The sequence below is a fragment of the Mobula birostris genome, chromosome 11 (assembly GCF_030028105.1).
Source record: "Mobula birostris isolate sMobBir1 chromosome 11, sMobBir1.hap1, whole genome shotgun sequence".
Lineage (NCBI taxonomy): Eukaryota > Metazoa > Chordata > Chondrichthyes > Myliobatiformes > Myliobatidae > Mobula > Mobula birostris.
The window spans coordinates 21,860,222-22,003,369 of record NC_092380.1 but is presented as its reverse complement, the minus strand read 5'-3'; the positions used below and the strand labels follow the sequence as shown (position 1 = coordinate 22,003,369).

At 49.3% G+C, this 143,148-nt stretch overlaps 4 protein-coding genes across 9 annotated transcripts; 3 read left to right on the top strand and 1 right to left on the bottom strand.

Annotated features, from left to right (window-relative positions):
- Nucleotides 1–32,857: 32,857 nt before the first annotated feature.
- Nucleotides 32,858–35,234, bottom strand: cldni (claudin i). Its single transcript, XM_072273036.1, has 2 exons — nt 34,945–35,234; nt 32,858–33,524 (listed from the first exon to the last, which is right to left on the bottom strand). Exon 2 carries the CDS (start codon nt 33,518–33,520, stop codon nt 32,858–32,860), a length of 663 nt encoding a protein of 220 aa, XP_072129137.1. The 5' UTR covers nt 33,521–33,524; nt 34,945–35,234.
- A 5,901-nt stretch (nt 35,235–41,135) lies between these two features.
- pelo (pelota mRNA surveillance and ribosome rescue factor) lies at nt 41,136–71,017 on the top strand. 6 transcript variants are annotated; one of them, XM_072271888.1, is made up of 13 exons: nt 41,136–41,226; nt 42,952–43,044; nt 44,893–45,043; nt 47,743–47,833; nt 54,565–54,728; nt 55,105–55,165; nt 55,743–55,904; nt 57,573–57,619; nt 58,639–58,712; nt 61,321–61,392; nt 62,857–62,931; nt 70,142–70,173; nt 70,697–71,017. In XM_072271888.1, exons 1-13 carry the CDS (start codon nt 41,186–41,188, stop codon nt 70,789–70,791), a joined length of 1,158 nt encoding a protein of 385 aa, XP_072127989.1. In that variant the 5' UTR covers nt 41,136–41,185; the 3' UTR covers nt 70,792–71,017. The 6 variants fall into 6 exon arrangements, 5 of the variants coding, with proteins under 5 accessions (XP_072127989.1, XP_072127990.1, XP_072127988.1 ...); XR_011887724.1 differs by lacking the exon at nt 57,573–57,619 and having other exon boundaries at nt 70,697–70,753; XM_072271889.1 differs by lacking the exon at nt 70,142–70,173.
- A 5,301-nt stretch (nt 71,018–76,318) lies between these two features.
- On the top strand, nt 76,319–87,089 carry LOC140205434 (kremen protein 2-like). Its single transcript, XM_072273035.1, has 10 exons — nt 76,319–76,391; nt 79,167–79,259; nt 79,788–79,959; nt 80,519–80,610; nt 81,548–81,672; nt 82,780–82,933; nt 83,360–83,692; nt 85,137–85,247; nt 85,759–85,831; nt 86,867–87,089. The coding sequence occupies exons 1-10, from the start codon at nt 76,319–76,321 to the stop codon at nt 87,087–87,089; spliced, it is 1,449 nt and encodes a 482-aa protein (XP_072129136.1).
- Nucleotides 87,090–100,357: 13,268 nt separating this feature from the next.
- paqr4a (progestin and adipoQ receptor family member IVa) lies at nt 100,358–131,043 on the top strand. Its single transcript, XM_072271884.1, has 3 exons — nt 100,358–100,759; nt 128,193–128,411; nt 129,044–131,043. The coding sequence occupies exons 1-3, from the start codon at nt 100,600–100,602 to the stop codon at nt 129,472–129,474; spliced, it is 810 nt and encodes a 269-aa protein (XP_072127985.1). The 5' UTR covers nt 100,358–100,599; the 3' UTR covers nt 129,475–131,043.
- Nucleotides 131,044–143,148: the final 12,105 nt, after the last annotated feature.

The window sequence follows — 143,148 nt, the reverse complement described above, 5'->3', positions numbered from 1 at the left end:
ATTGGGTATATTTAAAGTGGAGGTTGATAGGTTCTTGGTTAATAAAGGTGTCAAAGGATACGGGGAGAAGGCAGGAGAATGGGGTTGAGAGGGGTAATAAATCAGCCATGATGGAATGGCGGAGCGGACTTGATGGGTTCAATAGCCCTAATTCAGCTCCTGTGTCTTATGGTCTTGTGGAATGTAGAACATCAGAAGTCCGTAGCTTTGGGTGAGGTGCCAGAACACTGGAGGGGAGCAAGAGCTGTGTCTTTTTTCAAGAAGGGAGGGCAGAGGAAACTCAGGGAACCTCTGACCAGTGAGTTTAACATCTGTCCTGAGGAAGTTAGTGGGGTGGTTCTGAGGGATAAGGTCTCTGAGCATCTGCAAAGATGGGAGTTGATTAAGGGGAGTTAGCATGGGCTTTCTCAAAGGCTCAAAGGAAGGTTATTAACCAAGTATATATATATCACCTGGGATTCCATTTCCTTGTGGGCATACTCAATAAGTCCCTAACAGAATAATTACCACAATAGAATCAACGAAAAACCACACCAACTGTGCATTCAACCAGTGTGCAAAAGACAACAAACTGTGCAAAGACAAAAATAAATAAATAAACAATGAATATCGAGAAGGTGAGATGGAGATGTTGCGGGAACAGTTCAGTAACGTAGCGAGTGAAGTTATCCCCTTTGGTTCCAGAGTCAAGGGGTAATAACTGTTCCTGAACCTGGTGGTGTGGGTCCTGAGGCTCCTGTACCTTCTTCCTGATGGCAGCAGTGAGAAGAGAGCATGTCCTGGGTGGTGGGGGTCCCTGGTGATGGTTTGCGTGAGAGATCACATCCCAGGTTTTTCTAAGAATTGAGCCAGAAGGCCAACAGGGGGAGGGTAGTAGATGAGACCTACGTAGATTTCAGTAAGGTCTGCGATAAAGTTCCATGTGGCAGGTTGGAAGGTTAGATCTCATGGGATCCAGGGAGAATTCACGAACTGGACACACGGTTGGATGGCAGGAAGTGAAGGTGAGGGTGGACTGTTGTTTGTCAGACTGGAGACCCGAGACCAATGGTTCCCCCCCCACCACCACAGTGTTGGGACATTTGCTGTTTGTCACCTGTCTCGATGATTTGCGTGAGAATGTACAAAGCATAGTTCGTAAATTTGCAGAAGACATTAAAATCAGTGTTGTGAACAGTGAAGATGGTTATCGGGAATTACAGGGGGTTTTTGATCAGCAGAGTGAGTGGGCCGAGGAATGGCAAATGAAGTTTAGTTCGGATAAACGTGGGAGAGTTGGGTAGCGAGGTTGCAGGTGACTACAGCGTGAGGAAGTGTGGGGACGATGTACTTTGGAATGAAGGATAGAGGTGTAGGGAGGGAATTCAGGAATCTCATTTCCAATAGGACACAAAACACTGCAGGAACTCAGCAGGCATAGAGGGACTAAACGGTTGACATATCGGGCCAATACCCTTCATCAGGACTGGAAAGGAAGAAATCCCAGTTTAGAATTCCCTCAAAGTTAACGTACAGGTTGAGTCAGTAAAAATGAAGGGAAATGCAATGCAAGTTTTCATTTGAAGAGGACTAGAATATAACAGCAAGAATGTAATGCTGAGGCTTTATAAGGCATAAGTCAGACCACATTTGTATAGAACCAAGAACAGTACAGCACAAGAAAAGGCCATTCGGCCCACAATGTTATGCTGAACTAATTAAACTAGTAATTAAATATCTAACTAAACTAATCCATTCTGCCTACACAATGTCCACAGCCTACCATTCCTTTATTTAGAGGGAAATGCCTCTATTGTATTTTCCTCCAAAACCACCCCTGGCTGCACGTTCCAGGAATGCACCCCTCCTGTGTGAAATACGTCCTGCACCCTTCCTTTGAACTTTCTGCCTCTCACTTTAAACACACCTCCTCCAGTTTTTAATGTTACCTATAAGCCACATTTTCATCTGGGAATCCTTTATGCACCAAGAGGTCACATTTTTTTTAAGCATGTCGTACCAGACATCACGTGATTAACCAGGTCACGTTATGAACGTCCCTGACTCGCCCCTTGTATTTTTTATGAGGCCGAGTGGCTAGCTCGACACTCAACCCAGCACGGATGGAAAGCGCACTCGGGGGTGGCCCGACCTGGATTCGAACTCCGGAACCTTCACTCCGGAGTCCGGCGCTGATCTCACTGCGCCACCAGCCGGCCTAGAGGTCACATTATAGCTGTGCAAGACGTCAGAGAGGCCACATTGGAGGGACTGTGTGCAGTTCTGGTGACCAAGCTATAGAAAGGGTGGGATTCAGCTGGAGGAGGTACAGGAAAGATTCATCAGGACGTTCCCGGGATCGGAGGGCTTGAATGATAAGGAGAGACTGATCAGGGCTGGAACTGGCTTCCCCGGAGCGAAGGAGACTGAGAGAGTAACCTGACATAGGTTTTTACAATCTCGGAAGCGGATGGTCACGGTTCCTCTCCCCCGGGGAGGGGAGTCTAGACCCAGAGGGCACAGATTTAAGGTGAGAGGGGCGAGGTTTAAAGGGGCAGGCTTTCCCACGCAGAGGGTGGTGGGGATCTGGATTGAGCTGCCGGAGGAAGTGGGAGAGGTGGTTACAATGAAGACACTCGGACAGGTACATGGATAGGGAAGGTTCAGAGGGATACGGGCCTAACATGGAGAGATGGGACCAATTCATGAAGAGATTTTTATACACAATGAGTTGGGTGGCTCCTTATGATTGACACAGCCAAGTGGGTGAGGGGGGCAGGAAGTGGGGATAAGTTCCCACTACCTATTAAATGCTCCCAATGGCGTGCATCTTAAATAGCCTCTGACAGTCAAGTCCAGCTCCCGGCCTTCACATGTGGCTTAGCTACTAAGCCCGGCGGAACCATTTCTACTGACAGGAGAGGGGGCAAAGGCGGGTTACTGGCACCTTAAAACCTGTCGCTTCGGGCAGATGGGGCTCGTCAGTAATGTCTCAAGCCTTCAGTGCCTTGCGGCTACACCCACTCATGGGGAAGGCTTCGGGAGTAAACCCTGAGGGAAAAGACCGGAGCTGGAGGCTGGAGTCCCCAAGGCAGACCTACAGCGAGTCCACCGCTGACTGGCAATTCCTGCGACGCCAGTCTGTAGGGGTCTCAGCTGTTCCTTTGGATTCATCCGCTGCACGGGGGTGGGGGGGCGGGGGGGAGCCTGCCGCGTGGGCAACAACTTCCTCTCCAAACCGCGCTACCCTGACTTGTGTAGACAGGCGGGATGCAACATCCATGATTGTCCCCGACCGAGAGGGCCTCAATGGGCTGGGTGAAAGGGCCCGTTTCTGTGCTGTCCGACGCCCTGTATCTGTGTAACGGAGGTGGTGGCGTGGTTGGGATGGGGGCAGTGGAGATTAAGCTGGACAGGGTGTGGGAAAGATTCACCCGGGTGCTCCCGGGACTGTTGGGCTTGAGCTATAAGGAAAGATGGGGCAAGCTGGGACTGTTTTCCCTGCAGGATCCCAAGTGGTGACCTGACAGTTTATAAAATCACCAGGGGTGTAGATAGGATGGATGGTCACGGTTTCTCACCCCCCCCCCCCGGGAGGGGAGTCTAAACCCAGAGAGCACAGGTTTAAGGTGAGAGGGGAACGGTTTAAAAGGGCAGGTTATCCCACACTGAGGGTGGTGGGGATCTGGATCGAGCTGCCGGAGGAAGTGGGAGAGGTGGCTACAATGAAGACACCCAGACAGGTACGTGGATAGGGAAGGATCAGAGGGATCCAGCCCAACGCAGACCAGCTCACAAAGGGATTTTTATAATGAGCTGGGTGATTCCTGAAGATTTTTGCTGACAGGGAGGATGTGGGGATAATCTTCCAATACCTATTAAATGCTCCCAATGGTGTGTGTCCCAGATAGCCTCTGACCACCAAGTCCAGGCCCTGGCCTTCACGTGGGGCTTAGCTACGAAGCCTGGCGGAACCGTTTCCGCTGACGGGAAAAGGGGCAAAGGCGGGATACCAGCGTCTTAAAGCCAGCAGATTCAGGTAGATGGGGCTTGTCAGCTGTGATTAGCAACTCATGTTGGAGACGGAAAACTCTGATCTCAAACCTCCGCTGCCTTGTGGCTACACCCACTCACGGGGAAGGCTTCGGGAGAAAATCCCGAGAAAATATCTGGAGCTGGAGTCCCTAAGGCAGTCCTACTTTGAGTTCATCACTGACTGGCAACTTCTGCAACGCCACTGGTGCCAAACTGTACGGGTCTCTGCTTTTCCTTTGGATTCATCAGCTGTGTGGAGAGGGGGAGCCTGTTGCATGGGCAACAGCTTGCTCACCATATCGTACTGCCCTGACTTGTGTATCTTGTAGAAAGTTCGTTCACAATATGCATGGTGGATCCTGACCAACAGAGGGCCTCAAAGAGTTGGGTGCCTGTTTTGTGTCTGTGTATGTATGTATGTCTGTGTGTGAGACACAGGGGGGCGGAGAGAGGGGGAGAGAGAGAGAGAAACAAACAACAAAATAACCCCGTACCAACATCCTCTCCAAACCTCAACCCCATCTCTCCCCCCCCTCCCAAAATATCTCTGTCCTAGGACCAAGGATCCAGTGAGGAGAGTTCCAAAGACTCTGTACCCTCTACAGAAAGGAAGTTCTCCCCAAATCCACTCCCAAAGGGAATCTCCACTCCACAGTTGATTGGGATTTGCAGATTTCAAAAATTGGTGGAGAGTGTGGAAGCTTGTCAAAGGATAGATCAGTGGGTTGGAGATGTGGGTGGAGAAATGGCAGATGCAGTTTAAGTTAGACCAGTGTGAGATGTTACACTTTGGAAGGTTAAAGCAGGGTAGGATTTACACAGTGAGTGGTGGGACACTGAGGAGTACGGTAGAACAGAGGGATCTGGGAATACAGGTCCATAATTCCTTGAAAGTGGTGTCATAAGTAGATAGGTCATAAAGAGAGCTTTTGACACATTGGCTTTCATAAATCGGGGCATTGGTATTGGTTCATTATTGTCACTTGTACCAAGATACAGTGTAAAGCTTGTCTTGTTTGTATAGATCAAATCATTACACAGTGCATTGAGATACAATAGGGTCAAACAATAACAATGCAGAAGTTGGGTTGTTATGTTGACATATAAGATGTTGGTGGGGCCAGATTTAGAGTACTGTGTGCAGCTCTGATCGCCTACCTACAGGAAAGGTATCGGTAAGTTTAAAAGAGTACAGAGAAAACTTACACAGATGTTGCCTGGACTTGAGGACCTGAGTTATCGGGAAAGGTTGAATAGGTTAGGACTTTAATCCCTGGAGTATAGGAGAATGAGGGGAGATTTGATTGAGGTATACAAAATTATGAGAGGTATCGATAAAGTTGGGTGTCAGGGTGGAGATTGTCTCTACCAAAGGAGGTGTAAGGCACTCCTTCCCTCCACTAGCCTGCAGGTCACCATTGGGCAAGTTGTAGCACCAGCTTATCTCCTGATCAAGGTCATGTGAAGCCATGGGGGCTGGGGGTGGATGGTCGTATGAGCAGCTGATGCACATTACAAGTCCTGGTTATGCGACCACTGATGCCAGGCGGACAATCTCCAAAGAGTATTGGTAAAGAAGGCAATAGTAAACCACTTATGCAGAATGAACCAAAAACAATCATGGTCATAGAGCATGATCGCCCACGTCATACGACACGGCACATAATGATGATGATAGGGTGAGTGAAAGCAGGCTTTCTGCCCTCCATGAGGCGACAACTAGAGGTCATGGGTTCAGGGTAAAAGGTGAAATATTTAAGGAAAACCTGATGGGGGAGCTTCTTCACTCGGAGAGCGTGGAACGAGCTGTCAGTAGAAGCGACGGTTGAGGATTCAATCGTAACATTTCAGAAGAGTTTGGATAGGTACGTGGATGGGAAGGGTTTGGAGAGATATGGTCCGCATGCAGGTAGATGGGACTAGGCAGAAGAGCCGGTTAGCACAAACTAGATGGGCCAAAGGGACTTCTTCTGTGCTAAAGTGCTCTATGACTCTGTCTCTCAATGTAAGATGGAAGCACACGGCTAACGGTGGGACCGCTAGCAGCCTTTATTCACCGGGGCGTGAAGCACAAGAGTGGGGAGGTGAAGCCCCCCAGTGTTACAACCCATGGGTCAGAACCCAGCCCGAGCACTGGGTGAAGTTCAGTTCCCTGCACCACCGGGAGAGGGTGATAGCGCTGGAGAGGAGCGCAGAGGCAATACCCCAGCACTGTCTCAGGTACAAGGGGAGAGGCTAGGTCCACTCTCCCTGGAATGGAGGAGGATGAGGGAGGTGTACGCAATGGCTAACCCTTCATCTCTGGAATCAACCTGGTGAACCTGTTCTGCACCAGTTCCAAATAAATCTTTCCTCAAGTAAGGAGACCAGAACTGCTTGCAGTACCCCAGGTGCAGCCTCACCAGTACCCTGCACAGTTGAGGCATAACCTCCCTGCTCTTAAATTCAATCCCTCGAGCAACAAAGGCCAACATCCCATTTGCTTTCTTGATAACTTGCGGCCACTGATATGCTTGTTTCGTCTCGTTCATACTTTTTTTGTGCAGGGGAGGGGGATTTGGAGGTCAGCGTGCCTGTTCGGATTTGTTCGTCTTTTTGTGCAGGGGGAGTGATTTGGGGGTCGATATGCCTGTTCCATTTTGTTTGTTTTGTTTTTTTTCCGCTGGGGGGTGGTGGATTGGGCACTGATGATTGTGCTGCCTTCCTTGCCTTGGGTTTCATGGCTACCCGGAGAAAAAGAATTTCAGAGTTGTATACTGTGATAATAAATGGACCCTTGACCTTTGACCTGCGAACCAGCCTTGTCCCTCTACGTCCATACCCTCCGTTCCCTGCACATCTGTGTGTCTAAGAGCCTCTTAAACATGTCTATCGTACCTACCCCCTCTCACCTTTAATGCATGCCCTCTGGTATTAGGCATTGGGGAAAAGATCTGGCTGTCTACTCCATCTATGTCTCTCATAATCTTAGAAACCTCTGTCAGATCTCCCCTCAACCTCCACCACTCCAGGGAGGGCAACCCAAGTTTGTCCTACCCCTCCTGCCCCCTAATCCAGGCAGCATCCTGGTGAGTCTCTTCTGCCCCCTCCCCAAAGCCCCCCTCCCACACCCTTCCTGTAATGGGGTGACCAGAACAGAATGCAGTTCTCCAGATGAGACCTAGCTCCCCCTCTCCGAGACCGGGGTTTGGATTGCCGGGGCAGGGGAGGGGACTCGGAGGAGGTTCTAGGATGTCGGCAAGCTGGGGCTGTTACGCCGCTCACCCGACCCCATCAGCCTCCGGGTTTGAGCTGTTCCGACTCTCCGGATGATGGGTAGCTGGTGCAGTTCCATTAAAGGCTCAGGCCCACCCCTACTAATTGGCGGCCTCATTTTGGCAACAGGATTTTAATACTTAAAGATCACCTAATCTGGGGTTCAGTGCTCAATCATCAGCTGCACTTTGGACTCTCGTCTTGCTTCTGGTTTAGAAACCTGTCTTCATTTCAGTCTCATATCCTGTCTCGATTCTAGTCTCAGATACTCCAGCACTAGGGGTCCTAACCATCCTCACCTAGGTCTCTCGTCTAAGAGACGTGGTGGTGAAGGGGCGAGGGAGATGATGCAAAGGTCAGAGGTGGAACGCTGGGCAGAGGGAGATGATGTGAAGGTCAGGGATGGGACTCTGGGCGGGGGGAGATGATGTGAAGGTCAGGGATGGGACACTGGGCAGGGGGAGATGATGTGAAGGTCAGGGATGGGACTCTGGCCAGGGGTAGATGATACAAAGGTCAGCAATGGGACACTGGGCAGGGGGAGATGATGCAAAGGTCAGACGTGGAACACTGGGCAGGGGGAGATGATGTGAAGGTCAGGGATGGGACTCTGGCCAGGGGGAGATGATGCAAAGGTCAATGATGGGACACTGGGCAGGGGGAGTTGATGCAAATCTCAGGGATAGGACTCTGGCCAGGGGGAGATGATGTGAAGGTCAGGGATGGGACTCTGGGTGGGGGGAGATGACGTGAAGGTCAGGAATGGGACTCTGGCCAGGGGGAGATGATGCAAAGGTCAATGATGGGACACTGGGCAGGGGGAGATGATACAAAGGTCAATGATGGGACACTGGGTGGGGGGAGATGATACAAAGGTCAATGATGGGACACTGGGTGGGGGGAGATGATACAAAGGTCAGGGATGGGACACTGGGTGCGATAGGAACACCCTCAAACTTACCCTTGAGGAGCCTGAACAGCACAACAGCTTCCGCACTGACATGACTTCAGACGGCAGGCCAAAATTCCTGGGAATCCCAATAATCCCGTTCTATCTGCTGAAGAAGAGGAAGAGAGCAGGTCAAGGTGGGAGTGTGATTGCTGGACGAGATGGTCAGACGGGTTCAGTAGGATCGGGAGGGGCTGTCCCCTGTGACTTGGTCGTTTGTATTCATAATTAGTATGTCCAGGTAACAGGGTGGGGTGGTGGAGGGGTGTGATCCTGGGGTCAGACACAGAGTGAAGCTCCCTCCACACCGTCCCATCACACACTCCCGGGGTCAGGCACAGAGTGAAGCTCCCTCCACACCGTCCCATCACACTCTCCCGGGGTCAGACACAGAGTGAAGCTCCCTCCACACCGTCCCATCACACACTCCCGGGGTCAGGCACAGAGTGAAGCTCCCTCCACACCGTCCCATCACACACTCCCGGGGTCAGACACAGAGTGCATCTCCCTCCACACCGTCCCATCACACACTCCCGGGGTCAGACACAGAGTGAAGCTCCCTCCACACCGTCCCATCACGCACTCCCGGGGTCAGACACAGAGTGAAGCTCCCTCCTCACTGTTCCATCACACACTCCCCGGGGTCAGACACAGAGTGAAGCTCCCTCCACACCGTCCCATCACACACTCCCGGGGTCAGACACAGAGTGCATCTCCCTCCACACCATCCCATCACACACTCCCGGGGTCAGACACAGAGTGAAGCTCCCTCCACACTGTCCTATCACACACCCCCAGGGTCAGGCACAGAGTGAAGTTCCCTCCGCACCGTCCCCTCACACACTCCCGGGGTCAGACACAGAGTGAAGCTCCCTCCAAACTGTCCTATCACACACCCCCAGGGTCAGACACAGAGTGAAGCTCCCTCCACACTGTCCCATCACACACTCCCAGGGTCAGGCACAGAGTGAAGCTCCCTCCACACCGTCCCATCACACACTCTCGGGGTCAGGCACAGAGTGAAGCTCCCTCCACACGGTCCCATCACACAGCCCTGGGGGTCAGACCCAGAGTGAAGCTCCCTCCACACCGTCCCATCACACACTCCCGGGGTCAGGCACAGAGTGAAGCTCCCTCCACACCATCCCATCACACACTCCCAGGGTCAGGCACAGAGTGAAGCTCCCTCCACAGTGTCCCATCACACACTCCCGGGGTCAGGCACAGAGTGAAGCTCCCTCCACACCGTCCCATCACACACTCCCGGGGTCAGGCACAGAGTGAAGCTCCCTCCACACCATCCCATCACACACTCCCAGGGTCAGGCACAGAGTGAAGCTCCCTCCACAGTGTCCCATCACACACTCCCGGGGTCAGGCACAGAGTGAAGCTCCCTCCACACCGTCCCATCACACACTTCCAGGGTCAGGCACAGAGTGAAGCTCCACATACCTCAACACTGCCATGAACCCCGTCACTGGGAAGGCTGTCCCATGGTTATTCCTGGGACCCAGAAAACTTCATGTGGGCTGTGAGGGAGACACTTGCAGGATTTTGTGTGTGTGTGCACGTGGGTGAGTGTGTGTTTGTATGAGTGTGTGCGTGTGGGTGAGTGTGCACACGTACCAGTATTTGTGGGTGCCTTTGTGAGCCTCTCAGTGTGTGTATACCTCCTACTGTCCCAAGCACAGAGCCCCATGTTGTAACCTCTGACCTCATTATGACTCTGGCCCCATTGTTGGGACTAAGCCACCAGCCCTCTCACTGCCCAAGTTGGGGGGGGGGGGTCCAGTGGTGGGCTGGTCTCGATGTAGCCCACATCCCTGCCCCAGGCCTCACGGAGGCAAAGGGTGAGGGAAGGAGCGGAGATTCACAGTTTGAACTGGTCACTATATACGGAGATTGTTGCCATTTTACCTGCCATGGGACAGTTCAGGGAACATTTTGGTAGCAGTGTACAATCTACCAAGGGCTAATGTCAAACTGGCTCGAGATCAACTGAGCAACAGGCATGAAACAGCACAGCCTGACACTTCCACCATCATTTTTGGAGATTTTAACCAGCCAGCTTGAAAATGTCACTAAATAATTATCATCAACAAATCACTTGTGGCACCAGAGGAAACAACACACTGGATCACTGTTCCACCACCATCAGGAATACCTACCATGCTATTCCACGTGATCACCTGGCTGTACTTCTACTCCCTGAGTATAGGCAGAGACTGAAGACTGCAGCACCAGCAGTGAGGACCAAGAAGGTTTGGACAAGGGAAGCACAGGAGCTTTGAATCTGTGGACTGGACTGTATTCATCTTCGAGTCTGGATGAGTCTGCTACAGTTATCACCAACTTCATTAAAACCTGAGTGGATGAGTGTGTGCCTATGAAAACTTGCTGTACATTCCCAGACCAAAAGCTGAGGTTCGTCGTCTGCTGAGGACTCGATCTGTGGCACTTAAGGCTGAGACCCAGGCCTGTACGAGAAAACCAGCAATGACTTGCGGAGGGCTATTTCAAGAGCAAAGAGCGAGGCTGGGGGGGGCAGGGGGGGCAACATCGGATGCGCGGCAACCCACTTTGAAAGGGAGAATACAACTACAGCGGTGACCCTGTGATCTCTGTGTCGGAGGCTGACGTCAGGCTTTCCTTGACCCCAACGGAGTTCCTGGTGAGGCTCGGAAAACTTGTGCCAACCAGCTGATGGGGGTTATTCAAAGACAGTTTCAATTTCTCACTGCTACAGTTGGAGATTCCCACCCAATTCAAAAGGGCAACAATTATACCAGTGCCCAAGAAGAGCAGGGTGAGCTGTCTCAACAACCATTGTCCAGGAGCACACCTCTACGGTGATGAAGCTGGTCACGGCCAGAGCAAGGACCTGGACCCACTGCTATTTGCCTATCGCCACAATAGGTCTACAGCAGACACGATCTCAATGGTGCCCCATGTGGCCCTGGATCACCTGGACAATGCAAACGCCTGTTAGGATGCTGTTTATTGACTACAGCTCAGCGTTTAGCCCCATCATTCCCAGTGCCCTGATCAAAAAGCTACAGAACCTGGGCCTCTGTACCCCCCTCTGCAACTGGATCCTCAATTTCCTAACAAGAAGACCACAATCGGTGCGGATTGGCTCCTCACCTCCATCTCGCTGACGATCAACGCTGGTGCACCTCAGGGGTGTGTGCTACTCTCTCTATACCCTGGACCGTGTGGCAAGGCAGAGCTCAAACACCACCTACAAATTTGCTGACGATACAACCATTGTTGGCAGGATCTCAGGTGGTGACGAGAGGGCATTCAGGAGCGAGATATGCCAACTAGTGGAGTGGTGTCACAGCAACAACCTGGCACGCAACATCAGTAAGATGAATGAGCTGGTTGTGGACTTCAGGAAGGGTAAGACAAAGGAACACACGCCAATCCTCATAGAGGGATCAGAAGTGGAGAGAGTGAGCAGCTTCAAGTTCCTGGGTGTCAATATCTCTGGGGATCTAACCTGGGCCCAATATATCAATGCAGCTGTAAAGAAGGCAAGACAGCGGCTATATTTCATTAGGAGTTTGAAGAGATTTGGTTTATTCCTAAATCACTCAAAAACTTCTACCGAGGTACCGTGGAGAGCATTCTGACTGGCTACATCACCATCTGGTATGGGACGGGGTGGGGGGGGGGGCCACTGTACAGGATCGAAGTAAGCTGCAGAAACTTGTAAAATTAGTCAACTCCATCATGAGTACCAGCCTCCGTTGTGTCCAAGACATGTTCAAGGAGCGGGACCTCTGAAAAGGGGTGTCCATCACTAAGACCCCCACCACCCTGGACCACCACCTCTTCTCACTGTTACCATCAGGAAGGAGGTACAGGGGCCTGAAGCCACACAGTCAGCAATTCAGGAACAGCTTCTTCCCTTCTGCCATCTGACTCTTAAATGGACATTGAACCCGTGAACACAACCTCACTACATTCTTTTTTAAGTTTCTGTTTTTGCGCTGCTTATTTTAATTTAACTACTTAAAATACATATTTATGCAGTTACTGCAATTGATTTTTTCCCTGTACTTATCAATGTACTGCTGCCGCAAAGTTAACAAATTTCACGACACATGCCGGCGATGTTAAGCCAGAGTTTGATTCTGATGTTGCCACAGGTGTGATGAAAAGCTTCCCCACAGCAACATCACAGGCACAGAGCGTCAGAGACACAGCGCTCACAACAGAAGCAGCAATGAACGTAAACTGAGGATCTTATGTGTCTTGTTTTCAGTTTATAAATTTCAAACTCTGGTCAGACCGCATCTGGATTACTGTATTCGGTCCTGGTCGCCCTGTTGCAGGAAGGGTGTGGGGGCTTTGGAGAGGGTGCAGAAGGAATTCACCTGGATTAGAGGACATGAGGCTGTAAGGAGAGGTTTTATCTGGAGCAGCGGAGGTTGAGGGGAGACCTCATGGAGGTCTAAAAGATTATGCGAGGCATGATAGAGTAGAGAGCCAGTATCTTTTTTTCCCTCTCAGGGCATGTACTTACAGTGAAAGGGGGTAAATTCAAGGAGCTCTGCGGGGCAAGTGTGTTTTTCACATAGAGAGTGATGGATGTCTGCAACGCGGCAGCAGGGGTGGTGGTGGAGGCAAGTACATCAGATAGGGACATGGATGTAGAGGGAGTGGAGGGTTATGGACATTGTGCTTGCAACACTGTGTCCGACAGAGTGATCAGCAGCACTGGAGCTCCACAGGGGACTGTCTTGTCTCCCTTTCTCTTCACCATTTACACCTTGGACTTCAACTACTGCACAGAGACTTGTCATCTTCAGAAGTTTTCTGATGACTCTGCCATTGTTGGATGCATCAGCAAGGGAGATGAGGCTGAGTACAGGACTACGGTAGGAAACTTTGTCACATGGTGTGAGCAGAATTATCTGCAGCTTAATGTGAAAAAGACTAAGGAGCTGGTGGTAGACCTGAGGAGAGCTAAGGTACCGGTGACCCCTGTTTCCATCCGGGGGGTCAGTGTGGACACGGTGGAGGATTACAAATACCTGGGGATACAAATTGACAATAAACTGGACTGATCAAAGAACACTGAGGCTGTCTACGAGAAGGGTCAGAGCCGTCTCTATTTCCTGAGGAGACTGAGGTCCTTTAACATCTGTCCGACGATGCTGAGGATGTTCTACGAGTCTGTGGTGGCCAGTGCGATCATGTTTGCATGCCATCTTGGACAATGTCTCCCATCCACTACATAATGTACTGGGTGGGCACAGGAGTACATTCAGCCAGAGACTCATTCCTCCGAGATGCAGCACAGAGCGTCATAGGAAGTCATTCCTGCCTGTGGCCATCAAACTTTACAACTCCTCCCTTGGAGGGTCAGACACCCTGAGCCAATAGGCTGGTCCTGGACTTATTTCATAATTTACTGGCATAATTTACATATATTATTTAATAATTTATAGTTTTATATTGCTATATTTATACTATGTTGTTGGTTGGTGCAACTGTAATGAAACCAAATTTCTCTCAGGATCAATAAAGTGACTATGACTGTGTAGGCAGAAGGGATTAGTTTTTCTTACTAGATTAATTAGTTGAGCACAACATCGTGGGAGAAAGGGCCTGTTCCTGTGTTGAGCTGTTCAGTGTTCTAATTTTTACAAGAACGAAATAGGAATAAAACCAACTCCACTGTTAGTACGGAGGGGTCACACCTTTGCTGCGTTGAGACAGTGATTGGGGATGTGCTGATTGGCTCAGGAGCCGAATGGTGGAAGGGATTCGGCCGTTTCTGGAACTGGTGGTGTGGGGCTTCCGGCATCGGCACCACCCGGATGGGATCTGAGAGAAAGTCGCGGGACCCAAACGGTGGGGGTCTCTGTTGATGAGTTTTGCCTTCCCCTCGTGAGGCAGAACCTCCTGTAGGTATTTGAGCTGGTTGGGGAGGGATGTGGCCATGATGTAACGGGCTGAGTCCGCTACGCTCTGCGGCTTCTAACGTTCCTGCACATTCAGATTGCCGTAACAGACCGTGACGCAACCCGTCAGGGCACTTCCAACAGTGTACCTGTAGAAGTTTGTTAGTGCTTGGTGACAAGCTGAGCCTCCTCAGTAAAGAAGACGTACAATATGCTCACCTTTATTTGCAGGTGCACTGAGTGCAAGAGTCAGGAAATTGTTCTGCAACTTTATAAAAGCCTGGCCAAGCCACATCTGGAGCTTTACATTCAGCCTGGTCACCCCATCAGAGGAAGGGTGTTGCGGGGTGTGTTCGCTTTTGGAGAGGGCACAGAAGAGATTCACCAGGATGCTGCCTGGGTTAGAGGGTATGAGCTCTACAGAGAGGCTGGACAAACTTGGGTTGTTTTCTCTGGAGCAGCGGAGGCTGAGGAGAGATCTCATCGAGGTCTGTAAGATTATGAGAGGCACAGCTAGAGTGAACAGCCGAGGCTGATTATCCAGCACAGCAGGAAGAAGCCGGACTTCCACCGGCCAGTCCTCATTAGGGGACCGGATGTGGAGTGCATCAATGACTTTAACTTCCTTGGCATTATCTCAGAGGGTCTGTCCTGGGACCAGCATGTAAGGGGCCATCACAAAGACAGTCTCAGAAGCTTGTGTGGACTTGGAATGTCACCAAAAAACTTTGACAACCTTCTACAGACGCACACTGGAGAGTTTCCTGATTGGTTGTATCATGGCCCGGCATGACTACGCCGGAAATAGAAACAACTACAGAAAGTAGTGGACACAGCCTGGACCATCACAGGCAGAGTCCCACCACCGTACACGTTTGCACAGAAGGCTTCCACAAGGACAAGGTGTTTTTCTTGCTACGGCCATTGGACAGCAGGTACAAGGGCCTTAGGTCCCACACCACCAGATCAGGAACAGTTATCACTCCTGCAACCATCAGGCTGCTGAACTGACATGGATAATTTCACTCACCTCAACTATGAACTGATTCCACAACCTACAGACTCACTTTAAAAGGCTCTTTACAACTCATGTTCTCAATATTACTTTTTTATTTGCACAGTTTGACTTCTTTTGCACGGTGGTTGTTTGTAAAGTTCTTCCATAAATTCTATTGTATTTCTTTATTTTCTTGTAAAGCCCTGCAAGAAAATGAGTCTCAAGCAAGCACTGTATACGATAATTTAATTTGAACTTCGGCATGATAAGACGGACTCTAGACCTCACAATCTACCTTGTTATGGTCTTGCCCCTCATTATTCTCTGCCTGCTCTGCCTTTCTCTGTAGCTGTTACAGTTTATTCTGCATTCTGATATTGTTTTACCTTGTACTACCTCAATGCACTGTGTAATCGTTTGATCTGCAGTAGGCGAGAACCGCTTTTCACTGTATCTCAGTACATGTAGCAAAAATAAACCAATTTCAAATCATCACACACTCCCAGGGTCAGATACAGGTGGAGTTACCTCTACACCATCCCATCACACACCCCCAGGGTCAGATCTGGGGCAGAGCTCTTTCTGTACCGTCCCGTCGCACATTCCCAGGTTCAGACACAAGATGGAACTCCTTCCACACCATTGTATCATACACTCCCAGGTTCAGCTGCAACAGCGGTCCCCAACAACCAGGCCTCAAAGGATGTGCCACCGGGCCGTGAGGAAACAATATGATTTGGCGATATGAGTCAGCTGCACCTTTCCTCATTCCCTGTCACGCACTGTTGAGCTTGAACACACGCAAGGTATCAGTGACCCAAGACGCAAATGACTGAAGTTGTGCAAAGGAATGGGTCTTGTGAATGTTTCCAGTGAATCTTCCATGTCAGTGCAGGAAAGAGATGAACACCTCGAGCTTGCAAATGATGATGGGCTGAAAAGTATGTTTGACATAACATCTCTGCCGGCATTCTGGATCAAAGTCAAGGCTAAATATCCTGAGATAGCCAGGAAAGCACTGGAAACGTTGCTTCCACTTCCAACATATCTCTGTGAAGCGGGGTTTTCTGCAATGAATGCAACGAAAACTAAATCGCAGAATAGACCGGACATAAGGAACCCCCTTCGAGTATCGCAGTCTCCCATCACCCCTCGATAGGACCGTGTTGTTGCAGGGAAACAAGCCCAGGGCTCCCACTGATTCAGCGATATTGGTGTATTGCAATGATTTTATATGTTCATATGGGGAAAATATGTGTTTAATATCCAAATTTTACTTATAATGTTATCATGCTATTGACTTATAATTCAGTGGTCCCCAACCTCCGGGCTGCGAAGAACGCAGGGGTACAGCGGTAGCCAGAACGCACCCAGCACATCTTTAAGAAAAAGCCCGAAATAAACAAGCTAATTGATTAGGTACCGCCCGACACGTAAATGTTGGCCCAGATTGGAGGCCCAGATCCAATTGTGTCACCTCTGATCTGGGCCAACATTTACGTGTCGAGCAGCACCAAATCAATTAGCTTGTTTATGTTGGCTTTTTTCTTAAAGGTGTGCTGGGTGTGTTGGGACTGCCGCTATACCGCTGCATTCTTCACAGCAATGTATCAGCCCGCGGCCCAGAGGTTGGGAACCACTGTTATAATTGACTTATCACTACATTCATGCTAAGAAAATATGCATTGTGTGTTTAATATTAAATTTGTTAGATAAACCCCTTTAAAAACGAAATTGAGTGTATTTGCCACTTATAAGTGACTTATCACCTATTTTCCGGTCGTGATTAACACCCACCCTGCCCCCCCACCCCCCCCACAGTCGGCCAGTCCGCAAGAATATTGTCAATATTAAGCCGGTCCACGGTGGAAAAAAGGTTGGGGACCCCTGAGCTTACAAGGTGGAGCTCCCTCCACGCCATTGTATCATACACTCCCAGGTTCAGCCACAAGGTGGAGCTCCCTCCACACCATTGTATCATACATTCCCAGATTCAGCCCCAAGAGCACTTCCCGTTTTTACCTCCTGCCCAAGATCCACAAACCTGCCTGTCCAGGTAGTCCCATTGTCTCAGCTTCCTCCTGCCCCACTGAACACATTTCTGCATACATCAACACTATTTTATCCCCCCATGTTCAATCCCTTCCTACCTATATTCGTGACACTTCTCACGCTCTGAAACTTTTCGATGATTTTAAGTTCCCTGGCCCCCACCGCTTTATTTTCACCATAGATGTCCAGTCCCCATATACTTCCATCACCCACCAGGAAGGTCTCAAAGCTCTACGCTTCTTTTTGGATTCTAGATCTAACCAGTTCCCCTCTCCCACCACTTTGCTCCGTCTAGTGGTTAGTCCTTACTCTTAATAATTTCTCCTTTGGCTCTTCCCACTTCCTCCAAACTAAAGGTGTAGCTATGGGCACCCGTATGGGTCCTAGCTGTGCCTGCCTTTTTGTTGGCTTTGTGGAACAATCTATGTTCCAAACCTACTCTGGTATCTGTCCCCCACTTTTCCTTCACTACATCGACAACTGCATTGGCGCTGCTTCCTGCACGCATGCTGAGCTTGTTGACTTCATTAACTTTGCCTCCAACTTTCACCCTGCCCTCAAGTTTACCTGGTCCATTTCCAACACTTCCCTCCCCTTTCAAGATCTTTCTGTCTCTATCTCTGGAGGCAGCTTATCTACTAATGTCTACTATAAGCCTACTGACTCTCACAACTAGCTGGACTATTCCTCTTCCCACCCTGTCTTTTGCAAAAATGCCATCCCCTTCTCGCAATTCCTCTGTCTCCCCCGCATCTGCTCTCAAGATGAGGCTTTTCATTCCAGGACAAAGGAGATGCCCTCCTTTTTTAAAGAAAGGGGCTTCCCCTCCTCCACCATCAACTCTGCTCTCAAATGCATCTCCCCCATTTCACACACATCTGCTCTCACTCCATCCTCCCGCTGCCCCACTGGGAATAGGGTTCCCCTGGTCCTCACCTACCACCCCACCAGCCTTTGGGTCCAACATATAATTCTCTGTAACTTCCGCCACTTCCAAGGGATCCCACCACTAAGCACATCTTTCCCTCCCCCCACCCCCCGCTTTCCACAGGGATCACTCCCTATGCGACTCCCTTGTCCATTCGTTCTCCCCCATCCCTCCCCACCGATCTCCCTCCTGGCATTTATCCTTGTAAGCGGAACAAGTGCTACACATGCCCTTACACTTCCTCCCTCACCACCATTCAGGGCCCCAGACAGTCCTTCCAGGTGAGGCGACACTTCACCTGTGAGTCGGCTGGGGTGATATACTGCGTCCGGTGCTCCCAATGTGGCCTTTTATATATTGGCGAGACCTGACGCAGACTGGGAGACCGTTTCGCTGAACACCTACGCTGTGTCCACCAGAGAAAGCAGGATCTCCCAGTGGCCACACATTATAATTCCACATCCCATTCCCATTCTGACATGTCCATCCACGGCCTCCTCTACTGTAAAGATGAAGCCACACTCAGGTTGGAGGAACAACACCTTATATTCCGTCTGGGTAGCCTCCAACCTGATGGCATGAATATTGACTTCTCAAACTTCCACTAATGCCCCACCTCCCCCTCGTACCCCATCCATTATTTATTTATATACACACATTCTTTTTCTCTCTCTCCTTTTTCCCCCTCTGTCCCTCTCACTATACCCCTTGCCCATCCTCTGGGCTTTTTCCCCCTCCCCCTTTTCCTTCTCCCTGGGCCTCCTGTCCCAAGATCCTCTCATATCCCTTTTGCCAATCACCTGTCCAGCTCTTGGCTCCATCCCTCCTCCTCCTGTCTTCTATCATTTCAGATCTCCCCCTCCCACTCCCACTTCCAAATCTCTTACTAACTCTTCCTTCAGTTAGTCCTGACGAAGGGTCTTGGCCCGAAACGTCGACTGTACCTCTTCCTAGAGATGCTGCCTGGCCTGCTGCGTTCACCAGCAACTTTTATGTGTGTTGCTTGAATTTCCAGCATCTGCAGACTTCCTCATGTTGGAGCTCCCTCTGTTCCGTCCTGTCACACACTCCCGGGTTCAGACACGAGGTGGAGCTGCTCTGATTGAGCTGGAATAAATTGAGGAAATCTGTTGTATAAAGTTTGCAGGAGGTACAGAGAGCTCCTGAACCTCTGAGTGAGTGGCTGTCTTAGTCTTGGAGTTTTTCCGCCTGCTTGGACTGCATCCGTCTGCAGCTGCTAACTGTGCATCTTCTAGCTGCGGCCACTGGCAACTCACCAAGAAGCTGTTTTGTTCCATAAGCAAGGGAGACACCATTGTCCCCCTGTATCACCATGTTTCTCAGTCAGTGTGGGTGCCAGAGTGTTTGAGACGCCTCGCCCCTTCGCGACCTGGTCCTTCTTCAACACCGATGGAGCCTTTCCTGGCGTTGGAACTTCTGGCGCCGTGCCTAGAGGGACCGTCAAGTGCTGGGTGTTTTTCTACTGCACCAACAACAGAAGTTTCCTCTTCCTCTGGGCTGTTTAAGCAGCACAGGCTGGTCTGGACCATCTGCAACATGCTTCAGCTCTTCTCAGGATCCCAGGACGTTATGGCGGCCACACCGACGGGATCTGCGGACTGTTGGAAGTTCCAGACTCTTCCATCCAGGAACACAACTCGCTCCCGGGCTTTTTCAGCAGACACTGCTGCTCATATTTTAGTAGTGATCAGTCTATTTGTTTCTTCTTTCGGACGGCAGTGCCACCACACTAGACCGGTCTCCGGGGAACTATGTAGGGGCAGCTGCCTCTGCACCCTCAGACAGCACCCTGTCTCAGACAGTGGAGGACGAACGTCGGGCTCAATGCATTTTCTGCTCCGGAGCTCAAAGGCCAATGGAGGACCTGGTTGGGTAGGTGGTACTTGGGCCACCGAGAAAGAGTTCGGGAAGGTGGTGCTCTATCTGAGGTTTGGCGAGTTGAGCACTGGGCTCTCAGTAGAGGGATCACGGTCAGAGACACACTTTTACAGATGTAGCTCCCATGCAGCGGATTGTCCTCGGGCATATCATACCCAGATCACTGCCATCAGACATACGCTTAAGAGACGCACCCTCCGCAGCATAGTCTCTTCCCAGCGCCAGCTCTTTATGAATGTGTCATGGGAGGAGGAGTTTACAAAGGGGTAAACTACCAGATGTACTGGGGCACCCAGCGCCCGCAGTGCCATGTGTGTGGGGAGATGGGGCACTTGCGGAGGGACTGTCCGAAATCCCGGCCAAAGGAGTCCACCTCTGGCACTACCGACCCCCATAACGACATGTCAATTAAATAAAAAGCACGCACACGGGAGATGGTTTTAACTGGTGTGTTCACATTGCAGTGAGAGAGAGAGAACAATGTGAATGCGTAGACAACAGACCAGTACGTAGTGATAAGGGCGGGGTCATTTCTCTAAAAGAAATAAATCCATACATTACATTTCCTCCCCCTTTAGATTAATACAGCATAAAACTGTACATGTACAAAACATTCAATTTCCTTTTCATAAACCTATATTCCAAATAAACCTCCTTTCACAGTAACAGTCCACGACTAACTTCACAGTTCTAAAGGTTCAGTCTTTTAGGTTGCTCTTTGTTTCTTTCAAGATAACGCCTCTGGACCTGTGGAGTGGGATCAGGTTTGGCAGGTGTCTTGTCTAAGACAACGTTCTTGGTTTCTGATGTCACATTGCTGTCAGTGGCATCATCACTGAGAGGTAAATCCTGTGATTGAAATGTGTCCATCTTGTTGGACGCAGTCAGCTCAGGTGTGTTCTTCAGCTGAACATCCAGTACCTGGTCCACATGACGTCTCCATGTCTGATCTCCAACATCCACTGTGTGCATCAGTGGTCCAGTTCTCGTAGCTGTCCTACCGGGTGTCCACTTGGTAATCACGCGCTTGGAGTTCCTGTCCAATCTCGAAGTTCCTTGTGGCTTCATTTTGCAACTGGCTGAACTTCCCACCGTAGATCTGGTTTCAGGTCTATGCGAGATCTCAAATTCCTGTTCATGAACAACATTGCAGGTGTTTGATTTGTCTTCGCATGAACAGAGTTCCGACACACAAAAAGGAAGTTGTCCACCTTGTGCTGTAGAGAAATGCCCTCCTTGTCCATCGCTTCTTGAAGGTTTGGATAAACCTTTCAGCTAACTCATTCACAGCTGGGTGGCGTGGAGCTGACTTGAAATGTCTGATGCCACTTTTTTTCCCACGAACACTCTGAATTCTTCTGACTTGTATTGTGGTCCATTGTCACTGACGATTTGTTCTGGTGAGCTGTTTCTGGCGAGGGTAGTCCTCAGAGCGGAGACAGTCTTTGCTGAGGTGGTTGACTTCATTGGTATAACCTCCAGCCACTTCGAATGAGCATCCACATGGAGTCTATAAATGGCCCAGCAAACACTTTGCCATGGTGACGATGGTCACTCCCAGGGGTGGATCAGTGCCTGTGGGGGTGCATCTTGAACTTTTTGGCATCCTGAACAGTTTTTGGCCGAGTTCTCAATCTGTTTATCTATTCCCGGCCACCACACATAGCCCCAGGCAAGACTCTTCATCTTGACGATACCCAAGTGTCCAATATGCAAATTTTCCAAGGCTCCTAGGAACAGAGCTCAACGTTGTAACTGGGTAGCAGTCATCCCTGGAATTCCCTTCCCGGAATTGAAAGTGGGCACAAGGGGCTGGTGGTCTGTCACTAGCGTAAACTTTTGTCTGTGGAGGTAGTGGTGGAACTTCTTTATTCCCCGTGCTAGACTAAGGGCCTCTCGGTCGATCTGTGTGTAGCTGCATTCTGCACTCGTCAGTGATCTTGGAGCAGATCCATAGCCTGTGACAAAACAGGTCCAATGCCATAAGGGGACGCGTCACACACCGGTCTGCTGGGCAGGTATGGGTCATAATGGGTGAACAGTTCAACAGATGTTACTAGTCTCTTTCTTTCCTTGAATCCTCATTTCTTACTGACCATTTCCACTTTGCTCCGGTCTGTAACAGTGCATTCAGTGGATGCAGCAACGTTTGGGAGAAACAGGAGGTAGTGGTTTACAAGGCCCAAGTATGACCTGAGTTGTGACACATTTTCCAGTTTGGGTGCCTGTAGCACTGCTTCAGTCTTCTCCTGTGACTTACATCACAATATGAGATTTATTTCTTGAAAAACTCACATTTCTCTCTCTCTGCACACGGGCCACACTCACTCAGCCTGCTCAGCACTTTATCAGGTGCCCTTCATCATTCCTGCCAGTCACGATGATGTCATCAAGGTAACACTGTGTTCCTGGGGTATCTTGGAGCACTTGATCCATTGCTCTTTGCCAAATTGCTGGAGCTGATGCGATGCCAAAGACGAGACACTGGAAGATACTGGAACAGTCCCTCACGAGTGTTGATTGTGAGGAACTTACTGCTTGACTCCTCAATCTCCATTTGCAGATAGGTTTGTGACAAGTCAGTCTTTGAAAACCTCCCCCTGCCTGCCAGAGATGCAAAAATGTCTTTGATTCATGGCAGGGGACACTGCACAGTACATAGCACTGGGTTGATGCTCACTGTGAAATCCCCACATATGTGAACGGCTCTGGCCTTCTCTTCCTTGATCACTAGGACAATGGGCATGGCCCAATCCCTCCACTCTACCTTGGAGAGAATTTCAGATGCCTTCAAGCTCTGCAGTTCAGCATCCATTTTAGAACATAGTGCGTAAGGTACTGGACATGCTTTATGGACTCTCGGTGTTGTTGTTTCATCCAGTTCAATTCTGGCCTCCATGCCTTAGAGTTTACCAATCTCCTTCTCAAACACCTTCTCATTAGCATTAAGCTGCTGTGCCAGTCTCTGGTTAGTGCTACCATTGGGGTGGCCGTTGCCTGTCAATGTCACACTGACAGCTTTGACAGCCGGTCTAGTTGGATTTTTCTCAACCATTCACATCCAGAAAGTGCTGGCCCTCCACTTTTCCATTCATAAAGGTCTAACTGCTGTGTTTGGCCTCCAGACGTCACATTCACTTTCAGTTTGCCTTTGGGAGACAGCTTTTCACCTGCGTTAAGTCTTTAGCATCACTGAGGTCTTCTCTAATGGTAGCTTAGAAAACAGTCTGTTGTAGTCAGCCTAGGAAATTACAGACAAAGCTGACCATGTATCCAGCTCCATTTACAGTTTTACACCAGACACTTCTATTGTGATCCAAATGATTTTGTGATCTGCTTCAGTTATAGACATGACAGGTCACCTTTGTCAGACTCTATGTTGTGTGATTCTGGTTCACATTCAGTAACTTTATGCATTTGCTTATTTTTGTGTTTGAGATTTATCAGTCAGTTGCGCTATTAACTTGTCAGACTTGCACACTCAGTGCACAACGACATATCAATTAAATAAAAGCATGCATGCCGGAGATGGCTTTATCTGGTGAGAAAGATAGAGAGATAGATACAGAGAGAGAGGGAGATAGAGATAAAGAGAGAGAGAGAAACAATCTGCATGTTCAAACTGGGGGGATTTGCTCTAAAAGAAATAGATCCACACATTACTGCCCTTACCCCTGTCCCTGCTCCAGCCCCTGTGATTCGGGTGGGAGAACCTGAGGCAAAGTGTAGTGAGGGTGTGGCAAAGGACGGGAGAGGAGAGCTGTGATGGGAAGGTGAATAACAAGTCCAAACACCCGAGGAAGCTGGCCCCTGAGAACGCAGAGGTGACGTCCGACCCGGTGTCTTGTCCAGAGGAATCTGGTTGCAATGAGATTCAACGGGAGGCTGAGGGAAGTGCGCGGATGGATGGGGTGATGGAAGTGGAGGGTGTCGGTGGTCCCTGTACCTGCATGCTCATCCGGCCTGAGGAAAAGGAGCTCTTCTCCCATTGGGGGAGAGAGCATAGACGTGAAGGTCGGACCCAAAGCTGAACTCCTAGATGTGGCTCAACCCCTGTGTTGGGTGAGTGTGTGTGTACAGGAAGGTGCTGTTGCCCCTGATCTGGCCATGAGAACTCTGCACCCAGTACTCATTAGTTAGTGTCTCCTTAGAGGTGAGTACACTGAGTAAAGATGGCAGAGCAGTGACCAGCCCCTCTCACTCTCAGGATCCAGCTCCTGGTGGACTCCGAGAACCAGAGCTGTCAGGGTCCACTTTGGGCCTGGTCCTTGAGGTGAGGGATGTATTCACCATGCTGACCCCATCAACCCTTGTTTCACAAGGAATTCTCGGGCATGATCCCTCCTAGGGGTAGGGCTGAGGTGAGGCTGGAGTTGGCTGGTGTGAGTGAGGTGTGGGTTGGAAGTGCTCTCATCTGCTGGTACATTCCTGGAGGAAGACGGGGGCTCTGGGTGCAGTGAGAGGGTGGAGGGAGACTCATTTGATAGTGAGTCAATGGATATCCTCACCCCTCCCGAGAAGTCCCCGCTGATACCCGTGGAGGAAGTCAGAGATTTATTCTCACCTCCGGCCGAAGCCGGTCTAGCATGCCGAGTTTGGTGAAATCTTTGCCTGTCTTGCTCAGACGGAAGGGCAAGAGGAAAGGGAATGCTTTGTCTGGGAATGGCAGGCAACAGCTAAAAACCTTCCTGGATGACCTGGCGGGAAGCAGCCTCGATCCTTCGAGCGATAGCAGGTCACGAGGTGGCGTTGGCACCACTCGAGTCCGGGGCACTCTTGCTGTTTTTAGTGGGTGATGGGTAGAGGAAGGCATCGCTCTCGCCGGGAAGGGTAACGGCGCCGAGGCCCAGTGTACTCCGGACAGGAAGCTCACTGCAGCTATCCTCAATGTGAATGGCAGCAGAGTTTCTCTCCGCCGATTTCATAATCTTTCAGTCGTTGGGGATGGGAGATAAGTGGTGGGTTTCCTGCAGGAAACCGATACCACCCCCCACCCCAGGGGATGAGTTCACTTCGCTCCTAGAGTGGCGGGGAGTGTCTAAATGAGCCACTTCAGTTCCATCTCTGGGGGGGGGGGGGGGGGGGTGGCGATCTTGTTGACCCCCAGCCTTCCGGCGGGAGACCGGGATGTCGTTCCCGGCCGGAGATCAGGATGTCGTTCCCGGCCGGAGATCGGGATGTCGTTCCCAGCTGTGCGCCTGGGTGGTGTGCCCCGAGGCGCGGTGTTGCAGACCCGCTAGTTCCCTCAGGTGTCCACGCTGCTCGACCCTAGGGACGGCGCCACCCTCGAGGGAGACTTCAACTGAACCCTCAGAGTGGAGGACCCGTCTGGTCTCCGGTGCGACCCAGCGTCCGTAAAGGGGTTAAAGGGGCTAGTCGGCTCCTTTTACTTGGAGGGCCCCTGGCGGAATCTTCACCCTGACTCTAGCGCCTTCTCGAGAAGGTCGGGGAGGGGGGTCCTGCATAGACCATCTCTGCATCTCCCCCGTGAAGGCATCTTCCATGCGGCCGGTGACCATCTCTTCGTGTGGATGGAGCTTGCTGCCCCTGTACTCTCGGGTGGGATCCCGGCACTGGCACTTTAACAACCGGCTGCTGGGAGACAGCTGATTCCGGGATTCGTTCCGAGCGTTCTGGAGGAAGAGACGGGGTGGTGGTGGGGGGGAGGTTTGTTCCCCCCCGGCTATGGTGGGGTCCGGTTTTCATGTCGGGAGTACACTAGGAGATCGACAAAGAGGCGGGGCTCTGAGACTGAGCGGCTTGAGAGAGCGTGCTTGACCCAGAGTCCCACCTTGATCTGACCACTGGGGATCAACAGTTATGGCCGGAAGAGGAGAAGTTGTGACCAAGGTTGTGACCCCTCAGCTGAATACCCCAGGTCCCTCCACAAGACAAGGAGGGGCCCACGGAGGAGGGGGGAGCGGGGGACAAGAGGAGGAATGGTGGGTGATGAAGAGGAAGAAGTCCCGGAAGACACCACTGCCGTGGGCAGAAGGAACAGGAGGAAGAGGGCAGGGCAACAGACAAATGCCAGCTACCTCTCCTCATCAGAGGATGAAGCAAGCCCGAGAAACCGACGCCGCAGGCAGAGATAGCGTCGAACCGGAGAGGAAAGAGTAGAAAGAAGCAACAGGCAATTATGGACGGGGAAGGAATTCGGCCCCGGAGACTAGTAGCAGCATAGTGACTATCAGCGCTCAGCTCCAGGAGACTGGGATCAGCACCGCACCCAAACGAAACCAGCTCCGAGAACCCGGGAGTTATAGACCAGTGAGTCTTACTTCAGTGGTTGGTAAGTTGATGGAAAAGATCCTGAGAGGCAGGATTTAAGAACATTTGGAGAGGCATTATATGATTAGGAATAGTTAGCATGGCTTTGTCAAAGACAGGTCATGCCTTACGAGACTGATTGAATTTTTTGAGAATGTGACTAAATACATTGATGAAGGTAGAGCAGTATATATAGTGTATATGGATTTCAGCAAGGCATTTGATAAGGTACCCCATGCAAGGCTTATTGAGAAAGTAAGGAGGCATGGGATCCAAGGGGACAGTGCTTTGTGGATCTAGAACTGGCTTGCCCACAGAAGGCAAAGAGTGGTTGTAGACGGATCATATTCTGCATGGAGGTCAGTGACCAGTGATGTGCCTCAGGGATCTGTTCTGGGACCCCTGCTCTTTGTGATTTTTATAAATGACCTGGATGAGGAAGTGATGGGTTAGTAAATTTGCTGATGACACAAAGGTTGGAGGTGTTGTGGATAGTGTGGAGGGCTGTCAGAGGTTATAGCAGGACATTGATAGGATGCAAAACTGGGCTGAGAAGTGGTAGATGGAGTTCAACCCATATAAGTGTGAAGGTCAAATATGATGGCAGAATATAGCATTAATGGTAAGACTCTTGGCAGTCTGGAGGATGAGAGGGATCTTGGGTCCGAGTCCATAGGACACTCAAAGCTGCTGTACAGTTTGATTCTGGTTAAGAAGGCATATGGTGCATTGGCCTTCATCAATTGTGGGATTGAGTTTAAAAGCCAAGAGGTAATGTTACAGCTTTATAGGACCCTAGTCAGACCCCACTTGGAGTACTATGCTCAGTTCTGGTCGCCTCACTACAGGAAGGACGTGGAAACCATAGAAAGGGTGCAGAGGAGATTTACAAGGATATTGCCTAGATTGGGGAGCATGCCTTATGAGAATAGGTTGAGTGAACTCGGCCTTTTCTCCTTGGAGCGATGGAGGATGAGATGTGATCTGATAGAGGTGTACAAGATGATGAGAGATATTGGTCGTGTGGATAGTCAGAGCATTTTCCCTAGGGCTAAAATGGCTAGCGTGAGAGGGCATAGTTTTAAGGTGCTTGGAAGTAGGTACAGAGGAGATATCGGGGTAAGTTTTTTACACAGAGAGTGGTGAGTGCGTGGAATGGGCTGCCAGCGGCGGCGGTGGAGACGGAAATAAGAAACATCAGGATAGATGCACAGAGCTTAGAAAAATAGAGGGCTATGGGTAAGTCTAGGTAGTTCTAAGGTAAGGACATGTTTGGCACAGCTTTGTGGGCCGAAGGGCCTGTATTGTGCTGTAGGTTTTCTATGTTTCTAAGACTCCCGGAAGCGACGGCTTACTGGCTGAGTTGTACTCGGCTCTGTGGAACTGGATGGGCCCAGACCTGCTGGAAGTGTACAACGCTATGCTTCTGGCCGGCAGTATGTCAGAGTCCATGAGGAAGGGAATCATCACCCTCATCTACAAGCAGAAGGGGGAAATGGAGGACATTAGAAATTGGAGACCCATCTCTCTCCTGAATGTGGATTACAAGATCCTGTCCAGGCTATCGCCAACAGGGTCAGGTCTGCTCTGGGACAGGTGATCCACCCGGACCAAACCTGTGCTGTACCAGGCAGGAAGATCTCAGACAGCCTCGCGCTGCTGAGGGACACCATCGCCTACGTGCAGGACAGGGGGGTGGACGCCTGCCTGGTCAGCTTGGACCAGGAGAAAACCTTCAACAGGATATCGCACACGTACATGGCGGACGTGCTCTCCAAAATGGGATTTGGGGAGGGAATCCGGAATTGGATTAGACTGCTCTACACAGACATCCATAGTGCAGTCCAGGTCAACGGGTGGGAAACAGACAGCTTCCCCATCAGGTTTGGAGTCAGGCAGGGCTGTCCCCTCTCCCGTCTTGTTTGTCTGCTGCATAGAACCCTTTGCGGAGGCCATCAGGAGGGATGGGGGCATAAGAGGGGTGACGCTGCCAGGCAGTGGAGGGACCCAAGTGAAAACCTCCCTGTACATGGACGACGTCACCGTCTTCTGCTCTGATCCGAGGTCAGTTCGCAGGTTGATTGGCACCTGCGAACAGTTCGAGCTAGCGTCGGGGGCCAGGGTCAACCACACGAAGAGCGAAGACATGCTCTTCGGCAACTGGCCAGACCGATCCAGCGTCCACTTCACCATCAGGTCTGACCACGTGAAGGTGTTGGGGATCTGGTTCGAAGGGGCTGAGGCGTGCAACAAGAACTGGCAGGAGCGGACTGCCAAGGTGAAACAGAAACTGGGACTGTGGGGAGGGCACTCCCTGTCGATAACGGGCAAGAACCTGGTCATCAGGTGTGAGGTGCTCTCAGGGCTGCTGTACTTGGCGCAGGTCTGGCCCGTCCCCCGCTCCTACAGCTCGGAAATCACCCGGGCTGTCTTCAGATTCGTCTGGGGATCCAAGATGGAGCGGGTGAGACGGACCGTCATGCACAAGTCCCTGGACAACAGGGGCAAGAACGTCCCCAATGTCGCCCTCACCCTGATGGCCAGCTTCGTATGTGGCTGCATCAGGTTGTGTGTAGAGCCCAGGTATGTGGGCACCAAGTACCACTATGTGCCCAGGTTCTACTTGTCGCCCTGGCTGCGAAGGATGGGTCTGGCCCCACTCCCGCGCAACGCCCCAGTCAGCTGGTCGTTGCCGGCATACCTATCCCACGTAGCAAAGTTCTTCCAGGAGAACGCCTTTGACCACAGGGCCATCAGGCAGTGGTCGGCACGAAGTGTCCTGCAGGCACTGCAGGAGAAGGACGTGATGGACACAGTGGGGTGGTTCCCTGAGCAGACTGTCCAGTTCATCTGGCAAAATGCCTCATCGCCAGATCTCACCAACAGGCACCAAGACCTCGCCTGGCTGGCGGTGAGAGGGGCCCTCCCAGTCAGAGCCCTCCTGTACGCCCGGAATGTCGTCCCCGCACCCCACTGCCCACGGGAGGACTGCAGTGAGGAGGAGTCTGTGACCCACCTCTTCGCACACTGCCAGTTCGCAAAGAGGGTGTGGAGGAGGATGGACGGGCTAGTGTCACGTTTTATCCCCAGCAGCTGCGTAACAGAGGACTCTCTGATCTACGGGCTGTTCCCGGGGACGCACACGGAGACCAACATCCGGTGCTGCTGGCAGATCATCAACTCGGTGAAAGACGCTCTTTGGGCAGCCCGAAACTTGATGATCTACCAGCACATGGAGATGTCCGTGGGAGAATGCTGCCGACTGGCACACTCTCGGCTGCAGGAGTACGTGCTGAGGGACGCACTGAAACTCGGTGCAGCCACCGCCAGGGCCCGGTGGGGAAGGACCACGGTTTAGGGTTCTTCTCCGCTGGAGAGGCGGTGAATGGGGTTGCACGTTGGATTAAGAAGCCCCTGAACTGTTATGGTGGTGTGCCACCGCGGGGGCACGTGATGGCAACAATCCCATTAGATTTTAAGAAATAATGTCATAGAACTCTGGACTATGGACGCAAGAATGAAAAACAAAACATTGCACATTTTATTTTTGTAAATATTTTTTATTGAATAAAGTTTATTTTCATTTAGTTTTTAAATTGCTTCCTTGACATGTGCTCCGCGTGGACCAGCTGCGCCTGTTCCACTATCACTGCGTGTTCCTCCGGCGAGACCCTACGACCGCGGGACGGACACGGCCAGATGCTGCCGTTTGCTCCGATGACGACCTTTTCCGATCGCTGTCATTCACCGCGGCCTGAAATGCTACCTGCAGCCCCGCACGCCACACTCGAGGGTTGCGCAGAGGCCATCGGCCGACGAGGTGGCCGGGAAGGCGGCGTTCTCCCCGAGGACCTCGGGCTGGTGGAATGAGCGCTGAGGACGGGGATCACGATGTGCGGGACTTTTCCACTGGCGCTACTGCTGAGCGAGGGGTGAAATAAATTTGTTTCTGTTTTTTTCCGGGGGGAAAAACGCTCCCTCAACACCATCCCATCACAGTCTCCTGAGGTCAGACGCTGAGGGAAATTCCCTCCGCACCTTCCCGTCGCTTTCTCTCAGTCACTCCCCTTCCTCAAGTAAGTAAGCGTCTCTCTCCCCATCATACATCGGGCATTCTCTCCCATCCCATCGGGCAGAAGATAGAAACGCCTGAAAACACACCCCATCCCGCTGTCAACAGACCTCGGTCTCACATTCCATCTCGTTGTGTTCTGGTTACCCTGCTGGGACAACTACCGTTCCTGCGGGTAGCCCCTTCCGCTCTTACACCACCCCGAGTCAAGTCCTATCTCCTCAAAATCCCCTTAAATATATCACCTTTCCCCTCGCCCTTCCTCCCTACCTCCCACCCCATAAATTCTCTCTCTCTCCCCCTCCCTTTCTACTTTTCTCTCCCCTCTCCTGCACCTCAGGGTCCCAGCAGGATTTTCACCCCCAACTCCATAGGAGAAGCGTGCAGCCAGTTTTAACCCCGAATGCCCTGATACACCTCGCCGCTTCTCCTCCTTCATTCCCCTCCCCTCCGTCTCTCCATCCCCCTTATCCCGCAACCTCCATGCCTCCCTCCCACTTCACTCCCCGTGACCAAAGGGCGAGGCATTTCCCCGAGACACATTCTGCCGCTCCTGGAGTCTGAGCGAAAATCCAGTCTCCACGCACGGCGTACGTAAAGAGACCAGTGAGTCCACGGCCGGGGAACAGGCCTTCCGGCCCATCGTGTCTGTGATGGTGTCTACGTTGCATTGTTTCTGTGTCTGTCCTGGGCTGCCAGCTCCCATCCCTACTCTCCCAGCCGAGAATCACCCACAAAGCTAGATCGGTCACAGTTCGCCCGTTGTTTGAAGTGAGCATGGAGCGTGGGAGGGTGAGGAGTGAGGCTGGGATTGGACCCGATTTCCCAGGGTGGATCGCTTCCCCTTGGGAGGGAGCATCCCCATTTCAAGACTGGGATGTTCCAGCCTAACAACCTGTTCCGTCCATTTGATCTCCTCTCCAACCCCTCTCTCCTCCCCCACACCGCCTCTTCCCATTCCCCCTCCACTCTCTCTTCCACTACACACTCCCCTTCCCTCCTCCACCTCCCCTACACCCTCCCTTTCCCTCCTCCCCTCCACTACACATTCCCCTTCCCTACAACCACTCCCCTACACCAGTGGTCCCCAACCACCGGGCTGCGGACCGGTACAGGGCCCACAAGGCATGTGCTACCAGGCTGTGAGGAAACGATATGAGTCAGCTGTACCTTTCCTCATTCCCTGTCACACCCTGTTGAACTTGAACATGGGGTCGCCAACTGTCCCATATTTGTTGGGACATCCCGTATATTGGGCTAAATTGGATTGTCCCATATGGGACCGCCCTTGTCCCGTATTTCCCCCGCTAAGGTAGTGCGTTCCTGTAAAACCTTTCGTGCCGAAATAGCGTAAATCGAAGAAGCAATTACCATTAATTTATATGGGAAAAATTTTTGAGCGTGCCCAGACCCAAAAAATAACCTACCAAATAACACATAAAGCTGAAAATAACACTAACATATAGTAAAAGCAGGAATGATATGATAAATACACAGCCTATATAAAGTAGAAATAATGTATGTACAGTGTAGTCGGGAAGATTAAGCCGAAACCGATTTGTGGGGAAAAAAAATCGGCACATACACGCATGTGCACACAGGTGCCTGCGCAAGGCTTCATGGTCATGGTAGTCTTTCCTGGGGTAAACACGTGTCCCGGGATTTGACTGCTAATTTTGTCCTTTATTTGGGAGTGAGAAAGTTGGCAACCCTAACTGTAAAAGACATGTTGAGGTGAGTTTAACCCTACTTGCACACCTCCCCCCCAGTCGACTGGTCCACAAGAATATTGTCAATATTAAACCAGTCTGCGGTGCAAAAAAAGTTGGGGACACCTGCCCTACACCCCCCCCCTTTTCTCCTCCACCTCCTCTACACCCTCCCCTTCCCTCCTCCCCACACCCTCTTTCCCTCCCCTTCCTGTCCCCAACACCTCTCATTTCCCTCCTCCCCTTACATCCTCCACTTCCCTTCCTCGCCTGTTCCCTACACCCTTTCCCCTCCCCCTCCCCTTCCCATCCCCAATACTCCCCATTTCCCTCCTCCCCTTCCCCTCCTCTCCTCCTACCCCCCCTTCCCCTCCTCTCCCCTACAACCTCCCCTTCCCTTCCTCGCCCATTCCCTACACCCTCTCTTTCCCTCCTCCCCTACCCCAATCCCTATACCTTCCCTCTCTCTCATGCCAGGGGTTAGTGGACTGGAGAAGGCAGCTGAGATGTTGGACATACTGGGTTAATGTTGATTTATTTATTGTTATAACGCGCAGTCGAAGCCGTAAGTATTCGGTGACCCCACCTTCCCTCACCGGTGGAGCTCCCTCCCTCTGCCCCCTCAGATTAATTTATTACCCCATCCACGCTCCAGTCGCCCTCCCTCCCTCCCTCTCCCACACAGACCCCTAACCCTCTCTCTCCCTCAATGGTTATCGCCCCTTGCCCTTCCTGCATCTCACTCCAACCCCGTCCTCTCCCCACTCCCCTCAGCTGATTACCACCCTACCCCCCCTTCAGAGGAAGTTACTCCCCGCATCGTCACTCCACTTGCCTCCCTTCCTCCCTCCGTGGCTGCTCGCTGCCGCAGCCGACCCGCCGGCCCGGCAGCCCCAGCAGCCGAGCAGCATCCCGGCCAGCAGCAGCACCCCACCGTTCGCCCAGCCCAGGTAGATGCAGGGCCCCAGCGACACCTCCAGCTGCTCGGAGAGCAGCGGGTGCTGGTAATCAGTGGCCAGCTGGAAGGCGGGCCAGGAGACGGCCAGCAGCATGGACAGGGAGGCCACCAGGTAGAGGAAGGCAGTCGCTGCCAGCAGCCGAGGCCGATGGACGGGCGATGGGCCCCAGCGGAGGCAGCCCGAGCCCAGGCAGTGCAGGATCAGGGCGAGCAGGCCAAGCAGCAGGCAGGTCAGGGTGAGCAGGCGGGAGGCATAGACGTCGAGCGGGATTTCGCCGCCGTGCGCTGTCAACATCTGCCGGCAGTTGGCCTTGCCGGGGCTCGGCAGCACACAGCTGGCCCAGAGCCCCTCCACCGTCCACTGACGTAGCAGCAGGCCCCGGCCGGAGGCCACGGTGCGCCGCCATAACGGCAGGCCGCAGCAGGCCAGCACCCCCAGCTCGCCCAGCAGGCCCAGCAGCAGGGTCACCACCTGGAAAGCGGCCGGCGGTGGGGGCTGCATCCGGCTGGTGGGAAGAGGAATGGGAGGGAGGCGGTAGGGAAGGGAGAGGGGAGGAAATGAGAGGAGGATTGGGGGAGGAGGGGCAGGGGAGAGAGCAGAGGGAAGGGAAAGAAGAAGGAGAGAGGAGGTGGAGAACATGGAGGGAGGGGGTGGAGGAGATGGGGAGAAAGTGGGGGGTTTGAGGAAGGAAGAATGCGAAGAGTGTAGATGGAGAACAAAGTGGGGATGAGGAGGGAGGGAAAGGGAGTAATGGTGGAGGAGAATGTGAGGTAAGGACGAGGGTGAGGTAAGGACGAGGGAGGGAATGGGAGTAAGGGTGGAGGAGAGGGTGAGGTAAGGACAAGGGTGAGGTAAGGACGAGGGAAGGAATGGGAGTAAGAGTGGAGGAGAGGGTGAGGTAAGGATGAGGGAGGGAATGGGAAGGAAGGGAGACAGGTGGAGAAGAGACAGGAAAGATGTTGGACAGGAAGAAGGGAAGGGGAATGAGAGGGTTGGAGAGAAGAAGGGGTGGGGAAGGAGGGAAGGAGAAGGGGAGGAGAGAGAGAGGGAGACAAGGTTAATTGTGCACACTCCGACAGGACGTTCATTTACTAACACACTGTGGCATCTTTCCTCTGAATCAGTCATTCCTGTCCGAGACCCAAGGGAGGGAAGAGCCGGATTAGAGGAGGGACGGCTGTAGGAGAGGGGGAGTGCCCCACCATACCACTGCTCCCAGCGCGAGTCCCCTCCCCCTCTCGCAACTAAATCGCAACCCCCCCCCCCCCCCCGCTTCATCCTTACTGGGATTAATTCCAGAAATTCCTGGGATTTGAAAAAGACGTCCCTCATCAGCAAACAGGAACTCACTTTCGGGACTAATTAGCAAAGATGCAAGTGTTGATATACTTCGTCATATTCTAATGGATTCAGTACTTACAACAGCTGATAAAAATCATGAAATCGCCCCTAATTGCCTTCCTGTTAGGACTACTCACTGGCACAAGTCATCCTGAGTCACTCCCACATTAGAAAGTTATTTAGAAGTTAAGCAGACAAAAGTTTGGAGGGTATTTTGGAACCAACTGCTGATGCCCTGAAAAACAAGTCCCATCCTTTCCCACTTCATTAAACGAAAGAGTAAGCATTCAGCAAATTCAGAGGTTAGGTTAATAATTTTCAAAAAAGCAGGTGGTGAACAAAGTGAAGTCCCATCCGCACTGTCCCGTCACACACAGAGTGAAGCTTCCTCAACACCAGCCCCCATCACACATTCCCGGGGTCAGATATATAGCGAGTCTCACTTCACAACTTTGTGGTCAGATACAGAGTGAAGCTTCCTTCATACTGCCCTGTCACACCGTCCTGTGGTCAGACCTTGAGTGAAGTTCCCACCAGTCCGCCCTGTCACACACTCCCGGAGTCAGACGTAGAGGTGCACCTACCTAGGTACTATTAGTGCCTCAGGGAAGTCTGGTCCTGTCCTCGGTCTTCTTGAACTCTCGGTCCTTCTCGTCCCCCTGGAGCCTCGCACGGGGTCCGAAAGGCAGGGCTAGAGAGCTGATCTTGTGCAGCTGGTCCCCAGCAGATTGAAGCAGGGCAGGGCAGGGCAAGGGGGCGGGAGGCCAGGAGGGAGGGAGTGACCAGCTATGATTGGACCAGCAACTGAAGGACAGGCTGTCCCTATCTCAGGAGAGGTGAGACAGGACAATGGTATCTGTGAATCCCTACCCTCTCCCCCTATCTCTTTCTCCCGTTCTCCCCCTCCCCACCACTCTCCCTCACCCCTCCCTTCCTATTTCTCTCGATATCGCAATCCCCTCTCTCTCATTTTCCTCCTCTTTTCCTCGCCCCTCCCTCCCCCCTTCACTCTCTGCCCTCCTCCATCTCCTGCTTCCCCCCCACCGCATCTACCACTCCAGATTCTACTGTACCCCCATGTGCCCCTGATGCAGCCCTTCTTGTCTCCCAGCCCTCCACCCCTTCCTCTCCTCACCACCACATTGAGCGAGGCTGGACAAGAAGGCGGGTGGGAGAAAGGGGGGAGGGAAAGGAAGAGGCGGGTAAGAAGGGGTTGGGGAAGAAGGGACTGAGATTGAGAGGCTGGGAATGAGGGAGGGTGGAGGAAAGGGTGGGGAGGGAGGGTGAAGGAAAGATGGGGAGGGAGGGGTAGGGTGGCGAAAGACAATACAGCAAAAGGGGGAGAGGGAGGAGGTGGGAGAGAAGGGGGGAATGAGTGGCTGAAAGAGAGGAAGGGGAGAGAGATTTGAGAAATGTGAAGAGAGGGAGGGAGAGGTAAGAGAGTGATGGGGAGGGAAAGAGGGATGTAGAAGAAAAATGGCAAAAGGGGAGGAAGAGAAATTGGGAGAGAGAGAGAGGGGGTAGGGGGAAAGGGGGGAGATTGGAGAGAGGGAGCTGGAAGAGAGAACTGAAGAGGAGGAGAGAGGGGGTAGAAGTGAGAGATAGGGAAGGACAGAGAGAGGAGGTGGGAGAGGGGAGATGTTAGAGTGGGAGAGAGAGAACTGAGGAGAGGGGGAGGGGGTAGAAATGAGAGACGGGGAAGGACAATGAGAGGGGGAATGTTAGAGTGGGAGAGAGAGAACTGGGGGGGGTTAGGGGAAGCAAGAGATGGAGAGGGACAGAGAGACGGATGGAGAGATGGTAGAGTGGGCGAGGGAGAACTGTGGAGGGAAGGAGGTGTACGCAAGCAGTGGGCGGGTGTCCCAGGAGGACACTAATTACCATGCCGTGACTGAGCCAGGAAAACACCCTGGTGTTTGTGCACCACGCTGATGGGCTCGCTGATAAGAGCTGAGCAGCAGGAGGGAGGAATGGGCTCGTGGGGGGGTGGTTGTACGGGCACTGGGCTGGTCCAGGGGCTGGGGCCACAGTTGGTCCCTCAATGAGGGACTCTGGTCCAGCCTAGGGAGGCAGGTCAGGGACTGCACCTGGTGACGGAGAGGACAGGAGAGGGAGGGGGAAGAGGAGGGAGAGTGATGGTAGCAGTGGGAGGGTAGGGAAGGGAAATAGGGGAGAAAAGGAGATGGGAAGAGGAGGGGAGAATTAGGAGGTCGGGGAGGAAAGGGAGCTAGAGAGGGAAAGGGAAGATGGGGGAAGAGAAGGAGGGAGAGAAACTAGGAAAAATGAAAAAGAAGGGCAAAGAGGGCAATGTGTGGGCAGAGGGAAGTGGAAGAGAGGGAGGGGAGAGAAAGTGAAGGGATGGTGAGGGGAAGATGGACAGGGATGAATAGAGGGGGAGGCGGATGTGGGGAGAAAAGAATGGGGTAGAATGGGAGAGAGATTGGGCTGGGACAGGGAGAGGGGGAGGTGGAGAGAGGGGGCAGGAATGGTTAGAGAGGGTAAGATAAGGGCTGAAAAGAAAGAGAGTAGGGAGAGAGAGGAGGAAGGGGGAGGGTGAGGAGAGGGAGAGAGCAGGGTTAGAGTTAGACAAAAAAAAAGAGGACCAGAGACAGGGAGAGGGGAAACTGGGTGGAGGAGAGGGGGAGAATGAGAAAGTGGGGGAAAGATGCAGAGGGATGAGGAGGGAGGGCAAGGAGGCAGGCGAGAAAGGCAGAGAGAGCAGAAGAGAGTGGAGTAGCCGTATTTTAATCTGAGTATACTCACTGTCTTGTATATGTGATGTAAATAAACTGTTACAGTTTTGTAGAGAAAAAGGGAGCGGAAAGGAGTAAATAAGGAAAGCGGAGGGAAGGAAACAGGCAAAAGAGTGAATCAGCCTCTAATCTATCTTGGCAAGCCGTGTGTGTTTACAGAGTGCACTGGGAGATAAGAGAGGCGATCTCATGAGCTCTCCCCAGCGTGGGATAGGAGAGCTCAGCCACACTCACACTGTGTCCGCGCTTCCCTCAATGACCTCATCGAGCGCCACAGGACTTCAACACAGCCTGTGACATCCCCATCGCTGCACTCCGACACGAGGCAAAAATCCAACCATCGCCACTTCAAAGAGCTCCCCAGAGAGCCAGCCCTCGAAAGAGTCGGGGGGGGGGAGGGGGAGGGAGGGAGAGGGAGAGAGAGAGAGAGAGAGAGAGAGAGAGAGACAGACAGACAAACGGTGAGAAAGGGAGATCCAATATTCTCCCCTTGCTAAAGAGGGAGACCCTTCCACCAGTGACCGAAAGAGTCTCAGCCCATTACCCCCGGTACAGGGGGAGTCTCTCCCCATTACCTGTGTTATAGAGGGAGCCGACACCCCTTTTATAAAAGGAGTTGCTACCCCATTACCTATCACTGAGGAAAGACTCTTCCCCATTACACCTGTTAGAGAGGGTCTCTCTCCCCATTACCCCTGTTACAGAAAGAGTGTCTCCCCGCTATCCTCTGTTACAGGAGACTCTCCTCCATTACCCATCACAGAGAGAGTCTCTCCCTTTGCATTTATTACAGCGGGAGTCTCTTCCCCAGTTGGAGACCCCCATTACCTCTGTTATGGGGGGATCTCTCCCCCATTACAGAGGGAGTCTCTTCCCCAATCGGAGACCCCCATTACCCCTGTTACGGAGATGTCTCTCCCCCATTACAGAGGGAGTCACTTGCCCAATCTGGGTCCCCTGTTACCGAGGGGGTTGCTTCCCCATCAGCGATCCCTATTACAGAGGGAGTCTCTCAGCCAGTAGTAACACCCGTCACAAAGGGAGTCCCTCTTCCCACCTAGTACTTATCATACCAGGGAACTATTCAATAGTCCTATAACTGTGCGGTAGAAAAGTCAAAGTTCAAAATAATTTTATTACAACAATTACAGGAAACACAATAGAGTCAGTGAAAGAGTGCCCCCAACAGGACGGACAAACAAACTGTGCAAATACAAAAGGAAATAATAATAATTGTAATAAATAAGGAATATGTATTGAGAACATGAGATGAGGGAGTCCTTGAAAGTGTGTCCATACGTTATGGGAACAGTTCAGTGATGGGGCAAGTGAAGTTATCCCCTCTGGTTCAAGACTGATAACTGTTCTTGAACCAGGTGGTCTGTGTCTTGAAGCTCCTGTACCTTCTCCCTGATTGTAACAGTGAGAGGAGAGGTGTCTTTGAGCCCAGCGAGACTTGTTTTCAGATATTTGTATCTTCTGCACAATGGGAAGGGGGGAGGAGCAAGAGTATGCAGGGTCAGGGGAACAACTGTCCACTACTTGCCCTCTAATCCAGGAGGATCAGCCATGATTGAATGGTGGAGCAGACTCGATGGGCCAAATGGCCTGATTCTGCCCCGGTGAAGCTTCTCTGCGCCCTCTCCAGGTCTGTCTGCTGAGGATGGGTCATCAGCAGGGGAACCAAAACTCGGCTGAGGATGAACCAGGAAACTGGCTCTGCTAGTTCAACTCCTCTTCCTGGCTCCCTCTACCACCAGCCCCTCCTCCCACAACCTCAACACCTCTCCTCCTCACTTCCACCCCCCCACCCCAGAAAAATCAGTACCCCCCCTCCCCTCCACCCCTCAAGCATCCACCCACTCCCTCCCTCTACCTACCCGTTCCCTCACCCCAGATTCAGACTTACTTGTCATACCACGGTGGGGGAGCCCAGGACAAGAAGGCACAGCCTATGGATAGAGGGGCGTCCATTCAAAACAGATGCGGAGAAATTTTAGCCAGAGGGTGGTGAATTTGGGGAATTTATTACCACAGGCAGTCGTGGAGGCTAGGTCGTTGGGTGTATTTAAGGCGGAAATTGATAGGTTCTTGACTGGATATCGCATCAAATATTACGGGGAGAAATTCCAGCTGGGGAGTGGGGCTGAGAGGGGGAAAATAGGATTAGTCGTGATTGGAGTCTTCAGCCTCTCAGCCACCCTGAGTATAGAAGCACAGAAAATCAGAAACCCATCTTCATATTCCAAGGTTGGAAAGAAAAACTCAGTGTCTGGCCTTTTTTTTTACAAAATACATTTATTAAAAATTCATACCACTGCAGTGCTGTTGTACAATCACATTGCAAACAAAACCCAGAGAAATCATGACGAACACAGACTAAATTAACACATTCCCATGTTTATCAGGGATGGAATTTATCTCCTGTGGTGCTCAACGCTTTTGAAACACCTTTACGTTACCTGTGGATGCTGCGTGTTCTTTTTCCACAGCTACCCAGGCACAGGCATGTTCCCTGAACATTGCCAGGCAGTTATCCTGGGCAGAACCCTCCGCTGCCCATCTCCAGGACCCACAGATAACTATCCTGGCCAGCCCCAGAAGCAGGTTAACTAGGACATCCTCCTCCCTCCTGGATGACCAAAGGTGAAGAGGGTGGGGCTAAAGTGCAGCCAGAAGGTGAGAAATAGCCCCCCCCCCAAGGCATGCAGATAGAGGCTGCAGCCTGATGGCATGAGCGTCAATTTTTCTCTCGCCTTGTCTCCTTGCCTGCCCATCACCTCCCTCTGGTGCTCCTCCCCCTTTTCATGGCCTCTGTCCTCTCTATCAGACTCTGCCCTTCTCCAGCCCTGTATCTCTTTCACCAATCAACTTCCCAGCTCTTTTATCCCTCCCCCTCCAGGTTTCACCTATCACCTTGTGCTTCTCTCTCCTCTCCTTTCCCCCACCTTTTAAATCTACTCCTCAGCATTTTTTCTCCAGTCCTGCCGAAGGGTCTCGGTTGGAAATGTTGACTGTACTCTTCTTCATTGATGCTGCCTGGCCTGCTGAGTTCCTCCAGCATTTTGTGTGTGTTGCTCCTGACTCCTCCCCCTGCTCTCAGACTACCCGACATTTTTCCAACAAGTAGAAGGGTGGGTCATGGTGCAAATCCTGCAGTATTTGGACCTGTGACCTCACAGAAGTACCTTGGAAGTGCCGGAGCTGCAGATCGTTCAGTGCATCCTTCTCCTGGTATTCCTGCCATAGCTGAGGGTGCCGGATGGTGGGCTCAAGACGGGACTCTTAAGTCGAGCAACTCTCTCTCGTGCTGTTTGATCTCAGAGTCCCGCCTCTTGTCAAACCCCTAGTGTACTTGTGTGGGCACATGGCCAAGTGGTCAAGGCATTGGACTAGTGACCTGAAGGTCGTGAGTTCGAGCCCCAGCTGAGGCAACGCGTTGTGTCCTTGAGCAAGGCATTTAACCACACATTGCTCTGCAATGACACCGGTGCCAAGCTGTATGGGTCCTAATGCCCTTCCCTTGGACAACATCAGTGTCGTGGAAAGGGGAAACTTACAACTGCTGGTCTTCCATACTGTGCCTGCACCCTGGAGAGTGAAGACTTTCCAGGCACAGATCCATGGTCTTGCAAGACTAACGGATGCTTTAAGAGTAGTGGAGCAGACTTGAGGGGCCAAATAGCCTAATTCTGCTCCTACGTCTTATGTGTGTAGAAACATATAGCAAAACGTGTTGTTTGTGTTAATAAACAATACAATCTGAGCAGAATTAGCTCATTCGGCCCATCAAACCTGTTTTCCCATAGTGATCAGACTGGCTTCCTTCCTAATCACATACTCACGAACATATTAATCTCCGTTTTAAATATAAGCAGGACCACCAACAACAAAACCAGCAAAACCCACAACCTCCCGCACCCTTCTACCCCACTCCGAATTTCACATGCCCTTTTCCTGGTGCAGCCAGTACTAAAGATGGCGGCGGCCGAATCTGGGGTTGCCAGTATCCGTGACGTCAGGCAGGCCGCGGCGCGTGCCTGGCCGGGTGTCCGGGAGCCGGAGGTCCACCATGAAGCTCCTCAGCAAAATGATCGAGCGGGACAACTCGGGGTGAGGCGCGGCGGTTACTGAGCGACGGGGTGGGGCTGGGAAGGGGGGGTGGTGGCTGTATCGGTCTAGTGACCTCCGCCCTCGGTCCGGCGTGGTGTAATTTCCCCTGAATGACGTTCCACAGTCTCCACCGGGCAGAAGATACTCCCTGGTTCCCTGCCCCCTCTTTAGGTTTTTCCCGGGGATCCCTTCTGCCCCACTTCCAGTTTTCCCAGTTTACCTGGGTTCTACCTGCTCCACTTCCATTTTCCCTGAATTTTCCTACCCCGCTTCAGGTTTACCTATCCTGCTTCCGGTTTTCCTACGTTTTCTGTTGCCCCACTTCCGGTTTTCATGTTTCACCCCTCCTGACCCACTTGCCCCTCTCCCAACACCCCCCCCCCGCTTTCCTTCTCCTGTGTCCTGGGTTTCGCAGTTTTCACATGCCCTACTTTCCAGTTCCCACTGTCCCACTTCCTATTTTCCACAGCCCACTTCCAGGTTTCCCTGCTCAGCTTTCCAGTTTTTCCAGCCCTGGCCTCCAGTTTTCCTCGTTCCCAGTCTTGCCTGCATTTTGACCCTGGCCCTTCTGATTTTTGCCAGGCTCTCCCCACTGATTCCTCTGCCCCCTCACTCCCCCCCCAAAACTATCTGCTCCCTCCCTCTTGACCCCAGCCAGGGGGAGATTGGTGATGGACATGTTCTTGCTCTTGTCCACATCAACGGCACTGAAGCTGAGAGTGTAGGGAGCTTCAAGTTCCCGAGTGAACATCACCAACAACATCCCCGGATCCAACCATGTTGATGCCATAACCAAACAAAAACACACCAATGCCTCCATTTCCTGAGGAGGCTAAAGACATTTGACATTTTTTGCTATCAGCCCTCACCAATTTTTAGCAATGCACCGCAGAAAGCATCCTGTCAGGGTGCGGCAGAGCTGGGTATGGCAACAGCTCAGGGATTCGCGGACACAACTCAGCACACCATGAAAACCAGCCTCCCCTCCTCAGTAAAGCAGCCAGCACAATCAACGATCCCACCCACTCTGGGCATTCTCTCTTCTCCCCCCTCCCACTGGGCAGGAGATACGAAAGCCTGAAAGTACATCTCGCTAGCTGTTACTCTGTCGTTATGGACCATTCAGAAATCTGATGGCAGAGGGGAGGAAGCTCAAAAGTTCAAACTAAATTTATTATCAAGGTCCCCATATACTGCCCTGCGATTGGCTTTCACGCAGGCATTCACAGTAGAGCAATAGAGTCAAGGAAGAGCTACACACAACAAAGACTGTTCCTCAAACGATGAGTGTGGGTCTCCAGGCTGCTGTACCTCCACCATGATGGTGGTAGTGAGAAGAGAGGATGTCCCAGATGGTGACAGTCCTTGATAATGGATCCCTCCTTGAGGCACTACTTGGAGGTGTCCTCGATGGTGGTGTCCTGTTTGTGCTGGTGATGGATCCAGCTGAGTCTACAGTCCTCTGCAGCCTCTTGTGTTCCTGTGATCTGGAGCCAACGTAGGGGTGGAGATGCAGCCAGCTGGAATGCCCTCCACCACCCATTTGATGAGCCTTTGGTGAGCTCCAGAATCTGCTCAGACTCCTAATGAAGTATGGCCGCCAGCCTGCCTTCTTCGTGATTCCATCGCTGTATTCAGACCAGGATATATCCTGTGAGCTGTTGATGCCCTGAACTGTACCTCGGTACGTGTGACAGTAACAGCCAATTTCTTTCCCCCCTTTAGCCAGGTGACTCTGATGCCAGAGGAGGCTGAGGACATGTGGCACACCTACAATCTCCTCAACGTGAACGACAGCTTGAGGGCTTCCACCATCAGGTGCGCAAAGCGTCCGGGAGTGAGGGGAGGCTGTGCTGAGGAGGTGGGCATGACTCTGCCGAAATTGATGCAGGTGTATAGGGTGATAAGAATCATAGATTAAGCAGACAGCCAGAGACCTTTTTCCGGGCTGTCAGGGGCTCATAGGACAGGGCATAACTTTAAGGTGATTGGAGGAAGGTATAAGGTGGTATGTTTTGTTTTTACACAGAGAGTGTTGAGGGTATGGAACGTGCTCCCATGGATGGTGGTAGAGGCCAATACATTAGGGACACTTAAGAGGCTCAAATTCAAGTTTAATTGTCTTTCAACCATACACAAATACCCATGAAACAGCCAACTAAATGAAACAGGGTTAGTCTGGAGCCAAAGTACCAACAGTCATACACAACACAAGGCACGTATAGCACATAGAAGCTAGCAGTAAAAATATGGTCCAAGTCCCTGAGTCCGTGAATGTTGCAACAGTCTGCAATTGAACACAGTACAGATTGTCTTCTGCCAAGCGAACACTGGAGGGCAGCACTGACGCCAGCTTGGTCGCTGTGCCACACCTCTGCCAGCACCGACACAGACTCCCCTCTCCTGGCGGGTGCAAACGGGCGACACCGTGGCTTGAGGTCTCGTCCTCACCAGAACCGAGGCCACGCAGCTTCCCCCGCCGTGAATTGGGCTTGCAGCATTCCACATTACCACTGCGATCACAAGAAAAGCGACTAAGACGATCACCTGCTGCTAGAATGCACACTGCCTTCGCGCATCGACTCCAACGTCTCTCTGTAGCCAGCGGCAACACTGTCCACACAAGTGCAGCTCGCAGTCCAGGCGCAGCACCATCTTGCCAGAAAACAGGCACGTGAATGAAAGTAAAATGGAGGGCTACGTGGTAGGGAAGCATTAGATTGGGTTTGAAGTTGGCTTAAAGGTCGATACAACTTTATAATCCTGCACTGTTCTGTGTTCCATGTTCACTCTTCACAAGGTCAGACCGTATTTGGAGTAGTGTGAGCCCTATATCCAAGGAAGGATGTGTGAACCCTGGAGAGAGTCCAGAGGAACTTCACAGGAATGATCCCAGGGATGAAAGAGTTAATGTTTGAGGAGCGTTTGATGTAGATTACAGAGTTCGGAAGGATAAAGGAAGGGGGAATTCTTCTGAAACCTCCCGGATGTTGAAAGGCCTGGGTAGAGTGGGCGTCTCCATCAGAAGGAGAGTCTGGGATCCGAGGGTGCAGCTTCAGAATGGGGGGACATCCATTTAGAACGGGGGTGAGGGTGAACTACTTCAGCCAGAGGGTGCTATATCTGTGGAATTTGTTGCCACAAGGGGTGGGGGACTCCGAGTCGCTGGGTGTATTTAAAGTAGCAGTCGATAGGTTTTTGACTAGTAAAGGTGGTGGGGTGAGGGTTAAGCATTATGGGAAGAAGGTGGGAGAATGGGTTCTCCAGTCATTATTGAATGGGGGAGCAGACTCGACAGGCCAAATGGTCTAATTCTGCTCCTGTGTTTTATGATCCTTTCCCTAATGTCTGCCACGGATATTTAACCAGATGAGTTCTCTCTCTGAGCCCACTGTCCGGGACACCGCAGAACAGTACAGCCACTTTCCTCCTCCCCACAATTGAAGACATCTTCAAGAGATTTATATACGAATTCAGTAGGGAGCTCCTCCCGCACTGTCCCATCATGATCTTCTGGGAAGATGGGAAGAAAGAGAATGGTGGGGTGAAAGACAGGACTAATGCCACTGACTCTCCAGTCCTCTGGGTCTTCGCCTGAGGGTCAAGAGGGCAGAACTGGAGCCTGTGACTGACCCGCATGGTCTCGTTAAATCCCCTCTCCCCCAGGAAGGTGCAGACGGAATCGGCGACGGGCAGCGTAGGCAGTAATCGCGTCCGCACGACCCTCACCATCTGCGTGGAGAACATCGACTTTGACGTCCAGGCATGCATGCTGAGAGTGAAAGGGACCAACATCCAGGAGAACGAGTATGTGAAGGTGAGTGGGCACTGGGATCATGGGCTCCCCGGAATGAGCTGCAAGATCGGATTTGATCCGGGGTGGGGGTGATAAATAGAATGATAGATAGTGAGTTACAAGCTGGGATCTAATCCAGGGGTTCGGAGATTTATATATAGAATAACAGATTCCTGGGAGTGGGTTATAGGCTGGGATTTATTCCAGAGGCTTGGGGGGGGGGGGGGCGGGGAGTTATATGTAAAATAACATCCCTGAGGGAGGGATATAGGGTGTGTGTGTGCGTGTGCGTGCGTGCTTGGGTGAAGGAATTTAGAATGTATGTCTAGTGCACATTCTGGAGCAGAGGGTGGCGGTAATGCACCATTAAACTGGAGGCCAACTGCCGTAAAACAAGATACAGACAGGGTTATAGGCTGAGATCTGATCCAGGGGTTGGGGGATTTATATATAGAATAACAAACAGATCCCTGGGAGTAGATTACAGGCTGGGATCTAATCCAGAGATTTGAGGGTGGTTTATACAGTGCCTATAAAAAGTATTCACCCTCCTTAGAAGTTTTCATGTTTTATTGTTTTACAACATCAAATCACAGTGACTTTTTGACAGTAATCAACGGGGGGAAAGAACTCTTTCATGAGAAAGTGAAAGCAAATTTCTACAAATTGGTCTAAATTTATTACAATTATTAAACACAAAATAATTGATTGTATAATTACTCACCCCCTTCAAGTCAGTGCTTAATAGATACTTTGGCAGCAATGACAGCCTCGAGTTTGTGTGGATAGGTTTCTATCAGCTTTGCACCCTGCAATTTACCTCATTCTTCTTTACAAGACTGCTCATGCTCTGTCAGATTGCATGGGAATAGTGAGTGAACAGCCTTTTTCAAGTCCAGACACAAATTCTCAATTGGATTGAGTCCTGGACTCTGACTTGGCCACTCCAGGACATTAAATTCGTTGTTTTTAAGCCATTCCTATGTAGCTTTTTCTTTATGCATGGGGGTCATTGTTTTGCTAGAAAACAAATCTCCCAAGTTGCAGTTTTCTTGCAGACTGCATCAGGTTTTCCTCCAGGATTTCCTGGTATTTTGTTGCATTCATTTTGCCCTCTACCTTCACAAGCCATTCAGGGCCTGCTGTAGTGAAGCATCCCCACAGCATGATGCAGCATACTTCAGGGTAAGCATGCTGTGTTTTTGACGATGTGCTGTGTTTTTACGCCAAACATAGTGGATAGTCTGATGGTCAAAAAGTTCAATTTTGGTTTCACCAGACCATAAGAACCTTCTTCCAACTGACTTCATAGTCTCTCACATGCCTTCTTGCAAACTCTAGCCAAGATTTCATGTGAGGTTTTTTTCAACAGTGGCTTTCTTCTTGCCACTCTGCCATAAAGCTGTAACTGGTGAAGCACCCAGGCAACAGTTGTTGTATGTGCAGTCTCTTCCATCTCAGCCACTGAAGCTTGTAACTCCAGTTGTCATAGGTCTCTTGGTGGCCTCCCTCACTAGTCCCCTTCTTGCACGGTCACTCAGTTTTTGAGGACAGCCTGCTGTAGGCAGATTTATAGCTGGGCCAATTTCCTTCCATTTCTTGATGATTGACTTAACTGCAAAGGATATTCAGTGACTTGGAATTTTTCTTGTATCCATCTCCTAACTTGTGCTTTTCAATAACCTTTTTCCAGAGTTACTTTGTCTTTGCAGTGTAGTTTTTGCCAGGATAATTTCACCAACATTTGAACCTTCTAGATACAGGTGTAATTTTACTACAGTCAATTGAAACACCTTGACTGCACACAGATGATCTCCATTTAGCTAATTAAGTGACTTCTAAAACCAATTGGCTGCACCAGTGATGATTTGGAGTGTCATATTAAAACAGGTGAATACTTAAGCATTCAATTATTTTGTGTTTTATACAGGTTTCCCCCACTATCCAAAGGTAGCGTTCCTATGAAACCGTTCGTAAGCCGAAATGGCGTAAAGCGAAGAAGCAATTACCATTAATTTATATGGGATCATTTTTTGAGCGTTTCCAGACCCAAAAAAATAACCTACCAAATCATTACCAAATAGCACATAAAACCTAAAATAACAGTAACATATAGTAAAAGCAGGAATGATATGATAAATACACAGTCTGTATAAAGTAGAAATAATGTATGTACAGTGTAGTTTCACTTAACAGAATCCGGAAGATTGAGCCAAAACCAAGTTGTAGAAAAAAATCAGCACGTACACGCATGCGCACACACCTGCCCGCGAAAGGCTTCACGGTCACGGTAGTCTTTCTCAGGGTAAACACAAGTTTAAAGCAGGCGTCTTTTTTCATAAAAGCAAAATCCTTCTTTCGGTTAGCGAAAACAGGGACTAATGTAGGTCTTTCGTAAAAGCGAAGTGGCGTAAAGCGAACATTCATAAAGCAGGGGACACCTGTATTTGTAATTAATTTAGATCACTTTGTAAAGATCTGTTTTCACTTTGACACTAAAGAGTCTTTTTCTGTTGATCAGTGTCAAAAAAGGCCAAATCAAATCCACAGTGACTCAATGTTGTTAAACAATAAAATATGAAAACTTACGGCGGGGGGGGGGGGGGGTGGAGGCAGGTTGAAAACTTTTTATAGGCACCATATATAGGTTAACAGATCTCCTGAGTCGCAGCTGACTTGAATGAGTGTGTACCTTCCCCTTCCTCCCCACCCACACACAGATGGGTGCCTACCACACCATCGAGCTGGAGATGAACCGGAAGTTCACGCTGGCCAAGAAGCAGTGGGACAGTGTGGTTTTGGAGCGGATTGGTGAGTCAGCTGTGAGGCGGCTGGGGATAGGGGTTCCTGCAGTCATTCCCACTGGCAGTTCGGCAGTGCCAATGTCCTCACTCTTTGCACTTTGAGACAGACCCCATGCTTTCTCTCCTCCACCTCCCTGCCACTCCCTCACTCCCCCTTCCACACTCCCCCCCCTTACTCCATTTCCCAACATTGCTGCTCCCTTTCTCCCCTCTCCCCCTCAACTCTCTCACCCTCCCCCTCCCTCTAACCTGTGCCTCCTCTCTCTTGGTCCACCGTACTGTCTTTCTGACTTATCTCTTTCTATCTCTCGTCCAACCCACTCACTCCCTCTATTCCACTCTGTCTCTTGATCATCCCTTCTCTCCCTCTCTCTCTCTATAGTTCACACCCCTCTGTCATACTCACCCCTCCTCCCTCTCTCTTGCTTACCTCCCCCACCTCTCCCTCTTGCTCACCCTACCCGCCTCTCTTCCTTCCTCCCCGTCATCCCCTCTCACTGTCTGCTTCTCCCCCTTCCTTTGGGGACATTCCACTACAGCGTGTTTCTCTTGATCTGGGACATCGGAGACTTGGGGAACTGTGGACTTTTGTTCTCCTGAGTTGTGAGATATGCTGGGGCTTGAGTGTGCACGTCTTAAGGTTACGACTGTATGGGGTGTTGGAAAGCAAAGTGGAGTTTACTGTCATTTGCACGTGTCTGTGTGTGCACAGGTGCCATGAGAAACTTACTTTCCGCAGCATCACAATCACAGAGCATCGGACTCTGTCTCCACTTCTCAGTAAAGCAGTCAGCATTGTCAAAGATCCCATTCACCCCAGACATTCTCTCTTCTCCCCCCCCCCCCCATCGGGGCGAGGATACAAAAACTTGAAAGCACTACCAGTAGCTTCGACCCCGCTGTTAGAAGTCCTTTGGACGGTTCCCTAGACAGATACGACTTTTGACCTCACCGTGGCTCTTGTACTGGTGCCAGTGAACCACAGTGATGCTGTGTGGGTTGTGGACAATATGTCTACATTCCCTTCAATATATACCTCTTTTGAATTACTCTCCCTGCAATGCGCCTCTAAGCAATGTGCTTTAAAATCAACTTAATGATCTACAGATTTCATGAAAGTCTCAGCAGACCAGGCAAGCACAGCACTTTTAAATGGACACAGGTTCACCGCCATGGCTGGTGGGGGTGGGGGGGTGGGGTGGGGGGAAGGACTCCGAACTCGGCTGAAACGCAGAGGAATGAGGCCCCCTGGATCCAGCATCTCAGCAAACGTGTAGTCGCTGGAGAACAAAACTGAGGACCTGATGGCAAGATTGCTGCGTCGGAGGGAAATGAGAGACTGTTGTATTCTGTGTCTGAGTGATTCATGGCTACCTCCTAGCACACCAGGTTCAGCGATCAAACTAGGAGGCTTGTCGATTTTCCATATGGACTGAAATGCTGATTCAGAAAAGGTAAAAGGTGGAGGTGTGTGCTCCGATGTGGTGGTTTTGTCGAACACCTAACGGTCAAATGCTGTCTATTCTATTTACCCTGGGAGCTCTGCTCCATAATCCTGACCGCTGTTGACATACCACCAGTGGCTGACTATAATCAAGTGCATGATGCATCTCCAAACAAGAAACAGTCCATCCCTACACATTTCAAATCATAGTCAGGGACTTCAGCCAGATCCCTGCCCAGTCACCATCAGCATATAACCTATAGCACACACTAGATCACTGTTATACTAAGATACAGAATGCCTACCTTTCCATGCCCAGACTGCATTTCGGTAAATCGGATCACTTGGTTGTCCTTCTACCTGCATATAGGCAGTCGCTAAAGAGCAAGGCTCCGGGGATCAGGACGAGGAAGAGGTGGTCATGAGAGGCCAAGGAGCAACTACGGATTGTTTCGAGTCGGTGGACAGGGCCGTGTTGAAGGACTCACCTGTGGACTTCTATTAAAACAGTTGTAGATGAGTGTGCCCCCACAATATCGTTCAGCATCTACCCCAATCAAAAGCCCTGGAGGAACTATGAGATGCGCAATCTGCTGAGGGTCAGATCAGAGACATTCGAGTAAGATGACCAAGAAAGTTATAAGAGGTCCAGGTATGATCTCCGGAAAGCCATCTCAAGGGCAAAGTGGCAATTTCGGACTGAACCTGAATCAACAAAGGGTGCTCAACAGTTGTACCAGGGCTTGAATGCTATCATCTCTTATAAAGTTAAATCAAGTGATATAGATGATGGCTGGCCTTCATTTCCAGATGAGCTCAATGCCTTTGACTGTCAAAACATGGATGAACCATGACAAGGTCCCGCAGCCCCCAATAACCCTGTCATTTCAGTCTCAGGACTCAGGAGAGTGAACCCATGGGAGGCATCCAGCCCAGGTGAGATAACCGGCCAAATACTCAAGACCTACACTGATAACTGACTGGAGTGTTCACTGAGATCTTTAACCTCTCGCTTTGGTGATCTGAGGTACTCATCTGCTTCAAGCAGGCTTCAGTTACACTGGTGCCCAAGAGGAACGTCACTTACATCCACAGTGACGAAGTGTTTTGAGAGGTTGGTAATGAAACTTACCAACCCCTGCCTGAAAAATGACTGAGATCTGCTCCAATTTCCCTATCGAGCAACAGGTCTACAGCAGACACCATCTCATTTGTTCTTCGCCCAAGTCTAGAATATCTGGACAAAAAAGATAATACATCGGGATGCTGTTATCGACTACAGCTCAGCATTCAATATCATCATCCCCTCAAAATTATTCAATAAGCTTCTAGACCTTGGACTCAATTTCTGCTTGTGCAGTTGGATTCTGGATTTCCTCACTTGCAGAAACCAGTCAGTTCAGATTGGCAACACTATCTCCTCCACGATCTCCATCTGCACAGGTGTAACACAAGGCTCTATGCTTGGCCCCCTGCTCTGTTCACTTTAAACTGTCTAGCTCAGCACAGCTCCAGTGCTATATTCAAGTTTGCTGACAACACCACTGTTGTAGACCAAATCAAAGGTGGTGATGAATCAGCATATAGGAAGGAGATTGAAAATCTGGCTGAGTGGTGCCATATCAACAACCTCTCACTCGATGTCAGCAAGACCAAGGAGCTGATTATTGACTTCAGGAGGAAGAATCCAGAGGTCCATGAGCCAGTCCTCATCAGAGGTGGAGAGAGTTAGCACCTTTAAATTCCTCAGTGTTATTTTGGAGGAACTGTCCTTGGCCCAGCACATAAGAGTAATTATGAGAAAGCACGGCAGAACCTCTACTTTAAGAGTTTGCAAAGATTCAGCATGACATCTACAACTTTGGCAAACTTTTATAGATGAGTAGTGGAGAGTGTTGGCGCGTGGCCAAGTGGTTAAGGCATTCGTCTAGTGATTTGAAGGTCGCTAGTTCGAGCCTAGGCTGAGGCAGCGTGTTGTGTCCTTGAGCAAGGCACTTAACCACACATTGCTCTGTGACGACACCTGTGCCAAGCTGTATGGGTCCTAATGCCCTTCCCTTGGACAACATCAGTGGCATGGAGAGGGGATACTTGCAGCATGGGCAACTGCCAGTCTTCCATACAACCTTGCCCAGGCCTGTGCCCTGGAAACCTTCCAAGGCACAAATCCATGGTCTCACGAGACAAGTGGATGCCTATATAAAGTGGAGAGTATATTGATTGGCTGCATCACCTGATATAGAAACACCAATACTCTTGAACGGAAAAATCTTACAAAAAGTAGTGGATACGGCCCAGTCCACCATGGGTAAAGCTGTCCCCACCGTTGAACGCATCTACGTGAAACACTATCGCAGGAAAGCAGCATCCATCATCAGGGACCCCCACCACCCAGGACATTCTCTCTTCTTGCTGTTGCCATCAGAAAGAAGGTACAGGAGCCTCAGGACTCACACCACCAGGTTCAGGAACAGTTATTGTTCTACTGCTACCACCAAAACAAATTCCAAGAGTGATCATAAACCCGATTCTGATCTGGGTCTCTATTGTGGATTGAGAGTAGGAGGGGGGAACCCCTCACCATCAGGCTCTTGAACCAAAGGGGATAACTTCACTCGCCCCATCATTGAAATGTTCCCACAACCTACAGACTCACTTTCAGGGACTCTTCGTCTTATGTTCTTGATTTTAATTTCTTATTTCTTCTTCTTCTTATTGTTTCTTTCTTTTTTGTATCTACACAGTCTGTTGTCTCTCGCCACTGTTTGAACACTCAAGTTGGTGCGGTCTTTCATTGATTCTGTTGTGGTTATTATTCTATAGATTTATTGAGTTTGCCCATAAGAAAACAAATCTTAGGGTTGTATATGGTGACATATATGTACTTTGATAATAAATTTACTTTGAACTTATTGTTTATCTGCACCTCACTTTCTCTGTAGCTGTTCAAATTATTCTGTATTGTTATGGTTTCTGACAAAGGGTCTCGGCCCGAAACGTCGACCGTACCTCTTCCTAGGAAGAGATGCTGCCTGGCCTGCTGCGTTCACCAGCAACTTTGATGCATGTTGCTTGAATTTCCAGCATCTGCAGAATTCCTCGTGTTTGTGTTTTTAAATTATACATAAATTAGTTTGCGTATCATAGAGGGCTCAACTAATTAAATGCCTCACTAAGCTAATCCCTTCACCCTCCACAATGTCCATACAAATCAAGGTAATAAAATGGAAAACTATTTAACAGTTGCAGAGAGGGAGCACAGTACAGGCAGACAATAAGGTGCAAGGACCACAGTGAGGTAGATTGTGAAGTGAAAAGTCCGTCTTATCGTAACTAGCAGATCATTCAATAAAATATAACTGCGGGGTAAAAATGAAAGTAAGTTTAAATTTATTATTAATGCTTATGCCACCATACTCACTGGAATTTAGAAGAATGAGGAGAGATCTCATTGAAACCTATCGAATATTGGAAGGTGTAGATAGAGTGGACGTGGAGAGGATGTTTCCTACGCTGGGGGAGTCTAGGACCAGAGGGCACAGCCGCAGAAAAGAGGGACATCCATTTAGAACAGAGATGATGAGGAATTTCTTTAGCCAGAGGGTGGTGAATCTGTGGAACTCTTTACCACAGGCACTGTGGAGGCCAGGTCATTGGGTGTATTGAAGGCAGGGGTTGATAGGTTCTTGATTAGTCAGGGCTTTGAAGGTTATGGGGAGAAGGCAGCAGAATGGGGTTGATAGGGAAATGGTGGAGCAGACTCGATGGGCTGAATGGCCTAATTCTGCTTCTATGTCCTGTGGTCTTATATGCTACCTTGAGATTCATTTTCTTGCAAGCATGTAGAGGAAAGTAAAGAAAAACAATAGAACTTGTGAAAAACTGTGCATAACAAAGACTGAGAGACAATGTGCAAAAGAAGACAAATCATGAAAATAGTAAAAAGTAAATGAATAATGTTGAGAATGAGTCACAGAGTCTTTGAAAGTGAATCCATTGGAGTCTGTAGGTTGTGGAGTAGAGGTGAGTGAAGTTATCCATGCTGGTTCAGGATCCTGATGGTTGTGGGGTAACAACTGTTCCTGAACCTGGCAGTGTGTGACTGAAGACTCTTGAATCTCTTGCCCAGTGGTAGAAGCTATCCTTTAGCATGCCGGGATGTGATTTCAGGCGTTTTTATCTTCTGCCCAGTGGGAGGGAGAAGGGAGAATGTCCGGACTGGGACGAGTCATTGATTCTGCTGACTGCTTCACCGAGGCAGTGGGAAGTGTAGACAGGGTCCACTGTGTCTACCACCCTCTGCAGTTTCTTTTGGTGACGGGCAGAAGAGTTACTGTACCAAGTCCTGATACATCTGAGTAGGAGCTTTCTGTAGTGCACCGATTTAAAAATCGGTAAGGGTCAAAGAGGACATGCCAAATTTTATCTAGGTGTCCATGTGCGTCTGTGGTATCTGTCTCCACCACCCCCACCACCCTTGGAGCTCATTCCAGGTACCTGCCACTCTCTGTGTAAAAAAAAAGTTCTCCAAGCACCTCCTTTGAACTTATCCCCTTCACACCTTAAACGGATGCTCTCAATTATTAGACATTTCAAACCTGGGAAAGAGATACCAGACAACTACTCTATCTGCACTTCTCAATCATCTCATAAACATTTATTTTCTACACAAAGAACACAGTTAGATCAAAGGCAAAGTCCATGATAGCACACGATAGTGTTGTTTTACTGCGCTGGTGATCAGGGTTGTGATTGGGGTCAAGAACCTGCTGGTTGAAGGGAAGTTGCTGATCCTGAACCTGTTGCTGTGGAACTTCAGGCTTCTGTACCTCCTGCCCAGTGGGAGCTGTAGGGAGATGACAAAGCCCGAACGTTGGAGACCTTTGATGGTAGATGTTGCCTTTTTGAGGCAGTACCTCCTGAAGATACTACCGACGGTTAGGGAGGGATGTGGTCCTCTACTCCCTGTGCTTCTAACGTTCCTGCACATTCAGATTGCCGTACCAGACCATGATGCAACCAGTGAGGACACTTCCAACAGTGTATCTGTAGAAGTTTGTTTGTGTTCGGTGACAAACCAAATCTCCTCGAGCTCCTAACCTTAGGACAACCTCACTAGGGGAACTTCCCAGAGTTCTGATCTCCGAATTTCAGGAAGGTGGCAGGGGAAGGTGTTTGACAAATTGGGATGTCCCATGCCGAGCCTCCAGGATGTTCAGAGAGGCAACACTGGGGTGAGGGAGCTGCCTGGGCAATGTGTTCTCACCCGTCTCCTCTCTTCTCATTGGCTGCAGAACAGGCATGTGACCCAGCGCAAAATGCAGATGTGGCGGCTGTGGTGATGCAGGAGGGTCTGGCGCACATCTGCTTGGTGACGTCCTGTATGACGGTGCTGAGGGCCAAGGTGGAGAGCACGATCCCCAGGAAACGGAAAGGCAGCTGTTCTCAGCACGACAAGGTGAGGTGGTGGGGTGATGGTGGGGGAGGAGAGCGGTGTCTGACACCCAGTCCCAGCAGGAGGGAGGAGGATGGTGTGTCCGGTACGCAGTTCCAGAGGTGGGGAGAGGACGGTGTGGCCAGCACCTGATCCCAAGGGGGTGTGAGAGGGTGGTGTGTCCGATGCCTAGTCCCAAAGGAGTTAAGGAAGAGAAAGGTGTGTCTTACACCTGGTTCCGGAGTGGAGGTGGGGAGAGGTCCCAAGCGGGGAGAGGACGGTGTGTTCAATGCCTGGACTTGGAGAAGAGAGGGGAAGGGTGAAGATGGTTTTTGATACCCATGGTGGGCTTGGGGAGTGGACATTCACTCACTGACCTGCTGACCACACTCTGTTCTAGGCCCTGGAGAGGTTCTACGAGTCCGTCATGCAGGGGATCATTCGACACATCAACTTCGATGGTGGGTGTCCTCTCCACCCTCCCTTCCATCACATTCCCCCTCCCCTATTCCCCTCTCTCCCCCCACCCCTGTTCCCCTCTCTCCACCCTCTTCTATCACATTCCCTCTCCTCCATTTCCCTCTCACCCCTATTCCCCTCTCTCCCCCTCCCTCACCCTCTCCTCCCCTCTCTCCCCCACCCTCCCTCTCTCTCTCCCCGTACCCCCTCCTCACTCTCTGTCCCCACCCTTCCCTACTCATTTCCTCTCCCCAGCCTTCTCTCTCTAACCCTCTCTTTCCCCACCTCCCACCACCTCTCCTTCCCCCATCCCCCACTCTCCCTCTTCTCCTATATCTTCCACTCCCATCTGTCCCACTCCTCCTTTCCTTATTCTCTTCCCTCTCTCCCCTTTCTCCCCATCTCTCACCCCTCTCCCCTACCTCTATCCCTTCCCCCTTTCTCACCCCTGCCTCTCCCCTCTTTCTCCCCCGCTTTTCCCCTCTCTCACCCTACCTTCTCTCTGGCCCCTCTCTCTTCCCCCTTTTCTCTCCCTCCCCAGACTCTGACACGCTGTTCCCTCTCTCCCCCACACCTCAGTGGTGAAGTGCGTGTTGATTGCCAGCCCTGGTTTCGTCAAAGAACACTTCTGCAATTACATGTTTGACCAGGCAGTGAAATCCGATCTCCGGCTCATCCTCGACAACCGCTCCAAGTTCCTACAGGTTCACTCCTCCTCTGGGCACAAGTACGCCCTTAAAGGTGAGCCTTCTAATTGGGGTTAGTCCATGCATTCCACATCCGCCACGTTACCTCTCCCCCATCTACATGTCACTCCCTACTTTCCTGAGTGGGTTTCGTCCATGCATTCCCCATCTGCCACATTACCTCTCCCCCATCTACATGTTAGGAGTGTGACAGAACACTCCCCTAGGTCCAACAACTCTCGGGAAGCTCGGTGCCGTTCAGGTGCATGCTTGATCGGCTTCCTACCCCCCCCCCCCCCAAAACACCACCTCCCTCCATTGGTTCAACACACTGCGGTCGCTCACCCAAACCTCGTGCCTCTCCTGGCCAGCACCACATGCAGGTTCCCCATACACCCCACAACCCTCTCTCACCGGCTTCACTGTGGCCAGGACTGAATCCTGGATCTCCCTCAATCAACGGCGCCATTGGAGCCCCGACACCAGAACAAACAGCAGACAGCTCACACTCAACGTTCCCTTTAACTTTTAGTACAGTTGCGTGGACCCAGCATGGCTCTGAGCAGCACACACAAAATGCTGGTGAACTCGGCAGGCCAGGCAGCATCTGTAGGAAGAAGTACGGTCGACTTCTTATTTTGTTAATGAAGTCAACGAGCTCAGCATGCGTGCAGGAAGCAGCACCAATGCAGTTGTCGATGTAGCGAAGGAGAAGTGGGGGACAGATGCCAGTATAGGCTTGGAACATGGACTGTTCCACAAAGCCAACAAAAAGGCAGGCAGGAATAGTCCATGTTCCAAGCCTATACTGGCATCCATCCCCCACTTTTCCTTCGCTACATCGACAACTGCATTGGTGCTGCTTCCTGCACGCATGCTGAGCTCGTTGACTTCATTAACAAAATAAGAAGTCGACCGTACTTCTTCCTATAGATGCTGTTTGGCCTGCCGCGTTCACCAGCATTTTGTGTGTGTTGCTTGAATTTCCAGCATCTGCAGATTTTCTCATGTTATGGCTCTGAGCAGGAAGTTTTTGCCTGAAAATAGTGTGGTGCTATATTTTTGTAATATGCATACTATGAATATTGGATTGAAAATTGAAAAATCGCATACTTTTTATTTTATTTATTACTTGAAGGGTGTAATGGAATACAGTACAACCAAGAAAAGCTTTCACGTTTTGTAAACTTTTACTTGCTGCGCGGCAACAAAGGCTAAGTGCATGGGAGCATTTCCGTTACTGAGTGGCCGTGTGCCAGCACAGCTTAGCGGGAACAGTGCTCACATTCACCTTCTCGGAGGTGATTAGGGATGGATGATGAACATAGACAATTTCCCACCTTCGTGAGGGGATGCTTAGGGATGGGTGATAAATGTTGGCAATTTCCATGCCTTCCCAAGGGGGTGATTAGGATGGGTGATAAATGCTGGCAATTTCCATGCCTTCCCAAGGGGGTGATTAGGATGGGTGATAAATGCTGGCAATTTCCCACCTTCCCAAGGGGGTGATTAGGGATGAGCGATAAATGCTGGGAAGATCCAAATAGCGTCCGATGTGCAGATGGGAACAAAAGGAGCTGAGTCCCCTTGGTAGGGGGGTCTGCGCAGACAGGAGTGGGTATGGGGGTGGGTGGAGAGGTGAGGTCAACTAATCTTTGGGTGGCGTGCGGGGAGCTGAAAGATTTCAATCAGTGCCTCTCATCCTTCCCACTCTGTTTCTCAGAGGTACTCTGTGACCCCAACGTGACAGGACGACTGGCCAACACGAAGGTGAGGTGTGGGGCTTGGTCTCTGTTATCCTCTCCCTGACTTTGTGAACCCTCCCTCCCCCATTGCCATAAATGCCACCCTTCCTTATGCCCCCCCCTCCTCTACACACCTCCCCATCTCTGACACCCTCCTTCCCCTACACCACCTCCCTTTTCCATGAACCCTACCCACCCCTACACACCTCATCTCTGACACCCTCCTTCCCCTACACACCTCCTCATCTCTGACACCCTCCTTCCCCTACACACCCCCCGTCTCTGTGACCTCTCCCCATCTCTATTAATTCCACCCACAACTACACACCTCCCCATCTCCGTGACCCCCTCCCTCCTCTTCACCGTGACTCCTTCCCTCCCCTACTCCCTTGTCGTCTCTGTGATCTCTTACCTCCCCTACACCCCCTCCCATTTCCATCACTCCCTGCCTTACCTAGACCCCTCCCCTCCCCCACATCCCTCCCTCACTAACTGATGAGTCCATACCCTCGGAATCAGAGGCTGAAGGAATGTGGAAGTGAAAGTGAAAGGAGGGATCATGTGATCATTGTTTCTGCGGACAGTGTGCGGAAAGGATAGGGAGCAGAGGGGGAAGGAGAGGGAGAATGAGAGAAGGGGTAGAAGGAGGGAGGAGACAACAATGGAGTGGTAGTGGGGGGGAGGGGAGAGGTTGAGAGGAGGAGGAGTGAAGGGAGAAGGAAGGAGCCTTTTAAAAGGGAGGGGTTGAGGAGGGGAGAAAGTAGGGAAGAAGGAGGGAGGGGAAAAAAGGAGAGGGGACTGGAGAGAAGGGGGATTGGAGTGGAACAGAAGGGGGCGAAGGAGGGGAGGGTAGAGAATGAAAGGGGGAGAAGGAAGGAGGGGTAGGACAGGTAGGGAGGGTGGAGTTCAAGAAGGGGAATCGATGGAGTGGGGAATTGAAGTAGATATCCACTTTGGTTTCCCTTTCCCACACCCCCAGCCCCACTTACATCTATATTCTCTGTACCTACTTAACCTGCCCCTCTCCTCCCCCACCCATAACAGGCAGCTGGGGAGGTGAAAGCACTGGAAGATTTCTACAAGATGCTGAAACAAGAGCCGGACCGAGCCTTCTACGGGTAGGTGTGGGCGAGAGGAGTCCTTGCGGTGAGGAAGAGGATTCTGTGGGGTGGGTGAGAGACAACTGAAAAGGGCAGAGAAGGGTAAGGTGGGGGGATGAAAATAAAGAGAGGAAGAGAGTGTGAGGCAGAAGCTCCCTCCCCCCCTCTGCTCCACCCCCTCCAATACTTGCCCCTCTCCCCTCTCTCTCTCCCTTCCCCTCCCTCTCTCCCTCTTTCTCTCCCTTACCCTCCCTCTCTCCCAACTCCCCCTCTTCCTCCCCTTCTCACACCATTTCCCCTCCCCTTCTCTCCCCATTTCCCCTCCCCTTCTCTCCCCATTCCTCCCTTCTCTCCCCACTCCCCCTCCCCTTCTCTCCCCACTCTCCCTCTCTCTCTCCACCCCACTCTCCCCATTCCCTCTCTCCCCCTCCCCCTCTACCCCTCCCCTCACTGCCCCACTCCTCCTCCCTCTCTCCCACCCCCTCCCTCTCTGCCTAAATCACAGCCTCACTGGGCGTGTCTCAGCACAGAATCAGAAGCCCAGGTGTGTTTTCAGAAGTTTGCAACCTCCCAGATACTGGGAAAGAACCAGGGGATTTCTGCCCAGCTGCTTCATTATCGTGGGAGGATCATTAACCCTTTGCTATCACCGTGATAGGACAATGTGGTGGAAGCTTCACTCCGTCTAACCTCAGGAATGTATGATGGGACAGTATGGAGGCATCTTCACTCTGTGATTGACCCCAGGGAGTGTGTGATGGGATGGTGTGGAGGAACTTCACTCTGTGTTTGACCCAGGAGTGTGTGATGGGGCAGTGAGGAGGGAGCTTCACTCTGTGTCTGACCCCAGGGAGTGTGTGATGGGATGGTGTGACGGAGCTTCACTTTGTGTCTGTCCCTGTGAGTATGCAATAGGATGGTGAGGAGGGAGCTTCCCTCTGTGATTGATCCTGGGAGTGTGTGATGGGATGGTGTGGAGGAACTTCACTCTGTGTCTGATCCAGGAGTGCCTGATGGGACAGTGAGGAGGGAGCTTCCCTCTGTGGCTATGTCCACACTACGCCGGATAATTTTGAAAACGAAGCTTTTTCTCTTCGTTTTGATCCTCCATCCACACTGAACCGGCGTTTTTAGCCCCCGAAAACGGAGATTTTCAGAAACGGTCTCCAGAGTGAATAAATCTGAAAACACCTAATATCTGTTGCAGTGTGTACGGGGTAACCGGAGCTTTTTAAAACAGCTGTCATGACGTGCTGGAACAGATGGTGGCAGCCCGGCATTTCATTGTTCTTATTATTCTTCTTCTTATTATTACTACTTTATTGTCGCCAAAGATTGATATTAGAGCGTACAATCATCACAGCGATATTTGATTCTGTGCTTCGCAGAACCTAACAATTTTAGAACAGACGGCAACGAGACTGAAGCCAGAAGAGTTAGAAATGTACTCACCAAATACTTCGACCCATAGCTTACTGAATGAATAAGTATACTCACTTTGCCCTGTTTTCTGTCCTTGCTTGTATGAAGGTAAGGACAGAAAACACCCTCCGCCACCTCCAGTTTAAATTCCATGCAGAATATTTTGGAGGATCAAGAACCAAGGTGGTTTACCTATTTATGCAAGTACTGTACTTCTCTGACAATCGATGTGTAACAGCCGAATGTAACATCGTATGGAAATACAAGATAACACTGATGCAGACATGTTTTATACATTTAACAAGGTGCTTTATTAATGCAACAGAGTTAGTCAGTTTTTCAATGTTCGTCGTCAGCCGGGTCATACTGCCCGTGAACTCCCTGTCAGTTGCCTCCATACGCTCCAGTATTTGTTTTTTTTAGTCTTAAATCCTTCTGCGCGAGAGCCAAGAGCAATTCCTTTGAAGTTTTTCTACTCTGTAACTGGACAAACGTGCACCAGCTATACCATTTCCTCTTCGCTTGTTTGCTGTGTGCCCTGCGCATGCCCAGTAAGAGGAGATTTGCCCAAATATCCGTCTAATGTGGACAGAGATATTTTGAAAAACGCTTAGTGTGGACGCCTGTCATTTTTACTCGAAACTGGCGTTTTCAAAATTATCCGGCGTAGTGTGGACATAGCCTGTGACTGACCCCAGGAGTGTGTGATGGGACAGTGTGATCTCACTAACCAGGGTTTACTGTTGGTGCAGATGTTAATTTTGGTAATCGGTTCTGTGGTGAAGGGTGTCAAAAGTAACAAAACTAAAACCGTGGTGTTGTGGACCTTGTGGAAGGTAGATGGTCTTTGTAGGTTACAGTGGGGCATTGACAGGACACAGAAGTGGCAGATGGAGTTCAACCTGGAAAAGTGTGAAGTGATTTACCTAGGAAGGTCGAACTTGAGAACAAAGTACAGGTTTAAGGTGAGAGAGGAAAGGTGGAAAAATGCAGGCTTTTCCCATGTAGGAGGCAGTGACATATGGAATGAGCTGCCACAGAAGTGGATAGGCGGCTACAATTAAAAGACACAAAACAAGCACGGACAGGAAAGGTGGGCTAAATACAGGCAGGTGGGAGCAGCTCGGGAGAGCACAAGGGTCAGGAGTTGGCAGAAGGACCTGCTTCCATGGTGTTAATGCATGAATTCTGACCCCTGCCCCAGGGTGAAGCAAGTGGAGAAGGCAAACGAGGCCCTGGCTGTGGAAACCCTCCTCATTTCCGACAGTCTCTTCAGGTGAGTTCACCTCTCACTCCCGTTCCCCTCTCAGTTGCGGGGTTGGGGTGGGTGAGTGTAATTTGCCCAGATCACTCCTGGCCTTCCATGAGAGGGAAAAGAACTTCTCCCACCATGCCGCCTGCACCCTGCCTCTCTCCCCCCACAGTGGACCTGGGGCGAGCGCACAGCAGAATTCCACAAGTGACTGAAGGAGGTGGCTGGTCCCAGGAGAAGAGGGAGGAGTTGTGGAAGGTGAGGTCTTTCTCCTCCCTCCCATCCATCCCACCCTTCCTCTTTTCCCCCTCTCTGAGCCCTCCACAATCCCATTCCCACCATCCCTCCGTCTCTAAGCCCTCCACAATCCCATTCCCACCATCCCTCCGTCTCTAACCCCTCCTGTCACACCACTGTCTCTCTGACTCTCCCTTTCCCTCCCTGACACACTCACACACTCTCTCTCTGTCTACCCCTCCCCCTCCCCCTCACTCTGTCTCCCCCTCTCCATCACTCCATCTCTCTCTCCCTCCCTTTCTCTGTCTCACACACTCCCTCCTTCCCGTGTCCCAGTCTGCTGAGCTAACCACTGTTGAGTTGTGCTTGTCGGGCCTAGATGAGTACCTTTGATCCCTCTTGCCTTTCATGTCTCCCTGCCAGGGAATTTTCTGTGCCTGGGCTCAAATTGTCTCCCATCCCTCCCTCTTGCGTCCCAGATTTGGAATGAATCCAGATTCCCGGCAACTCTACATAATTGGAATACTTTTCACTAACCCACCAATCCCGCCTTACCCTCCCTGCTCTTTCCCCCCTGCTTGTGTACAGCGAGGTCCCTCCATCCCATTCATGATGTATGTCCTACCCTCTGTCCCTCAACACTCCTCACCATTCACGGTGTGTCCTACCCTCATACACTGAACTCCCTCTGTCCCTCGTTACTCTCCACCATTCAAGGCGTGTCTAACCCTTGTATACCGAGGTCTCTCTGTTTCTCAATAATCCCCACTATTCACTGTGTGTGTCATACCCTTGTATACCGAAGTCTCTGTTCCTCTGTTGTTTGATGTTCTAGTACCAGAACCATGCCGGTGATCCCGCAGTGGGTCTGACCCAGAGGAATACAGAGACAGGAGCTGTGCATGGTGATCCCGGTGTGGGTCTGACCCAGGGGAATATGGAGACAGGAACTGCGCCCACATATCCTGGTGAGGGGTGGGGGGGTCTGACCCAGAGGAATACAGAGACAGGAACTGTGCATGGTGATTCTGGTGTGGGTCTGACCTGGAGGATACAGGGACAGGAACTGTGCACGGTGATCCCGGTGTGGGTCTGACCCAGGAGATACAGAGGCAGGAACTGTGCACGGTGATCCCAGTGTGGGTCTGACCCAGGGGATACTGAGATGGGAAACGTGTGAGCACATGTCTCAGGAGGATACTGAGGCCAGAAACATGAAGACTACTCTTCCTCTTTCTTCCCCTTCAACAGGAGCCAAGACATCGCACAGCGAAATCGCTATGTCAAACTGGTGGACAGCGTGCGTGATAATGGGGGAACTATAAGGTGAGGGAAGCCTGGGCCAAGGCAGGGAGGCTGGGGCAGTTGGGTCCCGGCAGAGGTGGGACGTGTCCCTGTGACCCCGCTGCTGGTCAGATCGTCCACTGGCCTTGTATTCATTAGTGTCTTAAAGTTCAAGTTCAAAGTAAATTTATGAGCAAAATACATGTATTTTACCATATACATTGAGATTATTTACCTTTAGACATTTATGTGAAAAAAAGAAATACAATAGATTTTACGAAAATCTATACATAAACAGCTGAAGACCGACAAGCAAATATGCAAAACGAGACAAACTGTGTACAATAAAGTAAAACTGAGAACATGAGGTGTAAAGAGTCCTGAAAAGTGAGTCTGTAAGTTGTAGAATCGGTTCAGGGTAGAGGTGAGTGAAGTTATCCATGCCAGTTCAGGGGACTGATGGTTGTAAGGTTGTCACAGTTCCTGAACCTGGTGGTGTGGGACCGAAGGCTTCTGTATCTCTGACGATGGTAGTAGCAAGAAGAGGACGTGGCCTGGATGGTGGGGGTCCTTGATGATGAATGCATGCTGCTTTCTTGTGGCTGGGCTCCTTGTAGAGGTATTCAATGGTGGAGAGGACTTTGCCTGTGATGAACTGGACTGTATCCACCACTTAAGAATCATAGAGCCCTACAGCACAGAAACAGGCCCTTTGGCCATCTAGTCCATGTCGAATTGTAATTCTGCTTAGTCCCATCGACCCGGCCTGGACCATAACCCTCCATATCTCTCCCATCCACGTACTTATCCAAAATTCTTAAATGTTGCAATCAATCCCGCATCCACCACTTCCACTGGCAGCTCATTCCACTCTCTCACCACTTTCTGAGTGACAAGTTCCCCCACAGATTTCTCTTACATATTTCACCTTTCACCTCTAACCTATGACATCTCGTACTAGACTCGTCCAACCTCAGCAGGAAAAAGTCTGCTTGGATTTACCCCTATCTATACCCCTCATCATTTTGTATATCTCTATCACATCTCCCCTCATTCCCTACACTCCAGGGGATAAATTCCTAACCTGTTCAACTTTTCCCGATAACTCAGGTCCTCAAGTCTTGGCAACATTTTTGCAAATTTTCTCTTTATTATTTCATTCTTATTGACACCTTTCCTGTAGATAGATAACCCGAATTGCTCATAATACTCCAAATTTGACCTCACCAACATCTTATACAACTGCAGTTTAACATCCAAACTCCCTCACTCAGTACCTTGAATGCTGGGGCAGCCCACAAGTGTCACCACACATTCTGTCACCAACACAGCATGCCCGCAACGCTTGGCATAATAATACAGAGTATACCAGGCAACAACGACGAAACAAGCTCTGTTCTTCCCTCCCTACACACATACACAGTTAATATCCCAGAACTGAGCCTGTATCCCAATTAGTAGTTGCAGCCACTAGAGGAAATTAATCGTTTATGGAAGTGTTGACCTACACCATTGAAGCTCTGATGTGTGCATGCCTACCGTTCTGGCCAGACAGGTTATTTAAAACAATGGGCATTTATCTGAACAGTGCACATCTTACTAATGCGTGACTTGTTTAATAGGCTCCTTTGCTGGAATCCAGCTGGTGTCCTGAGAATCCTAAATGAATCACAAACAATTGGGAGTACCATTAAATCACGGATAGAGTGACGCGTGTCGTTTTGCAGTTCCCCTACGAGATCTTGTTTTCCTTCCCATCAGAATGCAAGTGGCTGAGTCCTCAGGACCAGTCTCACTTGAGGGACTTTGTTAGAGCCTTGCTGAAGTCCATGGAGACTACATCCACTGCCTTACCTTCATCGACTTTCCTGGTAACCTCCTTGAAAATCTCTATAAGATTGGCTAGACACAATCTAAATCATGTTGACTATCCCTAATCAGTCCCTGTCTATCTAAATACTTATGTATCCGGTCTTTTAGAATACTTTCCAGTGACTTACTCATTACTGATGCCAGGCTCACTGGCCTATAATTTCTTGGCTTATTCTTAGAGTCTTTCTTGAACTAGGAAACAGCATTAGCTATCCTCCCATCCTCCAGCACCTCACCTGTTGTGAAGTATGTTTTAAATATCTCTGCCAAGTCCCCCACAATTTCTGTAGTAGCCTCCCACAGCGTCTGAGGGGAGACCTTGTCAGGGCCTGGGGATTTATCCATGCTAAGCACTTCCTCGTCTGTGATCTGTATACAATCCATGACCTCGCTATTGTTTTGCCTCAGTTCTATAGACTCTGTGTCCATCTCCCGAGTGAATGCAGATACAAAAATAAATGATTTAAGATCTCCCCATCCCTTTGGCTCTATGAATAGATGACCACACTGATCTTCAAGTGGACCAATTTTGACCCTTGCAATCCTCTTTACTCTTAATGTATCTGTAGAAGCCCTTGGGATTCTCCTTCACCTTGTCTGGCAGAGCAACCTCATGCTTTCTTTTAATCCTGTTTTCCTTCTTAAGTGTTCTCTTGCATTTCTTAAACTCTTCAAGTGCCTCATTTGTTCCTCCCTGCCCATATTTACCATGCCCCACCTCCTCCCCCTTAACAAGGGCCTCAGTAGATGAGCACTTCAGTATGTCCTGTTGGAGCACTTCACTGACTAGTAACGCTACCCTCCCTCTTTAATCCCCCTCGCTCTGTCACATCTAACCCTGGAACACCAAGCTGCCAGTTGTGTCCCTCCTGCAACCAGGTCTCACTAATAGCTACACCGTCATAATTCCACGTGCTGATCCGTGTTCTTTGTTCATCTGCCTTAGCTACCACACTCCTTGCATTGAAATAAATGTGACTCAGAACATTAGTTTTGATTCCTGTCTTTGTATGTAGGTTTAATATCTACTTCCCCTGCAAACACTCCACTAGCTGCCCTGGCACTCTGGGTCCCATCCCCCTGCAACTCTAGTTTAACCCCCGGAGCAGCACTAACAACCTTTCCTGCAAGGAAATTCTCTGTAGCCTTTGCCATTCCCGCATTGGTGTTTCCATACCAGACTAGGATGCAACAAGTTCAGATACTGTCCACCTTGACTGGTCTGTTATTGTCTGGGATACAACAAAAAGTCTTTGTCTGCATACTGTCTTGACAGACCACTCCATACATCAGCACACTGAAGTTTGGAAACTGGAAAGAGCACTGAGTTTGGGAGAGAGGCTGCACTTGGACTATTGCCCAAGTGGTTTAGATGGGGCAGAATTTGTTAGGTGCATCCAGGAGGGTATCCTAAATCAGTACGTAGCTAGCCCAATGAGAGGAAGAACCATACTGAGCCTGGCCAGATGACTGACCTTTCAGTGGGGGAGCAGATAGTGAACAGTGATCATAACTCATTAAGTTTTTATGTATGTAGATGCAGATATGTATGGACTTTGAAAAAGAATATTAAATTGGAACAGGGCAAATTATGTGAGTATTGGACAGGAATTAGGGGAAGTTAATTGGGAACAGCTGCTTTTGGGCAAGTCTTTATCTGACATGTGGAGGGTGGTTTAAAGACCAACTGCACAGAGTACGCGACAGGTGTGTTCCAGTAAGAAGGGAGGACAAGGATGACATGGTAAGAAAACTTCGAATGTCAGAATAGGTGGTGAGTTTAGTCAAAAAGTGAAAAAGGAAGTGTCCATAAGGTTTAGAAAGTCAATATCAAACAGAACCATTTGAGGATTATAAAGAAGCCAAAAAGAGGGAACTAAGAGAAACACACACACACACACACACACACACAATACTATAGGAATTCAGCAGGTCAGGCGGCGTATATGGAGGGGAGTAAACAGTTGACAACTTGGACCTAGACCCTTCATCAGGACTGGAAAGGAAGGGGGCAGATACTAGAATAAATAGGTGGGGTGAGGAAGAGGAGTACAGCTGGCAAGTGATAGGTGAGTTCGGGGTGGAGGAGGGGGGAAGGTGTACTGGGTGACAGAGGAGGGAGATGATGTGAGAAGTTGGGAGTGATGGGTGAAGTGGTAGGAGGAGGGCAGTGAACACATCTACAACTATGCTGAGATAGAGAGAGCTGAGAGTTTCAAGTTCCGAAGAGTGAATATCACCAATGTCCTTTCCAGGTCTAACCATGTTAATGTCACAGCCAAGGAGGCTCACAAATGCCTCCACTTCCTCAGGAGGCTGAAGGAATTCAGCACGTCCCGGTTGACCCTCACCTATTTTTACAGATGCACCATAAAAAGCATCCTGTTAGGGTGCATCACGGCTTGGTACGGCAACTGCTCTGACCGTGAGCACAAGAAACCCTGGAGAGTAGCGGACACAACCCGGCACATCACAGGAACCAACCTCCTCTCCATGAACTCTACCTACACTTCCCACTGCCTCAGTAAAGCTGCCAGACTAATCAAAGACCCCACCCACCCTGGACATTCTCTCTTCGCCTCTCTCCCATCAAGCAGGAGATACAAAAGCCTGGAAGCACGTCCCACCAGGCTCAAGGACAGCTTCTACCCTGCCGTTATCAGACTCTTGAATAGACCTCTTGTACAATGAGATGGACCCTTGGCCTCACAATCTACGTTTGTTATGATTTTGCACCTTGTTTGTTTACCTGCACTGCACTTTCTCTGCAGCTGTAACACTTTATTTTGCAGTGTTACTGTTTTACCTTGTTCTATTCCAGTGCACTCTGTAATGATCTGATCTGTATGAACAGTCTGCAAGACAACATTTTCACTGTATCTCAGTATAGGTGACAAAAATAAACCAATTGCAATAAAGAACCAAAGAAGAAAGAATCTGATCGGAGAGGACAGTGGGCATTAGAATAAAGGGAAGGAGGTGGGAATCAGAAGAAGGTGATGGCCAGGTTGTGAGAACGGAAGAGAGAAAGGAGTGAGAGGGTCACTAGAATGGGTGAAAACAAGAAAAGGTGAGGGGAGAATCTCTTATAATGAGTTCTGCCCCTTCCTTTCCAGTTCTGGTAAGGGGTCTCGGCCTGAAATGTCAACTGCTTATTCCTCTCCGTCGATGCTGCCTGACCTGCTGAGTTCCTTCAGCATTTTGTGTATGCTACTCATGAGTTCCAGCAGCTGCAGAATCTCTTGTGTCCCTGACTTGGGAGTATTATGTTCCCTCCCGTTTGGTCACCCTGGTGTGGAAAAGAAGATATTAATCTGGAAAGAGTGCAAGGGAGATTTCTGAGGATGTTGCTGGGACTTGAGAGACTGAGTTATACAGAAAGGTTGGGCAGGTAGAGACTTTGTTCCTTGGAGTGCGAGGGTGACATTATAGAGGTGTATAAAGCCATGAGGGACCAAAGTAGAGCAAATGCACACAAGTCTTTTTCCCTAGGGCTGGGGTGGGGGGGAGGGGGAATCAAGAATTAGAGGGCGCAGGTTTAAGGTGAGAGGAAAGACATTTAATAGGAACTTGAGGGACAACCTTTTCATTCAGATGGTGTCCATATGTGGAATGAGCTGCCAGAGAGGATGGTACAGTAACACCATTTAAAAGACACTTGGACAACATGTGGATAGGAAAGGTGTAGAGGGATTTGGCCAGATGTGGACAAATAGGACCAGCTTGGAAGGAAGTCTTGGTTGGCATGGACCAGTTGGGCGAGAGGGCCTGGTTATCTGCTGTGTGACCCTAATCAGTGGTAGGACAGTGGACAGTGTTGATGGACCTCAAGGATCCTCTGGACAAGTCCCTAGCTCCTTGAAAGTGGCTGCACAAGTTACCAAGCTCTTCACCTCCTCCTTGTCCAGGGAGAGGCGGTCCCATTGGGTCCTATCCCAAGTCAGATGAGGCAGAGATTGTTCGGAAGGAGGGATGGAGGTCGAGGGAGTATGAGGGTGGGGGGGGGAGGGATGGACCAGGGTGAGGGTGGGTGGTGGGAGGTCATCAGGGGGAGGCACTCACTCTAACCTTTTGTTCCACCCTCTCTGTCCTCATCCCTCTACTTCTCCCCTCCTCTCTCCCTCCCTCATCCCTCCTTCCACCTCTCCTCACCTCTCATCACCTCCTCTTCCCTTCCTGTCCATCTCTTCCTCCTCCATCTCCACTTCCCTCTCCTCCTCTCTCTCACCTCCCTCTCCTCCTCCATCTGCACTTCCCTCTCCTCCTCTATCTCCCCTTCCCTCTCCTCCTCCATCTGCACTTCCCTCTCCTCCTCTATCTCCCCTTCCCTCTCCTCCTCTATCTCCCCTTCCCTCTCCTCCTCCATCTGCACTTCCCTCTCCTCCTCTATCTCCCTTTCCCTCTCCTCCTCTATCTCCCCTTCCCTCTCCTCCTCCATCTCCCCTTCCCTCTCCTCCTCTCTCTCACCTCCCTCCCCTCCTCCATCTCCCCTTCCCTCTCCTCCTCTCTCTCACCTCCCTCCCCTCCTCCATCTCCCCTTCCCTCTCCTCCTCTCTCTCACCTCCCTCTTCTCCTTCATCTCCCCTTCCCTCCCCTCCTCCATCTCCCCTTCCCTCTCCTCCTCTCTCTCACCTCCCTCCTCTCCATCTCCCCTTCCCTCTCCTCCTCCATCTCCCCTTCCCTCTCCTCCTCTATCTCCCCTTCCCTGTCCTCCTCCATCTCCCCTTCCCTCTACTCCTCCATCTCCCCTCTCCTCCTCCATCTCCCCTCTCCTCCTCCATCTCCCCTTCCCTCTCCTCCTCTCTCTCACCTCCCTCCCCTCCTCACTCCTTCCTCTCCCCTTCACTCTCTCCACACTTCCCCCTCCCTCCCTGTTCTTCCTCCCCTCTTTCTTCCTTTTCTTCTCCCCCTCTCTCTCCCCATCCTTCCCCCACTCCCCTTCCTTCCCTCCCTCATACCCATCCCTCCTTCCTCTAACCACTTCCTTTCCCTCCTTCCCCTCCCTCCCCTCCTCTCTCCTTCCTCTCCCCTTCACTCTCTCCACACTTCCCCCTCCCTCCCTGTTCTTCCTCCCCTCTTTCTTCCTTTTCTTCTCCCCCTCTCTCCCCCCATCCTTCCCCCACTCCCCTCCCTCATACCCATCCCTCCTTCCTCTACCCACTTCCTTTCCCTCCTTCCCCTTCCTCTCCTCCCTCCCATCTTTCTCCCCTTCCTTTTCCCACTCCCATCTTCCTCCCGCTCTCCTTTTGTCTCCTTTTCTCTCCCCACCCATACTCCCTTCCTCTACCCACTCCCTTCCCCTCCTTCCCCCTCCCTTTCCCCATCTTCCCCCTCTCTCTCCCTCCTGCATCCTTACTCCTCCACATTCCGGCCACCACAGGATGTTTTCCAGTCTCCACGTCTCCGGAGAACGTGAGTATATCTTACCTCTGTGTGCACACCCCTGCCTTCCTGCCCCTCCCCAGCTTGATGGGATCTTCCTCTGCTGCCTCCCCACCAGCTGCTCTTGGCCAGTCCGTGGAGTCGGTCCCTTCTGGATCGTAGGACTTTATCCCCAAAACCAGCTCACCAGCCTGTGGGTGGGGCTGTGGGAGGCGGGAGGGGGTTTTCCCGAGAGGGGTCCTGACTCAGAGTCTTGACGGGAGAGAACACTAATATGAATGTGTGTCTCCTCTCCCTCCCTCTTTCCCAAACCTTTCTCTCCCTGCTGCCAACCCTTCCCCCTTCCATGATCTCTTTCTCCCCACTGAGCTCTGCCTCTCCCAATTCTCCCCCTTCCCTCTCTTTCTGACCCCCACCTATTTCCCATTCATCCCAATCCCCTCTGCACCTTCTCTTCTCTCTCTCATCTCCCCACCTCTCTTCCCCTCTCCCACTTCTATCTCTCCTCCCTCTCTCCCCCACTCTCCCTCTCCTTTCTCCCTTACTCCTCTAGAGCTCAGCCAGCTGACCGGAGTAGCTGCCATTCTCCGATTCCCGGTTCCCGATCTCTCGGACCAAGAAGATGATTCCGGCTCGGATGGGGACTAAAATGTCTGGAAGCTACACCTCCCGTTCAGACAGGCCTCTCTCCTGCCTCGGATTTGGGGCTGCAGGAAGTGGGGACAGAGGGGAGAGAGCTTGGAACCCCCTCCCTCCCCTCGACTGTCTTACTACGATCTCCAGCACAGACTCAAGATCAGAGGCAGTGGCCTTATGTTGGGACAATGGGGTGAGGGGGGGCATGTCGGCTAATATTAAAACTAGATGCAGCATTGTTTCTGTTGCTCGAGTTTTGGGGAGCTTCCCAGCATTCATTGCTCATCCCTCATCATCTCTCAAGGAAGCGGGATACTTGCCAGCATTTATCGCCAATCCCTCATCACCCCTCAAAAGGTGAGGCACTTATCGGCATTTATTGTCCATCCCTGATCTCCCCTCGAGAAGGTAGGAGGCTTCCCAGCATTTATTGTCTATCCCTAATCACCCTTTGAAACTGTAGAAATTGCCCGGTATTTATCTCCGAACCCTAACTGACCCTCTAGAGGGTGGCAAGATTCCCACAATACCCTCAGGGGAGGGAGTTCCGGGAATCAAACCCAGCCCCAGTGAAGTGAGGGTGATGTGTGTTCCAGTCGGGATGGCCTGGGACTTGGAGGGGTGTGGAGAGCCCGTGAGTAAAGGTGCTGCCCTTGTCCTTCCTGGCGGGGGAGGTGATGGGATTGGGAGGTGCTTTCAGAATAGTCCACGATGTGTATTGTCAATGGTCACCATGCATGCTGGTTAAGGGAGGGGTTGTTGTAGGGAGTGGATGGAGGTGTGGCTGATCAAGCAGACTCCTCTCCTGGATAATGTCGCGCTTCCCAAGAGCTGTTGGACTCAGGGATGTGGGGAGTGTCCCTGCCACAGTCCTGACCTGCAGATGAGGAGGTGGAAATGTGGTGGATGTAGAGTGCATGGACTAATTCCACCTGCAGTGGTGGGAGGTCTTGAAGACCGATGGATTCACCCATTCACTCCTTATGTTTTGAGCTTCGACGGGCACTGGAACCAGGCAGGGACTGCAGGACAGCAACATGATCTGTCCCATTCTGGGACCAGAAGTTAGACCCACCCTGCCCACTTCCCCATTGATTAGGCTCTTCTCTGTTCCAGGTATCGGGACAGGTCTGTCTTGCTCTCTCTCTATCTCTCTATCCCTATCTCTATCTTGCCTTCACTTTTTTTGTGTCCCCCCCCCCCGAAAGAGGCAATCATTTTATATTTACATTCAAATCAAGAGGACAACTAGTGTGTTTAGAGGACCACTCAAGGATAAAGGAGAAAACTCAGGCTTAGAGTCAGAGAATGTGGATGAGGTCCTAAATGAGTGCTTTGCATAAGTATTCACCAAGCAGAAGGTTTTGGACAACAATGTGATCATGTGGGGTCAGGCATTTTGGGGTCACAAAGTTGGTAGAACACACACCAGTCCTCATTGAGGGGTCAGTGGTGGAGAGGGTGAGCAGTTTTAAGTTGCTGAGCGTCAGCATCCCTGGAGCTCTATCCAGAGCCCATCACGATGAAGGCAGACCAACGCTCTGCTTTGTTCGGAGTTTGAAGTGATTTGAGATGTCACCAAAATTTCTACCGATGTATAGTGGAGAGTATTCTGACTGTTCCCATCACCACCTGGTATAGAGGGTCCTGTATATAGGATCACAAGAGACTGTAAATTCAGCCAGCTTCTTCATGGACATCAGCCTCCCCATCATTGGGGACATCTTCAAAAGCCAGTGCCTCAAGACATTCATTATTAAGGACCCTCACCATCTGGGACATGCTTTCTTATTACTACAATCTGGGAGGAGACACACACTCAACAAAACAGAAACATCATCTTCCCCTCCACCATCAGATTTACTGAGCGTTCTTCGACACTGATAATGAAACCTGATCCTGATATCTGGTGGCGCTGGGCCCCTTGAAGAATATCGAGGTGGATAAGTCCCCAAGGCCACCTGGGATATGACCCAGGTTCTTGAAAGAGATTGCTGGGGTTTTGACCAAGATCTTTGTGTCGTCTTGAGCCATGATTGAGGTCCAGGTGGACAAGAGTTAGTCAATAAAGGAAATAAGGATTATCCTGGAAATTATAGATCGGTGAGTCTCATGTCATTGGTAGGGAAGTTGTGACGGACAGGATGAACGCACATTTGGAGGAACGGGGATAACTGGGGACAGTCAGCATGACTTATTAACTTGGTTGAACCTTTTCAGGAGTTGATAAGCATGATTGATTCGGGGTAGAGCAGTGAGCATTGTCTATTTGGATTTTAGTGGGGTCTTTGACAAAGTTCCTCATGGGAGGCTGATCCAGAAGCTTCAGATGCTTGGAAATCACAGTGATCAGCCTTTTTGATTCAGAATTAGAAGTTGGAGGGTACTGGTCAATGGAACCTATTCTGGCTGGAGGTCCCTGACTAGTAGTGTTCCACACTGGGACTGGGACCTCCTCTGTTCGTGAGATATATATAAAGAACTTGGACAAAAACACGGATGGATGGGGTAGTAAGTTCACTGCCAACTTGAAGTGCTGCTGTGGACAGTGTAGAGGATTGTCAAAGGACTTTCAGGATATAACGAGTGCAGTGGATAGAGGGGAACAGATGGACCTTATTTACTTGGATTTCCAGAAGGCGTTCGATAAGATGCTGCATAAAAGACTTACCATAAGGATGCATAGAGTTGGAGGTGTTCTATTAGCATGGATCCAGGATTGGTTAACTAATAGAAAGCAGAGAGTTGGGATACAGGGGTGTTACTCTGGTTGGCAATCAGTGGTGAGCGCTGTGCCACAGGGGTCAGTGCTGGGCCTGTAACTGTTAACGATATACATTAACGAGGGGACCGAGTGTAGTGTAGCTAAGTTTGCTGATAATACTAAATTGAGTGGAAAAGCAAATTGTGCAGAAGAGATGGAGAGTCTGCAGAGAGATATAGATAGATTAAATGAGCAGACAAGGGACTGGCAGATGGATTACAATGTTGATAAATGCGAGTTCATCCATTTTGGAAAGAAAAATAGAAGAGTAGATTATTATTATTTATACACGTGGCCAAGTAGTTGAGGTGTCGGTCTGGTGATCTGAAGGTCGCCAGTTCGAGCCTTGGCTGAGGCAGCGTGTTGCGTTCTTGAGCAAGGCACTTAACCACACATTGCTCTGCAATGACACCGGTGCCAAGCTGTATGGGTCCTAATACCCTTCCCTTGGACATTGGTGACGTGGAGAAGGGAGACTTACAGCATGGGCAACCGCCGGTCTTCCATAGAACCTTGCCCAGGCCTGCGCCCTGGAAACCTTCCAAGGCGCAAATCCATGGTCTCATGAGACTAACGATGCCTATATTATATACTAACAAGAGAAAACCTGCAGATGCTGAAGATCCGAGCAACACACACACAAAATGCTGGAGGAACTCAGCAGGCCAGGACAGCATCTAGGAAAAGACAGAACAGTTGTAGATAAAGGCGGAGAAATTAGCAGATGGCGTTTAATCCGGGCAAGTTTGAGGTGTTGCATTTGGGAGTCAAATGGAAAGAGAGAAGACACAGTTAACGGCAGGACCCTTAGCAACATTGATGTTCAGAGGGATCTTGAGATCCAAGTCTACAGTTCCCTGAAACTGGTCGCAGGCGTAAGCAAGGTGGTAAAGAAGGCGTACGGCATGCTCGCCTTCGGTGGTCGGGGCATTGAATATGCGAGTCAGCTTTCAGCAGTCGAAAACTCTGGTTGGCCCGCATCTCAAGTATTGCATTCAGATTTGCTCGCATCTTCACAGGAATGGTGTGTGTGTGTGTGTGTGATGCTGTCTGGATTAGAGGGCATGAGGTAGAAGGAGAGGTTGTTTCCCCTGGGGCGGCGGAGGCTGGTGGGGGGAGAGACGAGAAGAGAGTTTATCAGGTTATGAAAGGCACAGACAGGGTAGACAGTCGGCATCCTTTCCCATGTTTGAGATGTCTAATACCATCGGGTAAGCACTTAAGGTGCGAGGGGAAGAATTTCAAAGATGTACGGGACTAGTTTTTTACACAGAGAGCGGCGGCACATATGAGTTATTTCTGCGTGGAGAAAATGGAGTGATTTGGACCACATACAGGCAGAAGTTCTTTAAATTTAATCTGGAACCATGTTCAGCACAGGCATCGTGGGCCGAAAGGCCGGTTCCTGTGCTGTACTATTCTACGTTCTGTGATCTATTTGGGCATGTAGGGGTTAACACAAGCCTTCGGGGTACAAATGGGTACGGGAACTGTTCCAACATCCTGGGCTTTGATGAAAGCTCTTCGAGAGAAATCCAAAGAAACTTTCTCTTTAACATCAATCGAAATCTCAAACAGCTTCTCGAGCACAAGGCTCACACTTCAAACGATAGCAGCCCCAGGAGAAGTCATCTCCCTGGAATAGACCCAGTCCTCCCTCACGCACACCTACGTCCGTGCTCTCTACCGAGTGAGTGTACGAGTAAATACCAGACTGGGGTGAGGGGAGAGGTCGGTGTGTTTGTGGGGAGAGAACATCGTCTGACGGTCCACGGACGGGCGGGGTCGGAGAAGAGAATGGTGTGTCCAATGACAGGTCCCGGGAAGGGGGGGGGGGATGGTGTGAGGGAATTGGATGAACATCACCTTTTCCCTTCGCTCGCCTCTCTCTGCCCCCTCCCACTTATTTCTCTTTCCTCCCCTTTGCCTGCTCCTCTCCAACTCCCACCCCTTTCTTTACCCGCTTCCACCTCCTCTCTTTCATCTCATTCCCCCTTCCCCTCTCTCTCACTGTCCCACTCTCCCTATCCCTCACCTCTCCTGCCCCCACCCTCTCTCCTCAACCCTCTCCTCTCTTACTCCCTCTCCCTTCCCACTCTTGCTCCCTCTTCTCCCAGTCCCTCTTTCTCCTTCACCCCCTTTCCCCCTTCGCCCTATCCCGCTTTCTCCCTCTCCTGCACGTTCTCCTCCTTCCCCTTTCTCTTTCATCCTCCCTCATTCCCTTCTCTCCCGACCTCCCACAGACGAGTAAGGAGAGCTCCTCCTCCCCACCCCTCCCACCCCCTGCTCCTCTTAAACAGGGAGCAGGTGATGCCTCGTTCAGTCTGCCTGGATCGGTCCTGCACCCTGGGTAATTCCGCCGGCGACAGAGACAGAGAGACAGTGGACGTGTCTGCCAGAGTCTCGAACAGACCTACATGCTCCTGGTGCCGGGTTGGGAACAGACAGAAGAAGAGAGGGTACTGATGCCGGCGGAGGGCAGGTCTCTCCGCCTTGGGGCTTGATCCGTTGCTTGTTCCATCGTGAGGACTCAGGTCCTGGGAGACTGATTAGCTCCTGAGAGGCACTCTCTTTCTATTTCCCCCCTCCCTCACCCCTCCCTCTCCCCCCTTCTCTCCCTTCCTCCTCCCTCCCTCCATCTCTACTCCCTCCTTCCTTCCCCATCTCTCTCCTTCCCCTAACATCGACAACCACTCTCCTCTTCACCTTCAATTTTGCTATTTTACCCTCTCTCCCTCCTTCCTCCTGTTGGGTGTTCTTCCAGAAAGACCAGCGATGAAGTTTGAACTCCAGCTTGTGATCTTCATCTATGTTCGGCTCCAAGAGTCTCTTTCACTGCAGCACCGAGGTGAGTCTCTATGTATACAGGAGTCAGACACAGAGTACATCTCCCTCCACGCTGTCCCATCACACACTCCCAGGGTCAGACACAGAGTGAAGCTCCCTCCGCACCGTCCCGTCACTCACTCCCGGGGTCAGACACAGAGTGAAGCTCCCTCCACACCGTCCCTTCACACACTCCCGGAGTCAGACACAGAGTGAAGCTCCCTCCGCACCGTCCCTTCACACACTCTCAGAGTCAGACACAGAGTGAAGCTCCCTCCGCACCGTCCCGTCACTCACTCCCGGGGTCAGACACAGAGTGAAGCTCCCTCCACACCGTCCCTTCACACACTCCCGGAGTCAGACACAGAGTGAATCTCCCTTCATGCTGTCCCATCACTCACTCCCGGAGTCAGACACAGAGTGAAGCTCCCTCCGCACCGTCCCATCACTCACTCCCGGAGTCAGACACAGAGTGAATCTCCTTTCACGCTGTCCCATGAGTCACTCCCGGAGTCAGACACAGAGTGAAACTCCCTCCGCACCATCCCATCACACACTCTCGGGGTCAGACACAGAGTGAAGCTCCCTCCACACTGTCCCATCGCACACTCCCGGAGACAGACACAGAGTACATCTCCCGCCACACCGTCCCGTCACTCACTCCCGGGGTCAGACACAGAGTGAAGCTCCCGCCACACCGTCCCGTCACTCACTCCCGGGGTCAGACACAGAGTGAAGCTCCCTCCGCACCGTCCCGTCACTCACTTCCCGGAGTCAGACACAGAGTGAAACTCCCTCCGCACCATCCCATCACACACTCTCGGGGTCAGACACAGAGTGAAGCTCCCTCCACACTGTCCCATCGCACACTCCCGGAGACAGACACAGAGTACATCTCCCGCCACACCGTCCCGTCACTCACTCCCGGAGTCAGACACAGAGTGAAGCCCCCACCACACTCTCCCATCACACACTCACTCAAAGGGTCAGAATCAGGATTAATATCACTGGCATATGTCATGAAATTTGTTGTTATGTGGCAGCAGTATATTGCAATACATAATAAAATCTGAATTGTAAAAAGTATATACATATAGAAAGTTAAATTAAATAAGTAGTGCAAAAATGAAAAGTAGTGAGGCAGTGTTCATGGGTTCAATGTCCATTCAGAAATCTCTTGACAGGGGAAGAAGCCAGTCCTGAATCACTGACTCCTGTACCTCCTCCCTGATCAGAAGAGGGCATGTCCTGGGTGATGGGGGGCCCTAATGATGGATGCTGCCTCTCTGAGGTACCGCTCCCTGAAGATGTCCTGCCTGCTGGGGAGGCCAGTGTCCATGATGAAGCTGAGTTTTCAACTCTCTGCAGCTTATTTTGATCCTGTTCAATGGCCCCCCCTCCACAATACTAGGTGGTGATGCAGCCAGTCAGAATGCTCTCCACGATATATCTGTAGAAACTTACCTGTGTCTTTGGTGACATACCAAATCTCAAGCTCCTAATGAAATATAGCCCCCCTCCCCTTCACCATTCCCTTCTCACCCTATCTCCTTACCTGCCCATCACCTCCCTCTGGTGCTTCTCTCACTTCCCTTTCTTCCATGGTCTTCTGTCCTCTCCCATCAGATTCCCCCTTCTCCAGCCCTTTATCTCTTTCACCAATCCACTTCCCAGATTTTACTTCATCCATTCCCCCCACCTTCCTGGTTTCACTTACCACCTCCTCCATCTTCTTACTCTCACCTCATCTTTTTTCTCCAGTCCTGATGAAGGGGCTCGGCCTGAAACATCGATTGTTTACGCTTTTCCACAGATGCCGCCTGGCCTGCTGAGTTCCTCCAGCATTTTGTGTGTGTTGCTTGGATTTCCAGCGTCTGCAGATTTTCTCCTGCTAAATGAAATATAGCTGCCGTCTTGCTTTCTTTGTAACTACGTCGATATGTTGGGCCCAAGTTAGATCCTCACAGAAGTTGCCACCCAGGAACTTGAAATTGCTCACCCTCTCCATTTCTGATCCCTCAATGACGATTGGTTCGTGTTCCCTTGTCTTAACCTTTCTGAAGTCCACAATCAATTCTCTGGTCTTACTGACAATGAGTGCAAAGTTGTTCTTGCGACACCGCTCAACTAGTTGACCTCTCTCGCTCTTGTATGCCTTCTTGTCATCATCTGAAATTCTGCCGACAGTAGTTCAATTATCAGCAAATTTTCAGGTGGTGTTTGAGCTGTGCCGAACCACACAGTCATGGTACAGAGAGATTGGAACAATGGGCCATGTTGATGATCAGTAACGAGGAGATGCTATTTCTGTGGTCTCCTGGTATGGAAGTCAAGGATCTAGTTGCAGAGAGAAGCACAGAGGCCCAGGTTTTGGAGTTTTTTTAAAAAATCAAACCTGTAGGAATGACTGTATTAAACACTGAGCTGTAGCTAATTAACAGTAGCCACAGAGTGAAGCTCCCTCTGCACTGTCCCATCACACATTCCCGGGGTCGAACACAGAGTGAAGCTCCCTCTGCACTGTCCCATCACACACTTCCGATGTCAGACATAGAGTGAAGCTCCCTCTACACCTCCAGTCTTCTATTCTATTCTGACCTGACTGTAGTCACTATTCCTGCCTGGGTTTTACGTGCAGTGGTAGTCAGGGTGTTGGTGTTATCTATTCATGCCTCTGTGCCCAACTGTCTTTGCCTCTGTCTGACTGTGGTCACAGTGTTGCTCTCTGTATCAATTTGCCTGTTGCTCCCACAGCGTTCATTCCTTGACACTCATTCTCAGGCTGTTAATGTTACAGACCTACTCCCGTATTCTGATAACCTTACGGAACTGCCAATGAAGAATTCCACACAACTGTCCCGTGATCAAATCAGAATCCCTACACAAAGAGGTGGGTGTCTCTGGGGGAGAGACGGGACTGTAGGGGAAGGAGGCAGAATCAGAGATGAGAAGGGGCACGGGGAGGGTTTGCAGAGATGGGGAGGGGTGTAGGGAGGGCAAACATACACATACACACACACACACTCTCTCGTGCGCAATCTTTCTTACACTCTCTCTCCAGTGCTCCCTCCTCCCCTCTCTGCTGTGCTCCCCTCTCTCTCTCTCTCTCCTGTGCTCCCCTCTCTCTCTCCTGTGCTCCCCCCCTCTCTCCTGTGCTCCCGCCCCTCTCTCTCTCTCTCCTGTGCTCCTTCTCTCTCTCGTTCCTGGTGTGTTCCAAATCAGGTGGATATGAGGATGGGAACTGTGCACGATGCTCCTGGTGTGGGTCTGACCCGGGGGATATGGAGACACGAACCGTGCACGGTGATGCTGGTGTGGGTCTGACCCAGGGGGATATGGAGACACGAACTGTGCACGGTGATGCCGGAGTGGGTCTGTCACTGGAATCTCTGACCTGGCTGATCTCCAGTCTCTCCAGGAGTCTCAGAGTGTTTCCAGGTGAATGGAGCCGATTACCGGGGCAACCAGGACCAGACGTCTGTCGAGAACGGGAAGCAGTGCTTGTACTGGAACGAAACGCGCCAGCACGCTTACAACACGCGTGTGTACCCCAACGGGGAATGGGGGCTGGGGAATCATAACCACTGCCGGTGGGTATCATGATCTCGCTCCCCACCTCGCATACTCCCCTTTTCCTCCACCGTTCCCCTCCTCTCCCCATCCTCCCACCCCCTTCTTTCCTCTCCTCCCCACTCCTCTTGCTCTTCTCCTTTCCTTCTACTCTCCCCCTCACTCTTCTTCTCCTCCTCTCCATTCCCCCTCCCCCCTCCATTCCCCCTCTGCTTCCCCTACCTGACTGTCTCCCCTCCACACCCCGTCCTCCTACTCTCCCCTCCATTCCTCTACTCCCCCGCCCTCTCTTCTCTCCTAGTCATCCCCTCCCCATCCTATCCTCCCTTCCCCACCCCTCACCCCATTACTGCCCTCTCCCTATCTTCCCTCTCGCCTCACCCTCCATCCTTGCTGCCCCGCCTTCCTCCTCACCACCCCTCAGCGCTCATTACCTCTACCCCCATCTCTCCCTGGTGGACTCTTGCACCCCCCCCCCCAGCACCCTGACTGTCACCCCACCCCAGCCCGTGATGTACAGCCCCATCTTTCCCTCACCCCCCGAGGCTGACGGACTCTCGTCCCTCCCTGGTGTGGTAGGAACCCGGACGGTGACGTACAGCCGTGGTGTTACATCTCGGAGAGCGAGGAAGGCGTTTACTGGAAGTACTGCAGTATCCCCAGCTGTACAAGTGAGTACCTCACATCGTCGCTAACCCACTCGCCCCTTGCACGCTCACAAATGTATCATTTCTTGCTTCCTGGTTGACTACTGCACATCCACCAATGCACTAATTCCCTGCACACTCACCAGTGCACTGATTTCTACACACTTGCCAACACACTGAATTACTTTCTCACTCACTAATCTATTCACCTATCACCAGTGCACCCATATCTTCTTACTAATGTGTACATGTCTTGCACACTCACCAATGATTGGTTTCTTGTACACTTGCCAATGCACTAATTTCAGGCATGCTCATTTACACACTATTTTCTAGCATACTTGCCATGCACTGAATTCTTACCCACTGGTGCACAGAATCCTTGCACACTTGCCATTGCACTATTTTCTCACATGCTTGCCAGTGCGATGATCTCCTCTCACCAAGTGCCCTAACTATGCACCAATTTTGTGCACACTCACAAGTGCAGTAGGTTAAGCAACACACATCAAAGTTGCTAGTGAACGCAGCAGGCCAGGCAGCATCTCTAGGAAGCGGTGCAGTCGGCGTTTCAGGCCGAGACCCTTCGTCAGGACAGTAGGTTCTCGCACATACGCACAAATGTGCACATTTCCTGAAGCCTTGCGAGCACACTTTTCTGTGCACTAATTCCCAAATGCTTTCAGCTGCACCAACTCTTGCATGCAAGCAAGAACATCAATTTCTCCACAGAAATGCAATAGTTTCTGGCACACTCACTCACAAATGTACTAGTTTCTTGCACACCCAATGCACTATTCCCTGTACACTCTATGCACTAGCCTCCTACTCTTACTCACAAATGCACACGTGCACCCCCTTTTGTGAATGCCCCCACCCCTACCGAACATGCAGCCTGTGGGGGGGGGGGTGCAGACCGCTGCCAGTTGGACCCTCACTTACCCCCCGCCCATCTCCACAGTGCCAGGCTACCTGGGCTGCTTCGTGGATACGGGGAGCCCGGCGACGCTGAGTGGCAGCAGCGGCACCTCCACCAAACTCACGGTCCAGGTCTGCGTCCGCTTCTGCCGCCGGAAGGGCTACGAGGTAGGCTGTGCCACGGACGGTGGGTGTGGGGACAGTTCACACTCCCCGCTAGCAGTGCATGGCCACCCCGTATACATTATCACCTGTGTGCGTGCATCTCCCTGTATACACGCTCGCCAGCAGTGCATTCCTGCACACGACTCCATACATGATTCTCCCCCGTGTGCATGCAGCTTCCCGCACACATCACGCTGCCCGACCTGCTGAGTTCCTGCGGCGTGTTGTGAGTGTTGCTTTGGCCCCAGCATCTGCAGAGTATCTTGTGTTCATTGCCCGCGCACATCGCCCTGCATGCACACTCGCTGGTGTGCACACGAATCCACGTGCAAATGCTCGCCAGCTCTCCTGCTGCAGCCCGCACCCCCGCTTTGCTGCCCTGTCTACGCGCATTTCTTCATAAATTATATTTATGAAATAGAATTTCTTTATTTTCCTGCAAGAAAACGAATCTCAGGGTACCATTTGGTAACATTATATGTATTATGACTTTGACCTCGTCGCGTTTGTACTTTCCTGTGGTCCTCACGGACTTGCATCGGCTTGCGTTCGGGGGGGTGCTGAGAGAACGTCTCGGCCCTGGTGGCGTCGGGACGGGGAGCCAAGTTGCCTGCTTACGGGAGCAGGGCAGGAGTGGAGAGGGGCGCCCCTCCCCCGGCATTCCAGTGAGTGGAGTGAGAGCCGATGATTGTGTGAGTGAGAGTGTGTCTTCCCTTGTGTGCCCGAGTTGTCTGTGTGCATCACTTTGGTGTCTGTGTGTGTGTTTTTGAGTGTGCATCTTCGTGTGTGAGTGTGTGTACCAATCGTTCTGCGTCGTGTTAGTGTGTACCGGGGTGCTGAGTGTGCGAGGGTTGAGAATGGGCAGAGACCCCAGCCCCGGGATCCGTAGGAGGGAATGGGTAACGGGGTTGGGGTTGTTAGACCCACCATTGCCCCCCCCCCACCGTAGTGCACAGTACAGGACGGGAGGGGGGCCTTGGAGAGGTGTGGTGAGTCAGAGAGGTGATGGGAGGAGGGAGACGTGAGTTGGACGAACGTTGGACGGGGGGGGTGTTGGCTGAGTCAGGACCACCAGATCTTCATCACCGCTCCCCCCCCCCCCCCCCTTAGTTGGCAGGACTGGAGGCGGGATACGCCTGTTTCTGCGGCAGCCGGTCGGACCTGCGCGGACAGAGACGGACCAGCCTGCTGGAGTGCAACCAGGTCTGCTTTGGGCAGTCCAGCCAGCTGTGTGGGGGCGACGGGCGTCTCGGGGTCTACGAGGGTGAGTCTGGGGGGGGGGAGAGGGGAGAAGGAGGGAGTGAAAGGGGGAAGGTGGGGAGAGGAGAAGGGGAAGGGAGAAGATCCCAGACAGGGGAAGTCTTTCTCAGGGAAGGGGAGAAGCAGAGGCTTGAGGGAGAGGGGAGGGTCGCAGTGGATTGGGAAGGGAGGGATCGGGCAGGAGAATGGGAACTAGAGGACTGGGAGGGGGAAAGGAGAGCAGGGATTTGGAAAGGAGAGGATACAAGGGGGGAGGGGGAGGGTCCCAGGAGAAAGAGGGAAGGTGAGGAGAGAGAGGGGAGAGTGAAGGGATGGGGAGAGGAGATTGAGGAGATGAAGGGAGAGTGAAGGGTGAGCAGTGTGGATTGGGAGGGAGAATGGGAGAGGGGAGGAGTATTCCTTAACTCTTCCCCTTCCTTCTCTCCCCCAGTGTCCGTGGGGTCATGTGGGGGAGATCTGCGCTCCCGCTCTGGTGTAATCTACTCCCCAGAATACCCAGATACCTACAAGCCAGACTCGGAGTGTCTCTGGGACCTGCGGCCACCAGGCACCCAGGCCGTTGAACTGGACATCCGCCTTTTCGAGCTGCGAGAGGGGGGCGACCGGCTGGAAGTGCAGGAGGGGCGGACAGGGCTACGGCTGGCCACCTTCGCTGGGGGGAGCTCCCCCCTGGGGACCCACCACTTCCACGCCGGCTGGATCCGGCTCCGGTTCCTCTCCAACTCTGTCCACCAGGGTCAGGGATTCGCACTGGTTTACCGAGGTGAGATCTGGGGAAGGCTCACTCGCTTCACTAATCCCACCTCTTCACTCTGCCTCTCCCTCCCTCCCTCCCTCCAGTCCAGCCCCCAAGCTCACTCCGTGCCAGTCAACAGAGGCTCCCTCACAGTGTCATGGCCCTCCCTCTTCCCCCTCCTCCTCCCCACTCCTTTCATCCCCTTCACACTGATCTACAGAGGCGAGATCTGGGTGGGGGAGGCTAGCTTGCTCCACACAGCCCCAACCTCCTGACCCTCTTCACTTCACCTCTCTATCTTCCTTGCCCCCTCTTCACCTCTATTCCCTTTTCCCTCTCCCTCTCTCCCCCACCATCGCTTTACACACTCCTGGGTCAGACGTAGAGTGAGGTTCCCTCCACACACTCCTGGGTCAGGTATAGGGTGACGTTCCCTCCACACACTCCTGGGTCAGGTATAGGGTGACGTTTCCTCCACACACTCCTGGGTCAGACGTAGAGTGACGTTCCTTCCACACACTCCTGGGTCAGACGTAGAGTGACGTTCCCTCCACACACTCCTGGGTCAGACGTAGAGTGACGTTCCCTCCACACACTCCTGGATCAGACGTAGAGTGACGTTCCCTCCACACACTCCTGGGTCACATGTAGAGTGACGTTCCCTCCACACACTCCTGGGTCAGATGTAGAGTGACGTTCCCTCCACACACTCCTGGGTCAGATGTAGAGTGACGTTCCCTCCACACACTCCTGGGTCAGACATAGAGTGACGTTCTCTCCACACACTCCTGGGGTCAGACGTAGAGTGACGTTCCCTCCACACACTCCTGGGGTCAGACGTAGAGTGACGTTCCCTCCACACACGCCTGGGTCAGACGTAGAATGAGGTTCCCTCCACACACTCCTGGGTCAGATGTAGAGTGACGTTCCCTCCACACACTCCTGGGGTCAGATGTAGAGTGACGTTCCCTCCACACACTCCTGGGTCAGACGTAGAGTGACGTTCCCTCCACACACTCCTGGGGTCAGACGTAGAGTGACGTTCCCTCCACACACTCCTGGGGTCAGACGTAGAGTGACGTTCCCTCCACACACGCCTGGGTCAGACGTAGAGTGAGGTTCCCTCCACACACTCCTGGGTCAGATGTAGAGTGACGTTCCCTCCACACACTCCTGGGGTCAGGCGTAGAGTGACGTTCCCTCCACACACTCCTGGGTCAGACGTAGAGTGACGTTCCCTCCACACACTCCTGGATCAGACGTAGAGTGACGTTCCCTCCACACACTCCTGGATCAGGCACAGAGTGGAATTCCCTCCACACCATCCCATCACACACTCTTAGGATCAGACACAGAGTGGAGCTCCCTCTACACCATTGCATCACACACTTTCGGATTCAGATATAGGGTGAAGGATTGGGATTGAACCCTGGCCTCAGTCGTACCAACCTGCCTTTGAACTTTGACCCAGGTCTGGAGAATGATGATGTCAGAACATGGACAGAAGCCCCGAGATCCTCCCCCACAGAGACCGAGGGGTTAGGGACCGGACGTTCGAACAGGATGATGACCGGAATAGCAGGTATGGGGATGGAGAAGGGCTGGGTGAGTCACTCCGTCCTTTCGCCCCAGCATGCTCCGCCAGGAACACAGAGGCGGGTACTAGATGGGGCAGAAAGGAGGTTGTGGAATGAAGGTGGAGAAGGGGGGGGATGAAAGAGAGGAGGGTTAAAGGAAAGGGGATAGGGGAAAGAGGGGCTGAGGCAGGAGAAAGAGGAGGGTGTAGAGTGTTGGGTGTGAGTGAAGGATGGTAGTGAGAGTGAGGTGCAGGGAGGGAGGGGCTGTGTTCCCAGTCACTGGGAGCTGCAGCAACACCTGATTCACCAGAGGGGTGAGCTGTGAGCAGGGAAGGAGGCACCATGGGTTGGGTCGGAACCAGATGTGGTCCTCTGTCCCTGTGTCCCGCTTCCTTCCTGCCATTCTTGTCTTTGGCTGTTGCGAGAGTGTTGTTTGGGGCGGGTAGGGAGGATCATCGGGGGGGGGGGCGGTCTCCTCCCAGGTTCTAACTCCCTCCCATTTCTCTCCTGTTCTAGCCTGGGCCATGTACACAGCCGTCACTCTAACAGCCATCATTATCCTTGTCACAGTGTGTCACCTGCACAAGAGGTAAGACTCACCGTCCTCTCCCCCGTCTGAAACTGGACATCAGACACACTGTCCTCTCCCGTTCCCCCACCCCCAGGGTCTGGGCATCAGACACACCGTCCTCTCTCATTCCCCCCCCCCCCCATCCCCGGGGTCTGGGCATCAGACACACCATCCTCTCTCGTTCCCCCACCCCCAGGGTCTGGACATCAGACACACTGTCCTCTCCCATTCCCCCACCCCCAGGGTCTGGGCATCAGACACACCGTCCTCTCCCGTTTCCCCCCCCCCCCCCAGGGTCTGGACATCAGACACACTATCCTCTCCCGTTCCCCCACCCCCAGGGTCTGGGCATCAGACACACCGTCCTCTCCCGTCCCCCACCCCCCACCCCCAGGGTCTGGGCATCAGACACACCGTCCTCTCCCGTTTTCCCCCCCCCCACCCCCAGGGTCTGGACATCAGACACACTATCCTCTCCCGTTCCCCCACCCCCAGGGTCTGGACATCAGACACACCATCCTCTCTCGTTCCCCCACCCCCAGGGTCTGGACATCAGACACACCGTCCTCTCCAACCCCACCACCAGGGTCTGGACATCAGTCACACCGTCCTCTCCCGTTCTCCCCCCCCCGGGACTGGATATCAGACACACTGTCCTCTCCCCCCCCCCACCGGGACTGGACATCAGACACATCGTCCTCTCCCGTTACCCCTCCCCCCCGAGACTGAACATCAGACACACCGTCCTCTCCCCCATCTGAAAGTGGACATCGGACTCACCATCCTCTCCCCTGTTTCAGGCACACTGTCTTCTGCTCCACTCTGGGATTTGGCATCAGACTCAACATCCTCCACCCCCTTTGGGACTGGGCGTCAGGCACACTGTCCTCTCCTCTATCTGGGATTGTACATCTATCTCTTCTCCTCCTCCCTCTGTGACTGGATGTTGGACATCTACCTTTCCCCTCGCCGCCTTCTGCCTGTGTGACAACCCTGTCTGTTCTCTTCCACTGACATTTCTCCCCCCTTTCTCCAACCATGCCCTTCCCCAAGCATCTGCACTCGAATTCAGCAGAAGACGGCGTTGGGCCTCTTGGCATTGAGAAGGCAGTCGGATCTCGGCACTTGCCACACCACCAAAGGCTGGGCAGTCACCTACAAGCATTCGACAGAGGTCCTTGTGGGGCCCTCCACAGCCCAGAGTGTGGGGGCTGATTTGGCCTCTCCCGACACCCTCTCCAGCTCCTCTCTTAAATCCCTCCTCAACAGCAACTAGATGCCCCCTCTCTCCCCTCCAGGGGTTGGACACTGATATCTACGGTACCCACTCTCTCCCTCCCCTTCCACTCTCCCGTCTCTTCCACCGTGGGAGAAACACTCCAAGCTGCCTCCCCACCTGAGAGAGGTGTGTGACAGAGAGAGAGAGGCACACAAGAGTGCCTTGCAGAGGTCTCAATGGAGGGGAGGGAAGAGGAGAGTGTTCTGGAGCCAGGGTGGGTGGGGGAAAACTCCTGTGGTGGGGAGAGGTTGATGCCATTTGGCCCTAGAGCATCAGAGGCCAAGGAGGTGGAGGGCACGATATGGTGCCAATGGAGGACCTTGGGAGAGGCACGGTCACATCAAGGACGTGTGTACCTGTGACCTGCTGTTGGCTGCTAAAGATCCAAAATCAGACATGGCATCAAATATACTAAACCTGAATCAGAATCAGGTTTAATATCACAGGCGTACTTCGTGAAATATGTTATTTTGCGGCAGCAGTACATGATGATAAAAAAAGTATAAATTACGATAAGAAGTTAAATTAAAAGTAAATAGTGCAAAAATGAGAAGTAAAAGCAATAGTGAGTTAGTGTTGATGGGTTCATTATGCATTCAGAAATCTGACGATGGAGGGAACGAAGCTGTTCCTGTATGCCTTTAGGTCTTTGATGGTGCTGCTTTTTGAGGCTTTGCTTCCTGTAAATACTACTGACGGTGGGGAGGGGATGCACCCATTACTGTCTGTGGCTTCTTACATTTCTGCATATTTGAATTGCTGGGCCAGACCGCGATGCAACCAGGACACTTCCAACAGTGCACCCGTAGCAGTTTGTTAGTGTTCGGTGATAAGCCAAGCCTTCTCAGTCTCTTAAGAATGTACAAGTAGGGTAGGTCATCAGGGACTTTTTCTGTGTGGTCAGGGTATCGAACACAAGAGGGAATTCAGTGGGTAGTGTGCATTCTCGTTGCCCAGCAGGACAGATGGTAGAACGTCAGGGCCCTGGGGTTTGCTGTGGAACAGAGAGACCCAGAGTACAGGTATATGGTTTCTTGAGAGTGCAGTCACTGGAAAGGGGAAGAAGGTGCTTGGCACACTGGCTTTCACCATTTGGAGCACCGAGTACAGTGGTCGGGATGTCCTGTGACAGCTATACATCAGTGAGGCTGCACTTACTGGGAGTAATATGTGCCTTTCTGGTCACCCAGCAATATGAAGGTGGAGAGGGTGGAAGAAAAATTCACCAGGACATTCCTGGGACCGGAAGGCTTGAGTTGTAAGCGGAGACTGGGCAATTTGGGACTGTTTTGCCTGGGGCAAACGGAACTGAAGGGGTGACCTGACAGAGGTTTATAAAATCAAGAGGGGCGTAAATAAGGAGGGTGGTCATGGTCTCTCTCTCTCTCTCCCCCCCTCACCCCCCTCTCCCTCTCCCCCCTCTCACCCCCCCTCTCCCCATCCCCCCCTCTCTCTCACCCCCTCTCTCTCACCCCCTCTCTCTCACCCCCTCTCTCTCTCACCCCCTCTCCCTCTCACCCCCTCTCCCTCTCACCCCCTCTCCCTCTCACCCCCTCTCCCTCCCTCTCTCTCCCTGCGGTAGGCTGTGGAGAGAGGAAGGTGATTTAAAGGGGACCTGAGAGGTGAGATATTTCACACCAAGTGTGAGTGACATTTGAAATGAGCTGCTACAGGAGGTGGTGGAATCTGATGCAGTCACTGCATTTGTAATGAGCTCCTCAGGCCTGTGTGGGGCGCCAGAGAGCATTAGGCGCTGAGGCTTTCAGAGCACCTGAATTGGTTAATTGTTTAATAAGAGCCGTTAATTGTTTAGAGTTCGTAGTGTTTTTCTCAAGCGACTCGCTCTTTGTAATGTGCTCTCCTGGTGCTTTCTGTTTAAGCTTGTTAAGTTTATCTTGATAGGCTTGGGGATTCTGTGTTACTTGTATTATTTAAGCAGACGCCCAATTAACGCCAATCATGGGGTCCTAGTTTTGAGAATGTTACTTCTCGTGGTGTCGCTTGGCTGAGCCAAATTTCTTTCGGAATTATTATGAATAAACTCTTGTCGCCGTCTCTATACAACAGAGTCTGTCTTTCCTCTACCTATGGGTTCTGATATTGTCAGCGCACATCGTGACAGCGTTTAAGAGGCATTTAGACAGAAACAGCATGTACAAGGGCAGAGTCGAAAAACAGGTGAGAGGGATTGGGAGGGAAGGGGTCCATATGGATGTCCTGGGCAGAAGGCTGTACAACTCTGCCATCCTACTGCTTCAGGAGAGAGATGTGATGGACGCCCTCCTGTCTCACTCTTTGCCTCAATACCTGGAGAACTGAATCAGTCTCAGGTGAGTGACGTGCGTCACAAAATTTATTGTCTCGTAGCAGCAGTACAGTGCAAAATATAAAAAGTTATTAGTGATCTCCAGACTACTCCCGGTGCCACGGGCTAGTGCGGGTAGGAATGGGGTGATAGCACGGATGAATGAGTAGCTGAGGAGATGACACAGGGACAGGGCTTCAAGTTCTTGGATCATTGGAACTTTATCGGGGGGGAGGGGTGACCTGTACAGGAGGGACGGGTTGCATCTGAACTGGTGGGGAACCAATATCCTGACTGGGAGGTTTGCTAGTGTTGCTCGTGAGGGTTTAAACTAGTTTTGAAGGGGCCAGGAACTGGAGACCCAGGTCATTAAGAGAAGGATCCAGAAGGTGGATGTCAGGGAAAGTATTGAAAGGCAAAATTGAAATAACAGGTATGATGGATCAGATAGTTTGAAGTGTGTATATTTTAATGCTAGGGCTATTCTGGGTACGGGTGATAAACTTAGAGCACGGGTCAGTTCAAGGAGCTATGATGTTGTAGCCATTACTGAATCTTGATTGAGAGACGGGCAGGAATAGGTGATTAATATACCAGGAGCTGAGAGGTAATGTTGCAGCTATATAGGATCCTGGTCAGACCCCACTTGGAGTACTGTGCTCAGTTCTGGTTGCCTCACTACAGGAAGGACGTGGAAGCCATAGGGTGCAGAGGAGATTTACAGGAATGATGCCTGGATTGGGGAGCATGCCTTATGAAAACAGGTTGAGTGAAATCGGCCTTTTCTCCTTGGAGTGATGGAGGATGAGAGGTGACCTGATAGAGGTGATGAGAGGCATTGATTGTGTAGATAGTCAGAGGACTTTTCCCAGGGCTGAAATGGCTGCCACAAGAGAGCACAGGTTTAAGGTGCTGGGGAGTAGGTACAGAGGTGATGTCAGGGGTAAGTTTTTTTTACTCAGAGAGTAGTGAGTGCATGGAATGGGCTGCCGGCAACGGTGGTGGAGGCAGATACGATAGGGTCTTTTAAGAGACTTCTGGATAGGTACATGGAGCTTAGAAAAATAGAGGGCTATGGGGAAGTCTCGTAATTTCTAAGATAGGGACATGTTCGGCTCAACTTTGTGGGCCGAAGGGCCTGTATTGTGCTGTCGGTTTTCTATCTTTCTATGTTTTTGAAGTTTTAGAAAAGATGATGGAGGAAGTAAAAGAGGGGATGGAGTTACACTACTAATCAGGGACAATATCATAGCTGCACTTAGGAGAGACATAGTGGAAAGATCAGACAAGTCTATTTGAGTGGAACTCAGGAATAGGAAGGGTGCAGTCACACAGATGGGATTGTACTACAGACCCCCCAATAGCCACCAGAACATTGAGGAACAGATATGTAATCAGATGAAGGAAATGACTATAATATGATAAGTTTTAATCTACAATTTGAGAGGGAGAAGGGAAGATCGGAAGTGTCAGTATTACAGTTGAAGAAAGGGGACTATGGACCCATGAGGGAGGAGCTGGCCAAAGTTGACTGGAAAGATACCTTAGCAGGGATGACAGTGGAACAACAATGGCAGGTATTTCTGGGAATAATACAGAAGGTGCAGGATCAGTTCATTCCAAAGAGGAAGAAAGATTCTAAGGGGAGTAAGGGGCAACCGTGGATGACAAGGGAAGTCAAGGACAGTATAAAAATAAAAGAGAGGAAGTATAACATAGCAAGGCTGAGCAGGAAGCTAGAGGATTGGGAGGTTTTTAAGGAGCAACAGAAGATAACTAAAAAGGCAATACGGGGGGAAAAGATGAGGTATGAAGGTAAGCTAGCCAAGAATATAAAGGAGGATAGTAAAAGCTTCTTTAGGTATGTGAAGAGGAAAAAATTAGTTAAGACCAAAGTCAGGCCCTTGAAGACAGAAACGGGTGAAATTATTATGGGGAACAAGGAAATGGCAGACGAGCTGAACAGGTACTTTGGATCTGTCTTCACTAGGGAAGACACAAACAATCTCCCAGATGTAATAGTGGCCAGAGGACCTAGGGTAACAGAGGAACTGAAGTAAATTCACATCAGGCACAAAATGGTGTTGGGTAAACTGATGGGACTGAAGGCTGATAAATCCCCAGGGCCAGATGGTCTGCATCCCAGGGTACTTAAGGAGGTGGCTCTAGAAATCGTGGACGCATTGGTAATCATTTTCCAATGTTCTATAGATTCAGGATCAGTGCCTGCAGATTGGAGGGTAGCTAATGTTATCCCATTTTTTAAGAAAGGAGGGAGAGAGAAAACAGGCAATTATAGACCAGTTAGTCTGACATCAGTGGTGTGGAAGATGTTGTAATTAATTATAAAAGATGAAATAGGGGCATATTTGGATAGCAGTGGCAGGATAGGTCTGAATCAGCATGGATTTACGAAGGGGAAATTACGCTTGACTAATCTTCTGGAATTTTTTGAGAATGTAACTGAAAATGGCCATGGGAAAGCCAGTGGATGTAGTGTACCTGGGCTTTCAGAAAGCCTTTGATAAGGTCCCACATAGGAGGTTAGTGGGCAAAATTAGAGCAAATGGTATTGGGGGTAGGGTGCTGACAGGGATAGAAAATTGGTTGGCAGACAGGAAACAAAGAGCAGAGATTAATGGGTCCTTTTCAGAATGGCAGGCAGTGAATAGTGTGGTACCGCAAGGCTCGGTGCTGGGACCGCAGCTATTTACAATATACATTAATGATTTAGATGAAGGGATCAAAAGTAACATTAGCAAATTTGCAGATGACACAAAGCTAGATGGCAGTGTGAAATGTGAGGAGAATGTTATGAGAATGCAGGGTGACTTGGACAGGCTGGGTGAGTGGGCAGATGAATGGCAGATGCAGTTTAATGTGGATAAATGTGGGGTTATCCACTTTGGTGGTAAGAACAGGAATGCAGATTACTATCTGAATGGTGTCAAGTTAGGAAAAGGGGAAGTACAATGAGATCTAGGTGTCCTTGTACATCAGTCACTGAAAGTAAGCATGCAGGTACAGCAGGCAGTGAAGAAAGCTAATGGCGTGTTGGTCTTCATAACAAGGGGAGTAGAGTATAGGAGCAAAGAGGTCCTTCTGCAGTTGAACAGGGCCCTGGGGGTGAGACCACACCTGGAGAATTGTGTACAGTTTTTGTCTCCAAATTTGAGGAAGGACATTCTTGCTATTGACGGAGCGCAGCATAGGTTCACGAGGTTAATTCCCGGGATGGCGGGACTGTCATATGTTGAAAGATTGGAGCGACTGGGCTTGTATACACTGGAATTTAGAAGGATGAGAGGGGATCTGATTGAAACATATAAGATTATTAAGGGATTGGACACGCTAGAGGCAGGAAACATGTTCCCGATGTTGGGGGAGTCCAGAACCAGAGGCCACAGTTTAAGAATAAGGGGTAGACCATTTAGAACGGAGTTGAGGAAAAACTTTTTCACACAGAGGGTTGTAGTTCTGTGGAATGCTCTGCCTCAGAAGGCAGTAGAGGCCAATTCTCAGGATTTTTTCAAGAAAGAGTTAGATAGAGCTCTTAAAGATAGTGGAGTCAAGGGATATGGGGAGAAGGCAGGAAAAGGGTATTGATTGTGAATGATCAGCCATGATCACAGTGAATGGTGGTGCTGGCTCAAAGGGCTGAATGGCCTACACCTATTGTCTGTTGTCTAAATGTGTAAAAATAATAGGGTTGTTGTCATGGGGGATTTCAACTTCCCTAATATAAACTGGGACAGTGCAGGGGGTTTAGATGGGGAAGAATTTGTTAAGTGTATCCTTGAGGGTTTATTAAATCAATATGTGCACAGTCTGATGAGAGGAGGGGCCGTACTGGGCCTGGTGTTGAGCCAGGCCAGGTGACTGACCTTTCAGTGGGTGAGCAGTTAGGGAACGGTGACCTGCAGGAGAGTTTTAAATTGGATTAGGGCAAACGACGAGGGCATTAGGCAGGAACTAAGAAGCATTATTTGGGAACACCTTTTTTTCTGGCAAGTCCCCATCAGACATGTGGAACGTGTTTAAAGATCAATCGCACAGAGTGCAGGAAATATATGTTCCTGTCAGAAGGAAGGATGAGGATGGAAAGTTAAGAGAATCTTGGATCTCCAGAGAGGAGATAAATTTAGTTAGGAAGAAAATGGAAACGGTATTTAAAGCTTCGGAAGTTAGGATCAAATGGAGCACATGAGGATTATAAAGAAGCCAGAAAAGAATTAAAGAAGGGAATTTGGAAAGCCATGAAAAGGCAAGCAGGATTAAGATGAATCCCAAGGCATCCCAATGCATCATGAGCAAGAGGATAACCAGGGAGAAGGTGGGACCACTCAAGGATAAAGAGGGGAACATTTGCTTGGATGTGGAGAATGTGAGCGAGGTACTTAATGAGTACTTTGTTCAGTATTTACCAAGGAAAAGGATATGGAGCAACAGCGGGTCAGTGCTGCATGTAAAAAATATGTTAGGGTGTTTAGAGGTCAAGGAGGGGGAAGTGTTGGGCCTCCTAATGAGGATTAGTATCAGTCCCCAGGGCCTGATAGGATTTAAAGGAGGCAAGAGACAGAATTGCTGGGGCTTTGACCAGTATCTTCGTGTCCTCTCTAGCCACAGGCGAGGTCCTGGGGGAATGGCAAGTGGCTAATGTACCTCTATTCAAAAAGGGAACAAGGGAAAACCCTGAGAACTATAGACTGGGGAGTCTCATGTCAGTTGTTGGGGAAATTGCTGGAGAAAATTCTTAGGGATAGGATATGTGAACATTTGGAAACCCTTGGGCTAATTAGAGAGACCCAACATGGCTTTGAGTGGGGCAAGTAGTGTTTTACCAACTTTTTTTGATAATTTTGACATGGTGACAAGAGAGATTGATGAATTTAGGACAGTGGATGTTGTCTACATGGAATTTAGTAAGGCATCTCACAAAGTCCCTCATGGGTTAATTGCCAATGTCAGGGCAGTGGTGGCGAATGGTGTGTCCAATGCCTGATTGGGGGCAGGAGAGGATGGTGTGTTTGGGAGAGAAGAGATATTCTGGACGGAAAGTTCACCTACCTCCTCCAGACATGGGAGAGGGATAGCAGAGGCTGGATGGATGAAGGGCCACATAGAAGCAGCCTATGCCTTTGAGGCAAATTGGTGGCGAGAGCTTCCCACTTGTGATCTGGTGACTGAAGCTCTCCATCCAAGGACTGTGGAGAAAAGCCACAGAGTTTCACAGTGAATTCCAATTTATGGAACACGGACAATCCACACGGATATCATGTATGATGTAAATACGGACGTCAATAAACAACACAGCTGTTCAAAGTGGCTCACAAGTCCCTCTTCCTCTTCCAGGGATCTGTTATTCTATATATAACCCACCCAGCCCCACCCCCGAACCCTGTATTAGCCCATAGCCTCTGTCCTACTCCAGGGATCTGTTATTTTATATATAAACCCCCTGAAAGCCTAGATTAGATCCCAGTTTGTAACTCATTCTCAGAGATTTATTATCCTATATATAAACCCCGATCCCCTGGATTAGATCCCAGCCTGTAATCCACTCCAGGGGATCAGTTATTCTATACGTAAGCCCCTAAACCCCTGGTTTAGATCCCAGCCTGCAATCCATTTCCAGGGATCTGTTGTTCTATATGTAAACCCCGAAATCCTCTGGATTAGATCCCAGCCTGTGACCATTCCTGAGGATCCATATAAACCTGTATGGATTATATACCATTATATTCCTGTATACCATATAAACCTCTGAACTCCTTTATTAGATCCCAGCCTGTATCCCACTCCCAGGGCTCTGTTATTCTATATGGAAACCCCTGTATTAGATCCCAGCCTGTATCTCACTCCTGTTGATCCCTGTATCTTCTCTCCTACATATCCCTCCATTTTTCTTTGTCTATGCTATCTCCATCTCGTTCCCTCCCCTCTCCCTCTCTGTTTCCCTACCCCCATCCCATATATCTCTCGCTCACCCTTTCTTCCTCTCTCTCGCCATCTTGTTCCAATGCTCCTTCCTGCTCTCAGTACCTCTCCCACTCTCTCTCTCTCACTGATCTGCTCCCCATCTCTCCAACTCTCCCACTCTCCCCTTCCCAACCTTCTTTCCTGTCCCTTGCTTCTCCCCTTCTCTCCCATTCTTGTCCTACTTCCCCCTCCCTTCCCTCTCTCTTCCACTCTCTCCCTCCTTCTCTCTTTTTGTCCCTCTCTTCCTCTCCCTCTCCCAGTTATCCTGCCAGTTCTGGAACCCAGTTTCTGGGTCTCCGTCCCAGTGCATCGCCCACCGGGCACTGGGATCACCGTACTGGAATGGTGTTTGTACACCTCATCTCCTGTTGTTGCTGCCCCCCCCCCCGGTGATGACTTCATTCTTCTTCTACATTGAGATCTTGTTCCCCACCTCCCCGACTTCTGAGGACAGAGGGAGAGAGTTAAATGTGCCGGGGCATTGTCTGATCCCTCTTCAGTCTTTGTAAAAACGTGTGATGCAAAATGTTGTAAGGCAAAACGGAAATGTTTTGAAAATCAGAATCGAGCTTATTGTCGCTGATATGTTGTGAAATTTGTTGTTTCGTGGCAGCAGTACAGTGCAAGATGTAAAAATTGCATTAAGTTACAAAAAATAAAAAAAAGGAGCACAAAAGAAGAATAGTGAGGTGGTGTTCATGGACCATTTGGAAATCTGGTGGTGGAGGGGAAGAAGCTGATCCTAAATCATTAAGGTTCCTCTACCTCCTCCTTGATGGCAGTAACGAGAAGAGGGCATGTCCTGGACGGTGGAGGTCCTAACAGATGCTGCCTCCTCGAGGGAATGCCTCTTGAAGATGTCCTTGGTATGTCCTTGTCCTTGGTGTGCCTGTGACGGAGCAACTCTCTGCCGCCCTTTCCGATCCTGTCCGCTCGAGCCTCCATAGCAGGCGGAGACGCCATCAGTCAGAATGCTCTCCTGTGGAAATCTGCTCGAGTCTTCAGTGACATACCAAATCTCCTCAGAATTCCTACGTTGTTGCACTGCAAGATGACAAATTTCACAACCTATGTCAGTGATAGTAAACCTGCCCTATCTCCATCTGCAAGGCTGCAGTTGGCACCACTGTACCTCAAATAACAATGAGTCAGGGTACAGGAAGGAGGCAGAAAGCTTCGTGACACAGTGAACCGATAACCTTTCTCTCAATGTTGAAAGGAAAAAAAAGAGTTGGTTATTGTCTTCAGGAAAGGGGGGGCAGTGGGGATGTATGCATGTGCTACTGTCTACATCAACGGCGCTGAGTTCGAAAGCTTCAATGAACCTCAGAATAACCTGTGCTGCTTCAAATACAAATGCTCCATCACCCAAGAAAGCACACCAATGCCCCTACTTCCTCAGGAAGATAAAGATATTCGGCATGTCCCCGTCGACACTCAATTTTTACCGATGCACTAGAGACAGCATCCTATCTGGACGCATTGTGGTTTGATTTGGCAACTGCTCTGCCTGTGACTGCAAGAAAGCAGAGAGCATCAGGAAACAGCCCTCCCCACCATAGACACTGTCTACACTTCCCCCTGCCTTAGTCAGCATGATCAAAGACCCCACCCACTCCAGACATTCTCTATTCTCACCCCTCACATTGAGCGGAAGATACAAAAGCCTGAAATCACGTCCCACCAGGCTCAGGGACAGCATCTACCCCACTGTTGGAAGACTTGAACAGTTCCCTGGTATGATAAGACAGACTCTTGACCTCCCAATCTACTGTGTAGTAGCCCTTATTGCCTGCCTGCACTGCACCTCCCCGCAGATGTTACTCTCTATTCTGCATTCTGTTACTGTTTATCCCGAGTCCTACCTCAATGTAATGATGTGACGAAATAACAGAACGTAGAACAGAACAGCGCAGGAACAGGCCGTTCGGCTCAAAACATTGTCCTGAAGCAAATTGAAAACACCCAAACACTAATCCCTCCTACCTACACTATTCCTCCATTTTCTTTACATCCATGTGCCTAGCCAAATGCCTCTTAAAAGCCTCTATTGTATTTGCCTCTATCACCATTCCAGGCATCCACCACTCTCTGAGTAAAAAAACTCACCCCTCACATCCCCCTTGAACCTACCCGTTCTCACCCTCAATGCATGCTTTCTGATATTAGGCACTTCAACCCTGGGAAACAGACACTTTCTGTTCACTCTATCTATGCCTCTCATAAGTTTGTAAATCTCTATTTACAAACGCGTGGCCAAGTGGTTAAGGCGTCAGTCTAGTGATCTGAAGGACGCTAGTTCGAGCCTCAACTGAGGCAGCGTGTTGTGTCCTTGAGCAAGGCACTTAACCACATATTGCTCTGCGACGACACCGGTGCCAAGCTGTATGGGTCCTAGTGCCCTTCCCTTGGACAACATCGGTGGCGTGGAGAGGGGAGACTTGCAGCATAGGCAACCATACAACCTTGCTCAGGCCTCAGTCAGCATCAAAAATTGATGGACAGCTGAAGAAGAAACCTCTGTTAGATCACCACTGAGCCTGTACTGCTCCAGAGAAAACAACCCAAGTTCATCCAGCCTCTCCTGATAGCTCATGCCCTCTAAACCAGGCAGCATCCTGATAAACCTCATCTGCACCATCTCCAAAGCCTCAACATCCTTCCTATAGCGGGGGACTGGAACTGTACACAATACTCCACATGTGGCCTAACTAGAGTTTCATAAAGTTGTAACATAACCTCCTGACTTCTTAACTCAATGCCTCGACAAAGCAAGCATTCCAAAAGCCTTCTTAACCACCTTATCGACCCGTGTAGCCACTTTCAAGGAGCTGTGAACTTGGATCCCAAGATCTCTCTGCTCTGCAACACTGTTAAGGTGCCCTACTGATCTGTGTTAATGACAAGTGGAGCAATAGATTTTCACTGTGCCTCAGTACGTGTGACAATCTAGTGATTTGTATCAGAATCGAGTGTATTATCACTGACAAAGAGGCTTATTGAGTACTGCTGCAAACAACGAGGGTAGAAGGTATCAGAAGTAGTGCGCAGGCAAGCAGAAACACGGTAAATGTGCTGGTATTCATGCGAGATGAACGGCAAAACCCCGCAGGCTTGTTCCCCCATCGATTTGACTTTCAAATGTCCGATCGCTAGAAAATACACTGCGACTGAATCAGCGTGAGATGAAAGACTGCTGCGTGTTCTTCCTGCCGGAAACATGGCTCCAGGATACCACCTCTGAAGTGGCCATCCAGCTAGAGGGTTTCATCTCTTTTCAGGCCAACAGAAACTCTGCGACTCTGCTAAGACCCACGGGGGGAGGACTGTATATCCACGCTAATAAGTACTGGTGTCTGAATACTTTGGTAGTGTTTACCTGTGGCTGAGCTTTTAACGTGAAGTGCAAGCCCCTCTATTTGCGGGGAGGGGGGACAGGGATGGTTCATTGACATTGTGGTTATGACCGTATACATCCCCTCACCTCTGTGCTAATGTTGGGGAGGTATTGCATGAACTCGCTGACACCATCAGTGATCTCCAAGACTCTCACACCAGTGGTTTCTTTACTGTGACTGGTGACTTCAACCAAGCTAACTTAAAACAATCCTGTCTAAATTCTATCAGCATGTTGGGTTTGCTACCAGAGGTGAGAATATTTACACTGACCTCTGTGCTGCATACAAGGCTTCACCTTGGGTACTCTGACTACTTAATTTTTATGCAAACTCCTGTTTTTCTCATCCTAAATGTCAATCTTTGGAATATATTTTATTATTTGTTAATTTATTTGCAGTAATATGACATTATACGTTGTGTGTGAGTTTTATAGTCGTGCACCTTGGTCTTTCGTTTGGCGGTGTACATGAATGTAGTTGAATGACAATAAACTTGAACTTGGTATGTCATATGTTGTGAAATTTGTTCTTTTTAGGCAGCAAAACAGTGTGATATGTAAAAATATGATGTTACTATGACAAGTAGAAGGCTGAGTGCTGGGTGATGAGAAGTGGGGGGGCAGGGATCATGGTTGACGGACAGGAGGGTGAGAAGGGGCAGGGCCTATGATTGACAGGAGGATATCAAGCAAAGCAAATTTAAATGATGGGTAGATAAGAAGGGGCAGGATCTAGGATTGATTGACAGATAGAGGAGAAGGAGCAGCATTGACTGACAAGGTGGATGAGACTGTTTGACAGGGGAGAAGGGGCAGACCATGGCACTGACTAATAGATGTATGAGAAGAGGATGTCACCTAGTGTTGATTGACAGAAGAATGAGAGCGGGTGGGCCATAAAGCCCTGATGAAGAGCAGCAGCCTGATACATCGACTGTTTATTCCCCTCCATAGATGCTGCATGACATGCTGAGTTACTCCAGTATTTTGTGCGTGTGGGCCAAAACATTGACTGACAGGTGGACGAGAAAGGGGCGGGTCTGAGGGAACTAGGGGCGGGGCATGTGGTTGAATGGCAGGAGGATGAGTTGGGGACTGTCACTGACTGGCAGCAGGATTGGAAAAGGGCGGGGCCTAGGGTTGATTGACAGGAGGATAGGTCGGGGTCTGTCATTGACTGGCTGATCGTTCTGCCGAAGGGTCTCGGCCCGAAACGTCGATACTCTTTTCCATAGATACAGCCTGGCCTGCTGAGTTCCTCCAGCATTGTGTGTGTGTTGCTCGGGTTTCCAGCATCTGCAGATTTTTCCTTGTTGACTGGCAGGATGCAAAGGGGCGGAACTAATAGTTGACTGACAGGTGTGCGAGGAAGCTGACAGGGTGAACTGAAGGGCAGGACTTATCAATGACTGACAGGATGACGATATATGGCGGGATTATTCCGTTGCCGGCAGGCGGTCCCGGGTACAGGGCAGCTGGGCGCCGACAGCTTCTTCCGCGCTTGCGCACCTTTTTAAACCACTTCCCCCCCACAAGCTCGTCGCTTCTACACGCTGCCGTCCACAGTTTTAGCGTACTTGCTCACCGCCCAGTACGCATACACTTCTTCATCGTTCCTCTCTTCCCTTCTGCCAGTCCGTCTGCGCTCAGCTGTCCCCTCCTACTACCGTATCCTGCTCTCTCCCCTACTCTCTGCCGGTTCCCGTTTCTAGTGCGCCTGCTCACTGCCGACCGAGTCGGGACCGCCCCCCTTTTATAGTTGGAAGGGGGAGCGGCGGACAGTTGGCGGTTCGGTGGGTCCGGGCTCTCTGCCCTCTCCTGGCCCGATGCCGAGCGGGCCCCGGCTCCAGGACTGGGCCAGTAGCCCGGCCCACCTACAGTTCAACCGGTTCGTGCTGGGCGGCTACCGGCCCGTGACCCCGCTGCGAGGCTGTGTGAGCAGCCTGTTCTACCTGCATAACGAGCTCGGTAACATCTACACCCACGGTCAGTGTCCGAGAGGGGAGTCCCAGAGGGAAGGACGGGATGCTGGGGGGCGGGAGCGGTCCAGAGCCACTCTCGGTGTGTGTGGGGTGGGGGCAGAGATCCAGGGTAGGGTCATGGGCAGCCAGCTCGGGCCAGTACAACGAGCTCGGTAACATCTACACCCAAGGTCCCAGTGTCCTAGGGGAGGGATTGTTCCGGGTGGGGGGAGGTAGAGGAGAAGTGGAAAGAGGTGTTGGGTCTGGGGTGGACGGGGGAGAGGGAGGTGGGTTTACGGGCCGGGAAGTGGGTTGACCAGGGTGGTGGGAACGGAGGGGAGGGTGAGGTGGGGGAGGTTGGTATGATGGGGAAAGGAGGGAAGGTGGGTTGATGGGATGGAAGAGTTGGAGCAGATTGGTGGGATAGGAGGGGTCGGTGGCTTGCCATGGGGTATGAGGGAAGGGGGTAGGTTGGTAGGGTGGAGAACCAATCTGTTTCCAGCCTCCCTCTGCGGCCCATCACCTTACAATAGAAAATAGGTGCAGGAGTAGGCCATTTGGCCCTTTGAGCCAGCACCACCATTCACTGTGATCATGGCTGATCATCCACAATCAGTATCCACTTCCTGCCTTATCCCCATAACCTTTGATTCCACTATCTTTAAGAGCTCTATCCATCTCTTTCTTGAAAGCATCCAGAGACTTGGCCTCCACAGCCTTCTGGGGCAGAACATTCCATATATCCACCATTCTCTGGGTGTAGAAGCACAGCCAGCCAGCCAACCTCCCCTGCCTAGCATCCTGTCATCCCAGTCCCTGTTTCCTTGAGCCTGTACCATTCACCCCAACAAATCATCCAATCAAGTCTGTTTGTGTGAAATCCTCTTCCCCTCCCCAGAGAAGTGTTGCTTCCTTGCAGCATCCTGGTGGGTTTCCATGAAGGAAGCAGGTGTTCAGCCACCTTCCTGGGGTGAAGGAGGCTCAGGGGTGACTCGATGTGTGTGAAAGATTATCCCAGGCATCAATGGGGGAAGGAGAATCTTTCTTCCTCCACTTTTCCCCTGTGGAAGCAAATCAAGGGGTTAGGTTTTGGGAGAGAGGAAGGAAGTTTAAAGAGGACTGTTAGTATGCATGTGTGAGTTCGCCACAAGACATAGGAGCTGAATTAGGCTATTCAGCCCCTCGAATCTGCTCTGCTATTCCATCATATCTGATTTATTTTCCCTCTCAACCCCAATATCCTATCTTCTCTCTGTAACCTTTGACACCCATACTAACCAAGAACCTATCAGCCTCCACTTTAAATATACCTAATGACATGCCTGTCACGGGCATCTGTGGTGATGATATCAGAGATTCATTACCCTCTGACTAAAGAAATTCCTCCACGTCTGTATTCTAAAGGGGTGACCTTGTATTCTGAGCCCGTGTACTCTGGTCCTAGACTCTCGCACTATTGGAAACATCCTCTCCACATCCACTCTGTCTAGGCTTTTCAATATTCTAAAAGTTTCAATTACAGTCCCTGCCATTCTTCTGATTCCAGTGAGTACAGGCCCAGAACTATCAAATATTCCTCATATGTTAACCCTGGGATCATTCTTACAAATCTCCACTGGACCCTCTCCAATGTCAGCAGGTCCTTTCTAAGATACGAAGCTGAAAACTGATCATAGTACTCCCAATGCAGTCTGACCAATGCCTTATAAAGACTCAGAATTACCTCCTTGCTTTTTGTATTCTAATCCACTGGAAATGAATGCTAATATTAGATTTGCCTTGTCAAAGGCCTTCTGAAAATACAAGTAAACAACATCCACTGACTCTCCTTTCTCTATGCTGCCTCAAAGAATTCCAACAGATCTGTCAGGCAATTTTTTACCTTTACAACAGAGATGAGGAATTTCTTTAGCTAGAGGGTTGTGAATTAGTGGAATTCATCGCCTCAGATTTCACTAGAGGCCATGTCATTGGGTATATTTAAAGTGGAGGTTGATTAGTTAGTGTCAAAGGCTAAGGGCTGAATGTGGGAGAATGAAGGTTCATTTTATTATCAAAGCATGTATGCAGAATACATCTGAGACTTGTCTTCTCCAGTTAGCCATTGAATATAGAAAACCATACAAGTAGCTGAAAGAAAGACATCAATTCCCTCCCCCCACATGAAAAGAAAAAGAAACAAAGCCTTGCAAGCCCCAAACACCCTAGTGAGATTGAGAGGGATGATAAATCAGTTATGATTGAATGGTGGAGCAGACGCAATGGACCAAATGGCCTAATTCTGCTATGTCAGGAATTTGATGGAAAGGCTTGATCGGTGTGTCAGAGCATCAGGAAACTGATGGGAGGTGTCTTTGGAGGAAATATTGTGGGATCATCAGTGAAGCAATTGGTCTGTGCTGTGTATTAACATGGGTTGGAGGTGTGCTGAGAGTGCACACTGTGTAACGGTCTCCGGCTGCAAAGCTCCAACACCTCCTCCAGGACCTCTGTAAATCAGCCCTGACATGCACTTTGGGCTAATTGGTCCCCAGAGGAGCCTGCCTGAGTGAGCAACAGGGTAAACACCAGGCACTCGAGGGAGGTCACGGTTGGGGCTGGCTGTGCTTCTCCCAGCTAAGCCGTGTACCTGTCCTCCCCGTATCACTCATCCTTGTGTTGTTCGAGACTCGTCCGCCGTTCCCCTCCGGAGGTTGTCTGGACTGATGTCTCCCCCCCCACCCCCATCACTGCAACAAATGCAGTCGGCTCGTGGAATGTGTGTGGGTGGGGAGGGGTGCCTTTGCTTTCTCTCCGCTGAAGCCTAGCCATCGGCGTGTGGGGCCCCCATGTACTCTACCGTGCTTAGCCCTCAAACAGGCAGTTTGTATCCCTGGACCGGGATGCTGTGTAACTTGGCGTACTCTGTCCGGGTTACAGTAGACGTTGGAGAACATTGGCAATCGTTTAGGCTGCCTTGTTTACCCATCTCCAGGCTCCCTGACCTGCTGAGCTCCCCAGCACTTTGTTGTGTGTGCATCTGCAAAATCTCTCGCTTATGATAGATCAGAATCTGGTTTAATATCACCAGCAGACGTAAAATTTGTTAACTTTGCGGCAGCAGTACAATGCAAAACATAATATAGTAAAAAAAATCTGCATTACAGCAAGAATATACATATTAAACAGTTAAATTAAGGAAGTAATACAAAAAGAGAAATAAAAATATGTAATGAGGTAGTGTTCATGGGTTCACTGTCCACTCAGAAACTGGATGGCAGAGGGGAAGAAGCTGTTCCTGAATTGAGTGTCTCTCTTCAGGCTTCTGTACCTCCTTCCTGTTGGCAGCAACGAGAAGAGATCATGTCTTGAGAGGTGGGGGTCCTTAATGATGGATGCCCCCTTTTTCAGGCACCACCTCTTGAAGACGTCGTATGGGATACTATGGGGGCTAGTACCCATGATGGAGCTGATTAATTTTACAAGTTTCTACAACTTCGATCTTGTGCATTAGCCTCCCCCCCACCCCCGTACCAGGCGGTGATGCTGCCTATGATACATCTGTAGACATTAGCGAGTGTTTTGGGTGACAAACCAAATCTCCTCAAGCTCCTAATGAAATGTAGCTGCTGTCTTGCCTTTACAGCTGCATCAATATATTACGACCAGGTTTGGCCCTCAGAGATTGACACCCGGGAGCTTCAAATTGCTCACTCTCTCCACTTCTGATTCCTCTGAGGACTGGTGTGTGTTCGCTCATCTTACCCTTTCTAAAGTCCACAATCAATTCTGTGATCTTATTGATGTTGAGTGCAAAGTTTTTGCAGCACTCGCTTGCTCCTTATGCCCTCTCATCACCATCTGAGATGAGATGGTCCTTATTATCTGCCTGACCTGCTCGTTCCACATTTTTTTCTCCCCCCCCCACCCACGCCATCTCTATGTGGGGCAGAGGCAGATGCTGGTGGGTGGGAGGAGAGGCAGAGAGAAGCCATGGTAAGAAGAAAGGACAGCGGGGGTGGGGGTAAACAGAAAAAGTGGAAACAACATGGATGCAAGGGTGCGTAAAAATGAGAGTCTGTGGCTGAGCAGTAGCAATTGCAGTGCTTTGGGGTAGGGAGAGAGAGGAGGGAGAAGCAGGGTATGTGAGGGTTCATCATAATGGAAGACACAACAGCAAGCAGTGGGAGGGGTAAATTCTCAGAGTGGGACAGAGAGGGAGGTAAGGTGGGGCAGACAATGCGAGGGTGTGTCAGAACAAGGGAGAGAGACAGCACTGAGCAGTGGGGCCCCCAGGTCAGCGATAATCTGCTGTCACCCAGTAGATGATTAGGTTAGCCTAGCCCATAATCCCCACTCAGAGCAACTACTACTCCTCCCCACCCCCCACCCTTCACGGTCCGAGGGGTTGAACCCATTATGTTCTGTAGCTCCAAATCTTATCGAAAGAAAAACATGGGAACCAGGAGGTGCATGGCTACTTAGTCCTACTTTGGTGAGACGCTTACCTGTGACATGGTGGCATAATGATGTATGCCATTCACATACTTTTACATATAACCCATAATGAATTATGTAAACACAATACTTAATATATTTATGATACCACTCAAATATTACTGACATATTAAATACACCGCAATCCTCCCAACTCAATACAGAATGGATCTCAACTCGCAGCTACTATATAGACATCCACAGCATAATAAATCCAGGAGCAGCATAGCTGGTGAGTTGTTGATTGTGGAGTGTGTTACATTATAATATGCAAGGAGGAAGTTGCTGAGCTTCTGATTCAGAGTAAGTGTAGTGTGTTCTGCTGACATTGCTCACAGAACATTCTTTAGACTTTGGACAAAACTTTCCACCAAGCCATTTCTGGCTGGGTGGTACGGTGCAGATGTAATGCATCTTACTCCATTCATTTTCAGGAATGACTTAAACTGTTTCTCGACAAACTGGTCCATTGTCACTGACTAAGTGTTCTGGAGCACCAGTACTTGAGAGGAGGCTTCTCAACATATCAGCGGCATGTGAGGCCGTAGTGAAGGCCACTGGAAACACTTCTGGCCACTTTGTAGCTGCATCCACTACCACCAAGAAATTTGTGCCCATGAACAGTCTTGCAAAATCCACATGTGTCATCTGCCAGGGCAATACAGGCCATTCCCAGGGATGGAGAGATGCAGCTCTTGGCCTCATCTGGGCATGTCGGCATCCCAAATAGTGCACGGCTGCTCGATCTTCTGATCTATCCCAGGCCACCAGCAAATGCTTTGAGCCAATGCTTTCAACTTGACCACGCCTAGGTGACCGACGTGCAACTCTTCTGACATTTTAGCTCTCAGCATGGATGGTACAGCAACTCTCAATCCCCACATAAGGCAACCCCTGTCAAGGGGAAGTTCATCCTGGCACTGGTAAAAATGGGGGGAAATTGGAATTTTTGCTGCACATTCCAGCCATTTTTGCTTGCCATGTAGACCTGAGACTCTCTTTTTTTCCTTCTGGTTTCCTTTTGGATCAACTCTGCTGTAATTGAGAGATTTTTGATTTGCATTGTGAAGAATACGTACCGGGAAGTGTCCTCTATTGTAAATTTTTCTGGTACTTCCTTTTCCAAGGGTAAAAGGGACATCCATCAGCATTTCCACGATTAGTTGTCTTCTTGAATTCAATCTTGTAATTGTGTCCTCCAAGAATCAGAGCCCATCTCTGCATTCATTCATGCTGTTGCTGTTAGTGGAACACCCTTCTGTGGATTGAAGTTGGACACTTGTGGTGGATCAGTAATGAGCGTAAACTCTATCCCATACAAGTACTGGTTGAAACGTTTTATACCCCACATCAAACCTGAGGCTTCCCTGTCGATCTGTTGGTAATATTCTCTGCAGTGGTAAGGGAACGTGATGTAAAGGCTATGGGGCGTTCACTTCCATCAGTCATAACATGACAAGATGGCACCGATACCATAAGGCAAGGCTTCACAGGCAAGCTTCACTGGGTGATGTAGATAATGTGTCAGTACTGTGTCTGATGTCACCATTTCCTTTTTCTTTTGGAAAGCCACCTCCAACTGCTTTGTCCATTGCCATTTCTTCCCGATCTGTAGTAATGAGCCAAGATGTGAAGCACAGTAACCAGGTTTAGCAGGAGCCTGTGCTGAAATGAAAATGATTGCCTACTATGCCATTGGTGTTTAGGGCAGCAATGAAAGTCCTCCATCTCTGATGGTGTTCAGGATCTTCATCATGTCAAAGCTTGCTCTCGATTTGTCACTACTGTTAGTCATGCAAGTGCTGGGTGGAGACTCAATAATACTGTCACGTTTGGATGTAGAAGGATTCTTCATTGCTGTTTCTGTAACAATATTGTTTTACAAGTCAGGGTTGTTAGCCCTGAGCAGACCCCCCCCCCCCCACCTCCCGAACCTGGAGGACCAGTGGATCACTCCTAGTCTGGCCTATACACATTGACCTATTTGTCATGGGTGACCCTACTAAGAGCCAAAGCACAAGGCCTGACTCAGTCAATGTGGCTCTCCAGGATATTGAGGCATATGAGCCTCCAAAATCAATGACAAGCTTGTAGTTCTCTTGGAGAAGGAACCTGTTATAGTAATTGACAAAACCTTTCCCTCCAGGAAGATTTGCAAAGATGTTCTCTATCCCTGGGCAGTGGGTATTGAGCTACTTTCAGTACTGTTTGACGATGACCTTAAAATCACCACAGATCCTGACAGACCTATTCTTCTTGGCTACTGGGACCACTGGTATTGTTCAAGGGCTCAACACGACCCTGGAAAGAATTCCTTCAGCCTCCATGTAATCTAGCTCACTTACTACTTTATTACAGAGGCTATAAGGAACCAGATAGGTTTTTAAAACTTGTGCTATGCTTGTACGCTTCTCTAGCATCATACAGTACCTTTCTTAATTTGCTTTTAGTTGACTCTATTGCAGGGGATGTGGCATGCAAATGAAGGATGGATCTCCAATTAAGTTGTTGTTTTCTTAGCCAGTCATAGCTCCACAATGCTGGCCCTCCTGTTTTTACCACATACAAGCCCAATGTGGCTTGTTGGTTGTTGGATTTCACTGATATGAATGACATTCCTATAGGAGTTACCTTTTCTCCAGTATAGTTGGATATCTGCAGGCTTCAGTTCAGCATCTTTAAAATGCCTTTCAAACTCATTTTGTGTAATGACTGAAACAGCCAAGCTATTGTCCAATTCCATTTTAATTAATTTGCTGTTCACTTCTGGTGTTAGCCATATTGGTCATTTCTGGTTAGTTTTCACATTGTAAGTACCAAGGCTACTGAGTCTTTTATCACTCTCATCATTATCACATCATTCATCAGCAGCATGTAGATTCTTCTTGAAACTGCAATTGGACTTTTTATCTTTTTCTCTTCCCTGTACAGTCCATTTATTTTTGTCTGCCCAATGTGCCCTTTGTATGTGTCCTACTTTGTTGCATTTCCTGCAAGTTTTGCCTTTAAATCTGCATTGTATGTGAGCCCCTGCCACAACAGTAACACAATTTGTTTGGCTAGGCAGGTTTCTGTTTAGACCTTGTAGTTTTGCTCATGCTCTCTTCATTCCTGACTGCAACTCAATTGCATCTCTAGCCGTGGTTTCCATTGATACAGTGATTTAAACTGCTGTTTTAAATCTAAGTTATTTTTGAACATTTTTGAATGCTTTCTTGTAAAATTCCACAAACTAAACTATCTCTCAGTACATCATTAAACCATTGATGAACTGGCAATGCTTAGGCAATTTCTTCAATTCAGCTGTGTAAGGTGAAATAGACTCCACATCCTTTTGATAGTGCTTATGAAACCTAAAGTGTCTGCAATCAACAATAGTTTCGGTTTTAAATGATCCTGCATTACTTTCATGATATCAGCAAAGCCTATTTCGACTGGTTTGGTTGCAATAGTCAGACTTCTTGGCAATCTTTATGCTCTTCCACCTATTGCACCCGGCAAAACTGGCACTGGTTTCTCATCGGCTATTCCATTTGCTTTTTAAAAAAACTGCTCAGTTCATCAGCATACATAATCCAGTTATCTATTGTGCAATCGAACATGTCTACCTTTCTGATGTAGCCAATCATTTCTGCCTTTTTTAAAAATTTATGATTATCACCTGGTACTCACTGTTTATAAACCCATGAACTTCTTCAGTTTTCCACCTTGTTTAACTTAACGAGTTGAGGTATTTGAAAGCAAATGGAATAGCCTATGAGAGGTCAATGCCAATTTTGCCCGCTTCTGAAGAAACACTTGCTGCATGTTTTTTTAAAACTTGAACATCTCTCTCTCCCCCTGAGAAGAAAAAAGTGTGCTGCCCTTCAACAGGTAGGGTTCATTTTAAAACTACCTCATCGCCACTTGTGTTTTGGAACTCCGAAAATTATTGAAAGGAAAACACAGGAACTGTGCACATCTGCTTTGTTTTGCTCACTTATGACATGGTGGCGTAATAACATAACCCATTCACATATTTCATATGGGTTATATGTAAGAGTATGTAAACAAAAAATGCTTAATCAAATATATTTACAATATTACTGAAATATTAAATACATTACAGAGCCTATGTGTGGCTGCAAGAGGGCTGCACAGTGCAATCCCACGTAACAAGTTTCTGTAAACTTCTGGTTTTGAGAGGCGGTGGAAGGTGTCAGATTCAAAAGATACCAACACAATCTCCACTCAATGTGGATCAGTGTCCCAGAGTCACGCAGCACAGAAATAGGCCCTTCAGCCCAACTGGTCCATGCCAGCCCACATCCTTTCCTGAGCTTATCCCATCTGCCTGTATTTGACCCGTATCCCTCTGAACCTTTCCTATCTGTGTACCAGTCCAAGTGTCTTCCTCTGGGAGCTTGTTCTGGCTGAAAGTCCTGACCCTTTAAACTTTTCCTCTCTCACCTTAAATCTGTGCCCTGGAGGAGAGAAACCATGACCTCCCATTTTATCTATGTCCCTCGTGGTTTTATAAACCTTGGTCAGGTTACCCCTCAGCCTCCTTCACTCCAAGGAAAACCAGTCCAGTCTCTTCTTGCAACTCAAGCCTTCCAGTCCCGGGAATGTCCTGGTGAAAGTTTCCTGCACCATCTCCAGCTTATTCCCATGCTTCCTATAGCTGGACAACCAGAACTGCACGGTGCAGCCTCAGGGACAACATGTATAGCTGTCATCTCCCCCTGAAGGTGGGGAACTTGCCAGCATTTATCACCTACCCTCCATCTCCCTCTTGAGAAGGGGGAAGATAGGGGAGAGTTAAGGTGGCAGATGTGGAAAGAATTGGGGAGTGTCCCATGCAGATGGAGATTAAGGGGAACTATTCAGAAACCAGTCCTGCGGTGAGAGACACCAAATGTTCTCAGGATAAGCTGCACAAACAAGCCACTGTCTCCGCTGTCAGAGCAGGAAGGGATTTTTGTTAATAATTACTATTAAAATGCCTAAAGTGGGGATGTGGAGAGGGAGAGTCCAAATTTGCCCAGGACCATGAGCACAGCCTCAGAATAAAGGGAAGTCACTTTAGAATAGAGATGAGGAGAAATTTCTATAGCCCGAGAGTGGTGAATCTGTGGAATTCATTGCCCAACACAGCTGTGGAAGCCAAGTCATTGGGTATATTTAAAGAGGAATTTTAGAAGTTCTTGATTAATATAGTAAGGGAGTCAAAGGTTATGGAGAATGGGGTTGAGAGGGATTATAAAATCAACCACTATTGAATGGTGGAATGGACCAGAGGAGAAATGTCCCGATTCTACTTCTATGTTTTATAATCTTAATCTTTCCCAGCCAGCAGTGTCCCCATTTCAAACTGTAGAGCTGGTCACCTTGAGGGGAATTAGCTGACGCTCCATTCCCTGTGATTGGATTAGCACACTGAGCCCCTGCTTAATGCACATCGTGTCCACTCCCATCTGCATCAGCCTGGTAGCCAGTGGGTGAGCCTATCCCGTGCCACAGACTGGATGGAGGGTGGGATGTGATGGGTATTGGGTGCAGTATTGCAGTTAGTCAGGGCTGTGGGTGGTTGGAGAGGGAGCAGTGTTGTAAAATTCAACCCTCATCCCAACCATAGCGCGTCAAGAGTTTGGATAACGCTGCTGTTAGGGCTGGGAAATCCCTCCCTTAACCTGCTTAATTCTCTTTTGTTCTCTATCTTTTAATCTCTCTCATTCTGCTGTCTGTCTCCATTTGTTTCTCCTTTTCTCCTTAAAGTCAAAGTGGAGTTTATTGTCAATTGCACAAGTATGTGACTTTCTCCATCAGTTTGAAAATCAAAATCAAAAACTGTTTATTGTCATACATAAGTACAGGTTCAATGAAAAACTTCATACAACAGAATCTCAGACAGATAGCATCAGATATACAACATTCACAGGAAAAGCATCAACTAAACAGATGGAAAATGCAACAAAAATAAATAAAGTACTTTTTCGCGTAAAGTGATCAAAGTTAAATAGCTGTTCTCAAGTCTGGTGGGATGTGCTTTCAGGCTTTTATATCTTCTGCCCGATGGGAGAAGAGAGAATGTCTGAGGTGGGTGGGGTCTTTGGTTGTGTTGACTGCGTTACAGAGACAGTGGGAAGTGCGGACGGACTTCATAGAGGGGAGTCTGGTTCCTGTGATGTGCTGAGCTGTGTCCTCACTCTCTGCAGTTTAATGCAGTCACAGGCGGAAATATGCCGTACCAAACTGTGATACAGCTGTGGTGCATCAATTAAAAATGACAATGAAGGACACAATCGGAACAAAACAAAATCTATTTTAGTGCTAAATAGTCACCTTATTGCTCTTCTGGTGTAATGATTAGAGCTGTGCAGATTGGTTCAAGAACTGAATGGTCAGTCATGGAGCATTGTAGCATTGAAATAGGCCCTTCGGTCCATTTACCCCATGCCGAATGGTTATTCTGCCTAGTCACATCGACCCACACATAGACCATACTCCTCTCATCAATGTGCACATTCAAACCTTTCTTAAATGTTGCAGTCGAACCTGCACCCACCACTTCCACTGGCGTCTTGTTCCAAACGCATACCACCCTCTGAGTGAAGAAGTTCCCCCTCAACCTCCCTTTAAATATTTCACCTTTCACCTTCAACATGACTTCTAGTTCTGTGGAAATTTGCCCACCTATACTCATAATTTTGTATATTTCTATCGTATTCCCTCGCCCTAGGGAATACAATCCTAACCTATTAGTGTCGTGGTTTCTCGTTTCTTACAAACAACAAGGAGACGCAGAAAATCCTTCAAGACGTTTTAAACTTTAATTTGCAAATCAAAGCTGAGACAATCAGAAAGCTAGTAGCTGACTGCCCATCGAGGTTTGTACACAGCATTTTTTATAGCAATCTCCTATCTTAGCTACATTATCATATCCAGACGGCCTGTGATCACATATCATCAATACATCCGCTCTCGACCTTCCACTATTGTTTTACTCCCCAATTTAATTATGTCCTAGTTTACTTTTTAGACCAGGTGTCCCCTCATCCCTAACCACAGTTATTTCTTAATTGGTCTTGTTTTGACATACTGCCACATATTTCATTACCTTACTCGCCACCGTTATCTTCCTACTTGGTTTCATTCTAGTTCTCTTCATGAATTAATAGTGATGAGGTCAAAAGTCATGGCTACATAGTGAATACCCTCTATTCAGCTAGCAGTGGTTACATAGTAAATATAGAAAATGTAATGTGTGCATTTGAGTGAATACTGAAATACTGTTGAGTAAATATTGTAAATACTGTAATACATAGAAAATACAATGTATGCGTTTACATTTTCCAATATAATCTGCCCTTTGAGACCCACAGGGTCTCATACAGAGAGAGAGAGGACTGAGAGTCTATGCACAAAAGCTCAAATAAAGCCGCGCATTTACTCCCAAATTTGGGTTAAACTATAGTTTCCTGCGCTTAAGACTCACAGTGTTCTCTCCCTAACTCCCTAGGCCACTGAGCCAAAAACCCGTCCCTTCGTAACTGAGACAGGAAAAAAGACTCAGGAGCCTCCACAGCCTAATCCCCACATATCTCATCTCTCTCCTGTTCGTCTTGCATGTCTCGTAGACTGTACGAATACATCATCGGTGTCTCCTTCTCCATAGGGCTCGACCCAACAATTTCCAGGAGCATCGGAAACCGTTTCATTGCAGCACACACTACAAGCGACTTGAGGCATGGAAGAAAACAGCACAGAATGACCGCACAGCTTAGCAGTACAATACCAATGGTTACTGCAATCTTGGTCAGCCATGCTCCCCATCCTCCTAGTCTATTGTTTAACCAGTCAAAGAACTGATGTCCAAACCCTGCATTTTGTTTAACTTCCTTTCTTAAATTTTTCAGTTTATTCATTGCTCTGGTAAATGATCCCTCCAGACTAGTGTTATTTGGTATAAAAGTACAGCATTGTTCCCCAAACATTACACAAACCCCTCCTTTCTCTGCCAATAGCCAGTCTAGTACCTGTCTATTCTGCCACGCCACTCTACTGGTTGCATCTAGCTGCTGCCCCAAGGCCTCTAGTGCATCATCAGTGTAGTTAATGAATCTCTGTTGATTATAATATATATAATTTATCCATTCAACATTTTTACTAACCCCTATTATAGGTGTAAGTGCCTCCCAGCCGCAGCAATCTCATTTCTTGCCTTAAATTCATTAGGTATACCTCTTGGCTGTCCTATTCTGTCGATTTGGATTGTTGGATCAGGTTCATATTTTCTCTTCCTTCGTCGCAGTATCTGCTGCTTCAGAGCATCAAATTGTACTTCAGGGGATACTATAACTTCTTGAATCAGCATAACTCGTGTACATGTACCTGTCCAACCGAGGGGGAGCGTGGATCTCAGACCTCCCTCCTTCCCACAGAGCCACCAGGTATCTGCTAACGGGATGGTCTGGGCATCCAGTGCACCATCGGGCAGAGGGGTACCTGTCTTGTATCTCTGGCCTGGGGTTACATCCCAAGTCTTAGCACAGTTACCACTGACATGTCCAACCAAGAGATCACCCGTCCGTGTGAAACATTCATAACTCAAATGCTCCTGCACTTTGAGCTTTCCCAAAGTGGGTGTCTGGCTTCTTTTATTCATAGCCCACGGTCTGCTGTAATTACAGTTAGAGGCAAGCTTGTTTTGATCATACTGCGAGGAAGCTTGGTATAACATACACCAATAAGGGCACATTGGTGTGTTATCAATACATTTCCGATAACAAGGATCTACCCTGCTACAAATTCCCATACTGCAGGTCTTGACTATACTTGGACACTGCTGTGCACACTGCCCCCTTTGCTCCTTTCGCCATTGCGCGCAGGTGGAAGAGTTGTATGGCATGGGAACTACATACTGTGCTGGATTTGCCCTTGAGCATAGATAACAATTCTGTCTCTTCATCATTCCTGCTGTATAATTTGCCCACTGGTACCACATGTTCTGGTACCATGGTACGGAGGTAACCATTGTGCTCCTCTTACTCCTTTCTCTCAGATTTGGTGGGATCCTAACAGTCCCATGCCACATCTGCCAAATTAATGGTCTCCAAATCTGCACAAGAGTATTTGAGTGTATCCTCCCGGGGGCCGGACTGGTCGCCCCCAAGTCGTCCCCATTATCTGAATGAGTACTACCATCCATAACCCCATCCTTAGGATCTTCGGGCCTGTCCTCAGGACCAAAAATTTCCCTTATTACTTGGTCAAGTTCCTGCGGTTCAGTGTCAGCTTCTTGTTGCTCTTGCCTGTCCCCTACTGTTTGTTCCTCTTCACCACTTACCTCGGGTGGCCCACCTGACTGTACCTGCGGGATTGTTCTAGTGCAGTGATTGAGATGATACCAGGTGGAGCGTCCTTCCACTTGAACTGCGGTGGGTGATGCTTTGGTTACTATAAAGGGCCCTTCCCTTCTGGGTTCGTTCCACTTTCTTCGAAACGCTCGCACGTAGACCTGATCGCCTGGCTTGATTGGTCCTTCCCCTTGATCAATCTCTGGCTCTTTCTGCTTTCCATGTGCATAAATAACTTATGCATCATAGTTAATTGCTGCATGCATTGTTTTAATTCCAATTCCAGTTGTTCTAAACTAGGCCCTTTATATGGGCCTCTCCACTGGGGCACTGGCATGGGCCTTCCGGTTAGCATCTCATGCAGTGTTAGACACGTCATCCGATTAGTCTGCATGCGGTAACTCATTAACGCTAACGGTAGTGCATCGACCCAATTAAGTTTAGTATCTGCACAGATTTTGTTTAGTTTGGTTTTTAAGGTCCCGTTAATTCTTTCCCCCATACCCTGCGACTGAGGGTGATACACACATCCAAATCTCTGCTTTATTCTCAGTGCTCGCAGAACTAACTTGACCACTTTTTGAATGAAAGCTGAACCATTGTCTGAGCTAATTTCTGTCAGTATCCCAAACCTTGGGATCACTTCATTTGTCAGGAATTTCACCACTGTTCCTGCCCCTTGATCTTTCGAGGGTACTGCCTCTACTCATCTGCTGAATCTGTCCATTACCATCAACATGTATCTTTTCCCTCTTACTGTTTTTATCATGTCTACATAGTCAATCACTAGGTGTTTAAATGGCCCTTCAGGTACGCGTATATGACCTATTGGGGTTGTAATTCCTTTCCGATTATTATTCTGCACACATACCTCGCACAGTGACAACACATGGTCTACTGAAGCCTGTAAATAAGGCGACCAAAATCCATCCTTTTTTATTTTCCTTATTACTTCCCCCCTTGAACAATGATCCATCCCATGTGCTTCTGAGATCAGGATAGTCAGTAAAGGGGTGGGAGCTACCAGTAGGCCATCTTCCGTGGTCCATAGGCCTTCTGGGTTCTGCTTGCCGCCCCCCCCCTTCGTCTCCACAGTGTTTGTTCTGCCAAAGTTGCCTTTCCCTGTATTTCAATTAGGTCCTCTACCATAGGTTCCAGCTCTAGACTTACCTGGGGTGCGCTGACAACGGATGTACACCCTGACGCTTTCCTGGCTGCTTCATCTGCAGCTTGATTTCCCTTTGTTACTGTATCGTTTCCTTTTTTATGTGCCTGGCATTTTACTATAGCCAGTGCTTTAGGTTTCATCAGTGCTTTTATTAGATCTAAAATCTGCTGACAGTGTGTATGGGATCTCCATTGCTCTTTTTAAAACCTCTCTGTTTCCACACTGTAGATTACTCCCCAAGCTTGTATGTCCTGCTTCCTTCATTATTTTCCTTAGTGGCGTTACAATTTCAGCATATTCCCCAATCCAATCTGAACTATGTCCTGTCAGTCCCAGAAACGTCGTCATCTGTCTCACTGTCTGGGGCTTGGGAGCTTTAGTTATAGCCTCAATTTGATCCGGCGCTATCGCCTTCACTCCCTTGGATATCACTCTACCTAGGTATTCTACCTGTTGCTTGCAAAATTGCAGCTTCTTTCTAGATACCTTATGCCCTCCATGCGCCAGTCTCTCTAAAAGGGTTATGGTATCCTGTTCACACTGTCCCTCACTCTCGGAGCAAATCAACAAATCATCCACATACTGTATCAATGTACTTTCCAACGATATGCCCTCTAGGTCCGCCTTTAACACTTGATTAAATACGTGTGGTGAATGTTTAAATCCTTGAGGCATTCTAGTGTAGGTATACTGGTTGTCTCTGTATGTAAATGCAAATAGGTACTGACACTGATCTGCCAGGGGAACGCTGAAACAAGCCGAACACAAATCAATCACCGAAAAATAGTCTGCCTCTGGTGGAACATTAGTCAAGAGCGTGTGTGGGTTGGGAACTACCGCTGGCCAGTCCTCCATTACCTCATTCACCGCTCGCAAGTCATGCACCAGTCTCCATTTAGATTTATCCGCTTTAAGGACAGGTAACAGTGGGGTATTACATGGGCTGTCTGTCCTTAGTACTCCTGCCTCCAGTAGCCCCTGTATCGTTGGCGCTATTCCCTCTTCTGCCTCTGGTTTCAGGGGATATTGTGGTCTCCTGGGTGGAACTGCTCCCTTTTTCAGCTTTATTTCTACCGGACTAGCTGTTCTTATTTTCCCTACATCCGTGTCATGTTGTGACCACAGAATAGATGGTAACCTATCTAGCCTGTTATCTCTCTGCCCCCTTCCTTGGGATTTCCAGTCCTGTCTGGGCTGCTGTTTAAATTTATTCTGTCCCTGATAGGGCATTTGCGGGAAAAGCTCCCCCAAAGACGTTTATTATTGGCATGGGGTTTTCCGGACTCTGTCTTACGGCACGACCGGCCCCTCCATATAATGGCATTTCATTCATTTCAACGGCTGTGCTTAAATCGGTCACTGCTGGCTGCATCTTCTTGCCTTTTTCTTTTTCCTTTTTAAGTTCTCCAAGCTGCATTTGTATCAGCTTTCTTTGCTTCTTGCTGCTCAGTCAACTTTCGTTTGTCTTTTCGATATTTTTCGACCGTATGGGCTACGTGGTCCCTGAATTCCTGTGGGGTCATTGACATCAGTCCGGCCACTTCCTCAAGTTTAGACTTAACTTGGGAAGGCATCGCATCCAAAACAGCACTTCGGAACGTCCAGGTCATAAACGGGTTGCCTTCCACCTCTTGTTCAATTTCCAGTCTCCACCTTTTCAACTGATTTTCTATGTAGGCTACTGGATTTTCAGTGTCTCCCAGTGGATCCCCTTTCATGGCTTTGGGGTCCATTTTGGGTGGATAGAGCTCCCTGAGGGCCCCCCATACCCTCTGCCTCACTGTGTCAAATCTGGCCCCGTCAATCTGTATGCCAGCCGCTTCCATCAGCTCTCGCAGTCCGGAGGTTCCCATCAGCCTTATCAGCAGCGCCTTCAAATCTCCCATAGCCAACATTCGTCCCGCGGTTTCTTCCTCAAAGGTCCTAATCCATTTCCCTGCACCCTCATGTAGGCTGGGCAGGGTGTTTTTCAGCCCTTCCAGGTCCTGGGATCCCCAAGGAATATACTGTACTTGTTCCAATCCTTTTACTAACAACGGCATCATTCTCCCTTTCCTTTCCCACATCTCCTGACTCTCCTCCTCGCCTGACTCACCATCTGTTTCTGAGCACGTTTTCACTGGCTGCCACATGATTCTTTCCGGGGTTTCCTTTCTCCCTTGGCCTCCTCGTGGAGTTCTTTCTTTCTGTCTTGAGCTAGCATTTGCTTTGGCCCATGCGAAATCCTCAAACTCTCGTTGGAAATTCAGTCTGCGCTGTAATTCCCTAATCTCTCCCTCTGTTTCTAATATCTGCCTTTTCACTCTCTCTTTTTCCCCTTCAAGGCTCCTGTCTCCTATCCTCTGCCTACATTCTCCGGCACCCTCTCTTTCGCTACTTAACTCTTGCCCACCCGACAAGTTACCTTCTGCTCTAGCCTGCTCAGCTCCGTGTCCATGTAACAAAGAGATCTCTTCATCCCTTTTCTCTCTTAATTCCTGTAACCCTTTGATCTCTTCTTCTATTTCCCTTTTCTCCTGCTCCTTTTCGTGATTCTTTCTTTCCTCCTCGGTATCCCAGACTATAATTTCTCCATTTAGATCCACTCTTCCTGTTATCATCGGACACTGCTTAAGGGTTTTTCTCTCGTAATAGGGAGGAGGTTTTTCTACGTCTTTCAGGTCTGGGTATAGAGCCGAAGCCGGCTCCCTGTTATGCTTTTCCTTTTCTTTATCAGCCTGCTCGTTTCGTTTCTCAGTGTCTTTTCTACTTACTATTAATATACCTCCCGTCTTTCTTAATCTTTCTCCCTCCATCCTAAAGAGTTTTAACACTTCCATTTCTTGTTCCCTTTTTCCTTCTCTTTTCTTAGATTTATCTTTGGGTTTGTGATTTTTAATTAGCGCTTCCATTTCCTCACATAAGCTTACATCAAACGTTCCTTCTCTTGGCCATTTCGTGACCAGTTCTTTAGTTCTTTTTTCCCATTTTTCTGAAATTTCCACGATCTTACCTTGACACACCGGGAATTTTCTGCTCAATATTTCTACTGCTGTTCCTTTCTCTGTCATGATGCTCTCTTTTTCCTTTTTCTATTATGGTATTTTTAGAATCTCACTACTTGCCTATTTAATAGCACTATTTTTCTAACTCTATTTCTATGCCTACCCTTATGGTTTATCTCACCAGCGTCTGAATTCTCTATCAAACTATCTTTGTCTCTTACTACGTTCTGCCCGTGCAGACCCCTACTTAGGGCGGTATCCACAGAACCTTTTACACCTCGCCTATGCAGACCCTTACACTTCTTAAGGCGGTATTCACGAAGATTTTTAATTCTCCTTCCCTGCCTGTTCAGACCTTCGTTTCGTGCGAAGCGGTATCCACAGGGACTTACCAACACCACGTGGAATTTTCTTACTTAACTTGTACTTACCCCCACTGCCGTGCTCTTGATTAATCCTCTGAGCCTTCTTTTATCCCCGATTCTGCCAGATGCTTTGGATAGGAGAGACCTTTCGGCAGTTGCTTCACACTTCTGAGTCCCCCTAAAACCAACAGAATTCTTAGTCCGAATTATCACAAAAAGCGCTCACTTTTTTCTTTGGGTGCACCCTTAATTCTGTTAGCCTCATGAGGGTCCCCGAGGGACCGGGAAGCGTCCCAATCTGCCGTTCCCTTCCTCGCGGGTCTCTATCCGATCCTGTTCGTGACGCCAATTTTGTCGTGGTTTCTCGTTTCTTACAAACAACAAGGAGACGCAGAAAATCCTTCAAGACGTTTTAAACTTTAATTTGCAAATCAAAGCTGAGACAATCAGAAAGCTAGTAGCTGACTGCCCATCGAGGCTTGTACACAGCATTTTTTATAGCAATCTCTTATCTTAGCTACATTATCATATCCAGACGGCCTGTGATCACATATCATCAATACATCTGCTCTCGACCTTCCACTATTGTTTTACTCCCCAATTTAATTATGTCCTAGTTTACTTTTTAGACCAGGTGTCCCCTCATCCCTAACCACAGTTATTTCTTAATTGGTCTTGTTTTGACATACTGCCACATATTTCATTACCTTACTCGCCACCGTTATCTTCCTACTTGGTTTCATTCTAGTTCTCTTCATGAATTAATAGTGATGAGGTCAAAAGTCATGGCTACATAGTGAATACCCTCTATTCAGCTAGCAGTGGTTACATAGTAAATATAGAAAATGTAATGTGTGCATTTGAGTGAATACTGAAATACTGTTGAGTAAATATTGTAAATACTGTAATACATAGAAAATACAATGTATGCGTTTACATTTTCCAATATTAGCTCAGGTCTTCAAGTCCCAGCAGCATCCACGTAAATTTTCTGTATTCTTTCAATCCAACTGAAAACTTTCCTGTACATAGGTGACTTTAGAACTACACACAAATTAGGCCTCACCAATGTCTCATACAACTTCTCCTGTAGGCAGTATTTTGATTTATAAAGGCCAATGTGCCAGAAGTTCTCTTTGCAACACTATCTATCTGTGACGTCACGTTCTTGGAAATATTATCTATATGCCCATATCCCTCTATTTTACTGTACTCAATGCCCCTAATGTTCACTGTGTAAGTCCTACAAATGTGCAAGCCTCATACTTTGCTGCATGAAATTGAATCTGCCATTTTCAACCCATTTTTCCAGCTAGTCTAGATTCTGCTGCAGGTTTTGACAGCCTTCCTCACTACCACAGCCTCAATCTTGGTGTCATTCAAAGTTCAAAGTAAATTTATTATCACCACCTGAGATTCATTTTCTTGTGGGCATTCTCAATAAATCTATAGAATGATAACCATTATAGAATCAATGAAAGAAAGACTGCCCAACTAGGGTGTTCAACCAGAGTGCAGAAGACAATAACTGTGCAAAAACAAAAAGAAGAAATAATAAATAAATAAGCAATAAATATCAAGAATGTGAGATAAAGAGTGCTTAAAAGTGAGTCCATATGTTGTGGGAACATTTCAATGAATGGGGGAGATAAGTTATCCCCTTTGGTTCAAGAACCTGATGGTTGAGGGGTAGTAACTGTTTTTGAACCTGGTGCTGGGGGTCCCTGATGCTATAACCATATAACAATTACAGCATGGAAACAGGCCATCTCGGCCCCTCTATTCCATGCCAAACTCTTACTCTCACCTAGTCCCACCGACCTGCACTCAGCCCATAACCCTCCGTTCCTTTCCTGTCCATACATCTATCCAATTTAACTGTAAATGACAACATCGAACCTGCCTCAACCACTTCTGCTAGAAGCTCGTTCCACACAGCCACCACCCTCTGAGTAAAGAAGTTCCCCCTCATGTTACCCCTAAACTTTTGCCCTTTAACTCTCAACTCATGTCCTCTTGTTTGAATCTCCCCCACTCTCAATGGAAAAAGCCTATCCACATCAACTCTATCTATCCCCCTCATAATTTTAAATACCTCTATCAAGTCCCCCCTCAACCTTCTACGCTCCAAAGAATAAAGACCCAACTTGTTCAACCTTTCTCAGTAACTTGAAACCCAGGCAATATTCTAGTAAATCTCCTCTGTACTCGCAGTTTCATTGACATCTTTCCTATAACTCGGTGACCAGAACTGTACACAATACTCCAAATTTGGCCTTACCAATGCCTTATACAATTTCAACATTACATCCCAACTCCTATACTCAATGCTGTGATTTATAAAGGCCAGCATACCAAAAGCTTTCTTCACCACCCTATCCACATGAGATTCCACCTTCAGGGAACTATGCACCATTATTCCTAGATTCCTCTGCTCTACTGCATTCTTCAATGCCCGACCATTTACCATGTATGTCCTATTTTGATTAGTCCTACCAAAATGTAGCACCTCACATTTATCAGCATTAAACTCCATCTGCCATCTTTCAGCCCACTCTTCTAAGTGGTCTAAATCTCTCTGCAAGCTCTGAAGACCTACTTCATTATCCACAACTCCACCTATCTTAGTATCATCTGCATACTTACTAATCCAATTGACCACCCCATCATCCAGATCATTTATATGTGTAATATATATATGATGGATGCTGCTTTCCCGTAGCAGCATGTGGGAGGACTTGGAATTTGTGGGAGGGTTTCACCTGCAAATTTGCTGATCCAGTTTATCATATTATCATCCAGATTATTAATATAAATGACAAACAACACTCCTAGCACTGATCCCTGTGAAACACCATGAATCACTGACCTCCAGCTAGAATAAGTGCCTTCGACCACTACTCTCTGTCTTCTGTGGGTAAGCCAGTTCTGAATCCAAATGGCCAATTCCCCATGGATCCCATACATCTTAATCTTCTGGATGTGCCTACCATGAGGGACCTTATTAAACACCTTACTAAAAGCCATATAGACAACATCCACAGCAATACCTTCATCAATCGCCCTCGTCACCTTTTCAGAAAACTCAATCAAGTTAGTAAGACATTTCTTGCCCGCACAAAGCCATGCTGGTATTCACTAATTGGGCTATGTTTTTCCAAATGCTGGTAAATCCTGTCCCTAAGAATTCTGTCTGGTAATTTCCTTACCACCAGTGTGAGACTCACTGGTCTATAGTTTCCAGGATTATCCCTGGTTCCCTTCTTCAGTAATTGACCATCTGCTGCCATTCGACCTAAGCCAGTGTTGAATCCAGTTACTATTTCATGCTGAATGCCCAGTGACGGAAGCTCCTGACCAGCCTCTCATGTAGGACTTTGGCAAAGGCCTTGCTAAAGTCCATGCAGACAACATCTACTGCCTTTCCTTCATAAATTTTCCTGGTAACCTCCTCGAAAAGCATTAAGATTGGTTAGATATGACCTACCACACATAAGTCCATGTTGACTATCCCTAATCAGGCCTCATCTATCCAAATACTTGTATATCCCATCCCTTACAATACTTTCCATGACTGATGAAGGGTCTCGGCCAGAAACAATGACTTTTTACTCTTTTTCCATAGATGCTGCCTGGCCTGCTGATTTCCTCCAGCATTTTGTATGTGTTGCTTAAATTTTCAACATATGCAGATTTTCTCTTGTTTGTGTCCCAATTTAAAATCTCAACCAGAAGACCAGTCCTATCCTTCTCCATAATTATCTTGAAACTAATGGAATTATGATCACTAGATCCAAAGTGTTTCCTTAGAAACATTTCTGTCATCTATCCTGTCTCAATCCCTAATAGGAGATCCAGTATTGCGTTCTCTCTAGTTGGGACCTCTACATATTGACAAACTCTATCCCTTTCAGCATTTTTACATTATGGGAGTTTGAGTCAATATGCCTAAAGTTAAAATCACCTACTATCACAACTTTGTTTCTTGCAACAGTATGCAATCTCTCCACAGATTAACTCCTCTAAATCCTGCGGAATTTTGGATTGTCTGTATTATAATACTATTAACGAGTTCATCCTTTTCTTATTCCTCAGTTCCATCTCAGTGAATGAGCCCTCCTGTGTGTCCTGTCTGAGAACCTCCATGACATTTTCCCTGACTAGTAATGCCACTGCACCATCACTAATACCTTCTGCTCTATCATGTCTAAAGCAACAGATCTCGAAACACTGAGCTGCCAGCCCTGCCTCACCTGCAACCAAGTCTCTAATGGATACATTATCCTAATTACATGTGCTGATCCAGGCTCTAAGCTGATCCACCTTACCTACAATACTCCTTGCATTGAAATGTACACAGTTCAGAATATTACTTCCACCATGCTGAGCCTTTTGGGTTTCTGTCTTTGTAGCTCGAGGCTGGTGCCAGGGAAATAGCCCTTTCCTCAATGTCATTAAGGCAAAGAAGATGATTATAGACTTAAGGAACAAAGGTCTTAGGCACATGTATATGGCTAGGATACCTAAAACTGTAAGAATGTTATGTATTGCACTGTACTGCTGTCATAAAAAGAAACACATTTCATGACACTTGTGAGTGATGATAAACCTGATTCCGATATGGGTCTCTGTTGTGGGAAGGGGGCAGGGAGAGGGGAGGGAGCGGGAAGCACCAGAGAGGCATTCTGTAATGATAAGTAAACCAATTGTTTGGAATCAGGTGACCTTGCCTGGTGTCTCAGGGCTGGGTGTGTCTACAGCCGTGCCACTCCCGCACCCCCGCCCCAATCCCTAGCACTCCATCCGAGATGCTCCACCTTCATCATTCCCAACATCTTTTGCTCCCACCAGATTTACGTATGATCTTGCTCTCTGCTCCATGTTGTCGAATACAGTGCTAAGCAAAGGTCTTCAGCACCCAAGCTGTATATAAGATTTTTGCACAGTACTGCACATCGCTGGCATAGCAATGGAAACCGCAAGCAGTTTCGAACTCCTGGGAGTGCACACCTTACACAACCTCTCATGGTCCCAGAATACATCCTCCACATCTAGAAACCATATCAACACCTCGACTTTCTGAGGAGGCTGAAGAGAGTGGGCTATGCACAGCAATACTCATGGCCTTCTGCAGATACACAGTGAGGAGCATCCTAACAAGCTGCATCACTGTATGGTGCTGCAGCAGACAGGAATGCTCTACAATGGGTAGTGAAAACTACTCAGTGCATCACCAGCACCACCCTACCCGCCATCAAGGAGATGTATACTGAAAGGTGCCGGAAAATGTCCAACAGTATCATGAAGGATCTGTTCATGGACTGTTTGTCCCACTCCCATCAGGGAGGAAGCTATGCAGCATCCATGCTGGGACTACTAGACTCAGAAACAGTTACTTTCCCCAAGCAGTAAGGGTGATCAATACCTCCACCCACAAACCCACCTCTCCACACCCCCCACCACTACTTTACCATTTCCTGTCAGTCATCTTATGTATGGACACTCCTGTACCTAGTGTCACTTTATGGACATTCAATCAATCTATGTATATAAGCTATCTTATATGTCTTTTTTATTATTGTGTTCTATATCTTGTTTTTTTTTGTTGTCCTGCATTGGACCTAGAATAACAATTATTTTCTTCTCCTTTACACGTGTTCTGGAAATGACATTAAACAATCTTGATGCAACCTAACTTCCACTTTTCCCATAACCACACCACTAGCTGCCCTGGCATTCCCATCCCCTGGAACTCTAGTTTAAACCCCACCCCTGAAGCAGCACTCACAGTCCTTCCCAGGAGGATATTAGTCCATGTCCAGTCCAGGTGCAAACTGTCTCACCTATACAGGCCCCACCTTCCCTGGAAGAGAGACCAAGCCAAAGATCTAAAGCCCTTCCTCCTGTACCATCTCCTTAGCCGTGTGTTAAACTTTATGATCTTCCTACTTCTGGCCTCACTTGCGCGTGACACAGGTAGCAATCCTGGAGGTCCTGTCCTTTAACTTAGCACCTAACTCCCTGAACTCACTTTGCAGGACTTTGTCACCCTTCCTGCCGCGCCATTGGTACCGTTGTGGGCCATGAACACCGGCCGATCACCCTCTGCCTTAAAGTTGCTATCAATCCGAGACATTCCTGACATTGATAACCTGGGAGGCAATGTACCATTTGAGAATCTTGTTCTCATGCACAGAACCTCCTGTTTGTTCCCCTAATCACTACTGCTCACCCCTTCTTCCCACTTCCCTCCTGGGCTGGGCCCAGGACAGATCACCTGAGGTGTTAGTGCTGGGGGATTTAAAACTGCTGACCTAAAGCTTCTCTCTCTACCGCCAATCCCCATAATGTAGCCTGATGTACTTTCAACTGGTCCATGTCAACCAAGATTCTCATTCAAACTGGTCTCATTTGGCCTGTATCGCCCTAAACCTTTCCTGTCCATGTACCTGTCTCAGTGCCTTTAAACTGTACCAGGTGGTGAACCCATCTACCACACTCTCCTCACTATTGACATGTGCGGCATCTGCCTGCTCAACACCCTGGATAAGTGAACCCCCACATCCGGGCCAGACTTGCCCTCTCTCCCGCGTCTGGTTTGTCCACCCACTCTCCCCACTACTGGGCCACCTGCTCCTTGGCTGGCCTCCCCCATACCCTGCCACATCTGGGCTGGCCTCTCCCTATACCCCACCACATCTGGGCTGGCCTTTCCCTCTACCCTGGCACATCTGGGCTGGCCTTTCCCTCTACCCTGGCACATCTGGGCTGGCCTTTCCCTCTACCCTGCCACATCTGGGCTGGCCTCTCCCTCTACTCTGCCACATCTGGGCTCTCCCCCACTTCCTCTGGCAGATCGTTCCATATCCTTACCAGCCTCTGTGAGAAAAAAGATACTGACCCTGCGGGGGGGGGGGAGGCGTGGAGATGGAGGGGTTGATAAGAAAGGTCGGGGGGCGTATGCAGGGGACGAGGGGAGGGGACATAGAAACATAGAAAATAGGTGCAGGAGTAGGCCATTCAGCCCTTTGAGCCTGCACCGCCATTTATTATGATCATGGCTGATCATCCAACTCAGAACCCCGCCCCAGCCTTCCCTCCATACCCCCTGATCCCCATAGCCACAAGGGCCATATCTAACTCCCTCTTAAATATAGCCAATGTACTGGCCTCAACTGCTTCCTGTGGCAGAGAATTCCACAGATTCACCACTCTCTGTGTGAAGAAGTTTTTCCTAATCTCGGTCCTAAAAGGCTTCCCCTTTATCCTCAAACTGTGACCCCTTGTTCTGGACTTCCCCAACATCGGGAACAATCTTCCTGCATCTAGCCTGTACAATCCCTTTAGGATTTTATACGTTTCAATCAGATCCCCCCTCCATCTTCTAAATTCCAACGAGTACAAGCCCAGTTCATCCAGTCTTTCTTCATATGAAAGTCCTGCCATCCCAGGAATCAATCTGGTGAACCTTCTTTGTACTCCCTCGATGGCAAGGATGTCTTTCCTCAGATTAGGGGACCAAAACTGCACACAATACTCCAGGTGTGGTCTCACCAAGGCCTTGTACAACTGCAGTAGTACGTCCCTGCTCCTGTACTCAAATCCTCTCGCTATAAATGCCAGCATACCATTCGCCTTTTCCACCGCCTGCTGTACCTGCATGCCCACTTTCAATGACTGGTGTATAATGACACCCGGGTCTCGTTGCACCTCCCCTTTTCCTAATCGGCCACCATTGAGATAATAATCTGTTTTCCTATTTTTGCTACCAAAGTGGATAACTTCACATTTATCCACATTAAATTGCATCTGCCATGAATTTGCCCACTCACCCAACCTATCCAAGTCACCCTGCATCCTCTTAGCATCCTCCTCACAGCTAACACTGCCACCCAGCTTCGTGTCATCCGCAAACTTGGAGATGCTGCATTTAATTCCCTCATCCAAGTCATTAATATATATTGTAAACAATGGGGTCCCAGCACTGAGCCTTGTGGTACCCCACTAGTCACCGCCTGCGATTCTGAAAAGGTCCCGTTTATTCCCACTCTTTGCTTCCTGTCTGCTAACCAATTCTCCATCCACATCAATACCTTACCCCCAATACCATGTGCTTTAAGTTTGCACACTAATCTCCTGTGTGGGACCTTGTCAAAAGCCTTTTGAAAATCCAAATATACCACATCCACTGGTTCTCCCCTATCCACTCTACTAGTTACATCCTCAAAAAATTCTATGAGATTCGTCAGACATGATTTTCCCTTCACAAATCCATGCTGACTTTGTCCGATGATTTCACCGCTTTCCAAATGTGCTGTTATCACATCTTTGATAACTGACTCCAGCAGTTTCCCCACCACCGACGTTAGGCTAACCGGTCTATAATTCCCCGGTTTCTCTCTCCCTCCTTTTTTAAAAAGTGGGGTTACATTAGCCACCCTCCAATCCTCAGGAACTAGTCCAGAATCTAACGAGTTTTGAAAAATTATCACTAGCGCATCCACTATTTCTTGGGCTACTTCCTGAAGCACTCTAGGATGCAGACCATCTGGCCCTGGGGATTTATCTGCCTTCAATCCCTTCAATTTACCTAACACCACTTCCCTACTAACAAGTATTTCGCTCAGTTCCTCCATCTCACTGGACCCTCTGTCCCCTACTATTTCTGGAAGATTATTTATGTCCTCCTTAGTGAAGACAGAACCAAAGTAATTATTCAATTGGTCTGCCATGTCCTTGCTCCCCATAATCAATTCACCTGTTTCTGTCTGTAGGGGACCTACATTTGTCTTTACCAGTCTTTTCCTTTTAACATACCTGTAAAAGCTTTTACAGTCAGTTTTTATGTTCCCTGCCAGTTTTCTCTCATAATCTTTTTTCCCCTTCCTAATTAAGCCCTTTGTCCTCCTCTGCTGAACTCTGAATTTCTCCCAGTCCTCTGGTGAACTACTTTCTCTGGCAATGCAGTCAGCTGGCAATGGGACGGGTGAAGGGGAGGATGGTTGTCAGGGTTGGGAGAGAGGGGAATGAGGAGGGAAGAGGCAGGATGGAGAGAGAGGGAGATGGAGTGATCAGCCGGGAACAGTATTACCCTGCCTTTGACTAACTCCTGTTCCTTCCCCTTCAGGAATCCCACTGCTGTATTTCCTGTTCCTGATGCCAGCTGAAATTCAGTGGTCACAGCTGAGTGTTCCATGGCTGGCCGTGTCCCACTGCCTGGCTTGTGTCGCCCCCCAACTGGGTAGTGTCCTCTACCACCTCTTCATGAGCCATGAGGGGGGGGCGCCCGTCTACCACACTCTCCTCACTATCGACATGTGCGGCATCTGCCTGCTCAACACTCTGGGTAAGTGAACCCCACATCCGGGCCAGACTTCCCCTCTCTCCCGCGTCTGGGCTGTTCGTTCATCCACTCTCCCCACTACTGGACCACCCACACCTTGGCCAGCTGCTCCCTCTACCCCACCACATCTGGGCTGGTCTGTCCCTCTACCCTACCATGTCTGGGCTGGTCTCTCCCTCTACCCCGCCACATCTGGCCTGGTCTGTCCCTCTATCCTGCCACATCTGGCCCGGTCTGTCCCTCTACCCCACTACATCTGGGCTGGCCTATCCCCCTACCCCACCACATCTGGCCTGGTCTGTCCCTCTACCCTGCCACATCTGGCCCAGTCTGTCCCTCTAGCCCGCCACATCTGGGCCAGTCTGTCCCTCTACCCTGCTACATCTGGGCTGGTCTCCCTCTGTTCCCCACATCTGGGCTAGTTGGTTGCTCCCTCTCTCCCCTTCACACTCCTAGATCGGTCAAAGGGAACCATTACATCAGTGAGGAAGGGGTGTGGAGTGTGTATTGTCTATAATCATCTTTCTCTCCCCCACCCCCTCACCCCCCTCTTCTCCCTTGGCTGCACCACCCACCCTGTTGCTCCTGATTCCACCCCTCTCCCACCCTTTGTCCCTCCCCCATCCCCACCCCAGGCGCACTGCCCATTATCTATGCCACACTCCTGTGCCGCCCGGCCCTGCGTGCTTTGGCCCTGCTATCCTACGCCACTCTCTCGCTCTGGGTGGTACGTCAGGCCCTGGCGGCTGTTACCACCCTCGGGCGCCTGCGCTGCTTCCTGGGGCCAGCCTGCTTCCGGCTGGTGCTCCTCCTCCTCCGGTGGTGCGGCCTGGCCTGGGGCTCCCCCTCTGCCCTGCCCCGCTACCTGGCCATGGACGGGCTAGGGGCACTGGGGGGACTCATCAACGCTGGCCGGATCCCTGAGCGCTGGTTCCCTGGCGCCTTTGACTACTGCCTCAACAGCCACCAGATCATGCACCTACTGGTGGTGGCCAGCATTTACTGCTTGAACCGGGGTGTCCTGGATGACCTAGGCTGGATCAGTGTCCCCCGCTGCCCCTCCTGACTCCTACCTCTCTCCCCAACCCCTCCTCCTGTCTGAATGCCTTCCCAATCTTCCTGGCTCCTTCTCCTGAACCCCTTCTCCACCTCCCACTCACCCCAGTCCTTCTCGTCCCCTTCTGACCTTTGTTCACCCAACCTTTTTCCTCTCCAATTGACCCTTGACCCCCTCGTGACACTGGATTCTAAGTATCCCGTCACCCTCCTCCTCATTCCATTTCCTCTGACCTCCTGGACCTCTGTGAACGTGACTTCTGCTCTCCCTCAGCCCCTGCCAGTGACCCCTGACCTCCATTTCAACTTCCCACACCCCCCTTCAGTGACCCCCCCCCCACAGTTCCTCCCTGCCAACCTCTTGTTGACCCCGATGCCAGTCTTCCTGTTCCCCCAACCCTTGGATTCCCTGCGACCTTTGACCTTTATGTTCCCTGTTCCTTCCTGTGACCTCTCTCCATCCTCACCCCCAAAATTCCCCTCTCCCTCTGTCCCCAAACCCCACTGCCAGAACACGAAGACTCCAGCCGGAGAAAACAGGAACAGATAACAGATGGTGGCCTAGCAGGGTCCAGATGGCTCAGATGACAGCTCAGACGATGGTGCGGACATTAGCCCAGACAGTGGCTCAGACAACAGACTGGGCCCAAGCAATAGGCCAGACACAGGCCCAGACCATAGACAATGGTCCAGACACAACCCATTGCAGGCTTAGACAACAGACAGCAGCCCAGACACTGGCTCAGACACCGGACCAGATCGCGGGCTCAGACAACGGCCCAAACAAGGGCTCTGATCAAGAAATGATAACGTACCCAAGGGGAGGAATCGAGGAGAGGGTCTTGGAGAAGGCCGGGACATGGGGAGACAGGAGACAGTCGGGGAATTGTGATGGGGTGGGGGGAAACGGGGTGCTTACTGGATTTGGGATGGCTAAAGGGGTGTTTCTGGAGACAGGACACCCCTCCACCTCCTCTTCCTCCTTCAACACCCCCCCCACCGCAGTCTCACTCTCTCCCTCTTCTCCTCACCACCCCCCCCCCATACTTGTCACCATGCCTGGGATCCCTCTACGTCCCAAGAGGTGAGTGGGAAACTGACCTCCCTCCCCCCTCCAAAACAACATGGACCAGGATAGTCTGTGTGACCCCCACCTCCCCCCCAACAAAACACAAATCAGGAAGGGAGGGATGAGCAGGGTGACTATTCGAGCTCCTCCACCCACTCCCCTCCCTTTGCCCCACCCACCAGCAATACAACAGGGCAAAGAGGGAGGTGGGTCCCAGGGGTGGGTAGGGGGGACCCAGTGCAATTCCTCCCTCGCCCTGTCCTGGGACTGGGAGCCCAGTGTCTTCCTGCTCTACCCTCCTCCCCGGACCCTCGTGATCACCTTCCCCGCACTTTGCAACTTTTATATCTCACAGCGTCAATCTTCGACTGGGGAAGGAAAGGGCACAGATTGTGGTGGGGGGTGGGTGGTTGTGTTGTGTCTCACTCCCCCGTCCCCCAAGGTCTCCCATCACCCCCCCAACCCCCATGGGAACTTCTTCACAAAATAAAGAGTGTTTGTTATAAATTATGACTGACGCCGTGCACTTGATAGGTGTGTCAGGGAATTCTGAATTGGGAAATTCGTTCATCGTTGTCACGTGTACCCTGATAAGGTGAAACATTTTGTTCCATGCAGATCAGTTCACCACATCAACGCATTGAGGCCGTACAAGTAGCAGAATGCAAAATAGTGTTACAGTTACAGAGCAAGTGCCGTTCTGTCAGACAATAAGGTGTAAGGGTCACAATGAGGTAGAGCCTACAACCACTCACCTGTGTATGGCCCATATCTCTTTAGACATTCCCTATCCATGTACCTGTCCAAGTGTCTTTTAAATATTATTAATGTACCTGCCTCAACCACATCCTCTGGCAGCTTGTTCTATATATGGACCACCCTCTGGGTGAAGAATTTGCCCCTTTAAGTCTCTCCCCCCTCACCTTAAACCTGTGCCCTCTAATTGTAACAGACCAGTGAGTCTTACTTCAGTGGTGTGCAAACTATTGGAGAAGATTCTTAGAGAGCGGATTTACGAACATCTGGAGAAGCATTATCTGATTAGGGATAGTCGGGGGTGGCTTTGAGAGGGGCAGGTCGCGCCTTGCGAGCCTGATTTTATTCTTTGAGGAAGCGACAAATCAAATTGATGAAGGTAGAGCAGTGGTTAAAGTGTATATGTATTTTAGTAAGCATTTGACAAGGTTCCACACAGTAAGCTCACTCTAAAAGTCAGGAGGCACGGGATCTGGGGAAACTTAGCCCCATGCATCCGCAATTGCTTTTCTATGGAAGGTAGAGGGGTTGTAGCAAATGGAGAGCATTCTGCTTGGAGGTCACTGACTAGTGGTTTTCCACATGGATCTGTTCTGAGACCCCTGTAGGGAAGTGGTAGGGTGGGTTATTAATTTTGTAGAATACATGAAGGTTGATGGAGTTATGGATAGTTTAGGAGGTTGTTGGGGATTATAACAAGGCATTGACAGGATGCGGAGCTGGACTGTGAAGTAGCAGATGAAGTTAAATCTGGAACAGTGTGAAGTGATTCACTTTGGAAGGTTGAACTTGAAGGTAGAATAAACGGCAGATTTCTTAGCAGTGTGGAGGAGCAGAGGGACCTAGGAGACTAGGACCATACAGTACGTTCCTGAAAGTTTCCACCCAAGTTTGTTAGGTTGGCTAAGAATGTGTATCACACTGGAGGAACTCAGCAGGTCAGGCAGCATCTATGGAGAGGAGTAAACAGTTGGCGTTTCTGGGTAAGACCTTAAATCAGAACTGACAACAGATCCCAACATCTCCAGTTCCAATGATCCGGATGCTTCCAATCCACCGATTACGCATCTTCTAGCTCCGGCTGCATCCCCAACCTTGGCCACCTTCACCTCCAGGCCAAGACCATTCTCACTGCTACTGGGTCCCTTGACTTCCCTTCCCTCAGCAGTACCTCCCACCAACCCTGAGTCTCTCAGGCTCCCCTGGCACCTCTTCATTTCTCACACAATCTTCCTCATCCTATCTTTACTGAACACCCCAATCCTTCCTTCTCCACTGACACCTCAAACTCTCTTCCCCCCCCTCATCCTAGCTGTAATCCCTGCCTTGTCTTTACCATCTCTCTGACCTTCCCCTCTTTGAGGTGGAATGTTTTGTCCTCAGCAAAAGCCTTACCTTTGTCCCCCTGCATCCGCACCTCAGTAAGTTCAGCACCTACCAAGATGCTGAGCTCTTCTTCCATTGCCTCCTTCACCAAGCCCACTTTGGCAAGGTTTCCCCACCCCACACTAATGACTCTCACCCTTTCTCCTGTCTCCACCCCTGCTCTTCTGGCAGCCCCCATTCTGGATCTTTTCATTTCCAATTGCTAACATGACATCAAAAGCAGGAAAAGAGTGAGAATAAAGCTGTCCTTTTCTGATTGATTGCCAGCGACTAGTGGTGTTCCACAGGAGTTGGTGTTGAGCTGCTTCTTTTCATATATATCAATAGCTCAGATGATGGAATTGATGATGTTGTGGCCAAGTTTGCAGACAATATGATGATGGGTGGAGGGGCAGGTATTGTTGAGGAAGCAGGGACTCTGCAGAAGGACAGACAAATTAGGAGAATGAGCAAAGAAGTGGCAGATGGAAAACCGTGTGGGGAAATGTATGGCCATGCCCTTTGGTAGAGGGATAAAAGTATAGTATATTTTCTAAACAGGGAGAAAATTCAAAAATCAGGTGCAAAAGGTCTCGGGAGTCCTTGTGCGGGATTCCCTAAAGGTTAACTCACAGGTTGAATCAGTGGTAAGGAAGGCAAATGCAACATTAGCATTCATTTCGAGAGGATTACAATACAAGAGCAAAGTCAGACCGCAGAGTATTGTGAGCAGTTTTGGGCCTCTTATCTAAGAAAAGATGTGTTGGCATTGGAGAAGGTCCAGAGGAGGTTCACGAGAATGACTCTGGGAATTAAAGGGTTATTGTATGAGGAGCATTTGATGGTTCTGAGCCTGTACTCACTGGAGTTTAGAAGAGTGAAGAGGGAACTCATTATAACCTATTGAATATTGAAAATTGGATGCAGAAAGGATATACTGGCTTTTGAGGCGATGCAGAGGAGATTCACCAGGTTGATTCCAGAGGTGAGTGGGTCAGACTAAGAGGAGACTTTGAGTTGCCTGGGAGTGTACTCGTTGGAATTCAGAAGGATGAGAGGAGATCTTATAAAAATTATGAAAGAAATATATAAGATAGAGGCAGGAAAGTTGTTTCCACTGGTACGCGAGACTAGAACTAGGGGAGAGCCTCAAGATTCGGGGGGATTCTAGAGTGGTGAATTTGTGGAATTCTCTGTCCAATGAAGCCGTGGAGGCTGCCTCAGTAAATATATTTAAGACAAGGCTGGATAGATTTTTGCATAGTAGGGGAATAAGGGTTATGGGGAAAAGGCAGGTAGGTGGAGGTGAGTCCATGGTCAGATCAGCCATGACCTTATTGAATGGCGGAGCAGGCTTGACAGGCCAGATAGCCTACTCCTGCTCCTACTTCTTATGTTCTTGTGAAAGGATGTTTCCTATAGGGGTGGGGGGGGGGGGGAGAGGCATCTAAGACCGAGTACGCAGCCTCAGAATAGAGGGATGTCCATTTAGATCAGAGATGAGAGGCATTTCTTTAGCTAGAGGGTGGTGAATCTCTGGAATTCATTGGCGTAGACGACTGTGGAGGCCAAGTCATTCAGTCTACTTAAAACAGTGGTTGATGGTTTTTTCCATAGTCAGGGTGTCAGAGGTTATGGGTGAAGGTAGGAGAATGAGGTTGAAAGGGATAATAAATCAGCCATAATGGAATGGTGGAGCAGACTTGATGAGCCGAATGGCTTAATTCTGCTCCTGTGTCTTATGGTCTTGATCAGCATTCCTCTCTCCTATTTCAGTGTGCCTCTGAACACATTGCCCTTCACTCTCTCTACACCAATCCCATCCTCACCATCACACTTGCAGAAAAATGGTTGCTGTTGTAGTCTTATAGACTGGCCTCTACCTTGCTGAGGCCAGGCAGCATGTCTCAAACAACTCCTATTACTTACCTCTTGCACAGCACCCCACTCAGGAACTTCAGGTCATTGTGCCCTGCACAGTCACTAATCTTATCATCTCTGGGATCTCTCCACTGCCACCAACCTCATAGTCCCTTATCCTGCTCTGCTCAGTTCTACCTCCTACTTAAGATCCACAAACCTCACTGACTGGATAGGCCCATTGTTTCTGCCTGTTTCTGCCCACATTCCTTTACTCCATTTTATCCCTCTTGGTTCAATCCCTTCCCACCCATTTCTACAACTTCTCACGTCTCTCAATCTCTTCAACATCTTTTCATGCCTTGGTCCTGATTTTCACCATTGGTGTACAGTCCCTGTACACTTCTATCCCCCATCAAGGAGGCCTTAAATCTCTCTGCTTCTTTATCAACAGCTTTCTTGAAAAGCTGTCCTGATGAATGGTCTTGGCTTGCAATATTGACCTTTCACAGATGTTGTCTGAGCTGCTGAGTTCCTCCAGCATCTGCTGAACCTCTTCTGGTTCACAAGGTGTGTGGTGTGTTAGACTTCGTTAGTTGTGGGATTGAGATCAAAAGCTGCAAGATAACGTTGTAGCTCTAGAAGACCCTGGTTAGACCACACTTGGGAGTATTGTGTTCAGTTCTGATCATCTCATTATAGGAAGCATGTGGAATCTTTAAGAGAGGGTGCGGAAGAGATTTACCAGGATGCTGCCTGGATTAGAAAGCATGTATTTTGAGGTAAGGTTATAGAGCTAGGGCTTTTCTGTTTGGAGTGAAGGAGAATGAGAGGTGACTTGATAGAGGTGTACGAGATGGTAACAGGCATAAATGGAATTGACAGCCAAATACTTTTTTTTTCCCCCTGGGTGGAAGTGACTAACACAAGGGGGTGTAACTTTAAGGTGATTAGGAGGAAAGTATGGGGGACATGTTAGAGGTAAGTCTTTTACAAAGCATGGTTAGTGCATGGAAAGCACTGCCAGGGGTGATGGACATTTAAGAGACTCAGACATATAAATGAAAGAAAAATGGAGGGCTATGCAGGAGAAAGGGGTTAAGTTGACCTTGGAGTATGTTAATGGGACAGAACAACATCATGAGCTGTAAGGCCTCTAATGTGCTTTACCGTTCTATGTTCTTTCATAACGAGGTAGATTGTGAGATCAAAAGGCCATCTTAAAATACTAGGGAACTATTTAATTGCCTTATAACAGCAGGGGAGATGCTGTTGTTGAGACTGGTAGGATGTGTTTTCAGGCTTTTCTATCTTCTGCCTGACAGAAGGAGGGAGAAGAGAGAATGTCTGGGGTGGGTGGGGTCTTTGATTGTGCTGGCTGCCTTACTGAGGCAATGAGAAGAGTAGACAGAGTCCATGGAGGGGAAGGTGGATTCTGTGGTGTGCTGAGTTGTGTCCACAACTCTCTGCAGTGTCTTGTGGTTGCAGGCAGAACAATTGCCATTCCAAGCCATGATGTGTCTGAATAGGATGGTGCGTCAATAAAGATTACAAAATTAACACAATCTGAGCAAACCATAAAGTCTGTTCAAATGCAAAGTGATCACAGTGTTACTATACTGAGGCAGTGATTAGGGTTGTGCCGGTTGGTTCAAGAACTGGCTGGTTGAAGGGAAGTCATTATTGTTGAACCTGGTGGTGTGGGACTCAGGCTTCTGTACATCTTGCCTAATAGTAGCTGTGAGAAGCTGCCATGGTCTGGATAGCGGAGATCTTTAATGATGGATGTTGCCTTCTTGAAGTATCGCTTCCTGTAGGTACCACTGATGGCTGGGAGGAATGTGCTTGTGATGTATTGGGTTGACTCCACTACTCTCTGCGGCTTCTTATGTTCCTGCGCATTTGAATTGCTGTACTAGACTGATGCAATCAGTCAGGATACCTTGCTAAGATGCATCTGTAGAAATTTGAACTTAGAGTGCTTGGTGACAAACTTGAGTCTTTTAACCTCCCAACAAAGTAAAGAGGCCTTCCTCATCCGGATCAGGTTTAACATCACTAGCATATGCAGTGAAATTCGTTCTTTTGCAGCAGCAGTACATTGTAATACACAAAAAAAATAATCTATATTACAATAAGAAATATATTTTAAGATGATAAATTAAATAGTTGAAAAGGGGAACAAAAGAAGAAAACAAAAGTGAGGTATTGTACATGGGTTCATTGTCCATTCGGAAATCTGGTGGTGGAGGGGAAGAAACTGTTCCTTAAACATTAACCATAAGACAGGAACTGAATCAGGCAATATTTCCCCTCGGGGAAACTATGCTGACTTTGGCCTAGCAACATACACAAAATTGTGCAGGAACTCAGCAGGCCAGGCAGCATCTATGGAAAAAGTACAATCGATGCTTTGGGCTGAAACCCCTTGGCAGGACCTTCAGCATTTTGTGTGTGTTGATTGGATTTTCAGCATCTGCAGACTTTCTCTTGTTTTTGACTTTGGCCTATTATATCATGTGCTTCCAAGTACCCCAAAACCCCGCCCTTAATAGTGGACTACAACAAAGGATCTTCCCAGCCACTGAAGTCAGCCTAGTTAGCCTATAATTTCTCTTCTTTTCCCTCCCTCCCTTCTTAAAGAATGGAGTGACATTTGTAATTTTGCAGTCATAGTGGAAGTAGGTCCAGAGGAGAAGTCAGGGGTAAGTTTATTACTCAGAGAGTGGTGAGTGCGTGGAATGGGCTGCTGGCAGCAGTGGTGCAGGCGGATACGATAGGGTCTTTTAAGAGACTCCTGGACAGGTACATGGATCTCAGAAAAATAGAGGGCTATGGGTAACCCTAGGTAATCTCTAAGGACAGGACATGTTTGAGACAGCTTTGTGGACTGAAGGGCCTGTATTGTGCTGTAGGTTTTCAATGTTTCTATAGTGATTCCCAGTAACATTCTCAAATCTAATGACTCTTGAAAGATTATTACTAATGACTCTACACTCTTTTCAGCTGCCTCTTTCAGAACACTAGGGTGTAGTCCATCTGTTCCAGGTGACTTATTACCTTCAGACCTATCAGCTTCCCAAGCACCTTCTCCTTAGTAATAGCAATTACACTCACATCTGGCCCCTGACTCTCTTGAACTTCCAGCATACAGTGAAAACTGATGCAAAATACTTATCAAGTTCATCCGCCATTTCTTTGTCTACACTTTTGTTTCTTCTATCAAAGTGCATGACGATATACTTCCTGACACTGTATTCCATATGCCACTTCTTTGCCCATTCTCCTAATCTGTCTAGGTCCTTCTGTAACCTCTCTGCTTCTTTCAAAATCATTGACATATAACGTGAAAAGAAGCAGTCCCAACAAACCCCTGTGGAACAATACTAGTCACTAGTCAACAAACCCCTGTGGAACAACAGCTAGCCAGAAAAGGCTCCCTTAATTCCCATTCTTTACCTCTGGACAATCAGCCAATGCTCCTCCACCCATACTAGTACCTTTCCTGTAATAATACCATGGAGTTTTAACTTGTTAAGCGGCCTCATGTGTGGTACCTTGTCAACAGCCTTCTAAAAATCTTATGTACACAACATCCACCAATTTTCCTTTGTCTATCCTGCTTGTTATTTCTTCAAATAGTTCCAATAGATTTTTCCCTTGAGGAAACCATGCTAACTACAGCCTGTTTTATTATGTGCCTCCAAGTACCCTGAGACCTCATCCTTAATAATCCACTCCAATATTTTCCCAATCACTAAGGTCAGACTAACTGGCCTCTAATGTCCTTTATTTTGTCTCTCTTCCTTCTTGAAGAGTGGAGTGACATTTGCAATTTTCCACTCCTCTGGAATCATGCCAGAATCTATTGTTTCTTGAAATATCATTACTAACATCTCCAGAATCTCTTCAGCCACCTCTTTCAGAACCCAGGGGTGTAGAACATCTGGTCCAGGTGACTTATCTACCTCCAGACCTTTCAGTTTCCCATACAGCTTCTCTCTTGTAATGACAACTTGACATACTTCTACCCCCTGGCACTCTCAAGCTTCTGGCATAGTGCTAGTGTCTTCCACAGTGAAGATTGATGTAAAGTACTTAGTCAGTTCATCCACCATTTTCTTGTCCCCTCTCCCCTCCCCCCCCCCATTACTACCTCTCCAGCATCAGTTTTCAGTGGTCGAATATCTACTCTCGCCTCTCTTCTACACTAGAAACTTCTGGTATCCATCTTTTCCTTCTTTATGATTTTTAGTTGCCTTCTATTAGTTTTTAAAAGCTTTCCAATCCTCTAATTTCCCACTAATTTTTGCTATATTGTATGCCCTCTCTTTGGCCTTTATGTTGGCTTGGGACTTCTCTTCTTAGCCTCAGTTGCATTATTCTGCCTTTCGAATACTTCGTCTTTGGGATGTATATATCCTGCGCCTTCCGGATTGCTCCAAGAAATTCAAGCCATTGCTGCTTTGCTGTCATCCCTGCTAGTGTTCCCTTCCAATCAATTTTGGCCATCTCCTCTCTTAAGCCTCGTTAATTCCCTTCACTCCTTTGTAATGCTGATGCATCTTCAACTTTAGCTTCTCAAATTGCAGGGTGAATTCTAAGATATTATGATCACTGACCCCTAAGGGTCCCTTTACCTTAAGTTCTAATCAATTCCAGCTCATTGAACAACATCCAATCTAGAATAGCTGATCCCAGGTGGGCTCAAACACGAGCTGCTCTAAAAAGCCATTCCGTAGGCAATCTACAAATTCCCTCTCTTGGGATACAGCACCAACCTGATTTTCTCAATCTGTCTGCATATTGAAATCCCCCATGACTATCATAACATTGCCCCTTTGACATGCATTTTCTATCTCTTGTAATTTGTAGACCACATCTTTACTGCTGTTTGGAGATCTGTAAATAACTCCCCTCAGGGTCTTTTTACCCTTGCAGCTTCTTAACTCTACTCACAACCATTCTACACCTTCTGATCCTATTTCCTCTTTCTAATAATTTCACTTTTTTACCAACAGAGCCACCCCACCACTTCTACCCACCTGCTTGTCCTTTCAATACATTGTGTATCCTTGGACATTAAGCTCCCTGCAGAAATCTTCTTTCAACCACGATTCAGTTGCGCCCACAACGTTATACATGCCAAACAGTGCTGCAAGTTCATCTGCCTTATTCGGTATGCTGCGTGCATTCAAATGTAACACCTTCAGTCCTGTTTTGTCACCCTTTTCAATTTTGTCCCCCTTTTACATTGCAACTCATCCCATTCACTGCAATTTTGCCCAGCCACTACACTACACACTGTCTGTGTTTGTAAACTAACTACCCCATCCTCAACCCTATCACTCTGGTCACCATCCCCCTGCCAAATTAGTTGAAACCCTCCTGAACAGCACCACTAAACCTGTCTGCACAGATATTGGTCCCCTTTAGGTTCAGATGTAACCCATCCCTTTTACACAGGTCATACCTTCCCCAGAAGAGATCTCACTGATCCAGTAATCTGAAATGCTGCCCCCTGCACCAGTTCCTCAGCCACACATTCATCTGTTAAATCATCCTTTTCTCACCCTCACTGACATGTGGCACAGGCAGCAATCCAGAGATTGCCAACCCAATGGTCCTGGTTTTCAGCTTTCTACTTGTAGTGGCTTCCTGAAATCTCTCTTCAGAATCTCATCTCCTTTCCTACCTATGTCATTGGTGCCAATATGTACCAAGACTTCGAGCTGCTCATCCTCCCCCTTTAGAAAGCCATGAACCCAATCCAAGACATCTAACGTAAGCATTCTACAAATTCTTTTCCTTGGGATCCAGCACCAACCTAATTTTCCCAATTTACCTACATGTTGAAATCCCCATGAGTATTGTAACATTGCCTTTTTTACATGCCTTTTCTATTTCCCATTGTCATTTGTGTCTCACAGCCACTGTCCGGGGGCCTGTATATAACTCCCATCAGGGTCTTTTTACCCTTGCTGTTGAGTGTGTGTCTTCAGGCTCCTGGAGCTCCTTGTTGCTGGTAGCAATGAAAGGAGGGTATGTCCAGGGTGTTGAGGGTCCTTAATGATGGATGCTGCCTTATTGGGGCATAGCCTTTTGAAGATTTCCTTAGTGCTGGGGAAGCTAGTGCCCATGATGGAACTGGCTGAATTTGCAATTTTGCCAGTACTGTGCAGTGGCAACCTATTAGAATGTTCTCCATGGTACATCTGTATGAATTTGTAAGAGTCTTTGGTGACATTACCGAGTCTCTTCAGACTCCGAATGAAGTACAGCTGCTGTTCTGCCTTCTGTGTAATTGCATCAATATGCTGGGCCTAGGATAGATCTTCAGAGATGTTGGCACCCAGGAACTTGAAGCTGCTCACCCTTTCCACTTCTGATCCGTCAGTGAGAACTGGTGTATTGGTGTGCTGGATCCAGGACAAGTCACCTAAGATGCTAGTGTCCAGGGATTTAAAACTGCTGGCTCTCTGCACTGCCAACCCCGCCCCCAATGTAGACTGGAGTACATTCACCCTACTTCCCCTTGTTGAAGTCAATGATGAGATCTTTAGTTTTGCTGACGTGAAATGAGAGCCTCTTGTGGTACCACTCAATCAGGTAACCTCTCTGGCTCCAGTACACTGACTCATCTCCACCCGCGACTCGCCTATCAGCAGTGGTATTGTCAGCAAATGTGTAGATGGCGTTGGAACTGTGTTTAGCCATGCAGTCATTTTGTACCTGTGGAATAGAGCAGAGAGCTACACGCATAGTTTGATGTGTGCCTGTGTTGATGGTTGGCGAGGTGAAGACATTTTTCTCAATCCTCATGGATTGAGTTCTCGTGATGAGGAGGAGAAGATCTTGGAAAGGCCAGTCGAGAGGTGAGGTTTGGGACTGCACAAGACTCAGAAAGCAACAAATCTTTACTTCAGAATGAGAATCAGGTTTATTATCACTGATGTACATCATTAATTTATGGTTTTAAGGTGGCACCAAGTAAAATGCATAAAATGATGATGTTATAAAAATAAATAATCAGTGCAAAAGAGGATTAACGAGGTGTCCACGGACCATTCAGGAATCTGATGGTGGAGGGGAAGAAACTGTTCCTAAAATATTGAGTGTGGGTCTTCGGGCTCCTGTATCTCCTCCCCAATAGTAGTAACAAGAAAAGGACATGCCCTGGGTGGTGAGGATACTTAGTGATGGATGCTGCCTCTTGAAGATGCCCTCCACAGTGGGGAGGGTTGTGCCCATTATGGAGCCTGCTGAGTCTACAACCCTCTGCAGCCTCTTGCAATCCTGTGCATGTGCATTGGCCTTGCCATGCCAAACTGTGATGCAACCAGTCAGAATGCTGTCCACGTTATATTTGTAGAAACTTTGGTGACATACCAAATCTCCTCAAACTTCTAATGAAGTAGAGTTTCTGGTGTGCCTTCTTCATGATTGCATCAATATGTTGGGCCCAGGATAGATCTTCAGCAATGTTGACACCCTGGAACTTCAAGCTGCTCACCCTTTCCATTGATGACTCCTCAATGAGAACTGGTGTGTGTTCCCATTCCAGAAGACCACAGTCAAACACCTTGTTCTTACTGATACTGACTGCAAGGTTGTTGCTGTGACACCACTCAACTGGCTGATCTACCTCACTCCTGTATGCCTCCTCATCACTGTCTAAGGTTCTAACAATAATTTTACATTGTAGAGTCTATGCATGACGCTGGAGAGGCAGACAGCGTCAGAAAAATGTACAGGAAGGAGATAGTGAACCTAGTGACATGGTGTCATGAAAACAACCTTTCCCTCAATGTCATCAAAACAAAACAGATGCTCAGTGACTTCAGGAGTGGTGATGTTGGGGGTGGTGGTGGTGGAGGGAGAGATGGTATACATTATCTTGCCAACATCAACAGTGTTGAGGTCAAGAGAGTTGAGAGCTTCATGTTCCTTGGTGTGAACATCACCGTTAGTCTGACCTGGTCCAAGCATGGAGACACCATGGCCCAGAGAGGTCAGTAGTGCTTCTACTTCATCAGGCGGCTGAAGAAATTTGTCATATCCCCGTCAACCCTCACCAGTTTTTATCGATGCACCACAGGAAGTATTCTATCCAGATGTATCACACTTATTGAAGCAAATTCTCTGCCAAGAAACCACAGAGAGTTGTGGACACAGCTCAACACATCAGAGACACCAGCCTCCTCTCTATAAGTATAGAAAAGTACAGCACAGAAACGGGCTCTTCAGCCCATCTAGTCTATGCTGAACCATTTAAACTGCTTATCCCCATCCACCTGCACTGGGACCATAGTTCTCTATCCCTACCATCATTGTACCTATGCAAACCTCTTAAATGTTGAAATCGAGCTTGACTGTACCACTTGTTCCATACTCTCGAAACCCACTGAGTGAAGTTGTTCCCCTTAAACCTTTCACCTTTAACTCAAGAGCTCTGGTTGTAGTTCCACCCAACCTCAGTGGAAAAAGCTTGCTTGGGTTTACCCTATCTATACCTCTCATTATTTTGTATACCTCTATCAAATCTCCTCTCAAACTTCTATGTTCCAAGGAATAAAGTCCTAACCTATTCAGTCTTTCCCCTAAGCAACACACATCAAAGTTGCTGGTGAACGC

Bases quoted from the DNA above. Each gene is read 5' to 3' on its own strand.
- pelo (XM_072271887.1), top strand. From the start codon at position 41,186: ATGAAGCTCCTCAGCAAAATGATCGAGCGGGACAACTCGGG. The intron at 55,166-55,742 runs GTGGGTGTCCTC...CCCACACCTCAG, and splicing joins TCGACACATCAACTTCGATG to TGGTGAAGTGCGTGTTGATT. The intron at 62,932-67,016 runs GTGAGGGAAGCC...TGTCCTTTCCAG, and splicing joins GATAATGGGGGAACTATAAG to GTCTAACCATGTTAATGTCA.
- cldni (XM_072273036.1), bottom strand. From the start codon at position 33,520: ATGCAGCCCCCACCGCCGGCCGCTTTCCAGGTGGTGACCCTGCTGCTG.
- LOC140205434 (XM_072273035.1), top strand. From the start codon at position 76,319: ATGAAGTTTGAACTCCAGCTTGTGATCTTCATCTATGTTCGGCTCCAA. The intron at 79,960-80,518 runs GTGGGTATCATG...CTGGTGTGGTAG, and splicing joins GGGAATCATAACCACTGCCG to GAACCCGGACGGTGACGTAC. The intron at 83,693-85,136 runs GTGAGATCTGGG...ACTTTGACCCAG, and splicing joins ATTCGCACTGGTTTACCGAG to GTCTGGAGAATGATGATGTC.
- paqr4a (XM_072271884.1), top strand. From the start codon at position 100,600: ATGCCGAGCGGGCCCCGGCTCCAGGACTGGGCCAGTAGCCCGGCCCAC. The intron at 100,760-128,192 runs GTCAGTGTCCGA...CTTCCCCTTCAG, and splicing joins CGGTAACATCTACACCCACG to GAATCCCACTGCTGTATTTC. The intron at 128,412-129,043 runs GTAAGTGAACCC...TCCCCACCCCAG, and splicing joins CTGCCTGCTCAACACTCTGG to GCGCACTGCCCATTATCTAT.